Here is a 131,264-nt window from a genome sequence, read left to right as displayed (position 1 = left end):
TTTACTCATTAAGTTTTATACGTCCATAGTCAAGTACCGCCCGAACGGTTTGGCCCAAGCGACATTGAAGACTATCGATGCCGAATTTAAAGGAAGTGGCTACATGAGATGTGAACTGTTCGCCGACTGGCTCTGGAAGCTAGACTGGGACATATACAGGAAGGGACGCAAGATCACTTTGCTGATCGACAACGCACCAGGATATGGGAGATGCGAAGACTGGGATTTCCTCAACATCACCATCAGCAGGTTACCTTCAAATACAACATCCATGCCTTAGCCGCTCGATGCTGGGATTATCCGATGTTTGAAGGCTCACTACAGCCGAGAGATGCTCGAAGTCGTCTGCAATCGTCGCGTTCGAAAAAGATCATCCACGGCTACGGTTACAAATAGGAGACTTTGGGCATGTGTAGTTCGCTCTTGGGAGAAGGTGACCCCTGAATGCGTTCGTGATTACTTTGTCCAAGTTCCCATCCTCTTTGAGTACCAGAAAATTGGATTGCTGGGCCTTGGAGTCGAAACAAAGGCAGATCAAGTCAATCGTCTTCAAGAAGAGTTCAAGGAACGATATGCAGGAAACAAAGAAACCATCGCCGATCAGAAGGTCTCCTCTGCCCCGAACTACCTCAGCATGATCAATAGCGAAGGATCTTCACAAGTGATTGTCGAGGCCACTCACGAGATAATGAGTCGCGAGGAATAAAAGGGAACATTCCAGCAACTGAAGGAGAATGATTTTGTGGATGAGGACAACTCTGAAGACTCTGATAACGATACGTGGGGCGACGACGACAAATTTGACCTGGATTACGAATATCCGGAGCCAGTTGTTAGTGACCAAGAGATGCAGGCAATCGAAATCACTCTCCGCAACCGCACCGTCGAGAAAGAGGTTCCTATGGAAGGATTTTCGTCACCACCTTCAAGCCCCTACGCAGAAGAGGTCTATTCTTAAGAACGTCTTCAAGACGCCGTAAACGAGTTCATATCTGCCACCGTTAATGTCCAGGAAGCCAGGTCGCTCTGGACGATATGGATGTGTTCGTTGGTATAAAATAACAGTTTCAATTGGATTGAATACGGGACTGGTCCCTCTATAATGATACCAAAGTGTGCAAACTATGGAGGTTCGGCTCTAGTTATAAGCTACACTAGGACAATCTTCAAGAAGGCAACTGTTTCTCATTCATATCATCTCCATGTAAATATCACAGCCTGCGAAATCATCGGATTTGAGCCCCATCGAGCACATGTAGGCATACCTCAAGAAACAACTTGGGAAGTATCCAACACGTCGGAACAGCTGCAAGGAACTTTGACAGAGGATATCTGTGGGATGGCACAAGATTCCACTGGATTTCAGCCGTGCTCTGGTTCGAAGCACATCTTGGAGATTCACTGCGGTCCACAGAAGCAAAGGCAAGCAAACAAGGTACTAAATTCGATTGACAATCCAACAGTAAGTTTTATCTGTGTCATTTTTCAGCATGGTTCAAAACTAGCCAAATAACTTGCTTCAATTAACATGCTAATATTTCTGCTTTGGACAGGGAGATATCAAGTTCCAAGTTAGTGGGATCGTTAACAAGGTCAAGTGCTACTAGAGAACCAGCTTTCATGGCAATTGGATAGCACACCATTGAGGAAAAAAATAAACGGATTTGGTATTAGTCATTTTTGAACGCCAGTATAGATTATTCCTCATAATAAAAAGGGACAATCTATTTGACAACCCCTATACTAACTCCATGTAAGGCCAGCATTTTTTAAATGTCGATTATGCCAGTAGTCCTTATGATACCTGGCCCCGGCTCTTTAAACTAGATCGTCATCTGTCTCTTAAAGGACTCCACAATGTAACCGATTTCCCATTTCGTCATCGCTGAGTACGCCATCGATAAAACCCTGTTTTCCGTCATGAAGAAGGCTTCTCCCAAGGTCGTAAAAGGTTGCATGGGGAAGGAATGGTTCTCAACCTCTCGCCGCGTTGTTTCGACTTGAAATCGCAAAAGATACGAGTCTTGTTTTACATGGGATTTGTGCAGGGGTTGTCAAATAGATTATTCCTAATAAAAAAAAGCTGCCAAAGGCAAAAGGCAAAAGGAGAGACTCGACTGCCCGCTTTTACTCTCAGAAGAGAGACATCGTTCGGTTACAGGATCGAACAGAAATTTGAGCAGGCTTGCTATCTTCATCGTCAACGATAGATTGCGTGGTCCGGGAATCGAACCCGGGTCTACCGCGTGGCAGGCGGTAATTATACCACTAAACCAACCACGCTTTCTTTCATATTAATAGAGAAAATATTATTATTATATTTACGTGAATAAAATACTTAAGGGCTCTAATTCGCGGCGGCTTAGACTTTTAAGGGGCCTTTTTGTAAGGCGGTTGACCATAAAAAAAAAGGGGATGGGAAGATACCCTTTTTATTGGCTGACCACTGTCCTTGTGGTGCGTTGCTCGCCGACCATACAAACGGGAGCTGCCCTGGCCCCATGCTCGACCCGGACGCTGCGGATCGGACGCTGCTGGACTGCCTGCAAGGAAGGAGGCGGTTGACAACCATGGAGAGGATGGGGAAGTTACCCTATTTGTAACGAGGAGTTTTCAACTTTTAACACACTGATGAGATGTGGCAATTGTTGCACAGGGCCTAAGGGCAGGCCCGAGGAATGTGACCTGTCTTTCGGCGACTGTGAATCGGCTCTACTTTGGTGGAAAGGACGACTGTAGTAGATCATTGCTAGTTAGGTCTGATAGATTCGCAGGGTCAATCGATTCGAGAGACAAATTGTTATAGACTAAAAAAAAATGGAGGTCTGGGCCCATCTGAGGCTCTTGGGCATAAATGTTTCTTGTAGAATCTCTCTAGGAAGCTGACACTGATTGTTCCCTCTCGGAGGCCATGTTGAATAAAAAATAAAATAAAAAAAACTGATCGCGGTGTATCTAACTCTCAGTCAGCACGCTGGAATAGAGTAATGGGGTGTGAGCGGACGCAGCTCAGCGAACTAGACCCGCGGCAGGTGCTTTACTCCAGTTGCTTGTCCAAAATCGCATTGGCTCAAAAAGCTCATATCGCTACAGTTCCCAAAAAAGCTTTCGGCATGCACACCTCTCCCAGATCGATTTTTTTTCTTTGTTTACATGCCATACACTCGATGATGCTGTTGTTCGTTGTCATCCCGTATATTCAAAGCTTTTATTATTAGCACTTTTAACTTACAATGGACAAGAGCAAAAAAGAAAAAAAAAAAAGAAAAAAAAAAAGCGAGTTTGATCGTCCTTTAGGCTGGAGTGGCCGGGCCCGCGTTATTCAACGGCGACTGAGATCTCGAACTTGGCGTGGATGTATTAGCCGTCGATCCCCACGCCTCTTCACTCGGCGTCCATGACCGCGATCCCGGCTGCTGACTATGGCGGTACCAGGACGAAGACGAATGCCGGGCCGCATCAACCGCTGCCGATTTCGCTGCCGCAATCGACAACGCATTTGCAATGATTCTCTGCACATCTAAATCCGATTCAGCCTCTCCACCCAGACTATTCGAATAGCTGGGCGATGTGGGCATCGAGTGGTGCATCCAATATTCCGAGGACATGGATCGTCGCTGCTCTTCCAGGGCTGAGGCAGAAGTCGAACCAAAGACAGCGTTCGATGTTCCTGTCGTGGGCGTCGCGGTTGCAGGTCGGGTACCATCCCAGCTGTTGGGATACATCTGTTGATGGTGCGACAGTGAAGGGCGCTTGAGATGCACATACTGAGATGGATGGATTCCTGATGGGAATGGTGGCAGATGATCTGCAAGGCGCGTGGGCGTAGGAGGTGTGGATCGGCCAGCTGGGGACAATGGGCGCAACGATGAAGAGGAAGAAGGAATCATGATCCTGTGAGACTCTGCCTGCGTGATGTTCTTACTACTAGTGCGACGGCTCTGGGGCTGCAACTGCGCCTTTGCCCAGGCGCCCGTTGGTGCGGGCTGCGCCTGAACAGGTGAGGTTGGTTGATGGTTGAATCCAGTGGTGGGACTATCGGGCCGATCCACTCCCTGGTTCGCAGTGGTAGAATGCATGAGCTGGGTCGACGAGCGCGGAAGTGTGTTCCTCGGGACCTGAACCGCCAGTGGCGAGAGCGGTGGGGACAGTGGCGAGAGAGTAGATCGGTCAGAGGGGGCAAAATACCCGGTGCTGAGGAGCTGGCTGGGGCTTTTTGGGCGCTTCCGACGGGCATGTACAGATTCCGTGTACTGCTGGGGCTGATACAACGACTTTACGACAGAGTTCGGTGGAGGAGTGCCTAGAGGGAGAGTCAACTTCTTGGATGTCATCTGCGGGCCAGTTCCGGAGGGGCTGTTGTTGCCCTTGAGACGAGCATTGTGACTTAAGTAGTCCTCCCGAAGGTTGATCGAATCCAGACTGGTGCTGCGTCTTGCAGAGGAGGCGGCAGATAAGAGGGATTCCGTCGACGTTCTAGACTTTCGTCCGCGAGTATTTGCAGTACTTGGTACGGCCGAGTAAATGCTTGATCGATTGGATGACTCGGCTGAGACCCGTCCTCGGTCTTCGGACAGGTTACTAGGATGTGTCCGCGGTATGATAGGTGGAGGGGTTGATGGCGGAGGTAGTGGTGGGAGATGAGACATGGAGATGCGCGAGCGACTTGGAGAGAAGTAGCTATCACTGCTCTTTCGGGGTACCATGGACGGTCGACGATGTGAAGGTGCAGAGATCTGGGAACCAGATGTGCTATTTTGCTTGTTGTCGATGGTTGCAAGCTGATGTTGTTGTGTTTGCTGAGGATTGCTTCCTTCTGGAGGAAAAATCTCGTCGCTGATTATGACTGGCAGTAGCTTCCCAACGTCCATGTTCAACATGTCGATGTGAACGTCTGTGGGTTGGTTCTGAACGGGTGGCTCGACAATGAGCGATTCAAAGCAGGGTGACACCGGCCTGGGTGGCCTGGGAGGGGCTGTTAGCCTGGAGGGAGTTGTCGGTCTGGAGGGGGTTGTCGGTCTGGAGGGCGTTGTCGGCCTGGAGGGAGTTGTTGGCCTGGAAGGGGTTGTTGGTCTGGAAGGGGTTACCGGTCTGGAGGAGGTTTGAGTTGGGAGATTTGCTGGTGATGGAGGGAGGGGGGGAAGTGCGGAAATAGGGGGGTTGGGGAGGATGACGGACCGTATGGACTGAGAGGATCCTCGGCGTTTATGGGATGGTCTATGGCCTGCTCGCTTTTCTGAGGAAAATCGTTTGGAGCTAGATGAGTTGGACCTTCGAGGAGCGGCAGGGGCTTCTGTTGCTGGCGTTGTTGGCCTAGAGGGTATTGAGGGCTGTGCTGTGTTGGCGTTGTGATAATGTGCATTATATAAGATGTCGCCTCTATCTGTGTCGACGTTGTTATTGGCTGGTTGCTCAGGGCGAGCGTGAGTGGTTGGTCTTGAATCTGGGGCCGGAGGGCTGCGCTTGTTGTTATAGGCGAGCTGAAGCTGTTGCTCGAGATCTTGACCCTTGGATGACAATGAAGGCGATGTCCTTGCGCTCAATCGTCGACGTCTTCGAATAAGCAGCCAAAGGGCAACGACGATGAGGATGAAGAGGATTCCACCTATAGCCCCTGCGATAGCAGCTACGGGTGTGTGTGTTTTGGATTTCGGTGCTGCTGTTGGTGTTGGTGTTGGTGATAGTGTTGACGTGAGGGTTGCTGAGGATATGTGTGTCGATGTGCGTGTTGATGTGCGTGTTGATGTGTGTGTTGATGTGGAGGTTGGCGCCCGTGTGGATGTTGTAGTGCGGGGTGCGTTCTCTGGTGTTGGTGTAGAGATAGTGGGTAAAGAAATGGTCAAGTCGGACATGGCTGCTGTATTACTATGTAAAGAGTATGTACAATGTGTGTGTGGCACACAGAAGAGGTTGTGTTAAGATATTGCAGTTACAGAAAAAGACGAGGGAGAATTGTCGTCGTTCGATGTCTTTATATGTTTGGAAGGCCTTATGCTTCCCTTGCATTGCAGTGGGTGTAACCAAGAAAGCCGCTGCTGTTTCCGAGGAGAGATCAGGGAGTGTGCGTATGTGAGTGAACGGATGGATGGTATGAGTAATGACCATTGGATTATAGGGAATGCCATGACAGGTAAGCATAAAAATATCTTTTTGGGTTTATGTATTACGTACTGGAGTACTGGAGAGAAGGGAAGGACGATGATGAATGCTAACAATGCGGCAGGTGATCGTAGGCTGGAAATGACAATGGCGGGAAAAAAATTTAAAAAAGGATTCTGTACCTCGCGTCATGGATGCAAGGGAAAAGTGCCCTGTTTGTCTGCTAGTCTTTTTCTTCAGGGGCAAAGAGGAAACAATGAAGCAAGGGAACGACTACCAGGCTTGCGCAGCGACCACAGCTAATATGGCATTAAAGGACTCTCAGCAGCATGGGAGACAGGCGCACCCGCACGTCTGTTCACTTTTGTGTGTGTATATCTCCTAATGTTTGTTAAAGTTACCGATAGTACGTCTCTCTGGATGGTTTTGTGTTCAGCCAAATTGCCAAATTCACAGACACACACACATATCATTCACATAGTCTCCATGGCCCTCACCCATTAGAGTTGGCATGGTTATCTCTCTCAATATTTCTGGCGGGAAGCGGAGGAAGAAAAGAACAAGGGAAACACGATCGCAATTATCTCCGAGGGAATGCTGGAGGCACACAAAGGGGTTATTATTTGTTACGGGTCGCGCTCCACGTTCCCGCTCAATTGTTCGTGCCATGCCCATGCCCTCCTTGCCACTGTGTATATTTCATTCCTCAGTCGCATGTAAATTGCATGAGTCAATGTGCTTAGTGCAGGATAATTACCTTCTATTGTCTGGTGAAAAAAGGATAAAAAATAACCAGCGCGCAAAATGCCTGTCTGTCTGATATCGTATGGTTTCGAGTCTTGTTATCTCAAAGGATGTATGTACATAAGGAATGGTAGGTGCTGGATAGTCCGTGTGATGAGTGTGTACGGATGTGCTGTGTAGGGCCCTTCAGGGACACGACAAGAAGAGGTGAGGAAATCTCCCGATCAAAGGGATGTGATTGGCGATGACTCAGATGGTGGGATAATATGTTCAAAGCGAATTCGGTAGATTTCGAAGTATGTGTGTCGAGAAGTGCAAAGAGAGGGCGAGGAACGAGCGTGAAAAAGATGAAAGCGAGAAAGCGAGAAAAAGAGTGTGGATGCGAGTGTGCGTGCGAGTGCGTATGTGCGAGAGTGAGAGCGAGAAAGAGAATAAAAGAAAGAGATGCAGAAAGATGTGAAAAGATGTAGAGAGTTGAAGGTTAATTAAGATCTTCATCATCAATACATACGCACACGCGTTGAATCCGATGCTACAGTGGTGTCTATGTCATCAAGGCCCATTAGCTTAATGCCCATTCGGATATCCTTCTACGCTAATTGTCATCGACCCCCCTCCTCCTTCTTTACGTCTTGCCCAACTCTGACGACACATCGTGCAGCTACCTCCATTCTCCACATAACTATTTACCCACAGCGAGAATATGAGGTACGAGTGTTTTCATCATGACCCGAAAAATTATCATGACGCTTTTTTTTTTCCTGGACATCTGCTATGCTCAACTGTAGGACTAAATTGGTGCTCACAGCATCCCCTCGCAAAAAACATTAACATCATGAAAGACATGAGAGACAAACAAACAGTTTTTTCCCGCCATGCCTATGCAATGGCATGCTGCTGTATGGGCACCAATGGTGGCCAAGGGAGGGGGAGACATTCTGGCATGTAGTTGCCCGTTAATGCATGGTTTTCAATTGCTCTCTTGCCTTGCCAAGTCCGGCATATAACGCCACTTCATGATTCTCTTATACCCTATTCGAGACTGAATAGCGAGCGCACAACCAGACCAGGGTACTGTACTAATATCTTGCCCAGCCTGATCGGGTGCAAAGGCTGTTTTGATGTCTATGTTTCCAGGATAAACACGCATGCTCCTTGTTCAATTGTCTTCCGTCGGACTAAACGTTATTTTGTGTGTATCAAATATAGTCGGCAACTGTGTTGTGTTACTGTTTTTGTTGCCGTTGGAGGCGAGAGCATACCCTCCAACACTCGAACGAAAGGCACGACCAGTGAGGGGCTTTCCAGCAACTTTATTCTTTCGTTAAACTGCTCTTCTGCTAGGACCATTACTATATCTCATTCACTCCTCAGTCGATCTCATAATTTTATAATAGGGCCCGCCGTTATTTCTGGTCCAGCACGAGTATGCATGTGCTGGCGGAACCCCCACGGAAGCCTTATGGGCACAGAGCATATTGAGTAAATCCAGCCTAACCCAAAATGATAGATACCCTGACAAAGGTACGATTACATTACAGCCTGCATACACTTAGACGCGCAAGGACCGGTAAAGTGGATTGAGAATGACAGATACTTTTTTTTACATCCTAGCTTTAGCTGTTGCAAAACATTACCCAGAGCAGGAACGGTCTGGAATCTGGAGAAAGACCCATGGACTAGATAGCCGTATATCCTGTACGGTGCTGTGTATTTTATTTTTTGCTCATTTTAGAGATGGCCCCATACCTGGGCAAGATTGGATCACTAGGCCATCCAGCTTTGAAAACAAACAACACCACAATAGCTCCAAAAGATAGACACGCACCCTGATCGGATCGAAGAGACCAATCACGGCGGTCCATGATGCACGGCTGCCGACGCCCGTTCAGAACACAGAACCATCGACGGAGAGAAGGCTCTGTCCCATAGCGAGATACGGCTTTTTCTCTTGTAGTTCTAATTGCACCCATATCCAAGTACAACTCCGCCACCTTGCAAGATCCGTGGTAAAAAAGAGAGCGACCTAATGACTACCTCGTTCATGTTCATGTCTATGCTATGATGTTATGCGTCTGCTGAGCTGACTCTGACCATGTATCCGCAGCAGTAACACCATGACCACGCGGAAGTGGTGTACAACACAAACGAACGAGGAGCCCTGTGTGTTCTTGTATAAGTTCAGTTTGCTGTACACCCACAAACGGGAGCTCTGGTTGTCTTGTGCATCAAAATATTAACTTTCGCGATGCATGCACCGCGTCTCCATCAAGGAAGGGAGTTGGAGAAAGAGAAATGGCGCGCTTTTTTTTAAATAAATCGAGATCGGCCCATGCGACATGTCGCGAAAAAAGTGATTGCCTTGCTCAGCGAGCATTTGATGCCTATCAGGGCAATGTCTTTCCACACCTTTCCTGTAAGACACCAAGAGTTGCTCATCTTTTTTCTATTTCCTGTGGGTTGAAAAAGCGTATAACCTTCCGAACCAATGACGAGAAAGCATTTGCATTATACTTTTCCGTGTGAACAGGAGAATTATTAGGAGGCGTACTATTTACACATTAAAAAGGGATAGGTAAAGAAAAAACGGCACGCGATAGACGAAAGTGGAGACGATAAGCTATAGGGCATTCAGATTATGCTAGCGACGAAGAGAAAGATGTAAAAAGGAATCACATAACGCACTATGTTCCACAAGTCCCATCCAGCCATCTTCCAGTATATACTCGATAACAAGGGCCAGACAATCTTGCTATGCTTGCCCCCTGCACTGTCAAAGAAAACCGCATCCTGCCTTGACAAATATCCATCTGAGGATCCGCCCACATAATCATCATAACACCGGTCCTGTTGTGCCTGCGCCTGAAGCTGTGAAGGGATCGCAGTCGCGGTCGTAGATCCTTGAGGAGCGGAATCCATGCCCGAAGGAGGAGAGGATGACGAATTCCTCCAACGCACCAGGATTGATCGTTCTGCGAGGTGCCGTCGCCCGCGCACCATCCATCGGAGTCGCTGCATCAGGATCCAGCTCAATGAACAACCTAAGAGCACGCCATAGCACAGATAAATCAACATCTGGTTCGGAAGCATGCACTCTTCATATACAAACGTTGTGTTCTCTGAAGGGTTTGCCACACTTCCTGCATTCTCTTCTGTGGAAATAGGCAGTCCAGACGTCGTGGAGACCATTGGAAGCACATTTTTCGCCTTGTGATCAGGGTTGTAAAGCGAGAGCATCACAAATCCAGGCTGCAGAATTCCCTGTGCGAAGCTGAATGTCGGAAGTGTCACCTCAGGCGTAAGAGTGCCATCCAAAGAATGCGCTATCTCGCACCAGTCGTGGTCATCCCCGCTAAATACCATGTCTGGCTGGATACTGCGGAGAATCTCACGAGAGAGGGTGATGTTGACCATATTTTGGTACTGTTCGCCCTTGCGGTTAAGAATGAGTTGCTCAGTCTCGCGAGCATCACCGCAGTAGGTAGTGTCGAGGCGAAAGAGCGGGACATGCGTGAACAAGATCCTTGGAAGAGTCGGTCTTTCTAAAGTGCCGTATTGGGCGGTGGAAAAAAAAATGTAGCCAAGCATGCATTAGGTTCAAGCTCTTTTGAAGCCATTGATGTCGATTCCGGATATTGTAACAGCAGTATTCACAGTGAAAATCGGCTAAAGCTCCATGAGCATTAAAGCATCCTGCCTCCATTCTCCTTTTCCTGTGCGTGGCGCCGATTTGCAATCAGTGGCTTGATGTATCGTCCATCTTTACCTTTATCTATGTGCTTCAAAAACTGCTGTGATTCTTCTCGGATGTCCTGGATATCGGAGCTCAGCGACAAAGTGTCCAACACGACCAACGAGTGGTTGCCGACCTCGATCTCGTAATTGACAGCACCAAAGACCTGCTTGAACCGGACCATGGATGATCGAATAAGGGTGTCTCCAAATCCAACATCATGGTTCCCTGCCACATATAATCTGACGCTCCTTCCTGCGTTCCTCATCGCCTCACGTTCTGCCGAATCCAATGGCACATCGACCAATTGGTGATAATGTCCTATACCTCTGGCGCTCTCCTCCCCTTCTTCACGACTGTCATCTGGTTGTCTCTCTTCGGTGGCGGCAAAGGGATCTATAACAAGCGGGCGCTGGTTCCAAGCTGTCGATTTAGTCTCGAATACCCTCTCAAAGAATCGATTCCTGTTCTTTTCGAAAACCTCTCCGCGCGAGTTCCTGCCTCCATCGTTCAGATCGCCCAGAAACAGCACGGCGTCGGGTCGAAGAGAAGCATGCATCCGATGGAAACTGCGTTTCATATAGATATCCGTGTAGGTCTCCACCAGTGCTAAGAGGAGTCCTGATTGGTGATAGGACATCCAGTCCGTGAGCTGAGGGTCTGCAACGATTGCGACCCTGTATCGTTCACGTATGGCTTCATCGCTTGTGCCCTAATAGAGAGATGCAAGCAAGCAAACATTCAAGGGAGCGGATTTAGACGAAAGAATGAGAAAAAATCGTTCCATATCTCGAATGTCTGATCTTTCTTGATTTGCCCGCATTCCATCCCTTGAACAAAAAACTTAATCCACAATGTGCGTGACTCCAGATACATGACAATATTTACCCATGATGAGTTCTCTGGCCAAGCACATCGCCGAACCATCGCCCAGTAGCTCCCATGTTCGCCCACAAACAATGCAACCATCCAAATCAGTCGCAGAAGTCGAACATGTACAGATTGATTGCTGATAATCCGTTGACTTTTTCTACTACCACTGCTGTTGTCACTCCTTTGTAATGACTGGGTATCGTGGGTAGCTGACGAAGGCGAGGGCGGCGAATTGGACGAGTATGAGTGCGAGCGAATCGACAAGAGTGGCGTTGGGGTATCTGGATTGTAGCCATTGGTGTTCTTGGTATTAATGTTGGCGTTGCGGTGGAAGGACGATCTGGAGATATCCGAGACAAGGGACGAGGCTCGTGCTCGAATGGCGGTGGTGAGCTCCGGGAGAAACAAACCTGGGTGTGCACGTAGGAATGAGGATGAAGACGAGGTGGATGGTCGCTGGTGCTGGTGCTGGTGCTGCTGTTGCTGTTGTCGCTGAGGGTCGAGTATATCATCCTCGCCTGGCGGTACCCGATCGTACCTTGCCATCCTGTCCAGGAGAGTCGAAGATGATAAAAAAAAGGGTGATGGAGAAAAAGAATGTTGCGAATGGTAAAAGGACTAGGGAAATAACAAGTCATACCAGACAGCCAAAATAAGCGTTGTCAGTAGGCCCACTGCCCAGGGTGACGGTCGACTTTATTTCCATGAGCGAATGGTGGTGCAGATCAAGCCGAGGCTCACATTTTGGACGCCACCCTGGCTTTCTTGAGGGTTTCGCGCACAACAATTTGAATGTGCATTGCAATTGGTACTTGTAATTGCCTTTATTACCAAGAAACTGAATACTATAGGAAGTATGTGGCATGCACAGCATGCTTGAGAACACTATAGGAAGTATGTAGCATGCACAGCATGCTTGAGTAGACTATTATAAGACCCTCCTAGCCGATGACTTGGTGCCACCAAAAGACAAAGCCTATTAAACCCCAACAAGAGGAGCCATTCCGATGCGAGCGGAACCCTGGTCGAAGACACAGTAGTTGTTCTTGATGAACACATCACCTAGAATCCAAAGACCGTCCTGGCCACCCTGGACACCAGAGACACAGTTGCCGGAACCGTCACCAAGATCCTCGTAGGCCAAGTCAGCAACCGCGACGTTGAAGGCCTTGCCACCCATCGTGAACGAGATCTTATCGGTGCTCTTCGAGATCGAGCATGGAACCAACCATCCGTTGTCAGGGTCGTTAGTCGAACCCGCGATGTTCTTGTGGATGGCCGTCGCGGCAGCATCGCCAACGATGATCAAGGTCGTACCGGTGTCGACAATGCCCTGGGAGGACTGGCCGAGCGAGCGACCGTTGTATGCGGCGGCGGTGATCGCAATCTGCCAGTAGCCCTTCTGGGTGACAGCAGCATAAGTCAATGAACCAGAGAACTTGGTGGTATCAATGCCTCCAAAAAGATAGGCACCACCCTGGCCATTGAAAACACGCTCCGAAGGGAGGAAGACCGAGACCACGGGCTGAGCAAGGACACCGGCAGCAATAGCATTGTCCATGAATGTCTTGACGCCGCTCACGGACTCGATAGTGTCGAAGCCGAGACCGAAGAGACCATCCTCGGGGAGGAAGCGAACTGGGAGGACTCCTTAGTGGCAAGGCCAATAGTCTGGCGAACAGAGATTCCGCCGACGCTGACAATGTCGGAGCCGAGAGTACCGGAGGCGGTGGAGCCATCACCGTAGGAAATGGACCAGGAGCGACCATCCTTCTGGTAGGTCGACGATTTGGACGAGGAGAAGCGAGTGTGGGCTGTGCAACCGCTGGTGGTGCAGGAGCTCGAGGGGAACCAAATGTCCGACGATCCCTATTACACATAAGAAATTAAAAAAAGATTCTGGCCATTCGAACTGCATTTTAAAAGTTGATTTCGCGTGCACAGCTATTTTATACATACAGTGTCAAAGTCCAGCTTGAAAACCTGGGCGGGGGTTCCAACGGAGACGCTACCATAGTACTCGAGGTCGGGGCTGACATCAGTCAAGGGGACTTTGCCAGTGGATCCGACAAGGATATTGAGTCCAGGGTAGCGTTTGTTCAGCTTGGCAATCTGAGCCTTGGTGTTGTGCTTGAAGTGGGGGTTGCGCGTCAAGGGAACAGCATGGCCTTTGGAGTCGTTCTTGTGGATGGGCGAGGCGTCGGTGAATGCCAGGACCGCGGCGGCCAGTGAGACGAGGGCAGTGATCTTCATAGTTAGGAAGGCTAGGATGGTTAGGACTGAAGAAGAGGAGGGGTGGATGAGGAGAGAGGGGTATGGAAATGAGGCTGCTTTTATAGATGAGAAATGAGATACAGACAAACATAAAGGCGAACCCATTCTCAGCTGTAAGCTCTGGACGACATGTAATGGCCCCATGCCCTGTTTGTGAGAGCAATACGCGACCACCAGGGTTCTCGCCCTTCCTTCAGTGTTGTTTACATTGGTGGATACTCGCGTAGGGCCCTGTTTATGGGTTCTACGACGCGTTAGTCAGGGGTTGACCTAGTCGAATGCGGTTGGATGTGAATGCACTCATCAAGACCTTTGATGGTAAAGTAAAAAAGTACTGTGGTACAAGAATGAGCAGACGAACGAATATTGCCAAATGTCGAATTTACCCGAGCTTTCCTGGCACAAGCGCACAAAAAAATAGACAGTGCGGATATATCGTTACCTTGCCCGGCGTCGGCAAACTTTCTTAGGGAGTGTAGGACGAGAAGTATCCCTTAGATACAGCTGTACCATCCAAAGCTAGGTCTGGAAGGCCCTCCGATCATTAAAAGTACGTGTGCTGTATGATAAAACTTTAGTAATCAATCCCGGCGGTTTAGTTCATGCGCAGAGTGTTTTCTCATAATACTACGTAAGATGCTCCTGAGAATGTTTATCCAAAGTACCTTGCTGATGCTGTTACTGCTGTTGTTGCTGCTGTTGGGGCCAGGTCATCGATCTAGCGCTAATGATAATGTTTCCTTGGAAGAAGAAGGTGCGCTATAGTTGGTGAGAACAGTTGTCGCCAGACTCTTTTCAGCACTAAGGCCCTATGGGATAATGCGCAAACTGGTACATTAGCTGTCATTCGCCCCAGAAACGGATATTTGCCACGCGTGTCTAAAAAGTCGCACGCTAATTAATGCTCGGAATCGCAATGTAAAAATTATTTCATCATCCTTTCACAATTTTACATATATCCAGGGAATATTAACCCTTTTGATACATTGAGAGAAGGAATGTGCCTGACTGTCGTGGTGGGCGGCATCTAATTAACTACACGCATGCACACACCTCTATGTATCATGTGCTTCTGCGAACTTATTGCCTGTGCTATTGTTCATCTGCCAAGCAAGCAATCCTGATGATACTCAGACTGACTCCATGGTTGCTGAGGACCATCTCCTCTTTGCATACTTTTTTTTTGTTGGGTGATATGCCTTTACTTTGTTAGTGTTGGCGGGGGCCTACTCATCTGGACTCTTCTTCCCTTCTTGAGAATTTTTTTCTTACAACTGAGCCTATCACTTTGTTTATAATTTCCCTGAAGTAAATGCGCGCGTTACACGCGCTCCTGAACCTACTTGTTGGTTTCCCACCAATCATTTTCCCTGTGCGTGTGACCTGATACGACCTTCAATGGGCATATCTGGTCAATTGGACCGATAGAGTGCTCAAATTACAGACCCTGTAGTCAACAACTGTAAAAACGACAACAACAAATGCGATGGCACATAACAGGCGCAAGGTGCTCTGATTGTTGACAAATGAGACCATAATACATGGACATGGACGAGGATTAGCAAGCAACGAAGCTCTAGTTTGCGCCATCGTCAAAGACTTTCTCCGGAAAATCTCATTTTAGTTATGCTTTGCAAGGTAGGGATATGCGATAATACAGGGTAAGAGTAGTAAGTACATCTTTTTCTCAGGAATCTTTAAACAGACCAGCTGTTTGCTCGATATGCATTCCCGGAATGCGGCGCTGGAGGTGAACTATGCATGTTCCAGACTCTTAACGGAAATAGCCCGTACAAGGCCTAAATTTTTTTGTATGCGAGCTGCACGCGAGAGGAGAAAAGAATAGTTCTCACAGCTACTGGAGCTTAGGAATGCTCTAATAACAAGAATGTTTACATTCGACAAAGTGCATACCACACGAATTACTCATTTTCCATATTTGATGTATTTTAAGATAGCAAAACTATGGGAAAGAAGACATGTACCTCATTCAAATGGCACTACTCACAACGCACATGTACATCTGGCTTCACAATGCGGACCAAACTCGAGAGTGAATGAGTATGCAGTCTCTCTCTTTGCCTTATTCAGTATTATTTGACGCGTTCCCAAGGAAACCCAACAGGCTCAAAGTCTGGACGGTCATGGAGTAACATCACTAACCATTCCGTACACTCTACGAGACGAGGACCACTGCGGTTGAACATCTGGTTTCCGTCGACGAGAGCAACAATTGTCGCCTTATCATGCAGGTCCCTGAACCATTCCTTCCCCATCAACTGGTCGTACTCTTTGCGGGTTGCCTCCATGTCCAGTCCACATGGGCAAATAATAAGGACTTCAGGTTCCGTAGCAGCAACGGCCTCTACAGTGACACGCACCCTAACGAGCAATTAAACCAATAGTATTATCAGTATAAGGGATACAAGCACAGGAGCTGTTAACATGATAAGGGATTCTGCTTACGATGGAATGCCTGGAGAGTTGACTGGGTGTACTCCGCCAGCCATCACGATCATCTCTGGCGTCCAATGTCCCGCTGGATAGATAGGGTCGGTCCATTCAAAAAACATGACCCTCTTAGGTTTGTAGTCTGAGTTATCCTTCTTTGCTTGAACAGTGACATCAATGCATTTCTGAATCCTCCCCTCCAATGCTGCTCGGACCTTGGCCGCCTCTTCAGCATGGCCAATGGCATTGCCGACCGTGGTGATGCTCTCCATGACTTCGGCCACAGAAGTCGGGTTCAAGGTGACGATCTCAGGACGGGGGTTCATTTTACTGGCAACACGCTGTACACTGACGAGATCGATTGAGCAAACATTGCAGAGATCCTGAAAATGCAAAGTCGAGGAGAAATGGAAGAGGGCGAAATTGTGTTACGATGCATGCATAGTCGGAGTTCAGCTCGTTTGCGCTCATATATATTTCGGACCTGCGTGACAATGATCGTGGGCTTCAGGATCTTGAGCTGGTCAACATCCAGATCGTACAGGCTGTTGCCCTGTGAGAGCGCCTCGGTAACTTGGCGGTCGACGTCAGCCGAAGTTGTGAAGACGGTTTTGGACTTGGTCAAGATAGGAAGATGTTGAATCGTGGAGGGGAAGTCATCTAGATGAAATCAAATAAAGCGGGATGAACACAATCCCAATGAAGGCTTAATTGAAGAGCAGCAGTAGACACATAATCGAGCGAAAGCTGCTTCCCAATGACTGTATTACCTTCATGACTCCTTGCTACCATCTCGGGCTCGCCGCCAACCAAGCAAATCTTGCAGTATCAAAACATAACGTGTTAGAATGTGGGGTGATAGCAATTCGCAGACATCCTCACGATCCAAGCTCAAAGCAAAGCGGTGCAGCCTAATTTTCCTATTCAACTCGTACAATTTCGGCAGCCGAAGGCAGCAAACTGATGATTCGCTGCATGGTTCAGTGAAAGTCGGAGAGAAGAATGGGAGCAAAGCAAAGTGCGGGGGGTTCTTTCTACATTTGTACTGTCGCGTTTCTTTCAGCCACCAAAAATGTTAAAGTGCGCCAGACAACGATCGTTATACTTTTAACCAGGAACATGGAGGGCGATCGAGGTACTCTTTGGAACTAGCGCCCAAAGGAATCAGCGAGTCTCTGGACACCTTTTCAGCAGCAGCATCTCACAATACCCTGCTCACCTGAATTACGTTTGCTTCATGGCAGCCATAGACGTTCCCCTTGTAGACGCCGAAAATAGTGTCAATGAGCTCACGCTGAAGGAAGCCGATGACAGCATATTGAATTGCCTGGAGAGAATCGAGCGAAGTAAGCGAGTGCAATGAAGAGAGTCATTGTGCATCGACTGCTCCACTTCAGCTCACCGCAGGGCTCTAATCGCGTCGTTTGTTCGCTTGCAACTATTTGAAATAGACGCTGGCGTTCGTGGTGGAAAGGAGACCTTGCGTCGCGCATTGTTTGCACTAGATCCGGTCGTTCGGCACTTTGGACTTTCCTCAGATTCCCTTATACAAATGCTGGATATCATATTGCTGGCAAAGATTGGTACGGCCAATTTAAACTTGTTCTGTAAATAGTCTATGGCAGATGAAGGTCGTCTTTATTAACTAACAGTTGCGCTTTCGGCCGTGTTCAGACGATGCAACGACCAGGAAGATGATCAAGCTGCTGCTACCCCGCCAACATGTACCGGAGATGTGCGCCATCAAAATTCTAGGTCGTCTCGGAAAGGATCTCAGTATTTCAATCCAGGTATGATACATGGCTGGCAAGGTCGGGAAAAGTGGACAGACATAGCCGATTCTTGCTTGACAGAGTTTTACTTTCCGGCGATGCCAATAATTTAGGCCGCTCTACTTCGATGGGTAGTTATTGTCTACGATATCTTTGACAGTCGGACAAAACTTCATCAGCTCTACGGCGTGATATTTCATTACTTGCATTATGAAACCTTGAGGTAACGACCACAAACGTCTCTGGTAGTGTGCGGAACCAGGTCATCTTCGGCAGAACTAACAATGGTGCCATGTATGCTTTTTTGGTTTTAGAACACCGCTTTGCCATCTTCTGTATTACCTGACACAGCGGGAGGATGTCAAACCGTTCCGAATTCGGAAACTGTACGTAAACAAGCAATTGCAGATAGATCTTTCAGCAAATATAGTGCTGTGGATCGTTTAACAATTCTCCTGGCTTTCGTTCTCTCTGATTAGAATGGAGTTGCAGACCACAGTCGGCAAGGAGCCAGCACTCACAGGACTTCTTCACATATACAAATCATATTTCCCAGACCTCATATTGGCACCATTGGAAATGTCCAATTCGACCATCTTCAAGTGCCCGGACCAAGCCCTGTTGGAACAAATCTTGGCAACGCAGGACAAATGGGCCCATCTTAGCGACAATCAGACACACGAAATATCTCTCAGCGGATCCAAACAACCCATCGCGAGGAGCGGAGTAGGTGCAACAGTTCTCTAATGAGTGTAGGCTATCAAAATGGCCACCATTAACCGGAAAAGAAATTACTATCTTCGTTCTCTAGGTAAAAAGACAAAAGGTCTCTCACGTTCCCGATGTGTTTTCGATATACCAGAAAGGAGGCGATGTAAGTATATTCGTGCAAGTGTTGGATCTAACTGTTTGACAGAGCTGAACACCTAACATTATTCTCCTGTATGATTAGAGCAAGACGTTACCCCTATCACAAATTACATCACTCGACTCGCTTGTACGGCATATCGACACGCTCACCCTTCCGGATCAACTCTCGTCCGTGCTTTCAAGTCGACTGCTTCAGCATGTCCTTTGCCTACAAACCTCACATTCAGTGGTGGAGCGTATCAGTTACTGGCTGGGTCAGGAGCTCATGGATCTATGGTACTGGCGAGAGAAAACAGATGCCGTACGCACGCGGTTCAGCACCATATTATCCAAAGTAGTTGAAGTCACTGTTATGATTAAGGACCTCCTTCCTGTCATGGAGCACTTTTTGATCCCCTATCTCAGAGTCTGGAATGGTATCGATCATCAGAAGCAAATCCTTGCGCTTCTGACATACCTGAGACCTCGCAGTTACGAAGGTATGTCGCAGGCATCGAGTATATGGGTTAAGCGGGAGCAATTCGATTGTAACACACCAAATACTATCGTTATTCAAATAGAGCTGTTTGTACATTTTCTCAAGCCCCTGTACAGTCTCTTCTACCTCATGGGGCCTGTCTGGAAGGTAAGACGGAAAGCGTAGTCTATGCTGGGATCTACAATGCTGCCGAAGTGACGTTAATAACAGCTGATCCATCATCTTAGGGTGAGCTCATACTATGCTACACAAGGCTGCTACAGCGCTGGGCTCAGTTCAAATGGAGAGATTATCTCGAACTGGGTAAAGACCCTCGGCTTTCAGAAAAGGGTCTGAGCGGATTGTAAGGATCAAATTATAATTTACCATTGCCACCCACCGGAACGACCTTATTGAATATTCCTTGTAACCTCTGGTTTCATTCAATATAGACGGCGCTTGTTCTCCACACTAGCGCCTGATGTAGACTACATGCAAACGTTTCATGCGTTCATTGGCCACGTGGATAGCATCTCGAGTGTCGGTCTGGAGATGGAGCGCGACCACATCGCTGTTCAGCACGCAATTCTCTCATTTTTCGACCTCGCCTCGACACTTACAGGGACATACAAGGTGCCTTTAGCTGTAGTCGTCCCTGATTCGACCATCGTTTATCGGTGCTTCCTATCAGATTCCGGCATGTCAATATCCCGCATCTGTGGAATCGTCTACCAATATAAACAGGCATTCGAAGCATTTGAACAGGAACAGGAGCTTCAGTACGAGCTTTTAGTCCAATCACAGCTGTCCCAGCAAGGTGCTACAGGAGATGGCCCAGGAAAGCAGGCGGAGTTGCCAGAACCTATTCTGGTACCAGGATATAGCCGAGAATATGTGATCCTGTTCAACAGTTTCGTCATGGATATTTGCAATTTTTTGTGGAGGAATCGAGCCTTCAACAAGACTGATAAAAATTCTCGAGGATTTCTGATAGACCAGTAAGTCATGAGAAGATGGTATTTCATGCTAATAGTACACAGTTTTGCAAGAGATCCTAACAGATAATCTGATTTACTCTTAGGGGAACAATCGGGCATACTAAACAAGCATGCATGGAGGGTGGATTGAGCATGAGCAACATGTTTTCATTGACGCATTCAATTGCTTTTTCAGGTTATTCTGCAAGGTTTTTAAGGGTAATAACCGTTGCCCTTATATTTAGTTGTCTTTCGTCTGTTTAATACATATTAATGGCCGTGTTTCTGAATACAACTTTTTGATCGAAATAATAGAGTCTTGAAGATCGAGAGAATGTCCCAGAGGAGAAGTATCTGAGGGCACCTGCATCTTCGCCTGCCCTGAAGGATATGATGGCCAAAGGAGGATTAGATATGACATTTGACGATTACCGGCTCCAATATCTGGAACACCTCGAGAAGAGAGGGTTTGAAGGCATTTCACAATTCTTATTCGACTGCATCACCAATTTGCTACAGCGAAAATTGCAGAGCCAAGAGCGACAGCGTGAACTGAAGGAGAAGCAGCTATCTCAGTCGATGCAGAATATAAGCATTCCAGACCATGGCCAATAAACTTCGACATGAGACCTAAGAGTGTGTAATTGACGCGGCTATGCATCGTCCCTGGCATTTTGCATTGGTGCCTTGCGCCTTCCATTATTAATACACCTGCTGTCAAGGAGCCAGCGCGAATTCCCAGTTGTAATGGTTTATAACGCCATGGGATGGTGGCGATAGATCAAGGGCAATATTAGGTGCTTCTGGCGCATAAACCAATACTAAGGCGCCGCCCAAATATTAGTACCTCATCCTGCACGACAATTAAACTGAGATGCTCGCAATGCTGAATAAAAATAGCGAAATGACAACGGAGATGGGGCGTGGGAGTATTCAACTGCGGATGATGAATGCTTTATCGTCATGATTAAGGTCCAGCGGGGTCTGGTGAGACAACAGAACAGTGGCGATAGGCTGAAGCGGATATGGAGCGAAACGTTAAACGCTCGCCCATCTGGTACCACAGCAATATTGCGGAACCAGTTGATTGGCTGAATCCTGCGGTCCGTTTTGTCCACACGTGCAATTGCGCATCATTATTACGTGTACGCCGTACCTGGTACCTGGGTCCAAGGAATCAAGTATCTCTTCCACTATTGCTGATGCTTGGCATCACCGGGCAACAAACTGTCCAATCGCTGTTCTTCCGGCTCCAAACGTATATCCTCCTAGTAAGCGCACATCTTGACTCTGGGGTAAAAGGTGAAGCAACGGCGCGTAATTCACTAAACTGCGAACGACCGATCGTTTACTACTAAGAGACGGACTCCTCAACTGTACTATGGAGATTACTGCAGAGACATAAGCAATACAGAGAGAGAAACCGGCGCCAAGCGTAAGCGCTGTAAAGTACATTATGTTAGTCAGATTCATGGAAGGGGAACGTATCTTGTATGTTATTGAATGTATCCAGCTTAATATATTAATGTTTTATCCCTCTTTTCATGATCCTTCCCATGGACGCAAGCATATTCTGAAGAGTCGAGCGTTAGACCAAAGGACCTCCTTAGGCAATTGGTCGACTACCATAATGCAATGAATGGTTTCGTAATTAAAATCAATTTGATTGAGGCGGGCTCTTAAAACTTAGCCTGCACCATCTGGACAGTTCAGTGGGGAAGTGAATGGACACTGTATTCCCTAATCCGGGTGTTTTGGCTGCAGGCAAAAAACCCTGGAACTTTATTGGGAATCAACCCTGTCCAGGGCTTTATGTTTCATCCGTAGCGTCATGCCGTTTTTTTTTCTTATAAAGCGAAGCGTTTTCTTCTCACCTTGGCCACTCTCCAAGCATCCTCACCCTCGTCCATTCTCCTCTCCTCTCTCTACAGCACCACCCCACCCCACCACAGTCGTTGTCACGAACATGAAATTCATCGCCCTTGTCTCTCTGGCCGCCGCAGTCCTGGCCCTCTCCGAGGCTGCCCCCAACCCCAATGGACACTCTGTCCCCCTGACTCGCAACCCGCACTTCAAGCACAACACGCACGCCCAGATTGCCAAGTTGAACAGGCGCTATCCCGGCATGAACATCCTCAAGGGATCGACCGGCAACGTCCCTCTCACCAACGTCCACCCCGATCTTGAGTACTACGGCAGCGTCTCTGTCGGTTCGCCTGCACAGGTTGTCAAGCTGGACTTTGACACCGTAAGTCGGCATATTCGTCTACGCACTGCTTTGATGGTAAACAATGTCTTTTTGATCGCTCGCATACTCACAATGTCTACTATAATTCTGTTCATCACAACAGGGCTCGTCCGATATCTGGTTCCCCTCCAGTACCTGCACTACCGCTGCCTGCAAGAAGCATACCCGGTTCAACTCCTCCAAGTCCTCGACCTTCAAGAAGGATGGCCGTCAATGGAAGATTTCCTACGGTGATGGCTCCACCGCCTCCGGTACTCTCGGCTCCGACATTGTCAGCGTCGGTGGCGTCTCTGTCCGCCAGACCATCGGTCTTGCCACTGCCGAGTCAACTCAGTTTGCTTCCTCCCCCGAGGATGGTCTCTTCGGTCTTGGATTTAACACTATCGAGTCCGTTCGCGGTGTCAAGACCTTTATGGATAACGCCATCGCTGCCGGTGCTCTTGCCCAGCCCGTGATCTCAGTCTTCTTGCCCTCCGTCCGCCGCAACGGTGGCGTTGGTGGCGCGTATCTCTTTGGAGGCATCGATAACACCAAGTACACTGGTGCATTGACCTATGTTCCTGTCACTCAGAAGGGCTACTGGCAGATCCATATCGCCGACAGCAGTGTAAATGGCGTCTCTGTAGGTCAAGCCTCCGAGGGCATCATTGATACCGGTACGACTTTGGTCATTGTCGGCGATGCTGCCGCAAAGGCCATCCACAGTAAGGTTAAGGGCGCCAAGAACGACCCCAACAACGGTTGGGTTGTTCCATGTTCGCTCAAGACCAACACCAGCGGCAGCGTTGGATTCAAGATGGGAAGCAAGACCTTCAGCATCCCCTTTGCTGATCTCGCGTTTGAGGATCTTGGCGACGGTTCCGGCAACTGTTTCTCTGGTGTCCAGGGTGGCCAGGATGATCTCTGGATTCTGGGTGATGTCTTTATCAAGAACAACTACTGCGTCTTTGACCAGGGCGCAGCTCGCATTGGAATCGCTCCTCTCAAGTACTAAATATACCACTGCCCTGCTTAACTGGCAGTTTTTAATGAACTACTCTCGTATGAATAATAAATAAAAATAACGGTTTGCTGGTCAGCCTTACACCTACTCAATCTTTCAGTCACATTTACAGCTATGCCTTTTAGTTGTGTGCGGAATTTGGCGAGGGTCTAGTATGAATAGTAAACGCGAACCAAATTATAGTTGGTAACCCTATAGCCTGTGGACTGATAGGTTGGCCACCATTCTTCCATGTCTTCCTCTACGTTTCTCGGAGAGCTAACTCATTGAGTGCTATATTTGAATATGGATAGTGCTTTGCTCGAATCACAATTGCATTCAGCAGGATAGAGTCATGGGTGACTCGAACACGTCTTTTACGTAGGTGGAGATATCTATTCCCACGCTAGCATGGTGCAAGTCAGCGGTAACCGTGGTGCCAAACTCAGTTCTGTAACAGGCTCTTTATTGCGTGATGTAGACGAAACGCGAGGAATCTAAGCAGATCAAGGGCCCGTATTCTTGTAAAAGTACTTCCCTTGCAGCCTCGCAAACGAGGCAACAGGGACATGAATGAAATTGTAACTGCATAAGATCACGTCATATAAATGGAGCTCGGCAACCAGTTCTAGAACTGTGGTTGGAAAGCGGAGTCCAGATGCTCATGGGTTATTGCGTCCAAACCGTGTAACGACCAGGCGGACGCGCCCTTTGGAAGAAAGAGATGAGGTACTAAAAGGGCAGACGGCGCCAGTTACTCATGCATAGATCCCGCATTAGCGCGGGCTCTTCTCCATATATACGCGAGCAAATCAAGATGTCACCATGGCGCGTGAAGGGAACTAATGGCAATGGCGTTGATAATTGGGCCCGTTGACGAGAGCCAGGGTGTTAATCATGTCCAGCTGTTCGTAAAATTGTATTTTACTATGTAGTAGATACGTTTTCGTCTGGAAGAGCAATTGCTGTTCATCCGGTTCTTATTCTCCCTTATACTCTCAGTCATCTCATACGCCGTATAGATACAGATGCAGACCCTGAATTGTCATCGCGTCCTCACGAGGCATTTTTTTTTCTTCCTCGGCAATGAGAAACGTTTAAATCATGTAGCCACGGAATGGTATCTTTTTTAGTTCGCTCACAGGTACAACAGGCGCAAATATTCCCTTAGCCCTCTTACTTGACCGGTCTCCATTCACAGCCTAATTGAGTGCTCTTCTACTGTTGATGAATCCGCAGCACGGAAGACCGGACAGGTGATTGCAGGGCTCCAGTCTAGGCGAATGATTCTACATTGGCGAGATATGTTTTATTAGCTGACAGCAATATCTCATTCCAAGTGCGAAGCAAGATCCAAATAATATCGGGACAAAGCATATGTTAGTGCTTCTCTATTTACGCTGTATGGGCTACTAAGAAAAAATCCAAGGCAGCAGCAAAGTATCTGTCTAACATGAACCATCCGCTCATTCCTTTTCACCGTCCCTCTCTCTCTTTTTTCTATAACATCGCTCCTGTTCTTCACCGAGCATACATGTTCTAAGCCGTCAATAGTATGCGTGCTCATGTCGCGCACGCCGAAGTATCAGCTTGCATGTACCAAAGGCGCAATCGTCCATGGGAGTTCATGCTAGACTAATGCTGCCGATATTAGCAATGACGGACGCCATAGACTACTGCGTGCATTGGTTTATGAGAAGGACCAGTTTAAAAGACCGCGATATTTAAGGTTCTTGTGCTCACTCAGGCACGACAAACAAACGAAGCCCTTGCATATCGCCTGAGAAATCAATCCCGGAATTATCTGCCGCAGGGCATAGATCCCAAGGGTCATTTCAACCATATACATTTCCAAATTCGTCACCAGGTGTTCCTCGGGATATCGGATACAACGCAGCCAATACAGCCCACTACGAGATACTACTATGCAACTACTATCCAACGCGACATGAGGTGTGCCATTTTGAGGCAAATCGAAGCCCGGCTACCCTTCCTACATGGACCTTTACTTTCCTTATTGATTCTTGGTAACATTCGCTGCTCTATACCACATCATTATCCCTGTCATACACTGTTCAATATAGCAACCATCGCGTCGCCAATTATATAAAAGTATAGAGCCTCTCCACCTTTTCTTGTCCCATCAACACCATCTTCCTCTTCTCCTCACCTTTCTCTCCGCCTAAATCCCCTAAATCCTCTCTATCATGAAGATCACCGCTCTCGTATCCTTGGCTGCCGCTGTCCTAGTCATCGCCGAAGCTTCGCCTCTCAGGAGCCCCCCAAGACACGGTCATGCTATTCCTCTGGAACGCAACCCCAACTACAAGCACAACACCAAGGCTCAGATCAACAAGATGAACTCCCGTTATGGCAACAAAGCTGGCACCCGCATTCAGGCTGGATCTAGCGGCCGTGTTCCCTTGACCAACGTCAAACACGACCTTGAGTACTACGGCAGCGTCTCTGTCGGAACCCCTGCTCAGGTTGTCAAGCTGGACTTTGATACTGTGAGTATCCCCCCAAAAATTGACGTCCGAAACGCATTACGCTTGATCAAGACTACTCACATTTCGACTGCATATTAACTTCTGGTCTATTAGGGCTCGTCCGACATCTGGTTCCCCTCCAGTGCCTGCACTACTGCCGCCTGCAAGAAACATACTCAGTTCGACTCCTCCAAGTCCTCGACCTTCAAGAAGGATGGTCGCCAATGGAAGATTTCCTATGGCGACCAGTCTAGTGCCTCCGGTATCCTTGGATCCGACATTGTCAGCGTCGGTGGTGTCTCTGTCCGCCAGACCATCGGTCTTGCCACTGCCGAGTCAGCTCAGTTCGCTTCCTCCCCTGAGGATGGTCTCTTCGGTCTTGGATTTAACACTATTGAGTCCGTTCGTGGTGTCAAGACCTTCTTGGACAACGCCATCGCTGCCGGTGCTCTTGCCCAGCCCGTGGTCTCGGTCTTCTTGCCCTCTTATCGCCGCAACGGCGGTGTTGGTGGCGCGTATCTCTTTGGAGGCATCGACTCGACCAAGTATTCTGGCTCCTTGACATATATCAACGTCTCGAGCAAAGGGTACTGGCAGATTCCCATGGATGACATCACCTTCAACGGCAAATCTCTTGGTCAGGCCTCTGAGGGCATTGTCGACACCGGCACGACCTTGGTAATCATTAGCACCGCTGCCGCCAAGGCTGTCCACGCCCAGATCCCTGGTTCGGTCTTTACTCCTGAGACTGCCACTGATCCCGCCTACTGGTCTGTCCCCTGCTCGCTGCAGTCAAGCAAGGACAATGTTGGATTCACCTTGGGTGGCAAGACCTTCAACGTCCCTGTTGCTGACGTTGCCTATGAGGATCTCGGCGATGGCTCTGGCAACTGCTACTCTGGCATTCAGGGTGGCCAGGACGATCTCTGGATTCTAGGCGATGTCTTTATCAAGAACAACTACTGCGTCTTTGACCAGGGTGTTACCGCCCGCATTGGAATCGCTCCTCTCAAGTACTAAGCGGATCTGAGATTCGCAGCTGCTCTACCTTCAATACCAAACCCTAATACCGTATCATCTACTATCTCAGATAATAAATATCCTACATTCTTTTTAATCTTGTCTCTTGTCGGTATGATTTGTCTAACTTCAGTTACCTGCTAGTTGACGCGCCTTATATCTTTGATACCCAGTATCTACAAGATTACCATAAATAGCGGCGATCGGCTTGTGCGCCCGTTTGATGCGCCGAGTTTTTTTTTTTTTTTTTTTTTTTTTTTTTCTTTCTTATGTCGCTGTCGGCTCGCTTACACCACACAGCATGCTTTGCTTGAGACAGCTTCCAATGGTGAATACAGAGCATGTACTTCTGTCATCATGGGAAAACGCGTGCCACTACTGGAAACGTTGATACGTTGATGGGCGTAAACGATGGAATTGGTTTCCCAGGATTATAAGCGCCTGGAAACGCGCTGTAGGAGATAGTTCACGAGGCATAGTTGGAGCCTGTTTGGGCGCTGCGTATTCTGTTCGTATTTTTTCAAGAACGACCTTACAAATTTTTATTTGATTCCATTGGTGCTACTGATCATGGCAACCCATTTCTTTTGATATTCTCTTTTGGCATATAACCCATTGTCATAAGGAAGACTGATGCTAGAGACAGACAAAGAATCTGCTTCGCGCTCCTCTTCCTCCTCATCCGTATCCTGTGTGTGTGTATCTGTGTGTGTGTGTGTGTGTGTGGGGGGGGTTCCTTGTCACTATCTCCTGGGTCAGACTGACGCGTTCTGAAGACTTTGGTGATTGCTCATCAGTCCTTCTCTTCAAAAAGCAGTTCGGTTAGACGTGAGGGTTAGAATAGTTCTTGTGAGTGGCTCTGGTAGCAACAGAACCTTTCGTACCAGTAACTTGAGGTTTAAAGTCCCTTGCGCATTCATCTGGTACTCCAAATCCTGTAAATGCGACGCGTCAAAACTATTGGAAGGGGCGCCGTGTCTAGCTTCCTTCATATGCCAACATTCTTGTGGTTGATATTATTATTATTATTATTATAATTATATCACGCCTTCTCTTCCCTTCGCATCATGAGCTCCTTTGGATATGATTGGTCAAACACTTATGAACAGAGTTTGGTCCCTGAATCCATGTGTAACTGTGTAGGTGTATGCCCTCGGCCCTTGAGCTGTTTCCTCTTCATCGGCGACAGACATGAGAAGGCACGCTTGGAGAAGCGGCCAAGGCGTAATTAACTGGCTCTCATCTCAATAATAACACCTGCATGTATGCAAGTGGTAAAGACGCGCATGTTTATTTACGTAGCTTTTCGCGGCAAAACCTGAACAAGGAATGTCTTGCAGATTAGAATGAGTATGCACATATGTCAGCATGCCGAGGGCCTCTACTACCGTGAGAACACACACTTCAACGACGATACTTTCGGGAAATCTTTGGTCTGCTTTTCTCACATGGCTATGAACTGGTCCACCGACCGCTGAGCAGAATTTATGAATGAGCAAAGATGTCCTCAGCTCTGGAATGAATATTTTAAATTTACATGTACGTTTCAAGGATCGCAGGACGTAACATGACACTGGTATTGGATATGACCAATCAAGCTCCATCGATCGTTCCTTAAACATTTTCATTGTTGCGACTCAAAAGAAGCAGAGGGAGAAGTTTGCAGTCAGGGACATCTTGTAAGACCCTTGCCTCGCTTGCTCGCATTTTCACATAAGTGAGGATGACGGTTGAGGAGCCCGCATATCGTCAATAGGGTGCATAATCACACGCTTCATGACGAGTCCATGTCCAATCATTGGGCGAGTACAAAATGGGCGTCTGAGAGGGATTCGAGCATACCTGCGCCCGTACTAGCACAAATTGATAGGAATGAGCACTCATTTTTCCCATCAGGGAAGAATTGATCCTATTTTGTCACCCTGTACAACGCTCATAACATGTTGAAGGAAAACAACAAACAGACCGCACCTGGCCGGTTCTCCTCCTAGGGGCCAGCGGCTAGCCAATGAGATTGCCGCATTCACTCCCTCGCTGTCTCCCACGATGTAAATGGTTGAGCCTGCACCTTGTAGTTTTTATTGCGTGTTTTGTTTGTTTGTTTGGGCAGAGCATTCGCGTGTTTGTTGATGTCCAAATGTTCACTCTTGTCCATCTTTGGCCATGTCCACCTGCCGCGCAATTACCGCTTTCTTCTCTATCCAGTCCCATGCACCTGTTTCCCATCAACAGTAATAGCAACCAATGCAATGAAGAGAGAATGTGCAACGGTTCATATATTTTGTTCACTTTATGAGCAGGAAGAGACCGATTCCAGGTCGTTGGCGAGGGTATTCGTGAGAACTCATTGACGCGTATAAAAACGAAGGAAACCCCCAGCTGTTTTTGTTCCTTACCCGCCCTCTCCCCTTCACAACACATCAACCACACTAACAATCAGCTTCAGCATGAAGATTACTGCTCTCGTCTCGCTGGCCGCCGCGGTCCTCGCTTTCACCGATGCCTCGCCCATCCACAAGCCTAACCACAAGGGCCACGCTGTCCCCCTGACGCGTAACCCTCATTTCAAGCATAACATCCACGCCCAGATCGCCAAGCTGAACAAGCGCTACCCTGGCATCAACATCCTCGCCTCGGGCAAGGTCCCTTTGGTTGATGTCAGCCCCGATCTTGAGTACTACGGCAGTGTCTCTGTGGGTTCGCCTGCCCAGGTTGTCAAGCTGGACTTTGATACCGTAAGTGTTGATTGCAAACACAGTTTTAATGCATGCATAAGGTCAATGCGCAGTCAAGGCGGCTCAATTCCTAACCGCGTCTTTAATTCTGTGCATGACAGGGCTCGTCCGACATCTGGTTCCCGTCCACCTCGTGCACGACCTCTGCCTGCAAGAAGCATACCCGCTTCAACCCCTCCAGTTCCTCGACCTACAAAAAGGATGGTCGCTCCTGGTCCATCTCCTACGGCGATGGCTCCACCGCCTCTGGAACCCTCGCATCGGACATCGTCAGCGTCGGCGGCGTCGCAGTTCGCCAAACAATCGGCCTCGCTACCCAGGAGTCCTCCCAGTTCGGCTCGTCTCCTGCCGATGGCCTCTTCGGTCTTGGCTTCGACACCATCGAATCCGTGAGCGGTGTCAAGACATTCTTGGACAACGCCATCGCTGCCGGTGCCCTTACCCAGCCCGTGGTCTCGGTCTTCCTTCCTTCGGAGCGTGTCTTCAATGGTCAAGGTGGTGCCTACGTCTTTGGAGGCATTGATACCACCAAGTTCTCTGGCTCGTTGACCTACATCCCCGTTACCCAGGAGGGCTACTGGCAGATCTCGATTGATGATGCTGGATACAATGGCCAGTCCCTCGGTCAATCTTCGCAGGGTATCGTCGACACCGGTACGACTTTGATCATCGTCAGTGACGACGCTGCTCAGGCTATTCACGGTAACATCGAGGGTTCGACTAACGATCCCACCAACGGATGGCTGGTTCCTTGCTCGGTCGCGCAGAGCACCGATAAGCTCTCGTTCACGATGGGTGGCAAGGCCTTCAACGTCGCGGTTGCTGACTTGGCCTACGAGGATCTTGGTGACGGTTCCGGCAACTGTGTCTCTGGTGTCCAGGGTGGCCAGAACGATCTCTGGATTCTGGGTGATGTGTTCATCAAGAACAACTACTGCGTCTTCTCCCAGACCTCGTCCCCCAGCATCGGAATTGCTCCTCTTGTTGGCGTTTAAGGTCTTGTTCTTGACGAACGAAGGAAGGCTTCCCCACCGATCATGAAAATTCTATGGACTTTGTTAGTTAGGCATGCTGGTCACGCCTCGTAAATACCATTGGCAATCCCTCTTCAGTTAAAAAAACAGAAAATAAGAAATCGATATTATTGCCTTTAAAATAAAAAAGAACGCGACTTGTTCACTACTTGCTTCTCATTCATCACATATGAAGTCTGGATCGCACTAGAAGACCGATCACTGAACTGTACTGCGGAGGAACAGAGGATATCGGCGATTGGCTATAGCTTATCAGCTGCACATTTATATTCGTCCTCAAGGATCACCCTCGCTTCGCGTACTCATCATCCCAGCCTTTTGTATTGGCAGGCAATCGCTTGAGCACCTCGAAAGTCCGCTAGACAGACATCTATATTCAACCCGAGAGGGGCCGATCAAGACGCGAGATGTCTATGAGTTGGATATTGGGTTAAACTGAGAAGCTTTAATTGACTACCTCCGGAAATTGGCCTCTGCCGTCACAGTGAGGGGATATAGTCAACTCCACGATGCATAGCTTCCAACTCCAAGGACCAGTATTCGGTCATACCAACCGCAAACGACGCATTGATCCAGCTATGGATCTCATGTTGAACGGGCGACTCCAGTTAATTAAGTCAAAATTTACGGCACTGGTGTTGCATGCAACAGTCCGGACTTAGGATATTTCTCGTTTTACGGCCTGTTGCGATGATTTTTGTTTCGAAGGATCTGTCTGTCCAAGGACCACGTCTACCACAGAGTGCAGCGGAATCACAGTTCAATCCAACATCGCTCTGACAGTAAAATCAGAAGTTGTATGTAGTCTCAATCCTACAGGAACCCTCAGCCGGGACATGAGCGATGAGTCAATCACTCCTGCTTCCATTATAATAAACAGCATTGAGCGCCTAAAGTGGCGCCATGGATATGGATGGCAGACTATATCCTCGGTTCACTGCGAGACATAGGATTCTAATCATTGCATGAGCCAAACCATGCCAGAAATGGAAATGGTGTGTCCATTCGCTTACTGAGAAAGGTGCTCACAAAATACATCAAGTTGGCATACTGTTGCGCAACTTAAAGTTTCATGATGGACAGAAACGATTGCTTACCCACGGCTCGCATAAGCGTCAAGACCTTAAGTGCATACATACACGACCAAATCACGGGGTAGGAGGCTCTCAGTGACAGAGTAAGGGTGCTGTTTACGTAGGGAGAGAGAAAACGAAAGTGGATAACGTCATCTAGGGTTCGATCCTTTCTTAACCTAATAATGCTGCAGTATATGATCCAACAGTCATTCACAGTTATTCAGGATAGAAGCGCGTAAACAGATGGCGGGTTCTCTTCTTCTTGAGAGGAATGCAATGACCAAAAAAAAAAAAAGGTTGACTCCACTGAAAGGAAGGCATGTTCTCAGGAAGCGTCCTCGCAATCAGTTGATTGGGCATGCAGTGCAGATCCTTAGCGCGTGTGAAAGGATGAAAAGGCGGCGTTCGTTGAGGCAATTAGAAGGATACGACGCTAATGCATTCTCATTTCTCAAAGAGACAGGTACATGTAAGAGCGACGATGAACACCTTGCCCCTGCATGCCGCCAGCAGAGCCGCCACCTATCACGGAACCCGGACCTGAGTTACGTACTTGGATATGCATACCAATTTAGTGTCTACAGCCTACAATTTATTCTTTATAGATGACTCGGCTGTTTATTGGTCAAGACATCAGCTCGGCGTGTTTCCGTATCCATTTGGGTATGTTTCCGCGATAGGGTGTACCCTTGGCAGTGCTCAAAATGGGACGGAGGGGTTCGTGCTAGCGACAATATAATAATAAATTGGTCTCTCGTCGCACCAGAGTCCAAATGATTTTTTATTGCTCGATTTATTAGTCGGAAAAAGGGCCGACCGCATCCACCTGGACCCTACACGGAGGGCGTGCGCGCGCTTGATGAGCGGACAAACTCAAATAAGATTGGACCCTGCTGACATGACATTTTCTGACCGTTCTATGACACCCGTCCATCCTATCCAATTGTTCTTCCACACCAATGATCTCTCCCTTTCCGAGGACATTTCCATTACACAGCCGCGAGGATGCACGAGTCCTCAAGTATAAAACCCACCCGTACCGCCCACTTCCACTCAGCACTACATCCTCTACACTCACTACATCCTCTACACTCACTACATCCTCTACACTCAACGAACAAAAAAAGAAACGCACTACCCATCCAAAAAAAAAAAAAAAAAAAGACCATGAGAATCACTGCATTCATCTCCCTGGCTATCGCCGTGCTCGCCATCACAGATGCCGCCCCCATCAACAGACGTCCGCATCCCGGCCACAATGGTAAAGCCGTCAAATTGACCCGCAACTCCAACTTCAAGCATAACACCCGCGCCCAGATGGCCAAGCTGAACAGACGTTACCCCAGCATCAACATCCTCGCCTCGGGCGATGTTCCCATTACTGATGTCAGCCCCGATCTCGAGTACTATGGAACCGTCTCCATTGGAACACCCGCCCAGGATGTCAAGCTGGACTTTGACACTGTAAGTGCTTTCGGCTGTGGCCTACGAAATCCGCTCATTCGTTGCTTTATAACGTCATGCCGACAAGTACGCGTCTTGGCATCAGAATACTCAATGCTATTTCCCTCTGTCTCATTTATCACTACTAGGGCTCATCCGATATTTGGTTCCCCTCCAGCACCTGTACCACCTCCGCCTGCAAGAAGCACTCCCAGTTCGACTCCACAAAGTCCTCGACCTTCAAGAAGGATGGCCGCCATTGGAACATTTCCTACGGCGATGGCTCCACCGCCTCCGGCATCCTCGGCTCCGACGTCGTCAACGTCGGTGGTGTCTCTGTCCAGCAGATCATCGGTCTCGCCACCCAGGAATCCTCCCAGTTCAGCTCCTCCCCCTCTGATGGTCTCTTCGGTCTCGGTTTCGACACTATCGAATCCGTCAGCGGCGTCAAGACCTTTATGGACAACGCTATCGCCGCCGGCGCCTTGAGCAAACCCGTCGTCTCAGTCTTCCTCCCCTCCGTCCGTCGCAACGGCGGCGTTGGCGGTGAGTACCTCTTTGGCGACATCGATACCACAAAGTTCGATGGTGATCTGACCTACGTCCCCGTTACCCAGGAGGGTTACTGGCAGGTCGCGATCGATGATGCCGGATACAATGGTCAGTCCCTCGGTCAATCCTCGCAGGGTATCGTCGACACCGGCACGACCTTGGTCATTGTCAGCGATGCTGCTGCTCAGGCCATCCACGGTAGCATCCAAGGTGCGACCAACGATCCCACCAACGGATGGCTGGTTCCTTGCTCACTCAAGGACTCTACCGACAACGTCTCCTTCACGATGGGTGGTACTGCTTTCAATGTCCCCGTTGCCGATTTGGCCTTCGAAGATATCGGCGATGGCTCCGGCAACTGTGTCTCCGGTATCCAGGGCGGCCAGAACGATCTCTGGATCCTGGGTGATGTCTTCATCAAGAACAACTACTGCGTCTTTGACCAGGGTAACTCCCAGATCGGAATCGCTCCTCTCAAGTACTAAGAAAGCCCTGTGTATTGTATTGCACTGTAAATTATCACATCATAATGAGAAAACACATTTAGCCGGAAGGATGGCGCTGGTCGCTGTCATTCATGGTCTATTACAGCAATGCTTATGGCAAGCAGATTATGAATAAAAAACAACAATCGTTTATGACATTTTGTCCGCTTGGCCACCGCCGGCCTTTCAATTGGTTGTCAAACAATAACCTCTCCTTCCAATACGGCACTTGTCATTAAAGCAAATGTAGTCGTTCGTTCGTATCACCATGCCATTGTCAAGTCTGGTCCGTATTTGGAAATACTTGTGCCAGTGGTTGTTGCGCTTGGAGATAGTTCTTTTACAGTTGTATGGAGTAAGGAAGCTCCCAATCTGAATGCTCGAATAATTTGTGTTCCACACTGAATACAAGGGTCTAACGCACAACCACGCACACTGTAGCGAGTGATCAGCACAACGGTCTTCTTGTTCAACTGGAACAAGGAACAAAAGACCACCGGCTTCGACCCTCCTTTTATACAGGCACAACCCCAAAACCTAATATCGAATTCTGCGTACCCTCGATGGCTGCTGGCCAACATGTTCTCGGCAAGCTCAGACCCAGGGTGCACCTTGACCACCATCACACCAACAACAGTTACAACGCCTTCTCTTCACTGGAGTGTTTCAAGCACGGTGGCAAGAAAAAAAAATGACCCAAAGCTCCAATGATTGATTACTCCCTCTGTTTACAGGTGAACTGCCCATTCAGTAAATTTATTGAGGGTTGCTCCCTCTCTCTACTAGGAAACGCAAATACAGTCTCCTTGGATAGTCGAGCGCACGGTAGTCATATTCGATTGGGACTTTTATACAAATAACAGACGAATCGGTAGATAATGGAAGGTAGAGAACAGCACACAATAGCGTAGCCCGACAGACCTGTGATTCCTTCACGTTCTGGGAATGTCTTGGTCGAATTTTTACTCGAAATAGTCGGTCGAGCGACTAGCGCATCGTCGCGCATTTCTGTTGTATTCCCGACGCTGTTCCTTTGTTCCAAAGTGAAGCTTGGCTGCCTAATTTTCATATTCAAGAAATAAACAAGTAATAATTACTACCGAGGATAGAAAAAAAAAAACTTGACGGTCCGTTGCCCGTTATGGACGTACCTGTAAGTTGACATGTGTCGATGGGTTGGTTGATGGTTCATCTTCGAGAATAAGGCGGCTGATTGCCTCCATATGGAATCTCACATCGTCGGGCTTATCTACGCTGTAGAATGGCATCCCATCAGAGGTTACATGGACATGGTACATGGGCGTCAAGAACTTGACGCGCGGCTGGATCTCAGGGAAGGAGTCATGGAAAACCATCTGAACTCTGAACATGCCGCCGTCGTAATTGCTAATGTGGGATATCCAAAGGAAGGCGGAGGAAATTGCGTTAAAATTAGAGTGCTATTGAAAGTACCTATAGCAGACATGACATGCAATTGACTCCAAAATTAACCTCATCGGCTTGCCGAACAGCGTGAAAGTCCAGACAAATGGATTGTCATCAACCAGCTCCACTTCAACGCCTCCAGTGTTGTTCTCACGATAGTACTCGCGGATCTGCTCGAACTGTCGCCGGAGGTTGCTTGACATCCGACTCGAGGTACTGATCCACTGGCTTGACTGCGTAATCCACTCTGAGGTCTCCTTTTCAATAGTAGTCTTGATAACCTCCAGACGCTTCGCCAAAGATGCATAGTTGAATGTGCCATCCATCTTGTTGCCTCCAAACTCGAAAGGCGCCTTGTAAAAGGGCGTTCCGTCCTTGACAATGGCAGACTCTGTCTGGACAGTGTGCTGGTAGATATCGTAGTAGGCCAGGAAGAGGCGCTTTGACAAATCCGAAAATTCATCGCTTGCGGAAACACTCGACGAGTAGAGCGGCGTAAGCGGCTCATACAGAGCTGGGGTGGAGAGCGTTGGGGTTCCGGAGGAGTTGGGCGTGCCGACTGGTGTCACAAGTGTACTGCTGGACGACGTTGTATTTAAAGGCGATGAAGGTGAGGATGATGACGAAGGGGCTGACGCGTCCGTCAGCCCGTTATAATAGAGAGGTTGGTTGATTCCGAGAAACCTCTCAAGCCTGTCGCAGATTGAGATACGGATTGTCTCTACATAAGATGTAACAAAAAGCGAACCATGTATTAGATACATGCCAGTGGAAGGATCAGGAGACGCAGTATCATGCAAGGGCAGTGCACGCACCATGACGAATCTTTTGGTTATAAGGCTCAAGTTTGGTGAGGTCTTTCTCGAGATCATGTCCTGGTTCGTTGCGATACTGTAAGTAGAGAGGCAGAACGTCGTGAATGTGTATCAATATGGCTATGTCTAAAAGCTCTTATCTTTCGAGGAGAATTGGTAATATCATCACAGGAAAAGGACATACAGGCATATCGCTCATAAGTGACTGAATGCTTAACAAGATGCTTGTGATCCCATGCGCCGAAGACCCTATCATTGCGACAGAAATGGGCCAGTCAGTACTGGCTTGGGACGTTTATCTGGCGCCTTTGTACTTCAAACTCCTGCATTCATCCCTACATTGTTCTCCTGCATTGCCTCTCCACGTGCCAAGGATACTGAGGCATACTTTTCCACCTGCATAGATCTGAATAGAAAACCAGCAGCAATTAGAGGGTGTAATTCTGTAAGTACATTGATCATAAACAGCGACCGTAAAGGACATAGCTAATTGCTGGTAAACTTGTAAAGGGTTACGTTAGGGTTAAATCGTGTTCGACCGTGGTTGGTTGTCAAGGCGAGAACTACAAAACGTGGAGATAATATTCAAAAGACAAGGTTAATCGACCATTTCCACAATATCAGATATGTACAGCATAGCGATAAATTAGAGCCGCAGCATGCCTTTGGGTGGATTGGTCGGATAGTCCTTTGGAAACTGCAAGCTGAATTCGAATTGCCCCAAGCAATACCTAATAGTCCATAACAAACAATAGAGAGAGAACCTTGGTTGAATACCGCTCTGTGCACTGCTAGCTCATTTCCACATGATCAGTGCCAAGTAAGAATCTTGCTCATCCTGCTGTATAAAGTGATAACCAAGCCCCTGGAGCGGCTCCTCTTCACTTTCCCCTTCTCCTTGACGTTCGTCCATGGCTCTCGTGGTCGTTTGCATCCACCAATTGGTCATATAGATTGTCTTACGGTGTATCAGGGGGGCCGGTAATCATGGCCTTGATGTTCATAATGTTTGAATCATCTAAGCAAAGAAAAGGATGATAGGCAGAGAGAAAACAACGAAAGCCATTCAGTCTTTGGCAATAAGCGCGTACTGGGGGTCCTTCGAACGGCTTTGCCACCGACGTTGGAATGAGCCGTACCGTAATGGAGAAAAAGCTGATGATCAGGGTTCTTTGCGAACTCTGACAGCTCCTTTGTGATGCGTAGCGTCACCGCGTTGGACATGGCTACTGTGTCGGCACTGCTGTTTTGTTTTCGTTATTGCAGTGGTACTTTTTATTTTGTTTCCAATCTGCAGTTGCGATGAAGAAAGAGAGTAGGTTGTAAAAGAGGAGAGATGGGATGCGGGTCTGGTCAAGGGGTGCAGTCTTGCTTGACCACGGGACACAGCACGGTGGATTTGGGTGAGCGTCGAGGTGTAGACTGGGCTGTGTCTCTGCCGCAGCGACTAGCGTGTTGGGAAGAGTCGACCCGAGAGTGTGCTGAAGCAGCGGAGGCGCAGGCAGGAGAGGCGCAAACAAGGAGAGGGCGAGGGACGGGTGGGCTGAGGAAATAAGCGCGGGAAGGAGGGCGAAGGAGGCCTTCACTGCCGGGGACTCTCTACGTTCATTCGTGGGCAGTCACCACGTCCATGCCCCATCGACCAATTATCCCGCGTTCTGTGGCACCAAGACGCGTCCAGTCCGTTGAACACTATCCATGGCTGGTGCAGCACCTACATCCCACTAAGCAATTGGACCTATCCTCCTTTTCATGGTCCTCCCCCGCATACACACTCTCAAGAGTGCAGCATTGACTTCGTGGAGACTTTCCTTGGCGTGCAACATGACCTCGAAGGAGTCGGCGCGTAGATTTCAGTGGAACTCATACGGGACGCAATAAGACCGAAAAACATGGCGAAGTTGAGCTTCTCTCTTACACGCTATCCTGTCCATCCTCCAGCCCGTGTCACTAAGAAACACACTACTACAAACTTCATTCGCCAGAACAGAGGACATCGGCATCGCACTGCAACAATAAATCATGCCCTTTTTGTCTCAGTCACTCCTGAGCAACCTTTGCCCTCTTTTTTTCTCAGAGTCCTCTCATGATCATGCAGAACCTGTCGCGAGACCATGCCCTACCTTTCGGTGGTTATTACTCTCACTCAGCCATCCACAGCATTGGGTAAAACCTCTACCAATGTCATCGTAACAATGCAGTTGATGTTACACATTATCAGCTTGCATTGACGATTGTCAATAAACTGCCTAAATTGAGGGCTAAGTTGGGATAAGGACTCGAAATAGGCTACAGGCATATTGCCGACACGCAAATCAATGTCTGAGAGGCTATAGAAGCGACCTGCAGTCAGTACGTTTATGGCGTCTCAAGACATCTGTGGCTCTGTTCAATTGGGACAAATTCAACTTTGGTGATTTCCGCGACCGTTTATCGAGCCGTGATTGGTGATTTTGTATGCTGTTGTGTCCTCCAAGCATACATTGGACGAGCATGATTCCAAGAGCGGGCGCAGCGGACGAAATCATTACAGATTTGAAGGAGGTTCGAAGGCCTTTGAAAGCGACAAGATCACAAAGACGGCTTCGATTGTAGGCATTTATAGTATGGCAACAACGACGCCGTCCTCGATGATCCCAGAAGGTCGCATGTACTTTTTTGGATGCCCTTCAGGCCAGGGGTCCTAAACTTTTTGGCGAGTGATATACTTCACGCTCCTGCACAATCACAATAAACATCTGTCCGGGATACAGAAAGCAGATTCTGTTATCCTGCAAATGTTCAAGGTTCCTTGTCCGCTTCCGATACTGCAGCTGATGTTTAACACGCAAACGCTATAAACGATGAAGATCTTAGGCCAGAAGGTAAAGGGCGAGACAACCTCATCTCCTATTTTATTTCAGTTTTTATCGCGTTGGGCACACGGATCTCTTCGTCTCCCATCTTTTTTTTTCCCCCGCTTTGTCCCCGCACGATCTTCGGCCACTGCTGGACCCACCCCAGACCCACTTTTTACCCACGATGAGAGATCCTGTGCTGGGTCTACATTATTAGGGTTTACCAATCGGATCCGTCTGTACAGCGCCTCAGCATGAAGCCCCACTTTTTTTTAATTTTTTTTTGACATTTCCCTGGTAAACACACAAAGGTAGCAAACAAATTAAGCTAATATTATTCCTGAGCAGAAAAGTATTCGATATTGTTTGTAACAGATCCATGAGATGCTTATGTCCACTCCTGGCGGAGTGAACTGCATGAATAATGCTGCGGTTTGGCGCCATGCCATACTACTATCAGTTGGGTCCAGGCCAGCATTTTTTTTTTTTGTTTTTTTGTGTCCAGCTGTTTGGCGCTAGGAAACACCATGATTGTGCACCTTTGAGCTGCCTTTTTCACACACAAACAATTGCTCCAAGTAACAAATGCTCGCGCCGCGGGTATACCTGGTCAGCAACATGACCTCCGCATCCAGACCACGTCCTTTTTTTTTATATTTTACTTACTATCACTACAAGGAGCTTGAAGTATATCGTCGGTCCCGTATTAGATCCACTGACAATGAAAGACCCACTTTTTGCTTTGGCTGAGTGTCTACTATGTCTTGAACATACTCTTTTGACCTAACCCTTTTAGACTTTGAGTATTTAATATAAGTACCGCCGTTCTTCCCACCACACCCAGGTTTGTTTCCTCGTCTTCGATCTTTGTCTCCCCTTTCTTGTCCCCCTTCCCCGCCCTCCACAAGCGTCAACAATCCACCATCCTTCTTTACCATACTCTGTGTTAAAAGGCTCACTTTATATCGATGTCACAAGTACTTCCCACCTCACAGGAACAAGAAGGGCAGTCCACTGGCATCATGGGCTCACTCAAGGCCAATGCCAGGGACAGACTGCACTCCTTCAAGTCTGGATTCCGTCTTGGAGAACTGAGTGGATCTCTCGGCGATTTGGGTACACTCTTACCCATCATGTTATCTCTCTCCTTGACGGGTCAGGTTGATCTCAGTGCCAGTTTGATCTTTGGAGGACTCTGGAATATCATCACCGGCCTGACATTTAGGATGCCTATGTGTGTTCAGCCTATGAAATGTAAGTTTTCAATATCCTTGTCATATCAAGTCAACATGGCAAGAAATAAGACGGCATACTGACGGTCTGCCATGCCTCGCGTTCTTAGCCATCGCTGCCATCGCACTCACAAACCACATGTCGATCGGCTCCGTCATGAGCGCCGGTATGGGTGTCTCCGCTGTCGTGATGTTCCTTGGCCTGACCCGGACAATTTATCTCGTCCAAAAGTACACCCCCATGTCTGTCATCCGCGGTATCCAGCTCGGTACCGCCATCTCATTCGGAGGCAAGGCCGCAGATCTAGTGAAGCAGGCCAAGAGCTTTGGTGGCGAAAGCTGGACCTGGGACAACAATTACGAATGGGCCTGCTTTGCATTTATTGTGGTCTTTATCTTCTATTACCGCTCCAAGCGTATCCCCACGGCCATGATCCTCTTTGTTATTGGACTGATCATCGCGTTTATCAAGCTGTACACCAACCCCCCTCTCAATGTCGCCTACCCCAAGATCGGCGTATATACCATCCGCGTCACGGTTCCAACGTGGGAAGAGTTCAAGCATGGATTCGTTTCGGCCTCGCTTGGTCAGATCCCACTGACTTGCTTAAATTCCGTGATTGCCTTGGCTGCCCTTGCCCAGGACTTATTCCCAGAGCGTCCGACAGGAACACCTACGATCGCTGTCTCGGTCGGGATCATGAACTTGATCGGATGCTTCTTTGGGTCGATCCCATTCTGTCATGGTTCCGGAGGATTGGCGGCGCAATATCGATTTGGTGCCCGAACGGAGGTCTCGATCATTATTCTAGGCTTGCTCAAGATCTTTTTTGGGCTCTTCTTCGGCAGCTCGTTGTCGGGTTTGATTGCCAGATATCCAAGCGCGATCTTGGGTGTGATGTTGTTTGTCAGCGGTATCGAGTTGGGCGCCGTAGCCAGGACCGTGAACGACGGCGTTTTGAGCGACCAGAAGCGACACGCCAACTTTATCGTGATGATCACAACAGCTGGAATGCTGGTTGGGTTCAAGAACGATGGCATTGGCTTCTTGGGAGGACTGGTCGCGGCAATCTGCTTCTATATCGGATCGAAGTACATGGGTCGCATGGATGATGACGATACTAAGACCTTGACGGGAACTCCGTGCGACCAGGGCGTTATCAGCAAGGAGCAAAAGGAGCCGCTGCAGGGGCAGGACAGCTCATCAATTCGTAAATACCCTGTCAACGACGCTGAGATCGTGGAAGAGACTCGGCCTCACCATGGCCATTAAAAAACTCTGTCATTCACGCCTAAATAAAGTTTACTGTCTAAAAAAAAAATGCCTCTTTCAGCAGTCTCGTGGAGTAAACAATCTAATGAACCAGAAACTCATCTCTGCTTTCTTGCATCGCTTTCGCCCTGCTTCCCCTGTATTTCCTCTCATTTCACAACTTACACAGCAACATGAACGATATGGAGGTAAGAAGATGTCTTTCTTCTCTCGAGACTACAGAAGACATACGCATAGTTGTCCTCCCCCTCTGTGCTGCATCGCTTCCTTTCATCATCGGGTGCTGTGTTAGTCTCCAATGGTAACAGACTACTCGCAACGCAAGGTTTTATCCAGCTAACCAGCTAAAGCGCTTTGTAACCTGCACTATTAGATTGAAGATGTTCAGGTTGACCAGCCAAGGCAGTTAACCGATAGACAATTAGCCTCGTTGATCTCCCTATGGCGCCTCTCCCACTACAAGCAAGCGCCCTGGAGCACCTGGAGCATTCTCTACAGCCAACGCCGTCCCCGGAGATCAAGAGCTCCTATGCTTTGGTAATTGCTTTCTTCAGGTTCTCGATCATACTTGCTCTTCGGTCTCAGCTCTAGAGTATTATTAACATTAATAATTTTTTGCTCTCTTGTTTGCTGCAGCTTCGACACGCCTACTTACAAGTTGCTAAAACAGCAGCAGGAGGAGGACCTGCAGAAGAAACAGATGCACCAACATCATATCTGGAAGCATGTCCAGGACCGATTGACAGAGCAGAACGAAATTTTGGAGCAGGAGAAGGTCCAGAAAAGCGCACAGGGCAAGAAGTCTAAGAACCAGCAGAAGAGAGCATCAGGAGTAACGGTGTCGACAGACATGGACACCTCAGGATCCTCACCGGTCCTGTCACCGACCTCGTCTTCGTCTACAGTCACCTCGGACTCTGGATCCCCCAAAAACACGACACCCATAAAGCGGTCTATTACATGGAGGTTGCAGAACAATACCGTCAAGAGTACGTGAAAAGACACATTATGAATGATGCATCAGGCGACCACACTCGAGTGCATTCGTATTTTTCGTCCGTCGTCTTAGATTTATTTATTTTTTTTTCTCCTTTTTATCGTCATTTAGGATTCGACAAGACAAGCCCCATTACTTTGGTCTCGGTGCCTGCAGTCGACAAGCGTCCAGTGAAGAGCGCACTTAAAGTTAGGACATCGCAGACGATTCAAAAGACGACAGCGACCAAGACTACAACGACCACTACAACCACTACCACCAAAAGCAATACCAATACCAAGAATGCCTCAGCAGCCGGTCTTGCACGCAAGCATGCTGTCGATTTCTTTTAGAGAGAGCATGGGCATTGATGGAGAGTCGTTTATGCCCGCGCACACACTAGCATTTATTTTTTTTTAAATAAAAAAAAAAATCACAATCTCATCATACGAGAACTGCATTCCTTTGAACAGGACGAAGTAGGTAGTAGTAGTAGTAGTAGTAGTAGTAGTAGTAGTAGTAGTAGTAGTAGTAGTAGTAGTAGTAATACTGATGTTGGCGGTATTGAAAAAAGTTTCGTCCCCTGGGTTCATTATCCTTAACCATGATTTTAGTGGCGCTGATTCAGGCACCAGTTGACGGAAACCCAAAAAGAAAGTGTTGATCGGTGACTCTGTGCGTCCTGGCGCGTCGCGAGTGGGAGGACGCGTGCGGACAAAGAAAAAAACAAAACAAAAACGCGAGATCTGTGTTTACAGCAGTGAATGTATTGCCAGCAGAATAAACCCAAGGACTATCACAGGGATAGTCTACCTTTTTTTTTTTTTTTTTTTTTTTTTTTTCCTTACGTGCACGGTTTTTCAGCCTAAAAGGATGAGCAAACTTCTTTGAGGAAAATCGTAGATTGGGGTGGGGGGGTTTTAGGGAACCTCGACATGTGTTAGTGTCACAACGCCAGCTGCTCATGGTCTGTTTATTTTGTTTACCTCATTGCTGTGGCACAGGCAGGTCGGCTTGCTTATCCACGATGTCTTTGGGCAGTTTTTTTTTTTTTTTTTTTTGTTCGGGCATAAACAACAGGGGAAAATAAAAATGATCTCCGCTTCTGTCTGAACCCCTCATGTTTTCTTTTTCTTGTGACCCTGTGCACGCGCACAAATAGCAACCGACCGAAGGACCAAGAACCGAAGAAGAAGAGAAAAAACGCCAAGGCGCTGAGGACGGGGACGGGGACGGATGTGTCTTGCTGTGAGTGGTGTGTGTAAAGAACCAAGGTTTCGTTTCGAGTAGGAAAAACCATATTATCCGCAGAGCATATTCAGCATTGTCAACAGCCGCAATAGCATGTGGGATCGTCCTCTCCCCCCGCAGCTGATTACATACACAAGTATACTTTACCCCTACTTCCCAGCTCCCTCGTTCCCCTTACCTTGTCCTTTTTTAAATAAAAGGACAGGAAGAAATAGCTGCCATGGTGGTGGAGTGTTAGGCAGAGCAGCATGTATTTCGTCTCCGTTGTACGGCTACACATGTAGAGCATCGAGGGTTGCCATGCCGGAGCATTAATAATAGCGAGCCCCTGCTCTCTAGGTTTTTTTGGTCCTTTTTTTATGGTACCCTTTCTCACATAGTCTAGTTTGGATTCTCCTCCCCTTTTTCCGCTCGTTCGTTCCTCTTTCTGTGCAAACTTTCCTTGCAGACCGAAAAGCCAGCCTACTCAACAACTCAACGTGTACATAGACTATGTACTCACCCTGTGACACATAAAAAATAGAGGCTAGGAACAACATGTACCCTTGTTTTTGTTTTTATCGTTTCACAAAAATATGTATATTCGCCCAACGGCTCGTTACTGGCTGCCCTAAGCTGGAGTATTCAATTCTTTATTCTTTTGTGTGACTGATAGTGAGGACCCTTTGGCTTGTAAACAAAGGGTAAAAGAAAAAAGAGTGGAAGGTGCCAGAAAGTCCAAATCGAGGTGCATTGCTCGGTGTGCGCATGGTAACCGCGATTGAGTATCTATCCCCTAATATAAACCTCTTGGAACCGGAGGCACGGTCCTGGTATCCAATAAAAAGGTATACTACGCGCCGACCTTTTGATCGACTTTTTTTTTTTTTAGTGCGCGCTGAAAATAGAACCCTCAGGATGCCAGAAGACAGCCAAGGGCTCCAGAGAGAAGCAAAAAAAAAAAAAAAGCAAATATAGATGTGGATGGATAGTCAAGAAAGAGCCATGGTGGTTTCCACCTCCAGGTTCCTCTTTTTTCATTTCTCTTTTGGTTTGTATGCACGATTGGATTATTTTTCCTTGTCCGGTCTGTGGGCCCAATCTTTTTTTGGAGACAGAGAATGAGAGGTATGAACGGCATTGCTTTCTGAGCATCCTCTCAGCTTATAGATGCATAGATACCGGCTCATGAGCCTCTAGAAGCACTGATAGCCCGGTTGCTCTTTGACTACAGTAGAGCACCGATACACTGGCTGAATTGGCTGTTTCGTGACTAATGTGAGCGTTCTAACAACATTCCATACACACTCTCGTAGGTCTTTTTTGGCGCCAAAATATATTCATAGACTATGTGTACTTGTAAAGGGAAAAACCAATGAGAGAAAAGGAAGATGCTGGCATCTTTGTCTTTCATTTTTGACAACTGCTCTGCTGCATATATGCAAGATAACAGAAAAAAAAAGCGCAAATGAGAGTTACCAAGAGTACATATCAGGGTCATGGTGACAGAAAGAGAGGCCGAGATGGTAACTGTAGAGAACAAACGTTCGCAGATATCTCCCCAATGTGTGCATATGTATGTTTGTGATTGCGTGCCTTGACCAAGCAAGACGCGGAAACAGCGACAGTATTCATCACCTCGCTCGGGGACTCGGAAAAGCAAGACATCAACAAGACTCAAACTTAAATTTCTTGAACCAGGGGCTCATGATCGGAGACCGAAAATTTGGGCAAAGAGGTTTGCGGCACTACAACAAATCCGACTTTCAACGGCGGACTAAAATAAGTCAAATGCATTCGTTGCCGAAGATGGTATGGTGCAGAGTCATGCTAGGGCGCGCTACCGGTAGTGGGTTCAACTTTGCGCAGGGTTCTGTTGTAAATAATAAAGGATCACTGGTGCGAATTGACGAGACGCGTTGGTCTCAACTGTAAGTCCACATACGGTAGTCTATCTGGCCAAGGCCGAGAAAAAATAAAAAACATAGTCCTCATCAAACCTGATACACAAGCAACGCATTACCTAATATCGGTAAAAGTGGAAACACGACTGAGTCTTCGCCTCCAGGGGTTGGAAAGAGTATCACTGTGCTTAGGTGTACATCGCCTTTGCCACCAGCCAGGGGAGTGGCGAGCGATAGACCTGCGGCACGTCAAGAAAATTCTTATCTCAGTTAGAGTTAGCCCGACTTTTTTCTTTTTCTTTTTTGCACCATCCACAAAACATACACAACATTTCTAAACACGTCGTGTGCGTTAGACTATGTTTGGGGTACAGGCTAATGTGCAAGGCAGGACAGTGCCATGGAAGAAGGGCCGTAGCCCGAGCAACGATTAAGAGAAACCAGTGTCGATAACTGCCTGCATATAGAGAGACCAAGAATAGTCGTAACAAACATCAACAGTAGCGTAAGGCTAACCCTGGATCCAGAGACACGGATAGCAACATGGACAACATTAGTCATCTCTTGTGCATCCCTGTGTTGTTGTTTTGACCTCACAGGGAACGGACACAGATAGGTCATCCGACCAAAAGAAAAAAAATCTCAGGCCAGCAATGACACCAAAATGAGACCAGGGCTGCGCTTACACCACGGATGTAAGGGGGGAAGTCGCCTGTCTGGCCTCTCGGTTGCGCCATTCCCTTGTCTCTCGCGCACTGCAGCGTTGTATGTCATCATGTAATCTATCTCTCTACTTATTGAGTAAAGCAAAATTATTCTTTATTTAATAGGGAGGGGGGGGATTTTCGAAGAGGTCCCAGAGGACCTGATCGCGGCCACAATTCTTACCGAAAAAGAAAGGAGACGGTTTACTGGAGTTAGAAGCGGGATCCAAGGAGTCAGGAGCAGTGGACGAAATAACGTAGAGCACATTGGAACCAGAGAGATAGAGATGTGTTTGAATACGAAAAAAAATGGCGGAAAGGGGTTGAATGAATAGCAAGGGGGGATTTAAGCGAGGGGTCGAGGAGAGTGGACGCTACTGCCGGTTCTTGCTGACCTTCCGGTCATGTTGCTTTTTTGCGTGGTATACCTTCGCGCCTGTATGATCGTTGACATGGTAACTGTCGGTAGTAGACAGTGCCTTGCTGAGGAGACATGCTGTTGTTCTATACCTCTCCTCCCATACCGTTCGGGTGGGCCCCCTCTACCCCCTCCGCGATAACAGAGTTCAAGGTCAGTCGAGGGGGTGGATGGACCCAAGAGAGTTGCAGTGTGGATCGCAGATAGAACCCGCGAAAGTGCTGCAATAAGAAATTGGAAATTGCTGCTGTTTGGATTTTGAGTTAGTTGTTTGGATGCAGGTGAATAATAATAATATGCCATGCAACAACAAATAGGTGCTGCATGTTCGCTCTGCTCTCACCTATTTAAATTCAACTCAGTTCAGCTGGCAATCATATGGACTCGGAGAGAAAAGAAACAGAAACGAGAGCGCGCGCTATTCAATAGTGAGCTGACTGAGAGTGAATTGAGATTTGACTTGAGTTGAAGAAAATGAGTCGAGTCCATCCCATGGATGGGTTGATTTGAGTTGAGATGAGTTGAGCTGGGTGGAGGTGCCCATGCGATGGTGGACCATGGTCCTTGTTCTTCATTGCTGCATTGTTTAGGTACACAAAGAGGACCCACCAAAGAATACTCAAGAGCACATACTCTGCTAGACTAGGGAGTATAGACTACAGTACCACCGTATCGTACATGTACCCAGCTACAATAGTCTCCATCACCATAGACTACATCCCATCCACGCCATCCGCGCCTCCAGGGACAAAGGGCTAAGGCCTAAAAGTCCAAGGCCAGCCACCTGCTTCTCTTCATCTCGCGCCTATATCTTTGCACCCCCTTTCTCTCCTTCTCTCCTCTCCTTCTTCTTTTTTCTTTTTTCTCTCTTTCCTTCCTCTCTTTTAGCTTTTGACATCCTCCCGTTCTTCGATAACCATCACCCCATCCCCCACCCACACCCACACCTTCACACATCACACATCACAACCATGGCCGACACCACCGCCACCACCACCATCGCACCCACCGTCGAGGCTCCCGTCGCCAACCACGAGACCAAGGAGCAGATTGCTGCCCCTGCCGCAGAGACCGTCGCCGCCCCTGTCACTGAGGCCGCTGCCGAGCCAACCGTTGCGGCTGCTGTCGAGCCCACCACCACAGAGGCCGAGGCTGCCCCCGCTACCACTGAGGAGGCTGCCCCTATTGTTGTTGTCGAGGAGACCACCACCGAGGTTATCGCCACCCCCGCCACCGAGGATGCCCCTGCCCTCACCAACAAGGCTGACAAGAAGAAGTCATGGATCGCAAAATTGACCAGCAACATCAAGAAGTTGGCTGAGAAGAAGCCCAAGGCTGAGAAGGCTGCTATCCCTGAAAAGCACGCTGAGGTTGCTCCTGTCCCTGCCGAGGCCCCCGTTGTCACTGAGGCCGCCCCTGAGCCCGTCGCTGCCGTTGTCGAGGAGACCCCTGCTGCTGCCATCACTGAGGCCGCTGTCGAGACCCCTGCTGAGGTTCACACCGAGGTCGCCGAGACCCCTGCTCAGACTGAGGCTACCCCTGCTGCCGAGGCCCCAGTTGCACCTGCTGTGGAGGCCCCTGCTGCTGATATTGAGGAGGCAAAGCCCGCCGCCGAGGAGAAGCCTGCTGAGGAGAAGCCTGCTGAGAAGTCATCCCCTCTCTCTGCCAAGTTGAGCAAGCGCTTGTCGCTCGGATTCTTCAAGAGCAAGAAGGAGAAGAAGGAGGAGAAGGCTGCGGCTCCTGCCCCCGTTGCCGAGACCGCTGAGACCGCCGAGGCCACTGAGGTCACTGAGGCACCTACTGTTGCTGCTGCTGTTGAGCCCGAGGTTGCTGCTCCCCCTGCCCCTGCCAAGGACGAGACCCCAGCTGCTGTTGAGACCACCGAGGTCCCAGCCGAGAAGACCGTTGAGCAGACTGCCGTCGCTGTTGCTGCCCACTAAACGTCGCCCCAGTCGGACGTGACCTTGACTCCATGGGACTGATAGGGACCTGCTAATTATGGATGACTGAGACTAGGTAAGGATCTACGCCATCGCGTTTTGCCGCGTACCTGTAGCCGCTCTTTTGGTTCCCCTTTTCGTTTCCCCCCCTTGCACCTGGTTGGTTGCTGGTTAGCCGACTTGTTTATTTTTCGAATCATGGCGAGTCATTGTCACACGAAGTTGGATCGATGAGCATATGATTCTCTGCCGAACACGGGAACCTTACTTTGGCGTGGCATGGATCGTGCATTTTTTCCTTTGCCCCCCATGCTCTGCTCGAGTAACCCCGCTCTTGGCTACGGGATTGTTTGCATTGTTGTTGTTGTGCGACATGTCCAGCATATGCTCACTAGTCCCCAGCTCAACTTGCGGCAGCAAACAACAACTACAAGGACAACAGCACATTCTGCATAAGTGTGGTGCACACCACACCATCACACCACCCACCCACCATTCAATGCATAGTCAATCTGTCTATCTGTCTATCTTTCTATCTTTTCTATCCATCTAATCCACCATCGATAATGACATGGCCAGCCCGTCATATCATCTTTCTCGTGTGGACTACCACTACCACACACACACACACACACACACACACACCCCTCCATGCAATCCTTATCTCGCACATGGCAGTTCCCAGGCGACTCTAACAATGAACCCTCTCTTTCTCCCTAATTTAGCGTTAAAACGTCGTTCATGCTTCAAGGCCCCTTACCTCGCGTACCACGGCGTCTATGTCTTCTTGTTTTTATATCATCGCCATAACCATCGTCATCATTATCATAATCCTCCCACATCGATGTTCACACACACATGCGTGCCCTCAAAAAGCTGTAACTTATCATCACTAATATCCGGCCATCGTTTGAACAACAAAAAAATATTTGTTTTTCTAGTTCTGTTGTTCCTTTCTCATCTACTCTACTTAATACTCTTAATAGTCCCCAAAATAAAGGAATATCGAAAAAAAAAATACAAATAGTCTACCATAAGCAATTGACCCCCTTGCCCCATGTTGCTTTGTTTCAGGGCTGTTGGTCGTGTTTGTTGACAAGGTCACCGAGGAGCGCGATCGAATCGCGAACGGTTATTCGATTGTTCTCGGGGTCACAAGGGCAGGAGCATACGAACATAGCGGCGATAACAATGTTTCATGCAAAATGTTCTACGGAAGTACATCCTCGTTTCGCATAAAAAAACCACCAGAGGGTAGATATCGGTAATCATTCTCTTTTACCATTTGCGCCTGGTGAGTGATCGCGCATCATATCCAACTTCATGCGCGCGGAACAATTGAGCCGAAGGTGCAGAAAGGGTCGTTTTTTTTTTTTTTTAAAGAGTGAGATATGGCTCTGCCTGCTTTATTCACAGAGCTATGCGCGAACTGCCCAGCAGGAAAGAAAGCTGCGGTAGCTCGCAGTGGATGTGCACTCGGTTGCGGGCGAAGTCACCTATACACCCTTAAGTAAAGACCACCCAGCGGGAATAAATTAGACCACTGTCTTGTGCCTTTGGCAAACTCCTTTCAAAACTATTCAAAATGGTTCGTGACTGCAGGATGCCATCCGTCACTAATGACACACACACACATCCATATTCATGGACTGAAGCGATACGAGGAGCATACCATCCATCAGTCTATCGACCCGCTACTTCCCCATGAATTGAGGCATCAGGATTTGGAGAGAGACTTAGGGCAAGGGAGGGTGGAACTGGCTGGTTGACTTTGATGGTCCAAGGATGAGCATCACTTGGACGGATCGCGTTGTGCGCCTTTTCTGTGTCGATCATTCAGCAGAGTGAACCGGGAGTAGGAAAATTGTCAAAGAACAAATGCAAAAATAGCTATTATCAGCTCGCAACAGCTTTGTCTTGAAGGGCAGTCGGCGTTCGATCGATTGCTATTTCGAAAAAAACGTGCAGGGATCGATGTGCTTGGACAAGGGCTGAATCTGGTTTCCAACCGGCCAGCGTTGGACGAGACGGTTCACTGCTATGAACGCCGTTTGTAGCCTGGCCAAGGAGGAAGAACCTTTAGAGGACTGGGACAGGAGCATCATCACAAAGAAAGAAGCAGGCGATCAAGGGTAACAGGAGCCAGTGGAGATGAATGAAGGCATCCATGGATCCATCTCACCTTCGACGCAGTAACAGTTTCACGGCAGCTCATAACAACTATTAGACTTATCAGCAGCTGAAAGACAGGACACGTTTAACAATCTATCCGTCAGCTTGCGGCAGCACATCGATACTTACCAGCTTCTGCCGTTATTACGCCTTCTGTCCCTCCTCCTCTAGGCTGACGAACACCATGATGATGCTGCCCTCGATGTGAAGAAGAAGAGAACGTTCCGCAAGTTCTCTTACCGCGGAATCGACCTTGACAAGCTCTTGGACCTTTCCTCGGAGCAGTTGATGGACCTCGTCAACGCCCGCCCCCGCAGACGTTTCCAGCGTGGTCTCAAGCGCAAGCCCATGGGCTTGATCAAGAAGCTCCGTCAGGCCAAGAAGGACGCTCCCGCTATGGAGAAGCCCGCTGTCGTCAAGACCCACCTCCGTAACATGATCGTCGTCCCCGAGATGATCGGCTCTGTCGTCGGTGTGTACAACGGAAAGACCTTCAACCAGGTCGAGATCAAGCCTGAAATGATTGGACACTACCTCGGAGAGTTCTCCATCACCTACAAGCCCGTCAAGCACGGTCGTCCCGGTATTGGTGCTACTCACTCTTCCCGTTTCATTCCCCTCAAGTAAAACGGTTTTTTTTCTTTCAACACGCTTTACAATAAAAAAAAAAGAAGACCGCACACGAGGCATTTGTTTCCGGGATCAATATGTTGCAGAAATAAATTCTTTTTTCCTTTTTTTTTTTTGGCGTCTAAAACGATCCTTCCTTTGCACGATACGTTCGTTCGTGTTTGCTTCGGCGTTATGGTAGTAATCACCAATTGAAGGTTTTGAGAGGCCTCCGCCCAAATGCTTATTTTTTTTGGGACCCATTGCGCCAGCATTTTTTATGGCGCTGAACAAAAGAAATTGTGGAAGCAAATTCTGGTGCACAGCAATCTGTAAACTACAGTTCATAACGTCCCCACAACGCTTCAATTGATGATCCAAACAATGGTTTCCGTTGAAAAGAAAAAAAAAAAAAAAGTATTTTTTATTGAGTCAGGAAGCCAAAAAAAAAAAAAGCACGTCGAATGACAACTTCTTTTTTTCTTCTTTTATTTACTCCTGGACGGGCTGAGGCTTCTTGGCGAGGCCCTTGCGCTCGAGGATGGCCTTGCGGTCCTTGTCCAGGTAGAGCTTGGTGACGACGACCTTGGAAGGGTGGATGCCGACGGGGACGGAGGCACCGTTGGCCTTCTCGCGGTTGACGCGCTCGATGTGGATGACCCACTTGCGACGGTAGACCTGGACAACCTTGCCCTCACGGCCCTTGAACGAGCCACGGACGACCATGACCTCGTCATCCTTGCGGATGGGGATGGAGCGGGCCTAAAAAAACAATCGTAAAAGGAGACAGAGGTTAGATTATTGCAGACAAAACTTTTTTTGCGAGTTCCTGGGGGTCATGGTTCCCGTAGACGTTGCTCTTGTGGCTGTTGCTGTTGCTGGTGCTGATAGCACTCCTGCGACTCTGTCGAATGTTTCCATAACCCCCTCAAAGGGGTTGGATTAATGCTGGGCAATGAGAGTCGTTCAACCAGGGCAGGAGAGCGTCCAATGGCCGCTTTTGTGGTATGATATCTTGATATCTTCAATTGCTGTCTCTTTAAAGTTGATTGTCGCTATCCTCCTGCTGTTCTCAACACAGCCACTCTACTGTAGTTTCATGCGGCCCAATTGGAATATCCCAACCGTCTTACCGAGAAGCGATTCTCTCGGTACTGGATCAAAGGAGGGGCCGATAGGGGTGGTCCATGGTTTCTTTTTTTTTTTTTTTGTTCAACCCAACCGCAAACTTACGCTGTGCTTCTCCCGGAGTTCCTTGGAGAGGGAAGCGCTCATGATCTTGCGACGAAGATCAGAGGGAGCAGAAAAGTGGGCCTTTCTGCTCTTGCGGCGGGAAGAGCTGACATCTAACCGTGAGCGTCCAGGTAGATAGATAGAGGTCGTTAGTGTTGAGTCCAATTTCCGTTGGTTCAGTTTGTTCCTGGTGTGGGTCGCCTTTTTTTGAACAATAGTGGGTTGCTGAATCAGCGTAACGCCTGATGGTCTCGTTTCCTTTGCATCCTTGTCCTGCTCAAGAGTGCCAAACCCTCAGGTGTGCGATGTCAACTGCATGAGATCATTCCTGATCTCCGTTTTTTGAGTTGAAACCTGACGATGCCGAGTGGTGTAGGTAGCCCTGCAATCGATAATCCTGTAGCCCTTTTTGTATCAATTGACGCTGTTGTAATCAATGGATGGATAGATCGAGTCCTGTTGGGCGATGGGTGGATGTATTACCAACGGACTGCTTCATTTTGGAGAGATAATCGAAAGAGAGGAGGTTTCAACAGCGCGCCGCGGCAGTACTGCACAAAGTACGGGTTCAAAAATTGAGTTGGCCAATCACGTGTGGCTAGTAGTCTGGCTGGAAAAAAAAAAAAAAAAAAAAAAAAAAAAGAACGGGGACAGAGAAGAAAGTCGTAACGAGCGCGACACTTGTTTGCGTAGGAGCAATTGAAGGAGGGGCAAGATGATTGTTAGTGTGAGGGATGTTTCTTGCTTATTTGTTCCGCATGAAAGGTGACCGACGCGACCTTTCTTTTATTTGCCTTGCGTACATGATGCTGTCTATGTACCCTTTTTTTTTTTTTTTTTTGCTACTGAGCCGGGTATACTGAAAGCACTTTTCAATCAAAGCGAATAGTAGCCTAGTAATCTCCGTTATTTTTTTATATATATATAAAAAAAGGAGATTTGCTGTTGTTCTTTTTGCGCCGCTGCCTCTTTTAACAGAGAGACTAGGACGATGATCAAGGGGTGTTAGTACGGATATGGCTTTTACGAATGCAATTGATGCAGTGCATCCTTGGGCGCAGTATGGTGCCGATGGTCCGGACGTTGTTGAGCGACAGAGAGCGAGAGGTTGAGAGTAGGGAGGCTGGTGTGGTCCCGCAGGCGTGGGTTACCCAAGCTAGCGCGCGCTTTCATAATACGTCCATTTTCATGCATAGAAAAGCAAGTGTCCGGTCCAGTTGCACGCTGGGTTTCCTCTTTTGAACAGTCCCCTGTCCCCTGCGGTGTCCATGGCACGTTCACGTCCTCCCCCGCACCCACGCTGCATAAAGACCCCCCGCCTCATCCCTCTCATTCCTCTTTTTTTTCTTCTCCTTCCTCTGCTTCCCTTCAACCGCTCCTCTTTTTTCTTCCCTTCTCCTGACCCTCCCCAGCAGTCGAACAAGAAAAGAGTCAGCATCTTCCTCCCCTTCCTCTTCCCTCGCCTTCCCTGCTTAACCCTCTGCTCTCTCTTTATCTACCCAATGCCTCGAGACTCGTCCTCGCGCGAGCCCCTGCTCGGTCACCACAATGGTTCCAGTCAGAGCAACCGTGACGATTTGCAGTTCGCCTACACGCCCGATGACCTTGCCCCTCTGACGGACCCCACGAACCCCAAGCTCCCCCGCGACATGGGTGGCATCGACAAGATCTGTCAGGGGCTTCGCGTCAACCCTAAGGTCGGTCTGAACTCGGACGAGGCTGGCCCACAGTCGCTCGGCGAGTCAGATCAGCCCAAGTTCGCTGCCCGATCCAAGGCTTTTGGACACAACGTAAGTAACACATTTTTGTTTTAATGGGTGCACTGGTATTTTGTTCTTTCAAGAAAATTCCACGGGGTATGGAGCGGCTTATGGAGTTATGAGACACGGCCATTTGGGAAGACCAATTGATCAAAAGTTAGCAACCACCAGGCGAGGGCGAGGTGTGAAGTATAAGACCGCAATCAGTTGAAGGCGGTACGGTTGAACCAACGAATGTGTTTTTGGATGCTGAGGAGGGGCCATGACTTCAGAGTTACACGCCATTTTGGGAGGAGTACAGGAACCGCTTCGTTTGTTGGCTCAGTTCATTTTGTTGATGCGCGATGGCGGATAGGACCAAAAAAAAAAAAAAAAAAAAGAGTTGTGGTGTTTTGGACTTTTCCGTTTTCTGTACTCCCGTCAGCATTCTAGACATGCAGGCATACAAACATGACTCCTGTCGCGCTTCTTTCTCGCTGCGGGAGTAGAAAGCGGGGCTAGAACATGGGAACAGGACAGGCCAGGGCCACATCCATCTATCTCCATCAGGGTGGTCTTTTGATGGAAAAATTCATGCAGCGGCAGTGGCTGGACCGCACGGAAACATGCGAAATCTATTTGTCTATTTTCTGCTCTCTGCCGCTTTTAATACTAACGAACGCTATTTAATAATATGTCACCGATGGAACCTTCCGCAGATTCTGCCAACCGTCAAGAGTGCCTCCTTCTTCGAGTTGGTCGCGAAGGCCTACAATGACCGCACTCTGAGTAAGTTTCTTATTCTATTTTGCTATTCTTTATGCTCCTCCTTTCTATTGTCTTCCTGTCTGGCTGTCTTTGTATCGATTATCTACTCCAGTCCAGGTGCTGGCAGCAGTTGGTGCAATTGAAGGAGGGGCATTGATGGACTTGGCTTGAGGATGCTGAGGATTGATTACACGCATCTTGCTCGGTCTGTCCGCGGAAACCCAGACTAAAACCCCGCTTGAAAACAAACTAACCAAAGTCTTATTACTCTCAAACATGACGTTTCGCGTGCCGTCCTGCCCTATGCAATCTTATTCGTGTCTATGTGCCACCACTAGTCTTGCTGTCCATCGCCGCCATCGTCTCCCTCGGCGTCAGTATCTACGAGGACTATGGCCCGCACCACGACCCTGACGAGCCCCGTGTCGGCTGGATCGAGGGTGTCGCCATCTTGGCTGCCGTTGCCGCCGTCGTCTTCACCAATGCCATCAATGATTACCAGAAGGAACGCCAGTTCCGCAAGCTGAACGCCAAGAAGGACGATCGCTCTGTCAAGCTGCTTCGTGACGGTCGCGAGCAAGAGGTCAATATCAAGGAGGTCCAGGTCGGAGACGTCTTGTTGATGGAACCTGGTGATCTCCTCGCTGTCGATGGAATCATCCTCAAGAGCCATAACATCACCTGCGACGAGTCCTCGGCCACGGGAGAGTCCGATGCGCTGAAGAAGGATGCTGAGGAGAAATGCTATGTCATCTCGGGATCCAAGGTCCTCGATGGCTCTGGTGCTATGCTCGTTACTGCTGTCGGACCCAACTCGTTTTTCGGAAAGACCATGATGGCCATGCGCGAGGCCACCCCCGAGGAGACTCCCCTGCAGCAGAAGCTCGATCTCTTGGCAGAGTCGATTGCCAAGCTCGGTATGGCCGCTGCCATTGCCATGTTGATCACCTTGGTTGTCAAGTACTTTGTCCAGCACGCCATGTCGAACGGACCTATGCCCTCGGGTGGAGAGATCTTCTCTGACATGGTCCGCATTGTCATCCAGGCCATCACCATTGTCGTCGTTGCTGTTCCCGAGGGTCTGCCCATGGCTGTTACCCTGGCCCTTGCCTATGCCACCACTCAGATGCTGAAGGACAATAACCTGGTTCGCGTTCTCTCTGCCTGCGAGACCATGGGTAATGCCACTACTGTTTGCTCTGACAAGACCGGAACCCTGACACAGAACAGGATGACAGTTGTTGAGGGAACCCTCTCGCTCCTGTCTTTCACCAACATGGACGATGCCAAGAACTGGAAGTCGGAGGCCAAGCCCGAAGTTGTCCAGAACATCATCGATGGCATTGCTCTTAACTCGTCTGCTTTTGAGGACAAAGATGAAAAGGGCAATCTGGCCTTTGTTGGATCCAAGACCGAGTCTGCGCTTCTGGGCTTCATCAAGTTCTTGGGTGCCTCGTACAGTAACATTCGCTCCGATGTCAAGGTTGTCAAGGTGTATCCTTTCAGCTCTGCCAAGAAGTCCATGTCCTGCGTTATCGAGACCCGCGATGGCTCGGAGAAGTACCGTCTTTACGTCAAGGGAGCTTCGGAGATTGTTATCAGATCCTGCACCCACTACGTCGACTCCAACGGCGAGGTCAAGTCCCTCGATGACAACGCGCGCGCCAAGTTTGATCAAATCATCAGCGGATATGCTGACAAGGCCCTTCGTACCATTGCTCTTTCCTACCGTGATGTCTCCTCGAGCGAATTCAAGAAGTTCAACGATGAGGACGCCCCTAACACCAAGCTGGTCTGCCTTGGTGTCGTCGGTATCCAGGATCCTCTTCGCCCCGGTGTTGTCGAAAGTGTTCGTGATTTTGCTAAGGCTGGTGTTACCGTCCGCATGATCACTGGAGACAATATCCAGACTGCCCGCGCTATTGCCAAGAACGCTGGAATCTTGATCAAGGGAGGATTGGCCATGACCGGACCCGAGTTCAGAGTTCTTTCTAAGGAGGACCAGACCGAGGCTGTTAAACGTCTCCAGGTCTTGGCTCGCAGCAGCCCTACTGATAAGACCATTGTTGTCCGTCGCCTCCAGGAACTCGGTGAGGTCGTTGCTGTCACTGGTGATGGAACCAACGATGGTCCCGCTCTCAAGATGGCTGATGTCGGATTCTCGATGGGTATTACTGGAACGGAGGTCGCCAAGGAGGCTTCGGCCATTGTGTTGATGGACGACAACTTCAGCAGCATTCTCAAGGCTCTCATGTGGGGCCGTGCCGTCAACGACTCTGTCCGCAAGTTCTTGCAGTTCCAGCTCACTGTCAACATCACCGCCGTCATTCTTTCGTTCATCTCTGCCGTTGCCTCCGATGACAATCAGTCCGTTCTCTCTGCTGTCCAGTTGCTCTGGGTTAACTTGATCATGGATACCCTTGCTGCTCTTGCCCTTGCGACCGAACCACCAAGCCAGGATGTCTTGAAGCGCCAGCCCACCTCCAAGACCGCACCTCTGATCAACTTTAACATGTGGAAGATGATTCTCGGACAGGCTATCTTCCAGATCGGCATCAACCTGGCTCTTCTCCGCTTCGGCGCTCAGCTGTTCCATCTTCAGGAATCCGATGGCACCGTCACACCTGTGCAGTTGAGGACCCTCCGCACCATGATTTTCAACGCTTTCGTGTTCCTCCAAGTCTTCAACGAGCTCAACTGCCGCCGCATCGACGATTCGATCAACATTTTCAAGAACTTGCACCACGACAAGATCTTTATCCTCGTTCAGTTCATTGTCGTCGGTGGTCAGTTCGTCATTGTCCAGTTCGGTGGCCAGGCCTTCAAGACTGTTGCCTTGACTCCTAATCAATGGTTGATTACGGTCTTGGTTGGATCTCTTTCGCTCCCCGTGGGTCTCATCTTGCGCCTCTTGCCCTCGTATATCATCCCTGAGTCCGTGATCTCGCACGAGAGCGAAGAGCGCCAGCCCCTGGTCAGCCCCAGCAAGATGAGATGGGAGGGTGCCTCAAGCCATGTGGCTAGCCAGAGCAACTTCTTTGACGCCATCCGCAAGAACAAGCATCAACACAGCCATGGCGGCAACGGCGAGCACGCGGCGGCTTCGTTGTGGAAGAAGTACGGTTCGACCGGTCGCAGCGATAACAACTAAGGGCGACAGCACTTAGATTGCCGAATAGAGTGAAACTGGCGTGCTTGTCCCATCCTGCTGCGCTCAATGCACTTATACCATCACACACACATACACATACACACACACCCTCACACTCACTCACACACGCTCATACAACATATGCACCCACACAGCAAGCTGGCATTGGTATATTTTTATATCTCCTTGTACATAGGAACAGAAAAGAAAAAGGAAAAGAAAAGAGAGTGAGATGAAATAAACGACGAAAGATGTCATTTTTTGATGAACAATAGCAATTGACGGCGAAGCTGTAGTATCATGAACGTTTTGGAACACTTTATCTTATCTTTACTCATCATCCTCATCCTCATCCTCATCCTCCTTCTCGTTGTCATTGTCATTGTCATCGTCATTGTCATAATCGGGCAGCGTTTCCAGATAATACACCAGCTGGTTCGCGACCTGCTCCTTGGTTCCCCAACGCTCCTCGCCGACGATGAAATCCGGTCGTACAACTTTTGAGCGCATCAGCAACCTGTCACCTTGATCGATCCTGAAGTACAGTCCTTCGACTCTGTCCTCCTGTGTCGAAGACGACGATGCGTCTCTCCCCCGCATAAGCGCTGACCGACTCTGCAGCATATCCATGGTCCACTGCAAGACTTTATCGACGTCCCCAGACACATCCTCGGGGATCTGAATCGCAGGGTTGGGCGTCAGTTGGGTCTGAGCGATGGCCTTGCGGAAGAGTGCGCGAGAGACAAAGGTGCCGGTCTTGACGTCGTACAGATCAAAGGGCACGAACCATGACCGAAGAGCGGTGTACTGAACAGAGTGCTTAGCGTAGAGCCATTCGCCATAAAGCACATAGGGCGCCAATCCGTCCTGGAGGACTTTATCTTCATCCACGTATTCGTCCTCATCCTCGTCTTCGTCCGTCCAGTGCTCGTCCTCGCCGTCGTCTGTGAGAACCTTGTTCTCGTCCTCACTCTCCGCGTCCGGCTGCATTTCGCCCTCCTTTTGATGATCCCCTGCTGTTCCGGCGGCTGTCTCGCCACCTTTTCGAGTCTCATACCTCCATCGTCCTTCACACAGGTATAAGATATCCTCCCGATGGTTCTCCAGCCATCCTGTCAGCTTCTTGAACTGCCAATGATCATCCGGATGGACGAAATGGTTCCTGTTCTGGACTCTGATCTTCGGGGGCGGGCCCGACCCCGTTACCCCGGCGAATCCATGTACAGTCTTGAAATGCAGCACGCTGAACCCAATATTCGCGCCGTCCATCTTTTCCTCGACCGTCAAGACCTGGTGTGCTTTTGGAGCAAACACTCGATCGAGCGCTGAGGGCGGGAGTAAAAGGTCCGATCGACTAATCGCTGCACTCCTTCCGACGGGCGGTGAAGTCGACAGTTCTGAAACCCCTGAATCCTTCGCGCACCCACTGGGTTCGGTTTCGAGTACACGGTCATGGCCTTGTTCGCGGCTCTGATGGATCGTCAGCGGATCAAATAAATGGGGCGTCCTAGGGAACTTTTGAAGCGGGCGGTCGTAATTCGTGAGGGGTGTTGCAAACGAAACACCGCGGGGTGAAGTGAGCCCCTGTGTCGCAGAGTCACTGGTGGAGGCTGTGCTGGTGTCGATCGCGGCATCCGATGAACCCATCCATGCTCCCTTCACGGGCTTTTTAACCGCTGGTCGATGCCCCGTCAAAGAGGCGAACTGTAGTGCCCGGGAGATCGATAGGTCGTTGAATGCCACTGGTTGCACGGGTGTGGGTGCGTATTTTGCGGCGTCTGTATGGATCTCCTTTTCGTCAGCATCGTCATCGTCGTCCTCGCCCTCTATCGAATCTTCGCCATCCTCGTTGTCGCGCTCCTCTTCCTCCTCTTCTTCTCCTTCATCCTCCTCATCCTCCTCAACGAGGCTCTCCATGCCTCCGGAGGATCCCAACTTTGAGTGCGTAGGCGAACCGGGCTCATTTCCTTGCTCTCCGCAGGCAGTCTGACCGTTGCTGCCCATATTCTTCCTTTGCAACACCCTTGCTGGGATGAATGCTGGTCGTGCTTTGATGGACGTCGCCGTATCAACTCCTGTATTCGGTGCTCTCTTGACTGAGGATGAGGACGTCGGTACCTCTTTTGCAAACTTTCTCATAGTTTCCAAAAGCTGGTCGATACCCTCATCATCCCCGACTTCGATCAAGGTCTTGCACCAGCTCCCTTCCTTGCTCAGGTTAGGGAACTCGAACCCCTTCGCAAAGCTCCTCACTACCTTGGATCCCATTCCTGGCGTCACCGTCGGATGACCCTCTCTCGAATCCACACGCTCGATGCATTGTTCCACGCCTCTGGAGAACCAGATCATGACAGCGTCCTCAGGCTGGAACGCAACCTCGTACCATTCCTTGCGCTCTGCCGCCGTAGGGTTACACCGGTCCAGAAAAATTGTCATCGGCAACGCCTTCTTAGGACCACGGGCCGCGAGCGACTGCTGCTGATGCCTCATACTCTGTGCCAAAAGGCGCTCACAGACCGCCCGAGACCCAAGTTCATCCTGTGAGATGCGGACGAAATGTTCCGGGAACTCCTGTAACAGAGTCATGACCAGATGACTCTTGCCGCTTCCAGGAAGCCCCGCCAGGATGACCAACTTTGGTGCGGAGATGAGCGGCGAACCAGAGATGCTGAAGGACGGTCGCTCTTTTGAGTCCTTGCCGTTGCCGCCCTTGTTCTTTTTGGATTTCTGTCCGCGTTGGAGTTGTCGGGCTCGCATATTATGCTGAACAACAAGGTGATGTTGATGATGTTGTGATCCCGGGATCTTGATGATCTTGTCCGCTGGTGGTGGCACAAAGACACGCGGCGCTTCCTGGGGCATCTTTTTTGCTCCCTTCTTGCCCTTCTTCCCAGATTTGCGACCCCTTGAAAACTCATCCTCTGAAATGTCCTCGGCTTCGTCCTGTATCGCCAGAGGAGGAGGCGCCGGCGGTGGTGTTGGTTTCACCTTTGGTGTAGAATCCTTTTTCGCTTCTTTCTTGACCTTGGGACGATCTTCACTTCCCGGCGCTGCTCCAGCCTCGGTCGGCAATATTACTCTTTCCACCGCTTCCTTGTCCCTGGACGACCGTTTTGAGTCGGGTTGAGAGGATTGCTTCCAAGTCCAGTTGCCATATGCCTTGATGGCCTTTTCCTGCTCGACGGACTCTATGCTTCCTGGCCGGATCTCTCTCAAATATGCTATGGCGTCAGCCGCACTCATCATTCTCTGATACCGGTTCAGACATTCGTTCCTCCTGACCGCACGGAATAACCCGTCCTCTGTTTGGATCTCCTGCTGCTCCTCTTCATTATCTCCGTCCTCTTCAAAGTTCTCGTCGCTTTCGCCTTGAGGTTTTGAAGAGCCGCTGCATAAGGTTGGCAAGGTGGACGCTATCGAACCTTGATCCCCAAATCCTTTACGGAATTGCTCCAGATCCAATGGATGCACATTGCGGTTCCGTATACACTCTATGCAGTAGCCCTGTCCTTCATGTCCGTTCAGTCCGAACCGTATCAAATGGGCCGCAAGTACGATTCCAGCTCTGCCCTTGCCGCCTCCACAATGGACTAGTGTCGCTCTCTGATGTGGGAACCGAGATTGTTTGTGAACAGCGTCGTCGCCGTCACTTTTATCGTGCACCTGATCGTCCGACAGTTCCTCGTTCCCGATCCTAGCACACCAGCCCATCATCACCTCAAAGACTTCCGGAAATCCAGGTGCCTTTCGGTTCTCAATCGGCACGAAGGCGTTCCTAATCCTCTTAGGCGCCGGCGCCGCCCCTTCTTGACGTTTTTGATGATGGAACCAACCTGCGGAGAGTGGGGACTCTTTAATGAGGGTGATGACGAGTCGAAACCCTGCCTGTTCGAACGCATCGATATCTTGCTCGTTCCTGGGGATCGAACTTCCTGCAACCGTACAGGAGCTTGTATTGAGGAATGAAAAGAACCTGGGAAGATTGTGCGGGGTCCGTTTATGAGGTAATGTAGCCTGCCAGGGCACTGTGGCAGAATTGCCCATGATCGTGGATTGTTGAACCTGGAGTTGATGTTGGTCAACAGATGATGCTGATGGGGCCTGAGAATCGAGTGAAGATCCATGTGATGCACTCACTCTCTTGGCGATAGAGGAGGCCGTTGCGAGGACGACGGCTAGCATGGCATGATAGGTCTGCTTTTGAACATCCGTTAAAGAGATGTAGTATCGTTGCGGCGGTCCCAAGGACGTGAGAGTGTCCTGACCAGAGGGCAAGATGTCCATCCGCACGTTGATGTGGCGTGCAAGGTAGCAGAGAGCCGTGAGGACATAGTTATGAATCGGCGAAATAGTCTCTGCATCCACGAATACGCTCGAATCTGGCGACTTTTTTACTTCAGTTGCTGTTGTCGCAGGAAAGACGAGATCGATTGGTTCTTCAGCCTGGACGTCGAGTCCTAGCTCCTGTTCCAGGTCCAATGCGCTGATCAAGATTGTTAATGAGTCCTCTTCCTCTTCAATCTTGGTACCGGGGGAGGTTGAGGAGGTGATATGGTCCAATCCTGCGGACCAGAAGAGAGCACACGATTCGAAGAAATCTGCATCCCTGAACGCTGCTGCGGCTCTGGAGAGTGTCAAATCCAATGGCAGTTGTGCCTCAAGGCCACTGCAGCTGGCATTGGTGTCCTCCATGGTTGGCTTTTGTCTGTATGTTTGATGAAGTTTTGGAATAAAGCAGTAGCAATCGATGCAATTGAAGGGCACTATTTGAGGCGACAGCGAAAAGATAGTGAATATCGCCGAGTGATCCAATACAGTACTCTTCGTCTTCCGGAGCCAGTGAATATTCATACCGGGGTCTCTTGACAAAAATAACAATAGACAAGGCTGTTTTGTTCCAAGATGAGAATGTGCGATCTGAAGGCGAATCCAGATGGTGGCCAGGACAGGACGTGAGCCTTGATTTCGAATCGATGAACAAGAAAGGGAGAGAGTGAGAAAAAAAAGAGAGATGAGTGATTATCCCACGCAAAAATCTTTATTTATTTGGAAACGCGTCGCGTTCAGGAACACAACCAGCCTGCTGCTCCAAGAAGTAACTTGGGTCCATTGCTCGGATGCAGTGCAGGCACTCCACCGTATCGCGGATGGGAGCAGATGTCCTATCCCTTATAGTATAAGCGATTCCGTTGTCGGAAACAAAAAGTCCAGGGTCGTCCGCATCAGGGTCCGCCAGTAGCCCTCCGCAACCAACGTTCGCAACCCCTAATATTCGTTCAAGTGCTTAGCAACCAGGATATATTAGGGCTACACTCCAGGACAATGATTTCGTCATTAGTGGCCAGCCCTAAGGCCAGGGCCTCCAGCCCAGCCAGTCTGTGGATCTGCATCATCAAAATATCTGCGAAAGCGATACACTCGCTGTGTGCCAGTAGTTCCTGTCAATCCCGCATACATATCAGAAGTGTGTTCCTAGTTAGGGTAAACTTGCCCACAGATGGAGGCATGTCTGTTCTAGTTCTTGGACACTGCGTAGACGTGGGTGCGTGTAGCCGGGATACTCGCTCAGCTCCAGTCACGCCTCTGTGCGTGTTTCGCCGTCTTTACCCAAGGAGAGCCAGTATTCAATTTCCTCCAGTCGGGACCACTTCTTCGCCAAAAAGTCCAACTTGGCCCGCGTTATGGTCTGCTAGCATTCGTGCACAATCAACTTGGCAATCGCAGGCCTCTCAGTCGCTCTGCAGCCTCACCGCTAGGTCCAGGACCCAACGCAATATCCTTGTCGCTGCCCATGGGTCGGATGAGCAGAGTCTCTAGCCCTGAGCAGAAATTCGTAACAGACGAAATGGCTCCAGACAAAAGACTCGAGCACAGGGCCTCAACTTGCTGCTGAGCCGGATACATGTCAAGATGACGCTTTTAGAAAGGTAGGGCTGACGAGGAAGATAACCTAGACCGATAAGTAAGGGGAAGACTGCTTGGTTGAGGCCATGAAGGTGGGCAGGGTGCAGAAGAGGGCGGCCGGAAAGACTACAGGAAATTGGCGTGAACGCGTCTTTTAGAGTATTTGCTTTGCCCCTCCTATTACCCCACATGGCGTGTGCGCATAAAGCCTGCGGAACATCGCTGTTTCTTTCCACACTCATTCCTTCATCATCCAAAGAAGAGATGAATCCACCCGCTCTTCCGACATCCCTCTCTCTCTCCCTCTCAAACTTCCCTGTCGGCATCGGCCTCATCGCCGCGGCCCACCTCGATCTTTGTCGGCGTAATCTCTCATGGACAGCCGAGGAGACCCAACTGTGCGTGTTCCATCGGACCCTTGCGAGGCTGGAGAACACGGCCCATGTCCTCTCCAACCTGAACACCCTTACGGAGTTGACCAGCCTGGTCAACTCTTTCTTAATGCAGTTCCCAGAGTATCAGGCACTCGGGCGCCGATATGAACGCAGGAGAGGACCAAAACCACACAGGGACAGCAAGGACAAGCGAGTGGTTCACACCACCAAGCACAGCATCAAAAAAGAGCACAATCAAAATGGAAGCAAGGCCAACGAGAACGTGACAAAGAATGCGGAGGGCAAGGACGTGGCGACAATTCCATCGGACAAGGAAGACGCAAGTCTGGAAGATCATGCAGTCGTGGCCGAGGATGATGGACATGCAGAGAGCTCGACAGCAGGATCAAAGCGCCATAGGTCGATGCGCCATCCCCGGCATCCGTTGGAGACTCGTTTCGGGCGCAAGAAAACAATATTGGTCGAAACCACTGCCGGTAAGAATCAACTCTTTCCGTAGATTAAATAAAGCCTTTCTAGATAGATACCTTCGAGATCATCGTATTAACTTTTTGTATGATTTTAATACACTTTTTGTTTGTTTGTCTATAGCGAATCTTGAGCAATGGTCAAACACTTACAAGGCGCTACGGCAATCACAGGAAGCGAGCATGGAGGAACTCGTCAGTCGGGTGCGCAAGATAGACCCTCATCTCATGAATCTGCAGAACAGTTCTGCGTTTTCATTTTTGTAAGTATTAACAGCACTCCTCTTCCGTATTATCGCCGTCCAGGGATGAGAGCTATCGTATCTTATTTATCCGTGTATAACCTCTTACCTCCCCCCGTAGCTTGAGCGGCATCACAATTCTCCGCTACGCCATCACCACCGAACGATTCATGTCATTCATTACGAAATATACCTGGCCACTTCTGAAACTTGGATCATGGTTCAAATGGAGCTCAATATCGCCCCCGAGATCCTCCTACATCCCATGGGGTCTCGCTCCGCCCAGCGGAGGGCATCTATCAGAGCAGTCAATCGAGTCACTGGCATCCAATGCAGGCACAGGAGCGAACCTACCGGTGGCCTTTGCATTCCTCCCTTTGATTCCGACTTTGTTCATTTCAGGAATCCATCTCTTGGCGTCCGTAAAAGCGCAATGGGTGTCTTATCAGATTCATAGTTATTACCGTCAGCAGGCAAAGTATGCGAAACGCCTGAGCGTCGTGATAACTTTTATGATAATTCGAGAGAGGAGGCTGTTGTGGTTGGCACAGAAGATCAGGTCGTTTGACGAAGAGCGTGAAAAGGCACTGCGAGAGCAGGACTTTGAGGACGTGGAGGGTACTGATAATGATGACGAAGGTGATGGTCAAAACACTACTCAGGCGAGTGTCGATCGCATTCCACGCGAAGGAAATACTGTAGCAGGAACAGCACTAGCTGGAAGAGTGAGCTGTTTGGACGCAGATCAACAGGCCCAAGGAAGCCAGCACGAACAGTCATCAGAAGCAAAGACGATCCAGCTCACGTTCGGGCCTGATCTCGGGTCCATGGATCTGCGGCGGTTCTTGAACGACTCTGCTGAGAGGAGGAAGATTCTGCGACTGGAATTTGAAGGGATGCGCGATGAACTGCTGTTCTTTCGGGAATCCCTGCTGCCCTCTCACCTCTAAATGATGACATGGATAAAGAATTCATAACGATTGCATTGTCTGTAGGATATTCACACATTATCGCAATAAAGAAACACGCCCTGGGCGTATGAACATAGTGTTGGTCCGTTAACCGGCCTTTATTTATGACATTATCGTACGGGAGAAACAGGGCTGGAAAGGAACGTCTAGATAACTTGAGTAGTTCAGGAGCGCAGGCTGAGACCTTGCATGAGACTGTTTGTATTGGTTGCCGACGGCACAGCATTGGGAGACATGGGAGGTGAGTACAGGCCCAAGGAAGGATGAGCGCGCTGCGAACTTGGAGAGCTGACATAGTGTTGGTGAAGCTGCTTTGCTGTGGCCGAAGGTGGAGGAGTAAAGATCTGCTGGAGATTCAGCGTGTTGCGCTTCTTTGTGGAGGACGAGGTAGGCGACAGCATTGTCTTTGGTGAGATTATTGCAGGCTTGGTGAGAGTGTGCGAAGTGGGTGCTGTGTCTGCTGACGGGGTTAGGACCTGCTGAGGTTGAGCAGGTAACGAAGTATCGATGGACAGCTTGGCCACCAGGTCGCTCTTGGTATCACTCGTCTTGGTCTTGACAGCATCTTCTTCTGACTTCACCACAGGAGTCGCTGTAATTTCGAGGGGCACGCCTGACGCACTCGCCGCGGCCTTATCCTTCAAATGCCTCCACCAACCGACCGTCGAGACCACATTCCCGGCCGCCTGGAATTTCCTCCTGAGCGTCTTGACACCCATCTTGATCTCCTCAATCTCACCACTTCCGATGCTCTTGTAGTTGCCGCGTCGAGGCTGCGCACCATTGACGAGAAGAAGGTTCGAGAGACCAGGTTTGCCCTGGAGACGGAGGAGGTTGTCTTCAATGGCATACATGCGGTGGGCTTTTGCCTGGAAGGTGTTGTGGAGGTCTTGTGTCTCGGAAAAGAGGTGCTGTGTGGCCTGGGTGAGGGCATTGAGGCGGGAAGAGATGTGTTCAAGGCGGGATTCGATCATGGCTTCAAAGGCCATCTCTTCTGCGGTAAGACCAGACATTGTGGGGTAGAAAAATGAAGGAGCGACACAGGAATGGTGAAAGGAGAAGTGAGAAATGTAAGATGAGGAGCGTTGAAGCAGATACAATTGCAAGAGGAAGGAGAGGTAGGGGAAGTCGGTTGGTATTTATGACAACAGAATAAGAAAGAAGTGGTAGAAATGACCAGCAACTCTTAAGCAACAGGGAGCTGTGTTTAGTTGGAAAGATCACACTGTCATTTGGTCCCCTGTCGTACCTGTCGTACACACAGTTGCAGCGTAACCCGTGAAGGGGGAAGCGGGGGGAGGATTAGGTCAGGCAGACAGATGGTCATGGCACAAAATATAATAGGGGTTGCAGAGGGAGATGTGCCCTCAGGAACGGGCGTACAGTACATGTAAACAGCTGCATAAAAAAGGGGTGGTCGTGGTGGTGCCAACCTTGCATGTACTTTTTTAAGCAGCACAAAATAGGAGGCGATGTTGTGCTAGTGACGACAAGAATGACAGTGTGTGTAATGAGATCGGCAGTTCGTTGAGCTGGTCGTCAATGGGCACGAGCGTGTATCTGGAAGTGGCTCCAACGGTTTCGGGCGAGACGCGTTCAAGCACGTCCCGTGCCAACGCGCAACTTTTGCCACCAATCTCGCACCAACCTTAAATACTCTTATTTTTGTGAATTTGACGCCACCAAAACCACATCAAACGGGCTGCAGCACAGGGCAAACCCTTCCCACACAGCCAGTATTTAACCTCCCCCCATGAGCGGTGCAATCTCAATCCTGCATTCGCTCCTCACTTCCACAACACCACTCCGACTCGCCTGCTCGACTTACTTTCGGATCAACCACCATAGAGTAGCGCATTCCTTTTCTACAGCCATGACATCAAGACCCTCCTCAGCCGATCCAAGAAGTTCCTCCTCTACACCCAAGTGGACAACCTGGAGAGAACGGCCTAGCAATAAACTGAGCAGTAGAGCCGGCAGCAGCAGCAGCAGCAGAAATGGGACTTCTGTTTACTATAATGAGGCTACAAAGACCTTTTACCCATCGAACCCAATCCGCCCTATCACCCCATCCTACGAGACGAAGGCGCGCGAGGATCCCGTCACCTTGGCTACACCGCAAAAGCTCCTCGTTATCTTGGATTTAAACGGCACTTTGTTCTATCGAAACAAGAGAAACAATCGTGCGGTCACCTCTCGTCCGTACCTAGCTCCTTTCTTGGACTTCTTGTTCGAACACTGTCGAGTCATGGTGTGGTCCAGCGCACAGCCTCACAGCGTCGAGGCTATGCTAAGCTTTGGTTTCGGAAACCGTATTTCGAATCTCGACCGTGTGTGGAATCGAGACCACTTTCGCTTGCCTCCCTCGGACTATGAAAGGAAAGTGCTCACCATCAAGGACCTGGAATATGTCTGGGAGGGTATCGCAGAGGAAAAGAAAAAGAAAGACGCCGCCGCTCATGCTCACAGCAAGTACCAGGTGGAATTCGATCAGACCAACACCGTCCTGCTTGATGACTCCACAGCTAAGATACAATTGCAACCGTACAACGGCGTGGCTCTCAGGGACTTTGACCAGGGTCTCGCGATGGCAGGGACGGATGACGAATTGCTTCGTGTGAGGCGCTATCTTGAGAAATTAATTTACCAGGCGAACGTGAGCGCCTATATGCGCCTTCATCCGTACAGCTCTGATGCCCCTCTTGACAACGGTAACAATTATGAATGTGAATTTATGGTAATGAGCCTCTCTGGTCGTAACTTGCTGGGATTGCTGCTAATGACTTTATTGTTTCATTTTGTGCTCGTCTCAGATGCAGCCAAGGAAGCCTCGAATACAAAACCATCAAAGGCTGGAGATGCGCTAGCGGATGAATTGGACGATCTCGCTCTTCGTCTGGAAAAGAGCACGGTCTAATCCCAGCAGCGCACGGTGCACAATATGTCGAACAAACCCATCACTCATGAAAGTTGCCAGAATAAATGCATTACGAATTATTGAAAAAAGAACTGTATGTTTAATCCAATTTCCTCATGGAACTATGGATGGTACTATCGACGACTCCATGGGCTCCAAAATATCCTTTTCGACTTTGTTGATCAATCCATTGGCACTCTCCTTCAGAACATCGACCGCATTAAGCCATGTCTCCAGTTCCTTTTCCTCTCCATAGACCACGTTCTTGAACGGAACCTGAGAGGACGATATCCCCGCTTTTGTCAAGTAATGGAACTGCCGTCGCAATCCTGATTGAATCTCGTTCACCAGCGTTGCATATCCTGCCGCAAACGTTTCAAACTTCTTTGCTCTTTCGTCCGCGTACGATCTGACCATTGCTTGGCGTGCTTCTGGTGATAGTGAGCTGTTAGACAACAACTGTTTCCCTGTCTCTTCATTCTCATCCTCATCTGTGTCTCCACTCAGGATCTGAATCGCTTGGCCAGCAGTCTCCAGCAGTTGGACAATGCGCTATTGAACGATTATAAAGACAATCGTTCATATTAACGACCATTGGAGTAAATCGCGTTTAGAGCTGTTGCAGAGAATTTGATCCGCAGGGTTTGAATCCAAACAAAGACATTAGAGCAGGTCATTTATTTACCCTTTCAAGTCCACGCAACTCAAGAATCCTGGTGGCGCTCGCTTGGCTGTCATCCTTGGATAATGATGGCTCACCATCTATATCGAGCGCGCTTCCATCTGCATGGATGTAGTCCTTGTATGGCTGGTATATGTATCCGTCATTTACAGCCTTTAGTGACCTTGACTTTTTTCGAGCCAGGCTGGGTTGCGACGACGCGGACGGTGGTGTTACTGATGCTGATTGCGACTCTGTGGATTGGAACGATGCAGAAAACGGTGCCGCTTGAAAGCTGCCAGGTGGGCTGGCCATGTCTGTGTCCTCCATGGCGTCGTGAATGCGATTGCCGATCCCTTGCTTTGCTGCTTTCCTGCTTGCTCTGAGAAGGGATGAACGATCGTGCAGGATAGTTTCAGCCACTTGGGGAGGGGGGGGGGAAAGGAAGTGCGCGCGCTCTTTTTCTTTCAGACGAGTCACATTTTGATGGGCGCACTTCGCCCAAATCATTCTTCTTTTTTTCGCTTTACTCTTTCTCACACTCATATTCAACTCCCTCCCACGTCCAACACCCACCAGCGTCCAATCCCACAACGAAAATACTAGTAGCTTTATCCTGCTAAAGCATTCACTTCTCCCAACTATGAAGTCTTCACTTCTTCTCGTAGGACTCTTGTCCTTGGCTGTTGCCTCGCGAGCAGAGCTCACACGGTAAGGGACATCATCAATCATTCCGTGATATGTGCAAGTGTGCTTCAGTCCAGATACAAATGTTCATGCTCTTGGTACTCTGCTTGCCGCATACCTTTAACATGGTCTGACTTCATATTACTACGACGACTTAGCATCAACCTCAAGAAGGCTGATCTCACCCCTGCACAACAGATGCAGGCCTATGCCGAGGCTGGCTCATACATGGCCCAGAAGTACTTTGGATCGTCGAACCGCAAGATCAAGATCGATCAGGCCACCCAAGTCCTGGGGTTCGATGCAGAGGGCAAGCCTTCGTATGGAGTTCCTCTCTCCAACTATATGAATGCACAGGTAAAGAGCAACACACGTTTTGTGCGGGTAACAGTTGTTTCTTGGCGCAGAAAAAAAAGGAGAGTGAAACGGTTTATTGGCAAATGTTCCACAATGCCCGCGTTCGATACAACAAAAAAAGAAAAAGTAGGCGGCGATCATCGTAAAAGTGACGGTGCCCCAAAATGTCTTTGATTCCACAAGGGACTGCAGACAGAAGGAAATAACAGAAAACGACGTTCCCTGGCCTATATATATGCCAGCCATGCCGAACCTGTTTTGGGTGAGCGCTTTGCGACATGGTCCATCTAACACAGCGGATTTCCACGTCTTGCTAGTACTACGGCGATGTCAGCATCGGTACACCTCCTCAGACCTTCTCCGTAGTGTTCGACACGGGTTCCTCCAACTTCTGGGTTCCCTCTACGCACTGCAACTCCATTGCCTGTTTCCTTCACCGCCGGTTCGATTCTGAAAAATCATCGACGTTCCGCCCCAACGGCACCGAGTTCGCGATCCAGTATGGCAGTGGATCTCTTGAGGGCATTATCAGCAATGACCATCTCGAGGTCGGTGGCCTCGTGGTCAAGCGCCAGGACTTTGGAGAGTCTGTCAAGGAGCCTGGCCTCGCGTTTGCATTTGGCAAGTTTGACGGCATCTTTGGTTTGGGCTATGACACTATCTCGGTCCTGGGCGTTGTGCCGCCATTCTACAACATGGTTGATCGAAAGTTGATCGATGAGCCCGTCTTTGGGTTCTACCTTGGCCATGCCGACGACACCCTGGGTGGCCAGATGACGCTCGGGGGTGTGGACTCGAACCACTTTAAGGGAGATCTGCAGTGGCATAATGTCCGTCGCAAGGGATACTGGGAGATTGATCTGTCCAAGATCAGGCTGGGCACGGAGGAAGTCGAGATGAATGCCGGCGCGGTCATTGATACGGGAAGCTCGCTGATCGTTCTTCAGACCACGATGGCGGATATGATTAACAGGGAGATCGGCGCCAAGAAGAACTATGCGGGTCAGTATACGATCGATTGTGCCGAGGTGCCGAACCTGCCAGAGTTCTCGTTCTATTTCGGCAAGACCGAGTACAAGTTGAAGGGATCAGATTATATCCTCAACGCTGGAGGATCGTGCATCAGCGGCTTCATGGGCATGGATTTCCCTGAGTCCCTTGGCGACCTTTGGATTGTTGGCGACGTGTTCTTGCGAAAGTACTACAGTGTCTACGATCTCGGCAAGGACCGCGTAGGTTTCGCGCTTTCTAAGTAGAGTGCTAGCTGCTGCTGCTTTCCTGTTTCTTCATATCTGTACATACACTCAGTGAATTCATCTAAGCGTTGCAGTCCGCTTCATTAATTAATAAAAGATTGGGGGCGTTGAAGTGCAATGTAATACATGTGGAAACCCACGCGAACTGTCGTGCAGGAAACTCAAATGTGCCAGATCACGAAAGACCTGCGACATAGTGATCCACACTACGTATTATTCCTCTTCCTCCTCCCACAACGCCGAACTGATCTCTACATCATCCGTTTCAAGCATGCGTGCATCATGGCCCTCAGGGACAGGAAGGAGATCTCTCCAAAGACTCGCTCATTCAAACCGATCGTGCAGGACTCCACTCCATCACCAACGTTGTCTTGATCAGTCTACGGGCGCCGACTTTGGTGCCAATACAGGACCGTCGATTCAACACTCGTCATCGAACGCTAGGAGGATGCGAAAAGGACGACCAGCCAGCTCGCTACTACTAAGACACGGTGCTCTTCTGGACCATCATCCACTTTGCCTGGCTCCTGTTCGTTGCAACAGTATCATCCAGCTATCCTCTTCCCCCAAGGGGTCGTCATCGTCTTGCTTCCTGTCGCCCATCTTCTCTCCTCAAAACCTCACCGGGGGGATTCGACCGCTCGCCAGGACCATACACCACTCATCTCGATCTTTGGCATCCTCCTCGACCTCTGGCGCCTCTCCAGAAGGCGGCGCTCCCGATCCTTACCCATATTCGTATACCAATTCAGAAGCCCTTGACTTCAAGCGGTGCAAGAACCCGACACAGCTCGAGAAAAGCATCGAATCCTATCTTAAGAGCCATCCCGAGCCGACAGAGCGCGCATTGGTTGCGATGCTGGCAGCATGCGCGGATCTGTCCAGGGCTACAGCGTCGCCAATCGATCACAATCATGGACACCATACAAAACAGAAGCACTCGCCGCGCAAAGGGCATCAAATTTACGAATCAGACACTAACGATCTGGGGTCAAATCTTTTACAGACCATTCTTCAGTCGTCCATGTTCACAGCGGACGAGGTCTACAGGAAAGCTCGCTTCATCTATGAGGACATCGCGACGGGATTGTACCTCAACGCAGGAAGGTCCGACACAGTGCGGCAGCCCAGGGTTCTTTCTCTTCCAGTCACAAATGCGTTCTTGAATGTCTGCGCGATAACAGGACATTTCGACGAGGCATCCTCAGTCTTGAACGACATGATGCATAGCGCTCAAGGTGGTGTCAAACCGGATCTTGCTACATATCGATATGTGCTGAGAGCTGCAAGTGCGGCTCGACGACAGCTGCAGAGACGTTCTGCGGACACCACAGAACTGGATACCAGAGTCGATGAGTTGATTCAGCGCGCTACAGAAGCCTTGAGCAGGCAGTCGAGAGTGGCATTTTGGATTAAGATGGGACTTGGTGGACTTGTCGGGGCCACTGTGGGAAAGTTCACGATGCTGGGTGTCATGGCACTGCCTTATTCGGGAAGCCTACAAGGAATCACTGGTCCTGCAACTGAGGCGCACCCTGTGGTCTTGGACCCATCTTTACCTGTCGACGGGATTGTTCAGTTTCTGGCGAGTCAGGAGGTCGCCATGGGGGTGGGACTCGCTGCGGGGCTTTTGACTGCAGGATATTTTATCCGCGGAAGCACTCGGCATCCTGTGGCTCATGCAGTACTGGGCTCAGCCCCTGGAGAATCCACTGGGGGCTCTAGATCTGCGGTACGACAGCAACATCAGCGCCACCACCATCATCCACAGATCCTTCCTCGTGCGAGGATTGCTGGCCTCTACTTTCCTGATCTGGCGACGACGGACAAAAAGGAGATTCGCGACTATCTAAGAAGGAGCATGGGTTCATAATGAGTGACAAATAAAGCTGGTGTGGTTGCTTCAAACTGGACCAAGATATCCACTGTTGCGCCTGCTTCGCAAAAGATGATGACGAAGAATAGCGTCTCTTTAGATCCAAAAGGCTAGGAGTGGGCCTTCGATCTGACATCACCTTTGATATGTTTGTATATGGATGCACGGTTACTGTGCTTTAAAACGTCCAGAAATACCGAATTTGGTCAACATCTCCTCCGCCATCCCGGTGGTGCTGCCGTAGCGGCGATCAAGACGTTGATTGCTCACAATGAACGTCCATTTAATTTGTGATACTAATACCTCGTCTGTGTACTTCCGGCTTATTCTTCTAATTTACCTTACTCTCTACCTCTTTTCATTTCTCCTCCTATTCCTATACCATACTCTTGCGGTTTCCCATTCTTGGGTCACCGAACGGTGTCGATTTAAAACCTTCACGCCGGACAGAAGACATCCATAAACACCATCTTTAATCTCACGCATGTGTACCGATCTTGACGAGACTCTCTGCTTGTACTCTTTTCTCTTACTCCAGCTAACCTGGTCACCTAAGACGCTAGAGTCATTTATGTCTCAGCCCAAATTCCACACACTTCCTTCCATTATAAGTATTACTCGTAGATCGACTCTTTCCCGTTAGTCCTGTCCACATACGCGCATGCCATACCCATTCACGCTGTCGAAGACACAATCGCTCGACTTTAGAAAGAAATAATTAGGGACAATGGCATTGTTAAATACCATCTGGTTTCATTTATTACCACCGGCGTACTCTAACAGCTTAGTACTGCAAGCTCGACGACCACTGTTCACTCACACAACGGTTATGTGTATTCAGGGGATGATACGAGTGATGAAGACATGGATGAAGAACCTCTCAACAAGCTGCGATCAAACACGCGACATTCATGTGAGTCGGCTGCAAATGACATCTAATGCATAATGTCAAAGCACCCCATTAACTTTTTTTGTTACTGGTATTGTTGTTGCTATTGATATGTGTGTTGGACAAACACGTACTCTAAAGATGATGGCTGCAGCGACTGGAACTCAATCAAGAGAACACTTGGCCCTCCTCACCTTAACACTGGCTGCGATAGCGCCCCCTTTGGCCATCCGCAACATTCAGGCCACGCACTCCTCACCTCAGTCGACTCTCAAGTTCCGCCTCACAGCTTAAGAGACCACTTCCGCATCTACCGCTATCCCGAAAAGACTCCGCGCTCTCCCTCCACGGTAGAGATCGATCACGCACTCAAACTTGGCTCCTTGAGCACGCTGGGGCCCGGAATTCCGATGATACCGACCCCGCAAACACGGGTGGATTGTTTGAGTATTCGCCAGCGGAAGAGAAGCGACTGGTCTGGAAGATCGATTGGTGGACCTTATCGAGCTTGGGGATGCTTTATGGTGTTTCGACACTCGGTAAGCTTTCTTCCTGTGTGACTGGAACGAATCGTTTTGGGTCTGTGCGCACAAAGACGCGTTTTGTGGTTTAACCTTCCGTAGATCGTGCTAATCTGCTGAATGCGAAATTGTTCGCGTTTGAAAGTGCGTTGGATGTGACACCGGAGCAGTGTACGTGGGTGATGGCGATCTTCCATGTGGGGGTGCGGTCTGGCGGAGGGTGACTTCGAACTTGGTATTGCTCTACTTGACCCCAAAGGTCTGGCTACTAGCCCCGATGTTTATTTGGTAAGCCAGTCGTTTTCCCTCTTTTATATTACTTCTCGCTCTATATAAACGTTAACTAAACCGTATCACTAGGGACTGCACCACGTTTGGGTTAGCCTAGACAAAGGACCTGCACCTCCTCTCCGTGGGTCGATTCTTCTTCGGTGTCGCGGAACCAGCGCTCGTCCCCGGTGTCCTAATCTACATCTCTATGTTTTTTATAAGCGATCCGAGCAGACCTTCCGGATGGCGATACTTCAAGCTTTCATCTCGTGCGGGATAGGAAATTTGGATGGGAAACTGGATCTTCAGAGTTGGCAATGGACTTTTGTTGTGGAGAGTTTGGTGACGGTTCTGTCGGCGGGGTATGGTGTGGTTCCTGTTGACCAAGTCTCCAGAATCTGCACCGTGGTCGAACAAGCGGGAGACGTCAATTGCGATTTTGTAGGATTAGGAACGATACAAAGGTCAAGGTGATGAAGCATATCTCGAGACAAAATAACGTTGTGGCGATCAAGGATCGGAATGTGTATTTGTTTATGGCGATTAACTTGCTCGTCGCCATTACTAGTAATGCGCTTGTCGTGGCCTTTGTCAGTGCCTTGTGTGGCCCTTGCTCATTATTTTTACGAAATACTAAGACGTTCCGCATATATCCTTTGGCCTCCTCTGCGGAGCAGCCGTCTCTCAAGCAGGCATCAATTCTCGTGCATGGATGGGGCTCACAAAGCCCTCAAGGACGGCACTCAATCACTAGACGCCATGCTTCCACCTGTGGACATGGCGCTGCCCGTCAGAGAGGTACGATATTGATGGTCTTGGAGGCCCCGACGATGATCGGGTATGACTTGGAGCTCTTGACGCTGAACGCGGCCATTTGATCAGTGTCTTCTGCATGATGATTGTCATCGCTTTAGCCCTGCTGCGTTTCCTATTGAAGCGCAAGAACAACTGTCGTAATTACTCTGTCAGCTTTAGGATGAACTCGCTCAAATACTTTTTGAAAGCGGAGCTTCGAGACCTCAATGATAAGCATCCAAACTTTCGCTATACCTTTTGAAATAAATAATAAATTCTGGCGGTATCGCGACACGTCAAGTCGAGGGGGTTTTCTGCCCGGAATAATCTGTTTGACAACCTGGGCTGTCAGTCATATTTAACACTCCCTGCAGGAAATCGATGTAAAACACTTGATGCATTCGCCGAGGGTAAAGGCATCATGGAGCATAAGAAACAGACCTCTTTACGAAGCAGGCGCTGTGTAAACATCGGATGGGTTGTCTTATCTGCCCTTGACGTGTACTTTGAGAAGGAATATATTCTTTATTTAAGAACTTCGTGTGTTGCGACCGAGACGCTTCTGAGTCTCAACAATGCTCCTGATACGCGTCTGCCTCGGTCTGTTCTTGGCTTTCATCTCAACAGGATTCATAATTTTAAAAGTCCCTCCCTTTGACGATGACTTTAGAAATTGTTTCATTCACCAGTTCGAACTACTTCAGCTTTGAGTTGACTACATACAAAAGCTCCTTCATAAAAAAAATATATCCCTCAGAGTCCACGACAAAAAGTAATGCCACCGTAAACAGAATACAACCCTTTTTGGCGAGAGTTTGATGTCTATTTTGTACGTGAAACAGTCCAGCCGTCGATTTTTTAATGGCATTGTCTATGCTGGGACAGCCAACCGTAGAAATTTATTAAATTGGGGCAGATACTTTCCCCGTATCGAAACCGACCATGCCAAGGTCAAAGATCTCAAAATCCTCGGGGTAGTTGCCCTTAGTGAGCTTCTTCTGAGAGGCAACGACGATACGGTAGTAGCGAAAATTGCTCGCCGCAACACCGGACATAAGAGGAAGTTGGATAGGGGCCAAGGTCGTGTCCTCGGCAGGAAGGACCAGTCCGTCCCAAGTGTACTGATTAACGTCCAACTGACCAGTGGTGCTATCGACGTTCTTGTTTCTGCCGGCGGCACCAAAGGCAGGGCCGCCATCCTTGGAGGTCATAAATCCGACAAAACCGCCTGTTTGATCATAGATGCGGATGGTGGCATCGGGAGAGTGCGAACCAAGGCGGGTCAAGACAACGGGCTTGGTGTAATTAAAGTTGATGACCGAGAACGGCGGCGTGGTACTGGTCAACTCGCCGGTGGTTACGTTGAGATATCTCAACATGGGGAAGCCGAGACTGGTATCCTGGATTGGCACGTTGCGGATATCGCCTTTGACACCAGTGTATGGAATATGAACAGCAACACCACCCATGGAGGGGGTAGCAACGATGAAACCAGAGTACAAGGGCCATTCAGCAGCCTTGCCGTTCTTGGGCTCTGTGAACTTCAAGGTGACCTTGACAGACTCACCAGGGTTGAGCGTAACGGTGCATGGGTCGAACTTGACGGTGGCATAGTCAGCCTCAATGATGGGAGTAGCGAGTGGGAAGGAGTTGTTGGCGTTGTACGAGTTCAAGGCATCAGCGGGGACGTGCGTGAAAGTATAGGTCGCAGCGTCAAAGCCAGTATTCTTGATCTGGATCTTGACCCGCCTTTGGAAGTTGACAGTATCGAGGAGATCAATGTGGTCGGGCCAGAGCTCGACCGGGGTTACGGTAGCTGTGTTGACGTTGATCAAACCAGCACCTTGCTTGGCAGCAGAGGCAAAGGTTTCGGAATTGTAGTTCTTGGAGATCGTGGCAGTGTTCTTGAAGGCCTTGCGAATCCTATCACCATGGGACTTGACCTTCTTAACTTCCATGTACAAAGCATGGGCACCAGCAACGTAGGCTGAGGCCATGGACGTGCCAGAGAGAACAGCATAACCACCCTGAGCGAGAGGGTAGGTCGAGAGGATGTTGCTACCAGGAGCAGCAACATCGGGCTTGGAGCGGAGATCACCGTCCAATCCGAAAGAAGAGAAGGACGAGGGTGATCCCCAGCTACCAATGGGGAAGGGTCGCTGGTCATTGGACCAGGTCACAACGGCCTCAGGTTGGGCTAACCAACCTAAGAGCAGCTGTTCACCAGTAAAAGGCTCGACCGACGCCATGGGCAGGTTGGGGACACCTTCCAAAGAGTCGATACCAGGACCGCTGGATTGGATGATAATACCAGCAGCGCCTTTGGTAGCAGCCAGAGCACCACGTTTATCAGACTTGCAGCGGGTGGTGTCGCCAAGAACCAAGACGATCTTGCCCCTAACATCGACACCGTTGTAGAGAGACTTGTCGCATCCGTCGCTCAATGCACCGTTGGAGAGCAAGGGAACGATGGTGGCAGAGGCGGGCAGATTAATGGCCTCGCCGTAGGCGTCAGAGAATTTATAGGGGAAGACATAGTACATTTGGGTGAAGTAGTAGAACGATTCGGATTGACTGTCGAACGACGCGACCGAGGTAGCATGGTCGCCGAGACCAGTGCCAGAGACCATCCAGGCGCCATCAGAACCATCGTTACCAGCAGGGCCCGTCAAAGCTTTGCCGCGGATGAGCAACTTCTCAGCAAGCACAGATATGGGGTTGGTCTTGTAGGAGGAGCCGCCGGCGATAGACATGTTGATGACCTAAATGTTCAAGAATACCGTATTGACCAAAGTAGATGAGTGGCCATTCTTCTTTTCCTCATCCCACATGTCTGTGTGATTGTAATTAATAGCTCCATCACTTACATCCATGCCGTCGTTGAAGGCCATCTCCATGGCGGCAAGGATAACATCTTCGCCAGCTTGGCCCTTGCATCCAAAGATACGGTAGGCGCCCAAAACAGCCTCGGGGGCGACACCGACAAAGGGCACTGGAGGTTCAGGTGAGGTCATGATGTGCCGGGCATCTCCACCAATGATACCAGCGACGTGAGTACCGTGTCCTTGGCAGTCCATGGGATCACTGTCGGGGTTGGGAGTGTTGGATCCAGTGTAGTCATCACCGACAAAGTCCCAACCATATCTGACACGGCATTTCTTGTTATTGAGAGCGAAGCATCCAGCAGCAGCATTGCCACAAGCGAATGCAGGGTGCTTATAGTCGATACCTGTATCGATGATACCGATCTTGACGCCCTTTCCAGTAAACTGGTGCCTGCCGCCGTGCAAGGTATTAACACCAGTCATGAGGTGACTCGAGGTCGCAGAGTCATAATCAGTATCCGTGCTGGGGCTCTCGACTTTGGGCATGTCGTAGAGCGAGATGTGCCAGACATTCTTGACTCCAGGAATCATGGAGAGAGCGCGGCCATCATGCTGGGAATCGACAGTGATGGCGGCTCCGTTGAAGACGTTGTACTCGTTGCGGACCTTGTAGTTGACCTTGTGGGACTTGAGGGCGTCATGAGCATCCGAGTGCTTGATGCCATCGTGGTATTCGATAATGAAGCCGTTGTTGATGATGTTAGTCTTGCCAGGATTGAGAGAGTGGAACTTGCCGGCTGAGACAAGGGTGGCCGCAGCAAGGGCGGAGAGGATGGCGGCGATCTTCATAGTGAGAGATAGGGACGAGTGTCTGTAGAAGACTGTGAGGGGTAATTAGCGAGGTGGGAGAGGGGAGGGGAGGGGAGGGGAGGGGAGGAGTTTAGAAGGATGACGCGGTAGCGAAAGGGCTACGGTATGATGTAGGGTGGTGAGGTCGAAGATGGCTAAAGAAGGAGTCGGTTTCCAGGAGATGGCAGCAGATATAAATACCATCCTGCCTATCGTCCGCTCCAGCTGGTTCCTGTGTGGGTAGGATATTAATGGCAAGAATGGCCGCTGTTTCTCCGCGGATGTCCGTTCAAAGTCGACTGGACCGCGTGCTGAAATGCACACATTCGCCAGGTGCCATTGATGTGTACCCTCGTACTTGTGGGGTTTGTTACCGGGAAGGATTGTCCTCTAAATAGATGGATACATTTGCCTCATTGGTCTCGGGGACCATAGATACTTGTTTGTCAGCCCAGCTGTATTTTAACCTCCTCTGCCGTCTGTCTTTAGGTCCTGTTCATGTTATTCTCCCAATATAGGACCTGTCGATGGCCTAGGTTTCCCAAATTTGGTCTGCACAGGTGCGTAGGCGCTGTCTAGAACGAGATCTTCTTAAATGTAAGGTTGATGAAAATAAACCCCCCGGTTCTAGACCTACCAAACAAGTGGGAGGAGCCCATGTTCTTTTTTGCAAAATTAATAGCCCAGAATTCTTACATTTTGACTCTCGACTCTTATTGGTTACTATTCTGAATGGTTGTATAAGGATCGACAAGGTGGCGCTAAGAAAAGAGAGGCTTTCCTGACTCTTATTAACCTTAATCCATAAAAATTAAGAGGCGGTCTTATCGTCCCAGTATGCTGGATACCATTATTTTGCACCAGATGATATTTGCCTTCATCCGCAGACCTGTGATCTCTTTGGTGCAAACGATGGTGTCCGGAGAGAGCCGATCTAGGGAGAAAGGAGGACTTTATTCGTGTGAATGCTGCTATCTAGTTCTACGTGTAGATAGGGTTTATATACTGGCTGGATCGATGCCAACAGTGTTCTGGAATGTTGTAGGAAATGGGCGAAGCACCGAAGACATCACAGCGTACTGAACCGAGCATAAACCTTTTGCATTTGAGGAGCTATTTGGTACTTTCTTTGATGGGCTAATCAGAGGTGACTTTGAAGGGCTTCTATGGCGTGGTGATGGTTCTAGTAGCCCTCGAGCGCATCGCCATCTTGCGTCTGGTCCTGAAATTCATCCTCAACGATAAGCGGATCGTCCAACTTGCAGAGGCAGTCGGCGTATTCCGTTGGTATGTTTCTCCAGCTTGTGGCCCATGCATCCTCAAGATCGAAGTAGAATGGGCGAAATGTCTTTAGTAACCTTCTTCTACTGATCCTCGTCCGTACTGCCGAATCCAGATTCGTTTCGTTTGGTGTCGGCAATTTCGAACTGGGCCTTCATCTTCGCGATCTTGCTCTTGATCTGCGTCGAGTAGATTTGGATGTTGGGAAAGCGATTGTTGATATCCTTTGCAAGACTTTCATAGATCCTGATCTTCGGTGTTTGTCGAACTGCGCTGTCCCTATCACCCTGGAATGGGAGGTAGACCTAAGGATCCTGAAGCTGGGTCGCAATCCATGCTGTTTCATGGGTGGAGAGCAAACGACCTGCCCTGTTGCTGGCTACAGGGCGTTGAGGGCCTCGAGAACGAGATGACTGACTTACTGGCCGCGGTCCGACTAAGTTTTGTCTCTTAGACCTTTGGGGGTCTGACGGCGCAGATGACATCTCTTTGCGCTTACTGGACAGTTGCAAAGACGAAGATGAGGGCTGACAAGAGCCGGTTAACTGGTATGATGGATGGCCGCTTGCACTAGCAGGGTGAAACTTGGGAGACGTTTGTTGGGTCGCTCTAATGTGCAGGGAGACTGACATTGCCAAAGTCAAAGATGCCATGCCTGGCGTGGTTGTGGGTGAGATGTACTGAGCGCGGGTCAGGAGTGGCAACTTGGGAGTGGGGGGCGTGAATTGTTTAGATGCTTGGTGCTGGTAGTATTGCTGCGGTTGGTATTGAGATTTGTGCTGGCGCTGTTGCTAGTGCTGATGCTGGTGCCGTTGTGGTTGTTGGGGTGCGAGAGGCTGTTGCAGCTGTCGTAGCTGTTGTTGAATGAAAGGGGTAGTCGCTCGAAAGAATTCGTCGGAGGACAACGGTATCCTGCCTGGCTCTGCGCGCTCGGGACGTACTTGCAGAGTACCCTCTGCTTGCGGAGGAGGACTGACACTTGGAATACCATTGTGCTGAACTGGCGAAGGAATTTCGGGTATAAAGGAGTCCATGATGAATGAGGAGGAAGGAAGGAAGGAAGGAAGGAGCGAAAAAAAGAGTGTGAAGTGTTCTCATGGCCGGGGGTAGTGGAGGGGCGACGAGGGTCGAGATTCGCTTCTTGGTTGCACAACAATCAGCTTGAGAAACAGCAAAAAGCCGTTCTTTCAGACCCAATTCTGATTCTTCAGGTTACGCGAAGCAGGTCGAATTCGTCGCTTAATCAGGAATCGGAAGTGAGTCGATACAGTGAGCTGAAATTAAAGAGACATGCGAAACTTGCACAAACCGTTTGGTGAACCAGCACGGACCTCTCGGCAATGCAGCATAGACACAATCATCATACATGCTGGCTCACATAGCAGGGTCTTCTGGTCTCTGTCCATTCTCAATAAAACTCTTCGTGCCATCTTTTTCCACACAACACACGCAATTCTGCGCTTCAGACGTATTTTGCAACGGCCAGTCAGAACGAATGTGACAACAATTTCCCTTTGACGACGATGTCGAGATGATTATTATGTTGAGGACCACCAATGAAAGGCTCATGGACGAACACTTAATGGCCAGCGAGGACAAAGACGGGGATGACAAACCTGATTGTTAAGTCGCAGTGCAATGGTTGGCACTGGAGAGATGAGAGGAATGGTGAGTCGGTGAAGTGTTAACAAGCAATGTGAACCAGCACGTGCGCTGATTGTGCCTATGCTGCTTTGCCAAGAAATCCGTGCTGCTTCTACAAAAGGTTTGTGCTGGTTCACCAACCGGTTTATGGCCCTTTTGCAAGCGGTTTGTGCCTGTTTTGCATGCTCCTTTTTTCAGCTCAGTTCTCTGGATCCATGTTGATTCTCACAAATTTCAAGAAAGGAGGGGTTATTAGCCTTAAGCACATCTTTACGGCTAAGAACACCATGTCTATTAGATCTAATGTAGCAACAAGCAAGGGGCACAGCTAGTTTTTTTTTCCGCTGGAAACCCTGCGAGTCGCACAATAAATTGGTGCATGTGATTAACATCGAGATCAAGGATAACTACGAGGAAGCCATGGTCGGTGGACGGATGGTTTTAAATCTCGCCAAGGATATTGAGCAAAGCAAGGATCTTGATCACGAAGTTCAGCCGATCCTGGATAGCTTTCAACAGCGCTATCCGAGTACATCTGTCATGCATTCCGTCTCGTTTTTCTGATGCACTCGTCTTTTTCTCCCCTGTACATTTTTTTCCTTCTAAAATTAATAAAGCTCATCAGATATCACAGCGAACAAGAGTTAATGGATGTTGTTAGATATGCAGCTCTTGAACAATGGTTTTATGATTTGGTATACATTGCTGTTATACTAGTTTCTGATCTAGATAAATAAAGAGTTTAGTTGCCTTTGTACCCGCGAGCGGGGAAAGGGAGAGCCATCAGGAATGAATTACGGAGGTTGAGATGATAGTGACAATGGCAATGAAGATCGGAAAGGTGAAAAAGGGTAAGAGAAGAAGAAAAAAGATTGCATTTAATTAATGGGCCTATAGAGCCCGAGTATGCCAAGGTCAAAGATCTCGAAATCCTCGGGGTAGTTGCCCTTAGTGAGCTTCTTCTGAGAGGCAACGACGATACGGTAGTAGCGAGCATTGCCCGCCGCAACATCGGACATAGGAGGAAGTTGGATAGGGGCCAAGGTCGTGTCCTCTGCAGGGAGGACCAGTCCGTCCCAAGTATACTGATTAACGTCCAACTGACCAGTGGTGCTATCGACGTTCTTGTTTCTGCCGGCGGCACCAAAGGCAGGGCCGCCATCCTTGGAGGTCATAAATCCGACAAAACCGCCTGTTTCATTAAAGATGCGGATGGTGGCATCGGGAGAGTGCGAACCAAGGCGGGTCAAGACAACGGGCTTGGCGTACTTCAAGTTGTATAACGTGCCCGGCCTGGTATTGTTCAAATGGCCGGTGGTCACGTTGAACCGCTTCAACATGGGGAAGCCGAGACTGGTATCCTGGATTGGCACGTTGCGGATATCGCCTTTGACACCAGTGTATGGAATATGAACAGCAACACCACCCATGGAGGGGGTAGCAACGATGAAACCAGAGTACAAGGGCCATTCAGCAGCCTTGCCGTTCTTGGGCTCTGTGAACTTCAAGGTGACCTTGACAGACTCACCAGGGTTGAGCGTAACGGTGCATGGGTCGAACTTGACGGTGGCATAGTCAGCCTCAATGATGGGAGTAGCGAGTGGGAAGGAGTTGTTGGCGTTGTACGAGTTCAAGGCATCAGCGGGGACGTGCGTGAAAGTATAGGTCGCAGCGTCAAAGCCAGTATTCTTGATCTGGATCTTGACCCGCCTTTGGAAGTTGACAGTATCGAGGAGATCAATATGGTCGGGCCAGAGCTCGACCGGGGTTAGGGTAGCTTTATAGACGTTGATCAAACCAGCACCTTGCTTGGCAGCAGAGGCAAAGGTTTCGGAATTGTAGTTCTTGGAGATCGTGGCAGTGTTCTTGAAGGCCTTGCGAATCCTATCACCATGGGACTTGACCTTCTTAACTTCCATGTACAAAGCATGGGCACCAGCAACGTAGGCTGAGGCCATGGACGTGCCAGAGAGAACAGCATAACCACCCTGAGCGAGAGGGTAGGTCGAGAGGATGTTGCTACCAGGAGCAGCAACATCGGGCTTGGAGCGGAGATCACCGTCCAATCCGAAGGAAGAGAAGGACGAGGGTGATCCCCATTTATCAATGGAGAAGGATCCCTGGTCATTGGACCAGGTCACAACGGCCCAAGGGTCGGCTAACCAACCTAAGAGCAGCTGTTCACCAGTAAAAGGCTCGACCGACGCCATGGGCAGGTTGGGGACACCTTCCAAAGAGTCGATACCAGGACCGCTGGATTGGATGATCATACCAGCAGCGCCTTTGGTAGCAGCCAGAGCACCACGTTTATCAGACTTGCAGCGGGTGGTGTCGCCAAGAACCAAGACGATCTTGCCCCTAACATCGACACCGTTGTAGAGAGACTTGTCGCATCCGTCGCTCAATGCACCGTTGGAGAGCAAGGGAACGATGGTGGCGGAGGCGGGCAGATTAATGGCCTTGCCGTAGGCGTCAGAGAATTTATAGGGGAAGACACCGTATACTTGGGTGAAGTAGTAGAACGATTTGGATTGACTGTCGAACGACGCGACCGAGGTAGCATGGTCGCCGAGACCAGTGCCAGAGACCATCCAGGCGCCATCAGAACCATCGTTACCAGCAGGGCCCGTCAAAGCTTTGCCGCGGATGAGCAACTTCTCAGCAAGCACAGATATGGGGTTGGTCTTGTAGGAGGAGCCGCCGGCGATAGACATGTTGATGACCTAAATGTTCAAGAATACCGTATTGACCAAAGTAGATGAGTGGCCATTCTTCTTTTCCTCATCCCACATGTCTGTGTGATTGTAATTAATAGCTCCATCACTTACATCCATGCCGTCGTTGAAGGCCATCTCCATGGCGGCAAGGATAACATCTTCGCCAGCTTGGCCCTTGCATCCAAAGATACGGTAGGCGCCCAAAACAGCCTCGGGGGCGACACCGACAAAGGGCACTGGAGGTTCAGGTGAGGTCATGATGTGCCGGGCATCTCCACCAATGATACCAGCGACGTGAGTACCGTGTCCTTGGCAGTCCATGGGATCACTGTCGGGGTTGGGAGTGTTGGATCCAGTGTAGTCATCACCGACAAAGTCCCAACCATATCTGACACGGCATTTCTTGTTATTGAGAGCGAAGCATCCAGCAGCAGCATTGCCACAAGCGAATGCAGGGTGCTTATAGTCGATACCTGTATCGATGATACCGATCTTGACGCCCTTTCCAGTAAACTGGTGCCTGCCGCCGTGCAAGGTATTAACACCAGTCATGAGGTGACTCGAGGTCGCAGAGTCATAATCAGTATCCGTGCTGGGGCTCTCGACTTTGGGCATGTCGTAGAGCGAGATGTGCCAGACATTCTTGACTCCAGGAATCATGGAGAGAGCGCGGCCATCATGCTGGGAATCGACAGTGATGGCGGCTCCGTTGAAGACGTTGTACTCGTTGCGGACCTTGTAGTTGACCTTGTGGGACTTGAGGGCGTCATGAGCATCCGAGTGCTTGATGCCATCGTGGTATTCGATAATGAAGCCGTTGTTGATGATGTTAGTCTTGCCAGGATTGAGAGAGTGGAACTTGCCGGCTGAGACAAGGGTGGCCGCAGCAAGGGCGGAGAGGATGGCGGCGATCTTCATAGTGAGAGATAGGGACGAGTGTCTGTAGAAGACTGTGAGGGGTAATTAGCGAGGTGGGAGAGGGGAGGGGAGGGGAGGGGAGGGGAGGAGTTTAGAAGGATGACGCGGTAGCGAAAGGGCTACGGTATGATGTAGGGTGGTGAGGTCGAAGATGGCTAAAGAAGGAGTCGGTTTCCAGGAGATGGCAGCAGATATAAATACCATCCTGCCTATCGTCCGCTCCAGCTGGTTCCTGTGTGGGTAGGATATTAATGGCAAGAATGGCCGCTGTTTCTCCGCGGATGTCCGTTCAAAGTCGACTGGACCGCGTGCTGAAATGCACACATTCGCCAGGTGCCATTGATGTGTACCCTCGTACTTGTGGGGTTTGTTACCGGGAAGGATTGTCCTCTAAATAGATGGATACATTTGCCTCATTGGTCTCGGGGACCATAGATACTTGTTTGTCAGCCCAGCTGTATTTTAACCTCCTCTGCCGTCTGTCTTTAGGTCCTGTTCATGTTATTCTCCCAATATAGGACCTGTCGATGGCCTAGGTTTCCCAAATTTGGTCTGCACAGGTGCGTAGGCGCTGTCTAGAACGAGATCTTCTTAAATGTAAGGTTGATGAAAATAAACCCCCCGGTTCTAGACCTACCAAACAAGTGGGAGGAGCCCATGTTCTTTTTTGCAAAATTAATAGCCCAGAATTCTTACATTTTGACTCTCGACTCTTATTGGTTACTATTCTGAATGGTTGTATAAGGATCGACAAGGTGGCGCTAAGAAAAGAGAGGCTTTCCTGACTCTTATTAACCTTAATCCATAAAAATTAAGAGGCGGTCTTATCGTCCCAGTATGCTGGATACCATTATTTTGCACCAGATGATATTTGCCTTCATCCGCAGACCTGTGATCTCTTTGGTGCAAACGATGGTGTCCGGAGAGAGCCGATCTAGGGAGAAAGGAGGACTTTATTCGTGTGAATGCTGCTATCTAGTTCTACGTGTAGATAGGGTTTATATACTGGCTGGATCGATGCCAACAGTGTTCTGGAATGTTGTAGGAAATGGGCGAAGCACCGAAGACATCAGAGCGTACTGGCGTAGGCATTCAGGGAAGAGTATACAATAAGGGTACCATTTGGGAGCAGGACAACTTTCGGGCCCAACTCTTGCTGGTGACTAAAGCTTGTCTTTGCAGGAGAGTCCAAAAATAATGTAGTACAGCTGTTGGCACGGATCAAGACAACCAAACAAACAGCAAATCTCGCTGCAACGTAGGTTGGCACTCCCGATGACTACGATTAGAGCGAAGCAGGGTGTCGTTGACAGAGATCCAGATTACGATTGACATCACATTGATCGCCCAGCACGGATCATTATTCGATACGTGCCAGTTACAACGCTCTGCCGTCGCGTTCTGAAAAAATCGTGGATGTTGTCCATCTGGAACGAACTCCTACAAGATCCAAAAAAGACAAAAAGAAATATAGTTGCGAGAGACCCCACTTTAACCATGTATGCAAGTAGCGAAACCTGCCACTTACCCACACTCACACTCAGAATCACATCTAAAATCGTCCTGTATCATGCACACTCTCAACATGCCTCGAGGACCAATGTGCAAAGGCTACAAGAACTGCTCTCTTTCTATTAGAAGCAGACCGCCGATCACACGCTACACTATCATGCCGCTCCAAAGGTCTCATTTATGAACCCTTCGGCCCACATCATGGTTGATGTGGAGAGAGATCCCACGTATAATATCTATTATGTGTGCATTGCGATAAATTATGGTTTACACTTACTATTAAATGGCAACTAACCATGAGACAAAACAGGGATCTTTAATAGCACCGTTAGGTCGCCAGACGGTCTTTTCTAAATAACGTGATCCTAATAAAGTATCTATCCAATATGGCACAGCTCCCCTCCCATGGGAGGCGCAAGCCAGGTCTTCTAGCTAATAGCCTCCATTTCGCAACTATTCTCGCCACCGAAAGACTCCGCGAGCACTGATACTTGAAGCATTGACACGCCTTGAATTCCAACTATTCCTTGACGCGTCCCAGAAAGAGATGTTTACAATCACTCCTCTGTTCCTGAAAGTGTTCATCACAAAGCATTTTTTTAAAACCAACAGATACCTCAATCCAAGGACACCAATCTTCAAGTCGTCGACCTACCGGGACAAAGTCCTTACCACGGACAATGGGACCCTCTTCCAAGATGCTCTACGGTTATCTCCCGAGCAGTTCGAGTACGTGCTCGAGATCATTCGAGATCACTCGGTGTTTCAACGTCAGGGGAAGAAGCCCCAGATGGATGTCGCAATCCAGCTGAAAGTTGGCCTTCATCGCCTAGCACACGACGGATCATTGGTTTCATACAAAGCAATCGGTCGAGTATTGGGCGTAACTGAAGGGACAGCCATCAAGTACTCCCAGCGGGTCATCGAAGCACTCTGTGCCCATATCTCGAGATTCGTTTCCTGGCCCGATGTCGAGGCGAAGGCTATCATCAAGGCGGTTTTCGCGAAAAAGGGTTTCAAAGACTTGCTTGGGGCCATTGACGGTACCTTATTTCCTTTATACCGTGTGCCTTCAATGGACAAGAACAGCTGGGCAACAAGGAAAGGCAACTTCGCAATGGGCGCGACTGGCGTCTGTGATCATCGAGGAGTTTTCATCTTCTTTTCCACGGGATACCCGGGGAGCAGACATGACTCCGCAGCGTATAAGGACACCGAGCTCTATCGCTTCCAGAACCGGTACTTCGAGGGAGACGAATACATGGTCGGTGATGCGGCGTATGGGCTGTCACCTACTCTCATGACAGCCTTCAAAGGCGCTCTTACGCCCAACAAGATCAAATTCAACAAAAAACTCAGTGGAACCCGGACGAAAGTGGAGCATGGCTTTGGTCTACTCAAAGGACGATTCAAATCCCTCCGCTGCCTTAGAATCCATATCAACAGCAACCAGAGCGTCTTTGAGGCAAGTAGGCATGTAGCGGCTTGCGTTGTCCTGCACAATATTCTTTTGACGAGTGGGATTCACAATCCGTATGAAAAAGAGACTGAGCGATGGATACAAGAGGAGGTCGAGGAAAGGAGGGCGAGGGGCACGATTGCAGAAAATGACAGTGGTAGCGAGGGTGGTAGTGACGACGATAACGACGATGAGTTGACTCCTGCTCAACAGAGACAGATGCGTGAGGAGGCATTAAACAAACGAATCACTATCATGGCCGCAGTTTTACAAAGAAGACGATGAGTAATAAAAAATATAGCAGTTCTTTAGTGATGATACTTGGATGAACTTCCACCGCTAGGACTTCTCTGCGGGCTAGGACTACATCTCTGTGGACTTTGTGAAGATCTCTGTTGCGTTACTCCCGTGTACTGCGCTTTCGCCAATTCCGCCTCTGCTCTCTTCATCTCTGCGGCTGCCTTAATTTTTTCGATCTCCAACTTCATCCTTTCAGCCTCCATTTCGGACTTCAGCTTCAAGGTCTGCATCTCGATGAATCGTATCTGCGCTTCTTGATACCGGCGATTATCCTCGATTGCCCTCTCCTCGATAGCCAGTTTCTGTCGTTTGAGCTCGTGCGCTGTTTCAGATATGTCAGATAAGTTCTTGAGCATGGCGGCGTAATCCGACCCTTCATTTCCACGCTTGTTGGATGTCTTGGCCGGTGTCGTTGAGCTCCGGTGTCCGCGTACAGCGCTGGTTTCTGGGAGTCTATTGGGAGAGTCCGGCGGTCCAGCTCCAGTGCCTTGCCCGTCGCTCTCGTCGCTAGTGATGTCGTTGTCGTCCGGAATAGGTCGGTTGAGGTTGCCGGTAAGCTGATAGGGCTCCCTTGGGTTCAAGGACCAAGACGCAGACCAGACCTCGACCAAGATGTAGTAGAAGTGACAAATTTGGATGACCTTCTCCTTCAATGACTTGTTGGGCAGGTCTCCATTGCCGGTCTTGTTGAGAGCCAGGTTAGCCCTCTTCCAGACTTTCTTCATGTTATCGATCTTGTTCTTGATCTGAAAGCCATCAAGGGTTACCGGCTTCTCCTCCGTGGAAAACTTGAGATTGACCTTCTTAGCAATGCCTTCACGAACCTCGGTCTTAGGCATGTGGTAGCTGTTTCTGTCACTTGGACCGTCCAAAAGAGACCAAGTCTCTGGGTCCGCAAGCAGCTCTGCGATATACGTCTCCTGGTCCATTGTGAAAACATGTCCTTTCGACCTCCCCTTCGCCTCTGACTGAGTAGGCGCGGAAGGCCGTCGAGGCAGTTTTTTTGGGACTGCGGGAGAATTGGAGGATACGCTGCTGGCAGTTAAAGTCGGGGAAGGGAATGCTGCCGAAAGCAGAGGAGAACGTAGTGATGAGGCAACAGAGACCGGTGATGACATATGGTCTTGAGGCTGCGAAGGATACGTCAATTGAGAAACATCCAGGGGTCCCGTGTTTGACGCAATACCAAGGGAGGCAGCGGTCGTTTGCAAAGGTCCATAGCGTGTGCCTGGCGCTGAATGGGTGGGGAACAAGGGATTATCGCAATGCTAGAAAAGAGACGCTTGTCACCATCTGCAACGAGGCTACAGTCTGACAAGAGAAAAGGTGTCGCGTGTTTTATTTACCTGACTCAGGGCCTGCAGCCGAAGAAGCTCCAAAGTAGAAAACTGCTGCTTTCGATGCAGTTGCTCTTGGTACTGTTGGTTCCTTGGGTACAGCTGATGCTGTTGATACTGTTGAGGCTGTTGAGGCTGCTGGTGTTGTTGAGGCTGTTGGTGTTGTGACTGTGGTGGTTGCCGTAGCTGGGACTGATGATGTAGAACGTCGCGAACAGGATCGTCAGAGAGTTGCTGCCGACTTTGCTGTTGTTGAGGTCGTCTGCTCATTCGAAAAAAGTCTTGGTTTGTTGCTCCATTCTGATGATAGAGACGACGAGATCGAATGCTCGAGCGGGTCAATGGAGTTTCCTGCTCGGGGTCAGATTCTTCTGCCCTGCTGATGGTAGGCGCAGGTAAAACGTCGTACTCAGGTGGGCGGGGAGTGAGGGGAGGGGAAGAAGGAGAACTGGAGTCAACCTCATTGGTAACAGTACGTTGCTCTTGCGACATGGGTTGCGGGGATGGCGACGGGTGTGCGATGAATGAAGAACAGGAAGCGAAAACAGTGGGACGTTGAGCTTGACTAGGGTGTGAGAACCTGATGTCGACGATTTTGCCCTAAACATCGTCCTTTTTGGCGAGTCCACGATGTCAACCGACGATGTTACACGAACAGCGTCCGCTCCCCCCCTTAACACAACATCGAGAACAACATCGCAGACAACATCGTGCACGATTTTTAGAACTGAGGGCGGCTAATAATATTGGGCTGATTGATTACGGTCTGGGGGAAAAAGTGAAAACCTCAAGGTAAACAAAATTATAAAAAAAGAAAGGTTTAAAACCTCTACATGACAATTGTAATAATCACTACAAGGCAAAAAGCAAAAAGGCCTTGCGAGGGAAAGCCCGAAGGAAAACCTCTGTCGTGGTTCAAGGGAAAAGCACATAAAACCCCCCTTCTCATACTCCTCTACTTTCTGCTCGCTGATTTGCTTCGTGGCCTACCGTGTCCTCGTTTGCGGGGTAGCTCTCGATCAATTGCGCTTATATTGACCTTTGGTGGGCGACCGCGTTTAGGTTTCGGAGTAGTTACACTATCAGCAGAGTTGTTCATATTATTTTTACGTGCTGATTCTGCTTCGCCTTGTGGCTCCTCAAAGTTTAACGAGGCTGCGGTCGAGAAGGTGGTGCAGGGAGATTGCGACTCTTCCTGTAGTCTCTGATACACTTTCTCTCAACAAAGTTCTCTTCTGGTTCCCAGGTCCTCTATGTATACCCTTTCCAGCTTACGAAATATTCCACGCCCCCCCCTCAGAATCATCCCGATGTTCGAGAATTTCTTCTACTTCGTTAGTGGTGTCGTCATAGTCGTCGAGTACGAGTTTGAGTTGGGATGGAGCATAGGGGCATATTGGCGTTGAAGCAAATCGCCAGTGCCGTCCTTCAAAACATACGCACTGTCTGTGGTTCTACGCACAACAGCGTCAATTTATTACCCAAGATAGGATCGAGAGTCATAGCCTTGGCTCCATTCGGAAACTCATTGCGCAGTACCGCTCTGTTGAATCACTCAATCATTCTCTTCTAAATGGCACGCGACTTAGCGCTCACAGCTGGGAAGACAACTTCAGTCATGTATTGAAGTCACTCCAAGAGTTCACTATAGGATAATCGGTCATCCTTGTCGTTTGAAAAATTATGGAAACCGTTGAAATGTCTGGCAAAAAATAACGAAAAAGGGGACGAGTTGTGCAATGCAACAATCCTCGTATTCATGGCTAATTGAGCCATGGTGACATGTCGGTCCCAATTGCGTTTCTTCACTTTGATTTCTTTACGGATAATGTTTATAGCTGTCTTAACATAGTTCTCGGCTACGCCGTTGGCTCGAGGGTGATATGAAGTGACCAGCCGATGTTGTACACCCATCTCTGTGGGGTCACCACTCTCATAACCTCATTGGCAAGCTCTTTTCCATTGTCCGACTGCAAAATGCGGGGAAAACCAATGATGGTAAATATCTTAAATAATCTGCGCGCTACGGTTGCTGCTGTCTTATTTTTCATGGACATAAGAAAGACGGACCGAGTGCAGACATCTACTAAAATAAGCAACATGGTGTTCTCTTTGGCACTTTCTGGGAGAGGTCCGGCAAGATCTGTTGCCATATGCTCTCCGGGCAGTTGGACATGGATTGCAGACAGAGGATGATATCCCTTGCGTCCTATACTTACGCACTGACATACTGTATAGCGCTGAACAAATTCTAAGCATTCTTTAGCCATTAAGGGCCAAGTTTTGTTTAGAGTGTGAATATGATTGACCATGGCATTGGCGCCAAAATGGCTAAGCGCATAGGTATCGGCTAGCAATGTTTTACGTTTGTCTTCTGACACCGTCTCTCTGGGAGTTTGCTTGACCTGGATAAGATGCATGTAGCTATAAATCTTCGCGGGTCCATTAATTGGTATTCCAAAGCTCCTGTGGGGAACTGACGCGACAATGCATCGGGTAGCACATTAAGCACTCCTGGTCGGTAAACGACCTTAAATGTGTAATCCAGGATAGTCTCTTGCCATCCAATGAGTATAGAGTTCATCTCATTTTGAGAATGAATGAACTTCAGTGCGCGGTGGTCCGTGTACAACGTAAAATACCTACCCCACACTATTCCTAGTAGCTCCTTCTGCGTTGCAGAGTACTTCCTTTCTCTCTCCTGCAACGATCTTGCGACAAATGAAATGTATCTAATGTTCTTGGGATTCTCTTCGCCTTCAGGCAGCTGATACAAGACGGCTCCACTACCTACATTAGATGCATCTGTAGCGACATAAAAGGACTCAGCAAAATTCGGAAATGATAGCACAGATACCTGCACAAAAATATTCTTCAATGCATAAAAGCAACGCTATTTGACAACCCGGTTGCCAAATACCATGTAAAATAGGACCCTTGAGGAACAAATTATTTATTCGCCGACCGATCGAGAATGCTTATTTGCCGACCCCTACCTAGTGATTGTAACTCGAGTTAACTCAACTGAAAAATTTGATAACATCGCTGATTGCATTGTCAATTAGCAATAATGTGTTAAATAAAAAGACTATAATTGACAATACATTCAGTAAGGTCATCGAAGAGTTAACTCGAGTTAACTCGAGTTACAATCACTACCCCTACCCACCATATGTAGACGTGTGATTATTCGTCGACCCCTCTGCTATTTGCCGACCCTTACTTCCTTGGCTGCATGCAAAAGTTATATGTCGCCCGATCGACTCGTCATACTCCTTCTTGTCTATTGTCGCCCTATCAACTAGCCATATGGATCCCCGGCTGCTTGCTACCTCATCAACTTGTTATATTGCTCCTTGCCTGTTTGTCACCCGGTGCCATCTAAAATGGCTTTTTTTTTATCTTACAAATGAACAAAGAGATTCACCCCATTATATTGACTCCATATTGATCTCCTATATATCAACTAGGGCCAGGATCTTGCGCGCGCGAGGTCTTTTTTATTTTTCTGATCTTATTAAAGTTTTTAATATGTCGAGGTCGTCCTCGGCTTTTTACGTTTACTGGGCTGCTCCATGCTGCTCTTGAGTCGCTTTCCCTTGGTTCTTCCCTCTGTAATTGCGATCATTGGGTCTTCAATGGCAAATAGACCCATTTTTTCATTAATGGCTTTGTTCAACATCTTCAGCGCCGCCATGCACATCCCCGGATCATCTAATGACTGGCTCGCTAAGTGTTTGGCTTTATCCATGATTTCGCCATAAAATCTGGCCATGGGTAGCTTAGCCGCACTTGGTCGCACCCCCCTTGCTACAATGAATAGATAGGGATCCATATGGCTAGTTAGCAGGGCGACAAACAGGCAAGAAGGGGTATGACGGATCAGTCGGGCGACATATAACTTTCGCATGCAGCCAAGGAAGTAAGGGTCGGCAATAGCAGAGGGTCGACGAATAATCACACGTCTGTTTATGGCAGGGAAAAGGTAAGGAAGAATATAATCTCACCCCCCGTAAGATTTTATTCTTACACCCCCCGTGAGATTATCCAAAGCACATAGTGAAATTTTATTCTCACACCCCCCGTAAGAGCTTTAATCTTACACCCTGTTATTCTATAGCGAAACAAAGATAATCTCATGGGCATATAAAAGAGGCTTTATGATCAATACCTGGGTTCTAAGTGCTTAAGCGCCTGACACCCCGTTATCGTCGCCCAGATGTGTCAAGAGTGCAAACCTCAGTACATCTCTCTCTCTCTCTACCAGTGCGCACTTTTGTACACCTCTCTCTCTATACCAGCCCGAACTTTTTTCCTTCTGCCCTGACCACGCGCCATCGTACCCAATACGTAAGTTAATAGATTGCTCTTGCTTTTACCACACATCTAGTCCCATCACCTCAATTCGTTTAAGGATCCGGATCTTTTTAGCCATCGCTTCCTTAATATAGACTGTAGTTCAGCTCCGTTCTCTGATACCAGGTGTGTTACACTCTTGACACACTCGGGCGACGCACTAAATTGCTGTTTACCAGTAGTGCGGTGATAACGGGGTGTCATACTAGGTCTACATGTAGATTCACATATCGGTTTCCTTATCGCTGGAGAATCTACCCCTTTGTCCAATCCAATATGAGGCAGGATTGAGCCAGATTTCACTCCGAAGCTGAATGACGAGGTGCCATGGAAAAGAGAAAACAGACAGTCGTTTGTGATCATATTGGAGTAGTACTTTACGATTCAAAATCACTATCGTGGATCTTTGCAAAGGTTTAATGCTAGATTTAGTATGCTATGATGTCGACAGTGCTTCGCCCAGTTTCTACAATATTTCAATGCACTGTTGACACCGATGCAACTAGTATATAACCCCTATCTACGCATAGAACTAGATAGCAGCATTCGCCCAATAAAATACCCTTTTCACCCTAGATCCTTCGACACCTCAGATACTCCAATCGTTTGCAAGCATGCCGACGCGTAGGGAGTTACCTAGCTTTCACTATCGTGGAAAATGATAAGCAAGGCAAGACCATGCGCTTTCCCGTCTCTACATCTGCACAATTTTATATCGTTCTACACTCGCTCCACCAAACCGCCATTTTTATTTTACTTATTTTCAGTTGGAGACATACGACTAGGGGATTTGAATGTACCAAAGTGAGGGGCCTTAGAGCGCGTTCTTTTTCTACTTGTAGAAACCGGACTGGAAGGTCCGGTGCCAGAAGCAGAAGCAGAAGCAGCTTGCATAGCTTGCCCCTGCCCTTGACCTGCTGCAATCTGGGCAATAGAGCTCAGGACCCGTTGCTCCATAGCTGTGATTAGCGTGCGCTGTTCCTCTTAAAACGCCATGATTTGCATGCGCTGTACATGTTGCTGTTGAGTATTTGCAATATCCGAGCCCCGCATGAACTCTCGGATAGTTGCACCAACCACTCTTCCTGAATCAAATGTCATTGAAGTAGCCGAAATGACGTTATTGTTGAATATGAGTGCATTGCTGCCGCTAAACGCCTCATCGCCTTTGTGGTTCTCCTCATCAACCTCGTCACCAGATGTACCTGAGGCATTGGCGACCTCCAAATCATCAGGGAGAACTTGAGCGCTGTCAATAAGTTGAAGCCCTGGAACGTTAATCGGGATGTTGGAATGGCGCAGACCCACTTGTAATGCTTGCTCAGGCTATCTCTTGTCAGGAATGGCTTTCTGCAAACGCAGATGAAATCCATGCTTCTATCCTCGCGCCTTTCAAATCGGACGAACACATTTAAAAGGACGTTTCTCACTTGAACTGGCACCGTTGAGTGCAACCGAATCAAGTGGTTTTTTTCTGACTTGGTCAATGGCACAGGTCCGTCCCCGTCCCTGACCGGGAGACCCTGATCAATGCGACGCTCCTGTGGCTGGATCGCCGCTTTCCTGTCCAGCAGTCCCTGGACGCAGTTGTAGAATGTACATTCGTTTCTCTGTGCCTTGATCACTGTAGTTAGCGTAGCGTGTAGTGGAATGCTGGCGAGGAAGGTAATTTGCAACAGTGATGTTGGTTATAGAGTGTTAGGGTGTGCACAGAGAAAAAAATTGCGAGAAAGAGTGCATTTCACCATGCCCTCCACCTTCGTAGAATATATAACTCCATATCTCCATGACCAGATAATCTCGAGCAACGGCCAGGTTGTGTCATTCTCTCTCTTCGTCCAATTGCTTTACGCCCATCTGCAGCTCGTCCTTTTGCTCGTTCTCATGCCTATGTCACACTCCTGCACGCCTATCTGGAGCTCGTCCTTTTTGAGCTCGTCCTCTTTTCTTTTTCGAAATGTGCAAGGCTGTTTGCATGCAATGCTAGACTTTAAGTCAAGATGATTAGGGTTTGTCTTATGTAGAAAGAAAAGAAGAGAGAGGTCGCTAAATCACGATGGGTAATCAATGGCCATAAGCATCAGCAGCATCAGCAACACCACATATTCACCAGAGTCTGTTATGCAAGGCTATAGTCTATGGTCTATCCAGACTGGGTATCCGGAGAATGTCCTGAGATACGTCTTACTCATAGACTAGATGCTCATAAACAATTGCACTCAGTAAACTCTTGATGCTCACCTTGCGCATTATCCAAAGCGCCTTTGCAATTGAGAAGCATTTAGAGGTATCGCCACGCGTTTGCTTTTTCAGCATTCTTCCATGATGAACTGAGAAGTGCATCTGGACTTAACTCACACATTTGACGCTCCAAAACTAGGAACTAGGGAGATTCATTCAATTGGGCTGTAACCGTTGGATTATTTTTCGATGCACAGGACAAGAGCGACGCGTATGGCGCTGCACGAAGGATCGTTTGTAACAACCGGCTTCTGAATAATACCTCTGATTGACTAAAAGCCTCACTGCCTACCATGGCAAGAAGCAACGGGGTAATGCGGCGTAGGGGGTCTAATAACGAGTTCTGTAACTTCTATCATTAGTTCTATTTACAATAGAAGACACCACGCGAATAGGACTTCGGCAAGGGCGTGCTTCGGTTACTTACTGGTTCGCGGTGCAGGGTCCTCCTTTAGATTGGAATGTATGAACACAAAGGTAAACGAAAATGGAAGGAAATAAATATAGGATCTGTTTAGCTAAATGGTACGAGCTAGGACTATATTCCTTTGGGAATGACTGGGGTAGTTGCAAGGAGTTCGCATATGTGATATCCGATGAGGTGAGGAGTCATGACAATGAAGTCCACCTCTCTAGAGTCGTTGTATGCCAATACTCGCTGATCAGGCCTCGATTGTACCTTTATAATGCCGTTTGACGAGGGTGGGCCGATGACGGATGCTCAATGAGACGATCGGTGATTGAGGAAGCGCTGCAGGGCAAGTACAATGCCTAAATAAGAGCAGTTGACGGTGCAAAGATAGCGAATGATCAGGATCGGCATTCCCTGTTGACTGTATCTTGTTGCGTGGGTTACTGACGGTGGTAGTCAGTACCTGTCGTTGCTGTGGTGTTATCCGGACAGTCTGGACGAATGCGACGTGTGATACACATGATTTTAGGAAAGAAGACTCTGGTCCAGGAACCAGACCGTTTATTCTTTTATTCTGGGGCAGTGCTCTTTCCCGTGATCCAATATCAACTTTGCGAGGCCAACCGAATGATTGTCATTTACTACACCACAGAATCCATTTGCATAGGTCGACCGAACTGGGAAAGCCCTCCGCGAGTCTTCTCTGGCATCACTACTCTCAAGACTGGACCCAGCCGAAATCATTGTGGTTTATTCCATCCACAACAAGATCCGTCGTAGTCAACAGGAGTTTGTTGTGGTTATGGTTGGCCATTCATATTTTTGCACCTGCCTCTTGCTGCAAAACACGGAGATTGTGTGCAGGCACTTCTTTTGCGTGATGCAAGGGGACAGCAGGTGCAAGTATTTGATCAGCCTCGTTCTCAGGCGCTGGTTCAAGGAGCAGTGGCAGGATCTTGAAGGTTTCGAGACGAAAATTGGTTCAAAGCTTCTAGTCGCCTACCCGCATTACATCGCCTCCACCAGGACCGAGGATCACCCCGCCAGCGCTTGTACGAGGATTGTGCACACCTTGTTCTCTACAGGATCCTCGAAACCACAGGCAAGAAAGGAAGAGCGACTGAGGATAAAGTGGCACACAGATGTTACAGGGATCGTGAGAGAGCTGGCCATCATGAGGACAGCCGGTCCAGCAATGCGATGCAAACGCTCAACAACCTCTCAACCTCGCTGAAACGGAGACGGGACTCATAGAGCTACAGGACGCGTCTGACAACGAAGCAGGTCTTAGTGTCACTAAAGACCCACTTGTGGTGAAGCCGAAGGGGCGTCCAGGAGCCAAACGTATCAAGAGCAGCAGCGAGATGTCGCGACCATCCAAAGAATTCCATCCTGCTGAAACAGACCTTGAACAATAAACGAGTGATTTTTTTTTTTAAACGAGGCCCTACAGACTACCCCCGTGAGAATATGGCGCTCACCTCCCCGTGAAAAAAAAAAGCTCGAATTATTCTTACCGGGGTGTAAGAATAACCCGCTTACACCCCTGTGAGATGACAAAACGGGGGGTAATCTCACGGGGGGGTGAGATTATATTCTTCCAAAGGTAAAAGAATAATGCGTGGTCCGGGAATCGAACCCGGGTCTACCGCGTGGCAGGCGGTAATTATACCACTAAACCAACCACGCTTTTTAGATAATTTTCGGGTCTATTATTCATAATATATTTTAAATTAAACTCTTCTCTAAGTGCATGTTTGAATGTCAGCTTTTTATAAGTGCAATTTATTCTTTAAATGCACATTTACAGGCGTACGATCCTTTACTGCACGGTGCATGTCTTGTCAAAAGGATAAGAGAGAGAGAGAGGAGAGAGGAATAAAGGAAACTTGACACGCGCGCGCCCAAAATTATCAAGCATTGAGAAGCGCAGCAACCTCAGCAGTAGCGAAGGAGCGCGTTCTATTTGCTCTCTCTCTCTCTCTTTTCTTTTTCTTTTTTTTTTTTTTTTTTTTTTTTTGCGAGAGAGAGAGAGAGAATGGAAGTGCTGTTTTATTACAAAAAAAAAGAAAAGAAGTAATGGTTTAGTGCTTGATGAACAGAGCATCATCACGACTCTCCAGAGCGCCTGCACGAATCGTCTTGCCCTTGACCCACTCAAGCCCCTCGCCCGCATAACTAAGACGCGGTCCAATCTCGAACCCAATCCTCGCCTCAACGGCGGCTCCGTTCGTATCTGTTACTTGCTCGATAGCTTTGCCCTCCACATGTCCGCCTGCTTCTCCAATCCATCGTATATGCAGTCGCTCCAGATCCCTCCTGCATGTACTCGGCGAGTCCAGTCCGGTCGCGTTCTTCATTGGCGAGAATTCTCTGGATCGCTCGACCTCTAAACACGCGAATCGTTCTGCTAACGGAAAGACATCAAAGATGAACAACTCCAGTTTGACGCCATTCGGCTTCTCTGGATGGACGAAGAGACCCGTGCGGAGATCAACATGTGGAATCCTTTTGAGTGCGGGGTGATAGGGCAATGTATCCTGGCCCTTGTTCTGCAAAATCCCGGATATCTTTTGAAGAAGGTCTAGTGAACAGATCTGGTTGCAGATATAGCCTGTGCGGTAGACAGATTCGCCCGTTCGGTCGTCGATGAGCGCCGCGAGCCCCGGATCCATCTCCGAGTACTCGACCACCTTGATCTTCCCTCCCAATCGGCAGATCATTCCCAATGGTTCAGTAGCCCTGGTCTTGGGCATGGCTTTGGCGGTGACGTCCGCTCCTGTCTCCAATGCATGGCCGATGCCGATAGGATCTCCAATCTTGATGAGGATATTATCGACAGAATAGCAGTGCGCGTAACGGACGCCTCTTTTCGCCAGCTCGTCCAGGACACCCTCGCGGCGCAGGGCCCAATAAAGTCCTCCGTTGCCGTTGGGCGAAGTCGCAATCGTGTTCTTTTGGTCCAGCAGGAATTTACCCTCTTTATCGAAGCAAGGAATGACGCCCTGCTCAAAAATGATGATATTGTCCGCCGACAGCCCAAAGTAGTCCTGCTCTCGTAAAAAAACTTCTGCCTGGTGTCGCGTTGATCCAGAGGTCATGATGCACCATGGGACCACCACAGGTGGGACGGAATCAAGAGATTGACCGCTCCTCTTTGCTCTGTCCATCCTGGCCAGTTCCTGAAGCTTAAAAATTCGCTCTGCCTGGATCTGAAAGAGCGTCTTGTGAGAGGGAAGTCCAATGTCGGGGTAGCAGCCTTTGGGGAGCATTGAGCCCAGACGAGTACCTTGCCCTCCTGCCAACAGAATGACCGCAGCCTGGTTATTAGCGATCGCCTTCATTCCTAGGGTGTACCATTCGTCCTTTTCTTCAGAGGTTGCCGTTAATGTAGACTGGACCTCGCTCGGATCCAACGGTGAGAGGTCTGCAAAGATGACGGTATTCTTGGAAAAAGCAGTCGCTTGGGCGTAGGTGATATTAAGCGCAACGGGGTCGAAGGATTCGAGCTGGAGGAGAAACGACTCCCGCTCCCGCTCTGAGAGCTCGTCCCAGAAGGTGAAGACGTGGTCCTGTCCTGCAGCCTTGTATCGCTCTCGTACTGCCGCTACCCTCGTATTGTCTTGAATCATGGGAGAGTCAAAGAAAAAAAGAAATGAAATGAGGGTATTGCGGAAGATGCGATCCGCAAAACGAAGACGAGTTTGGTTTGGTTGGTATTTGAATAGGGAAATCGCACAGTCTGAAATGGAGGAGAATGGGCCCAAACAGCATGCTTGAAGTTGCTTTTTTTTCTTTATTCCACTTTGCAGCGGCTATTGCGAAACGGTCTTTCCGCACCTGTGCATCCAACTATCGAATCGACAACGATACGATAACATAGCCCGATGGAGCAGTTGCCTCAGTAGTTCAAACAATGAAGGAAATAGTGACCGAAACGACTATGGGGGAGGGATCATGGCAGTGGAAGGAATGCGATGCATTACACAAAGAAACAATGCAGCAGTTGGGCGTACTCTTAGGCGAAGCATCTCTGCCAAAGGGCACTAACCCCCGATGTCAATGCCAATGCCAACAGACCTATCCTCATGCTTACCCATGGCATATGGTCCAAAAATACACTCAACGTTCGTTGGCATCCACAAACAAACAAACAGCAACGACAAACTATCGGCATCATCAACAACGGAGTCAGGAGAAGGGGGAAAGCTCGGGGGGCCACGAGGCATGTCGGGCTACAGCATAGTGGTTTTTTTTTTTTAATCCAGCATTCCTTTGATATCCAGCCAAGCATCATCGCATCCAGACCCCTCCTCTTCTTTCTCCAGCTCTCTTTATCTTCCTCTCACCTTCTTACTTGCACACCCACCTTTCTTTATCAGTGGAGCACTATCGTCGTACGGAAAATTAGCAAAAAAGGCGGCAGCAGGAAAAAAGGCTCTCTATCGCGCGCTCTCTTCCTCTTCTTCGCCTCCTCCAACGCTCACTCTCACTCTCAATTCCTCGTCCTCGAACCATTGAACGGCCTTGAACCGTTGTTGTCCTTTTTTTCTTTTTTTCTTTTCTTTCTTGTTACTTTATTTCACTTTGCTTTACATCCACTGCACATCTGCACACCTACATACCACCTATTATCATATTTCGACCTGAACCAACGTTTCGCCAGCACCAATGACATTCGACTCCAACGACCATGGGGATCCGGATGAAGTAAGACCAATGAATTCATTTCGCAATGAATGCAACAGTAGCTGAGCTGAAGCAGACTGACGGACTGAAAGGAGGGGGGAACATGAATGGGGTCACAATGAACATTATCGTGGCACAAGAAAAAAGAAAAGAAAAAAGAAACCCACAGCAACACGCCCCTCTATGATAGGTTATTGTAGTCATACCATTGGTGGCGAGTGGTCGAAGACCAAGTGCCGCTTGACTCATCCCGCGTTCGTTACTTTGCATTTCTGGTTTTTTTTGAATAGATCCTGATCTCCACCATGCGATCGCTTGATTTGGCCCACAGGGTAAGTTGGTTTTGGGTTGGTCCCAAAAAAAAAAGACGGAGTGGACTTATTTTGTTCATATATCACATGCAGCACATATGTAAAAAAGGAACAGGACATCATTGACAGGAGACAGCATTGCTTTTTTTTAAGGGTAAAAAGAACAATGGACAAAAGGACAGGACAATGGAGCAGATAACACCATCGCCAGCACCACCATCACCACTACCACCACCATTGACAGCAGCAACGGCAGCGGCATTAGCATTTTTTTGGGGGTATTATTGGTGTTGTTCGAGTTCGTGTTGGTGTAGAGGAGGAGATGCTCCCTTGTTCATCTCTCTCCTCTTTCGCTCTATCTCTATTTCCTTTTTTTTTTTTTCCTTTCTTTTCATTCTTTATCGCCCGATTACTCCTCGCCCTTCCTGCAAACCCCGCCTTTTCTTCTATCTCGTATTTCGTCCCTGGCTACCTGACTACCTGACGGCGTTCGTTTTTATCTACTCTTTTTTTTTTTTCTATCAACGTTTTTTGTCGCATTATTTGAAAGGAGGGAGAGAAGAGTGAAAAGAAGATTTTTTTTTATTCTAATGAGTGTGCGGATGTCAAAGCATGGCAGAAATGGCGAGTCTTGTGAGCCCGACTCGCCCAACTCCTCCATGTTCGGTCCTCCTCTGTCGACGGACTCTGACCGTATCCGACGCGGACCACCATCCCTTGACTGGGAGCATGAACAGTCTTCCTCTCATTTTTCTTCACTCAAGCCATCTCCCATGAATGGCTCCGGTTCGTTCTGTCTCAGCAAACCAGCAACATCCGCGGCAACCACCGCAGCCGCTGCAGCAGCATTCACAACAAAGACCGTCCTCAGTACCGGCAGTCCCATGGAATCTCTTCAGGAATATAACCGTCTGCAGCAGCAACAACAACAACAGCAGCAGCAACAGCAGGCCGCGACTGCAACAGAATTGCTAAACGAAAACCTTGTTCTTGTACAGAAAAACGCCCTAGCACAACAGGAAATCAATTCTGCGAGGAACAACGAGGCCCGACTTGAGAACCAGATTTATGAACTCGATCAGAACCTGGCGGAGGCCCGGAGAGAGTCCCAACGGTTGTTGAGGGCCAGGAAGGATAGTGAACGCCAGCTGGAACAGAACAATGCTGCATTGGAGCGGGAAAGAGCCCTGTGGATGGAACGTGAGGCGGAACTGACACGGAGCCTCAAGTTTGCAACGAGGCCGCTCATTGTTCAGGCACCCGCAAAAGGTAAGCAAGCAGATTGTAATAAGAAATACTTTTTTTTTTTTTATTTATTTTCCTCCGATAGTCTATACCTCGTGCTAATTATACTCCTGCTCATTGCATTGGCATTATTGGCATTATTGGCGCATTAATTGGAATTATTTTATTGAAGCAGAGGAGGACCGACAGGAAAGGGACAAAGAGCCAGTAGATGCTCTGCCTCCGCAGATTCAACAGCAGATCGCAGAGAACACTGCCGTCCACACGAGAGCACTGAGAGCGAACGAAAGGATGATTTCCGAACTTCGACAGCAGATCCTGACCATGAACCAGGACCTGATCGAACGCCAGCACAACGCCAGTCTTCGGGAAACAGAGCTCCAGGCAGAGATTTCTCAGGCGCGCGAGCTGAACAGAGGCCTGATGGAGGAAAATGAGAGTTATCAACTCTTGTTGCATGAAAAGTCGATGAATGGCGAGTTTATGCAGACAAGCATCATGAAGGTATGTATGAAAAAAAAGGTCCAAAGGGGGAGCTCGTTTTGCTCGACATTCTGATGATCCCCTCACCCCCTTCATTACGTGATGTGGTTTCCGACATGCGGAGCTGACGCACAGAAGTTTTTCATTTCTGACGCTCCTTTATTTACGCCTGTTTGTTTGTTTGTTATGTCATGGGGAAATAGAGCACGGGCTATGATGACGATCTTTCAGGCACGGGCAGCAGCAATGGCTCCGTCAACCTTGCGGACGAACTCGGTCGGGCCTTCAATCAATTCCCACCAGAGCGGTCGATGGAATCCCTGGTCGATGAGAACAAGACGCTGAAGGAGGAAAACAAGGCGCTCAACCTGTACATCACCAAGATTCTGTCCCGCATCATGGAGCGACCCATGTTGACCTCGGTCCTCGCGGCGGATTACAGTCCGGGACGTGGAGCCGCGCCGGCATCGCCGCCATCTGTCATCAAGTCTCAAGCGATCAGGAGCAACGGAGGCGCTGGCAGCATCAACAGCACCAACAGCGGCTCCGACACGGATTCGAAGAAGGAAGAGAAGAGGCCCGAGAAGAAGGAGCCCAACCGCCCGCGTTCACAGTCCGTGCTGTCAATATTCTCATGGTCCAAGCCCGCACCACCACAACCAACTGCATCGGGCAAGAGCTCGACCCGCAGTAGTTCTGAGGACGATAGCACGAATGATCTGGCGTCCTTCCAGGAGGGAGTCGCGATCGAGGACTCTCCACGGACGAGTCAGTCCTCTGGAGATTATGCGACCGTGTACCAAGAACACCGACCGTCGATGGAGTACGAGCAGCTGACGACGTTTGAACAGCCCTTTACGCGCCAGCAACTCCAACGACACAGGACACTGGGCGCCGGTGCTGCACAGGAACGCCACCAGCGCCGACAGACGATCGGGACCTCGGGAGTGTCGCATCTGAGGGGTACGGCTCATGGACGGTATGTGAGTGAGTCGAACGCGACGCCCGCTTCTGCTCAGAACCGGCGGACGATGATGCCCTCGACCAAGGGAGCGCTGTCGACGCTTCCTCCGATGCCAGAGTCACGGCAGTCGATGTCTTTATCGGACGATGGGATGCACGATCATTCGACCTCGATGTTCGGATCCGGAGCTCGGACCCCTGCGTTGTCGATCTCGACGTCCGAGATGAGCTTGTCGAGCAGTGTGTCGACGGCTGCGACGGTGGTGTCACCGACAGCGACGCCGACGACCCCGACGATGATGCCGGAGGCCGGGAAGTGGCAGAAGCCGTTCAGGAGGATGAGTTGGTTTGCAGCGAATAACGCGGGTATGAAGGATGCTCAACAGCCGGTCATGGTTGCTGAGGAGGAGAGAGCAGCTGAAGCCATCTAGCCATCTAGCCATCTAGCCATCTAGATCCGAAAAAAGAAAAAAAAAAACAACCCCATGGATGACTCCAATAAAAGAATAAAAGAATGAAAATAGGGGTCGACAGAAGGCATACACACCATGTTCACATCGAAAGGGTAGAAGACACACACAAAGACGCCAACTGCTTCTGGAAGAGCAGCTCTTTATGTTTTTATGTTTTTTCTTCTTTTGGTCTCAGGTAACAAGAACGAACTATGTTCCTGAAATCATGATGAATCTGGAACAAAAAACGGCACACAGCACAGAGAACTGGAGCTCTCTCTCTCTCTCTCTCTCTCTCTCTCTCTCTCTCTCTCTTTCTTGCTAGTCCTGACAAGAAGAACATCCCATTCTGGTCTTCATTCTGGGAATGGTTTGAGGAAATGAAAAGAAAAATAATATGTAGCAGCGATTTTTTTTTTTTTTTGTTTGCTTCCTGCAGGGCAGCGTTTATGAATATATATTTTTTTGGTTATATAACTAAGGACCGGTTAAAAGTACAGGTTCATCTATTTTGTGCTATGATGGTGTGCGAATGATTGCCCAGGATACGGTGAAAGATATCAAACGAAAGAGAGAGAAAGAGAGAGAGAACGAGGGCAAAAGAGGGCATCCAGAAAAAAAAGGAGGGAAAGAGGTATGTTGAGAAAGTAGTTTGTGTCGGTAGCACTCTGGGGAAATGTATCCTGTTCGTCTCATTCGGCTTGATCAAGGTCGTAGATCCAAGACTAACTCCTTCGAAGTACTACCTCGCAAAAGAGGTTCTTTCCTCAATCTTGCCCCCCCTTCCTTTCCTTCCTTCACATCAACCCGTTCCTCCTCCTTTCCATCCTTCGTTCGACCAAAAGACACCGTTTCCTTGGGTAATTGTGTGTGTGTGTTGTTGTTGTTGTTGTTGCGGGCGCTTTACAGACGGTCGCGGGAGTAGGTCTTGGTGAAGCCCTGGCCCTCCTTGACGGTCATGAGCTTGAGCTGGGTGTCCTGGTCAATGTGCAACCAGGGGTGGGGGTTGTTCTTGCGATCCCAGGTGACATCGGGACCACGGGCGAGGCGGGTGACGTACCAGGCTATGTAATCGTGAAAAAAAACAAGGGTTGGGGGGGATTGTCAGTCGGGTTACTTTTTTGTCTAGGGCTGATGAAAGGAGTAGTGATCATTGGCCAAAAATAGATGCTTGGACCCGATCCCGTAAAATCCCTTTCCGTATTGAGATGAACAACAACAAAAATTCAGGTACACCATACGCACAGACAGAGACACAGGGACAAAGGGGGGAAAAGAGGGGTAGGCAAGGGATGATGAACACAGCTCGTAATCAGATCGAGAAAAATAATAGTAATCAACAATCCGCTACAGGCACAGAGGGAAGCACTGCAGGACCAAGAAGTGGTATGTGTTTAAGACACTGCAGGTGTATTGCGATATTGTGTTGACGGTGTGCTGTGTGAGACAAAGGAAGGAGAGAGAAACTTACCAGCACCACCGCAAGCAACACCGAGGACGGCGTAGATGGGGATGACCTCGACACGGAACCAGGTCTGGAGGAAAGTGGGTGCCTTCTTGGCAGCGTTGGCAGCAGCAGAGGACATGACGGTTTAAAAGAGTGAGTGAGTGGAGAGGGGGGAACGGAATGGATGAGGAAAAAAGAAGAGAGAAGGGAAATTGGTGGGGGTAGGAGTCGAGTTATATACGGATCCTGTTCGGAGGTTGAAATGGAACAGGAAGCATTATCAGCTTTTTATTTCGACTTCCGCTCCGCTGCCGATGCGTTTTTCTATCAACTGCGTGGGAGTAGGGAGAGCAGCGACTACAGCGACTACAGCGACTACAGCGACTGCAGCACTACAGCACTACAGCACTACAGCACTACAGCACTACAATAATGCTTAGTTGATGACCGCTCGCCCCCCCTTTGAAAGAAGAGGCCCGCCGCTTGATCGGGATTAGCCGTTGGACATTGCTGCACTGCCCGCTCCCATGTGCTGACTGACTGCTGCACTCTGTTTGGAATTACACAATCCTTTATTTACTTGCGGCTGGAAAGCCGTTGGCCGGAGGATAAAAAAGAGAAAAACAAAAAAACGTGCAAAATGAAGGTTTGGCCTGAATAGCACGCACGTACGCACACTTTAGCACGTACATTCAGGCTATTTATTTTCCCTCTCTCGTGGGCCCATCGCAAATCACAAAATCCGAGATGAGGTAGTCTAGTCAGCGGGCCATACACAGCTGCAGACAAAAATAAAAAGTTCATCAACGGTTGTCGATCTTGTGCATGCATCGTCGACCTGATCGAAATAGGCCAGGGTGGGGGGACAAGAGGACACGGAAGACCCGGTAAATGTGTGGTGCAAAGTAGGCTAGGCGCTGCAAGACAGCATGCTGTCTGCAAGATAGATCTGGTAGTCTAGCGCATATGCCATACTATTTTTCATCATGGCATTTTTTTTTTTTCATCATAGCAGACTGCAGTGCAGTGGGGATGTGGTCTAGCGTGGACTGAGTATGTGGACTAGATGTAGTCGATGGATGTGGTTGTGGATGTGGGGTGTGCATGGTTATGGTTCAGCACATGAAATGGAAGGGAGTGGTCTGGCTTGGAGAGATACATACATGCTCCTACGCCCCTGGTTGCACGGGGAGCCCGCTCCCTTGCTCTTCTTTGCAAGGTGTACAGAGTGTGTGCATGTACAACAGAGGTACAAGCGAGGTACAAAAGGTTCTTTGTCTCGTTGTCCCCTTGCACCTTGCACCTTGCACCACATGGACTATGGACTGGACTCTACCCCGCTTTCACATGCCAGGCTGAGACAGAGACAAAGACAGACACCGACACTGCGAAAAGGATGCGTTGTGTTGCAAGGACGTCATATTATTCCTCGTGTCTGTCTCTCGTCTCTGCTCGACGCTGCTCGACTCTGCTCGACTCTGCTATACGGGGGGGGGGAGATGTCTTTGTTGTTGTTGTTGTTGTTGTTCATTTCCACCTCTCTCGTCTCTCTTTTTCCCTCTTCTTGTCTCTTTTCCCTCTTTCTTCTCTCGTCTCTTTTCTTTCCCTTCCCTTTGCCTTGGTTGCTGCTCTCTCTTTTTTTTCCCTTTTTCTCTCTTTTCTTATCCTGGTCGTGCATGCAGCAGCAGCATTCTTGACCGAATAATTATATCCACTTCACTAATTGCACCCTCCCTCCCTTCATTTCTTTATTTCTCCACTCCACACCGCTCCATTTCTCTGTCTCTCTCCTCCCCCCACAGCCACTCTCTCTCTTCTCTCTTCTCCACTCCACCTTTCCTCACTCACTCACTCACTCTTTCTCTCTCTCCTCTTCATCTACTTCCACTTCCTTTCAAAAGCACAGCAACTCCCTTTTCCTCCTCCTCTTTGCCTCTTTGCCTCTTTGCCACACCTTAACCCCCACTCCCCTCCTTCTCTCTCCACACTCCCCTCCTTTCTACAGAGCCATACAAATGAACGCGGCTGAAGCATCCACAAACAGCCTGCTGGAGCTGTACCAGGAGCACATCCAGCAGGTCACAGAGCTGCAGCACCTCGTCCAGCAGCAGTACCCGCCCCACCACCCCTCCCACCACATCGCCACCAACTACCTCAACGACCGCATCACCCTCTTCCGCTTCCTCAAGAAGGCCAACTACGCCCTCCCTGAGGCCTACAACCTCGTCGACGCCAACGTCGCCTGGAGGATAGCTGCAGAATGCGACCATATCTCCCCCAGAGATATGGAGGACAACCCCCTCTGGATCAACGGACTCGTCCAGTTGCGCGGCCAGGACCGCTACGGTCATCCTGTCATCACCATCCGCCTCCGCAAATATGTCCCCGCCCCTCAGCAGGAGTATTCCGACACGGGAGAGGCCGAAGAGAACGACCGATTCCTGGAATACAAGCGCTACATCATTTTCGTCCTCGAATGCACCCGCAAGCTCCTCTGGGAGTCTAGCCGTCGTCAGCCCCCAGAGGACCATTCGCTCCAGGCATCGCTGATTCTCGATCTCCAGGGTGCCTCGGTATCCGATTTGGATCATCAGATGATCTCTTACACCATCGATTTGCTCAAGCACCGTTACCCCAGCTGCTTTGCTCAAGGTATGCCTTTCTTTCTCCACTTTCTCTTTCCTCCATTCTTGTATGGCTCTAAAAAAAAATGCCGTTTGGGTGAAGGATCAACAATGCAAACATGTGTATCGTGCTGAGGCGCTTAGTCATAGCAACCATGGGCACACAAGATGAAGATGTAGATTATTTTTTTGTGGTTTGCAGACAGACGCGCGCTTTTGTAAGCACGCTGTAGAACATCATCTGTCGAGATCTTTGCTTTCCCTTTTTTATTCCCGGTTTCCGGAACTGTGACGAACTATTGCTGACATTGTTGATTTTTTTTTTTTTTTTTTCTGGCGCCAGTTTACGTGCTCAACTACAGCTGGGTCTTTGGCGGAATCTGGCAGATGCTCAAGCGTGCTCTTCCAGAAACTGCTCGCGCACGGGTCTCGTTCCCGTCCTCGGTTAATGAGCTCCACGACCATTTCGACCTCCAAGAACTCTCTACCGGTATGCTATATCGCTTTATTCTTGATTCCATCTCGGATCATATCACGTAATTATGGGTCATCTTCCTTCAGCATCTAACGTCTTTACCAATTTCATACCTGCTTTTCTAGACTTTGGCGGCACTGATGCGTACGAGTACGATCCAGAGACCTGTGAGATCTTTCATTACTTTGGTTATCCAATGCTCAGTCTCCAGTCCGGAACCCCGACCTCATCTCTCAGCCGGGTCAATTCATGCGACTCGATCTATTTCGATGCCATCTCGACTCCACTCCACAGTCCCGGATTACGACCCCACGACGGCCTTAATTTCTTGTCAATGACACCGATGATGCCCATGGCCCCACCCTCGTCCGGCAACAATAGTCATTTGAATAACAATAATATGTTAGTGCGACCTAATCTTCTCAGGACCCGCTCCAACTCGATCCCACTCATCGACCTGAACAACACTACATCCGCAGGCAACAACAACCCTCATCAGCGCCATCATACCTCTGGCGGCAACCACAGCCACCACAGCCACAAATCGACACCGCTGAAGGCTTCACTGCTAAAGCATTCCAAGTCCTCTGCTAACATCCCGTCCTTCATGATCACACCCTCGATCGAGTCGGACCTGCCGACACAGTACCCGCTATCCCGCAAGGACCGGACATGGATCGGTCGCGATTCTGGAAGTGACCCCAAGAACCCACGCGGGGGTCGGTTTTATCGATTGATTCTTCGTCCAAATTCGATCTTCATGAAGATTGCGGCCAGACAGCAGGGAATGCGAAACAAGGTTGTGAAGGTTGTGAAGACATGTGCAGACAAGATGATGCGCACGGATATGAAGACGTTGTTGTATTGGGTGATGGCGTTGATTATGTTGAGAGGCGAGGTCTGGCAGCTTATTGCGGCGACGGCGGTCAAGGTCTTGACGGTCGTTGGCGATGGTGATGAGCTCTTGCTTTGAGCCTGAGAGGAGTAGCTTGCTATTTTCTTTCATTGTACCATAGTTTCTTTTTCTTTCTTCTCTCTCCCTCCTATTGTTGAGCAGAGCAGATTTATATCGCATCTGCACGTTCTTGTATTTGTAGCCTTGGCTCGCTGTAAATAGAAGTGGATAATTAAAACTTGTATGCCGTTGACCTGTCGCAATGTTCCTAGTTGGCCTCAACTGATATTGTTCAACTGATTCTGAAATGAACTATAGAGGCATCCGTGTCGCGGGTTTCAAGCTTTTTTTTTTTTGTATTCTTTCGTAGCGTATGAACCTTTATCGCGCGCATGGTTTCTGATTGCGAAGAGGACGCAAGGGACGCGTTTTGTCCGCGGGTGGAATGTGCATGGTGAGCTGAGCGAGGGACTGTGTAACAAAAGGATAATTCAGCATATATCTCCTACTCTTAGAGCATGCTCGCATCCATGACGATAAGCCGAATAAGACGATGGAGCTGTTTCTTCCTCTCTGGATATGCGTTAGTCTGATCTCGCTTCGATCAGGCACGTTGTGGCACGCAGGCCTGTTCCTGGACTAGCTGTGGCCAAGTAGTGAGCCTGTGTCCGCAGTGGATGGACAAAGGCGTCCCTTTTTTCCTGCTGGGTGGGTGCTGATGATCGCAAAACGACGTCACTTTTGACTGTTCCTCCTATGCTGATCACCCTTTGTGCTCATTCCCCAAGACCCCCCACCCCTTACCCTTTCTCATTCACTTTCCCTCCTTGGCACCTTCCTCCTCCTCCTCCTCTTCTTTCCACTTCCTCTCTTCCTCCTCTCCACTCTACCACAACCCTTTCTCTCTCTCTCTCTCTCTCTCTCTCTCTCTCTCTCTCTCTCTCTCTCTCTCTCTCTCTCTCTTCTCTTTCTTTCTATACAGTCCAATGTCTCTTAGCGAGGACACCCAGGTTGCTGCTCCACAGGCGGGCGCCAATGACGACCTCCGACTGCTGGTCGTCTCCAACCGATTGCCCGTGACCATCACCAAGGACGATGCCGGCAACTACCAATACAAGATGTCCTCCGGCGGCCTCGTCTCTGCCCTCTCCGGACTCAAGCGGATGATGAAGTTCACGTGGATCGGATGGCCCGGAATCGACATCCCCGAGGCAGAACGCGCCCAGGTCCAGAAGGAGCTGCTCGAAAAGTACTCGTGCATGCCCGTCTTTATCGATGACGAGATTGCTGACATGCACTACAATGGATTCTCCAACAGGTAAAAAAAAGAAAAAAAAGAAAAGAAGTGATCTTTGGTCGTTTTTGATTTAAAGATTGTTATCTTCAAGTATGCGGCGATACACAGTTATTGTAAAGCAAATTGGTTTCTAACCCGTAATCTCTTATTTCCGCCCCTAATCTAAATGACAGCATTCTCTGGCCATTGTTCCATTACCACCCCGGTGAGATCTCGTTCAACGAGGATGATTGGGGCGCATATCAACAGGCAAACAGCCTCTTTGCAAAAGCTATTACCGAGATTGTGCGCGACGGCGATCTGGTCTGGGTTCAGGATTACCATCTGATGTTGCTGCCAAAGCTGTTGAGACAGGAGGTCGAGCAGCAGCGCCAGAACAATGAGCCCGTCAAGAACATCAAGATTGGATTCTTCTTGCACACGCCCTTCCCCAGTAGTGAAGTCTATAGGTAAAGGATACATGATCCCTTTTTTTTCTTTTGTCGCATTCAGAATCTGTCATAGCGCCATGCTCCTTTGGCTGAAAACCACCCTCAACCCCCCCTGGGACAATTACTGGCTGAGGATGGTCAATTCAGCCAATTCCTCTTTTTTGTCTCACACATTTTAATTATGCTAATCATGACGTCAAATCCACATCCTGGACAATGCGTCCTGAATGTATCTTTATCTCTCTAACGTCCACTTTTCTTGTCTTTTTGTGATCGCGTCCATAGAATCCTGCCTGTCCGCAAAGAGATCCTTCTCGGCGTCTTGAACTCTGATCTGATTGGATTCCACACCTACGATTACGCCCGCCACTTCCTGTCCTCATGTACCCGCATCCTGGGACTCTCTACTATGCCTAACGGCGTCGATTTTGAGGGTCGTTATGCCCATGTCGGCACCTTCCCCATTGGAATCGACCCCGAGAAGTTTGCAGATGGCCTGAAGGAGTCCGCGGTCATCAATCGCATCCAGTCCCTGCGCGAGAAATTCAAGGGCGTCAAGTTGATTGTCGGTGTCGATCGCCTGGACTACATCAAGGGTGTTCCCCAAAAGTTGCATGCCCTCGAAGTGTTTTTGTCAGAGCACCCAGAGTGGATCGGCAAGGTCGTCTTGGTCCAGGTTGCTGTGCCCTCTCGTCAGGATGTGGAGGAGTACCAAAACTTGCGCGCTGTCGTCAACGAGCTCGTGGGTCGTATCAACGGCATGTATGGCACAATCGAATTCCAGCCGATTCATTTCCTGCACAAGTCCGTGAACTTTGAAGAGTTGGTGGCACTATATGCTGTCTCGGACGTGTGCTTGATTTCAAGTACGCGCGATGGAATGAACTTGGTCAGTTACGAGTACATTTGCTGTCAACAGGAGAACCACGGTGTCATGATCCTCAGTGAGTTTGCTGGAGCTGCTCAGAGTTTGAACGGTAAGTCATTCAACCCATTGCAAAAGATTGTTTGTAATAATACAAGCGAAAGTTCTAGCTGCTTATCATTATCATTCCTATTATATGTTTATTTCGTTCAGGATCAATCATTGTGAACCCTTGGAATACGGGCGAGCTGGCTGATGCGATCTACGAAGCCGTGACCATGCCTGAGGATACGAGAAAGAGCAACCACCAGAAGCTGTTCAGATACGTGACAAAGTACACGGCAGCATACTGGGGCCTGAGCTTTGTGAACGAGCTCAGAAGGGTCTCTGAGGAGTTTGACCATCGCATGGCCCTGCCCAAGCTGACCATTCAGCACGTCCTCGAAGCACGCAGCCATTCGACCAAGGCCAAGGTCATCTTTTTCGATTATGACGGCACCTTAACCGCTACGCACAAGTTGCCAGAGTTTGGTATGTAATCAGCTTGATGTTGTATGGATTACGAGCATTTAAGGCATCATTGAGTGGGACATCAGTTTACTCATTATCCTTTTTTTTTTTTTTTTTTTACCTTCTTTTCTTCTCATGTATAATAGCCAACCCTGCGAGCCACATCATCCACAACCTGCAGGCACTTGCAGCACAGCCGAACACATATGTATACATCCTTTCTGGTCGCGATCGAAAGCATCTGGATTCGTGGTTTGGCAACTGTGGTGTTGGAATGTCGGCTGAGCACGGATGCTTCTACAAGCACCCTGCCAGCGTGGCTAAGGCGATGAAGCAGATCCGTTCGGAAATGCCAGCCTCGGACGCTCAGGAGCCAGTGAAGCTGGTCAAGGATGCAGGCAACGGCTGGTTCCGATCAGTCGACCAGGTGGATTCGAGCTGGCGCGAGACGATCCGCCCGTTGTTCAAGCACTACACTGAGCGTACGCCCGGTAGTTTCATTGAAGAGAAGGAAATTAACATGACGTGGCACTACCGCGAGGCAGATCCTGAGTTTGGTACATGGCAGGCCACAGAGTTGCAGGTGAACTTGGAGAAGCTACTGGCCCATATGGCGCTGTCGATTATTCTGGGCAACAAGACACTGGAACTGCGCCCGAGCAGTATTGACAAGTCAACAAGTGTGAAGGCGATCCTGAAGGACATCCAGGCGGATGTGGGCCCGGTTGACTTTATCCTGTGTGTTGGAGATGGCAAGACGGATGAGGCCGTGTTCTCGTGCCTGAGTAACGAGAGTATTGTGGGTCCTGATGCGCAGGAGGTGATTACGTGCACTGTGGGACAGAAGCAGACGGAGGCCAAGTTCTACCTTGCTGACGTGCCCGAGGTCGAGTCACTGCTTGTGGACCTTGCCAGGAGCTAGGGCGCCAGTGCTGGTGGAGACGGTATCGAAGGATGGGGCTACAAATGGTAGCCGGTGTTGCGTACATTCATACCTACAACAACATAACAAACACCCGCATACATTCATTCACACGCACACAAGCAAGCAAAAATAAAATGAACATTTACATCCACCTAAATACAACCTTGTGGGTGGTATCGATTCATTCGCGTGTTGTTTGTGTGCCTGTTTGTGTATGTTTACATACATGGGTGGAGGAGGTGCTCATTCTCGCTCTCACGTCATTGCCCAGCACTAAGCAGCAGACCCACAATTTTTTTTTTTTTTTGATTTCTTTTCCGCTTGCCCTGACCGAACTAATCGCGCTTTTTCCCTCTCTCTCTTTCAGTCAATCCTACACACCCTTCTTTCATTCCTACTCCTCCATTCTTCCGCTTCACTTTTCTTTTATACATAACTCAATCACGAAACCATGGCGAAAAGTAAGTTGGCTGACACTGCTCTCTCTCTCTCTTTCTCTCGACCTTGGGACCTAACTTCGACACCCCCCTCGCGCCACCAAAAGGAGAGCAAAAAAAAAGAAGAAACCCCACTGTGCCCCCCGAGATAAAAAAAGCAAAAAAAACGCGCCGCCTCGGGAAGATTTGTCCACATCCTCTCAAGCACTTCGCGGGCGACTTTACAGACAGCTTATTCATCGATAGTCGCGGGCAGTGATGGTTGTTTCTGCAGGGATAAATAATAATACAGCCAGCTAGCTGCCCATACAGGGTCGTGTGGGATGTAGACGATGGATTCACCATGCCGCCGTGGAATGGGTCGATTGTTCTCCCCTCCCCACCAATGGCCCTTACGGGCTCGCCACCAAAAAAACAACGTGCTGGAACAAAAAAAATAAAATCACACAGTTTTTATGAGAAGTGTCTGATATACTGACCTTTTATCTCTCTTTTTTTTTTTTTCTTCACTGCGTCTCTTTGTTTTTTTTTTTTTTTTTTTTTTTTTACTCGCTCCGCCGCGTTGTTTTTGCGCCACGCCCCATGATGTGTAGTTCCCCGCAACTTCAAATTGATGGACGAGCTCGAGAAGGGCGAGAAGGGTATTGGCGACGGCACCTGCAGCTACGGACTCTCGGACGGCGATGATATTCTGATGTCAAACTGGAACGGAACGATCCTTGGACCTGGACACGTATGTTTGCTTTCTTTCTTTTTTTTTTTGGTCGTGCTCTATTTGGTTCATTTGCTATCAAATGAGTCTTTGCAGCGGAAGGGACTCTTCTCTCCCTTTTCTTTTCTTTTTTTGTTTTGGTTTTGGTTTACTGTATTTGGGTGTTATGAATGCCACCTGGATTGGGGCATTTTTTTCATTATACGTTGATCATGGGGCGGTTGAGTCAAGAAGGAAGATCGAAGCGGGAAGGCGATGTTTTTTTGGTTTAGGAACAAAGGGGGCGGCGTATGTCAATTGTATCGTGCATTGCTCATGTTTTCTACTGTTCTTTTTTTCTTTCTTTTCATCTTTTCTTTTTTGCTGTAGATATTATTCTCCATCTCATCTTTTCCTGATTTGATAGCGTGCTTAAGACTCACGCCCTTTTTCGCTGCTTTATGCTGTTCATTTGCAATGTTGTGTAGACTGTCCATGAGAACAGGATTTATAGTCTGAGGATTCATTGCGGTGACAGCTATCCGGATGTGCCCCCGACGGTATCATTTGTGTCGCGCGTCAACCTCCCCTGCGTGAACCAGACATCCGGACGTGTAAGTTTCGAACAATTTCTTGCACCTGAGAAGTCATGTCTGGCTGAGGTCGAAGGAATCATGTCCTATTTTTGGAGCCATGTATTATACTGAAATGAAAGAGAAAGACATAGAGATTAATGAATATGCATGTGCCTTGCCTGATATTGAAAACGTTTATTAGGTGGATCCCTCAAAGTTGACATGCTTAAGTAACTGGAAGAGAAACTATGGCCTCGAGACTGTATTGACTGAACTGCGCCGGTATGTCTCTATCGCTTCTAAAGCATGTATGATGCACCTATTCTTCTTTTTCAATCCTTGGATATTGACGCTGTTTTTTTCCTTTGCGAATCGAATGATATTAGAGAGATGGCTTCGCCCAACAACAGAAAGCTTCCTCAACCACCAGAGGGATCAACCTTTTAAAGCAAAGGAGAAACAGGGATAAAAGCCATTACTACCGACAGGATCAATTGGACAGCGGACAGGTTTTCGGTTTTTTTTTTCTTCGCTGACGTATTTTTTTTTTTTTTGTTGCGTCAAGGACGTTGGAAGGAACGAAGAAAAAAGACAGGAACATGGATGCGACCCCATCGATCAAGCGGTGGCCATGGCAAAGGGCTATTCTAGACAAGAGAAAGATAATAATATCTCTTGTTCAAAATAGCCTCTTACTCTTGTTCTAAAGGAAAGAAAAACGCATGAACATAAAAAGCATCGAACATTGTACGGCTAAAGTGTCTCTCGATCTTTTTCTTTTATTCAATGCAAATGGGGGGTATTTTTTGTTCAACTGGGTCGTATCAACCGAATGGGAGGGGCCAATGTTTTCGATACTACGGCCTAGTGATGGATCCGAGGTGGGATTTGTCGTTGCTAGTGAGCATGTCAAAGTGGTGGATGGCCATGTAGATGATGATGGCCACAGCGGCGACGACTCCACCGATGAGATAGGTCTGGAGAATGTAGTTGCGTCCGAGGGTGAAGATCCCTCCGCTACGTTTCCGAGTGGAGAAAAGATAACTGCTGAGGACCAAGAGCAGGAGGAGCACATATGCGGACCCAACGTATAAGCCCTTTGGGTATTGGCATGCAACGCCTAATGAAGCAAGAAATGAAAAATGTTAGATGGACAAAATAGCTATGGCACTTGGACTGCAGCGCCTTTTTGTTTTGTTTTTTTCAGTTGTGTGCAACTTAAAGGATGATGACAGCAAATTTTTGAGTAGTTAGTTACCTGCAACGATGCCTCCGTAGAGTACGCCGGCGAGGATCCATAGAAAAACGAGTCGTTTACTGCTACGACCGGTCATCGTCCCATTCACTGCTTCAGGGTCACGCTCCTCCTCCCTCCTCCCTTGGTGTCGGTGGTCCTTTGTGTTGACAGGTCCTGGTCGTCCCACCCTGGCAAGGTTCACGCCAGCTGGAAGAACCTGTCCCGAATAAGCAATCATCTCACACCACGACATGCCCAATGCTCCGAATGCATACATGTAATGGGAAATATTATGTTCCCAAACATCCTGAATCAACAAATACCCCTGTTTAAGCTCCTGAGCGAGCTTTAGAGAGAGGAGGCCATCACCAGCAGTGGGTGCGTGGGTCGAGAGACCGATGCCTTGGGAGTGTAAATCCAAGAAGATGGAGACGACGTTTTTAAAGAATGCAGCGGCCGTGTGGAGGGCCGCCCCTGTGACGTAGAAGATGAGGAAGAAAGTGAAAATTGAGGAGAGAAGGGATTTGAAGAAGAGGGAGTGCTGCTTGGATGAGCGGCCGGAGGGAGAGGAGGGGGCTGTGGCGGGCGAAAGGCTGTGGTTGTGGGCGTAAGAAGAGGAGGAGGAGGGAGAAGGGCGATCGGCCAATGGGATGTCGGCGTAGTGGCTGTAGCTGTTGTTACTGTAGGAAGCGGAAGTACAAGGAGAAAGAGAAGAAGAGGAGGAGGAGGAAGAGGGCCATCGCCGCATGAGGTCGGAGGAGTAAAAGAACCAAGAGTGCAACAGTCCACTGAAGAAGGGCTCTAAAAGCCGACAGGCGTCACGCCAGGAGTACCATTGTCCCCAAGTCGCATCCGGACCGGCCTTGATGACCACAGGCAAGACCGTGAAGAGGATGGTTGAGAGGGTGGTGAGCAGTTGGAGGAGGATGGGCTTCAGAGGGTGTGTGAAAGTGAAGGTGGCCGTGGTGTGAAGGACCGGTGGCTGTGGACCATAGGGAATTTCGTCGTGGAGGGGCATGGAAGAGACGGGGTTTCCTTCTTGGTCATCGTCATCGTATTGGGAGTGCTTGCGGTTGCTCCGGAGGGGCTCCGAGGGGCCAGGGGAGATGATAGTGTCTTCGCTGATGAGACCGGAGGTGAGCGAGGGAACGCGTTGATAGCTTGAGTGGTTGGAATGAGGACTATTACTGGTGGGGTCCATTGTGGTGATGAGGAAAGATCGGGATCAAGGGAAAAGAAGGATCCTGTAGCAAAGGGTCCTGCAAGGAGATGGGAGAAGAGAAAAAACAAAGGAATAAAGGAAAGAGGGGACGAAGGAAGGGACCCCCCTCTTTGAAGTGATGAAGTAAAGACGCAATGAAGGTGTGGCAAAGTGTGAGGTGGGCTGTCGTTGTTGTGGTGGTGGGTGTTACTTGCGGGCTGACAGCTCAGCCCGTGTGGTACAAAGATACTCCGCTATAATCGATCAGGTGCACACATACCTTTTCCCCCCTGCCATAAACATAGATCCCACTGAACCTTTCTTCCTTCATAAACAATCAATCCACTGTAAACGTTGTTAAATTACCCATACCGTGCATACGACAGTGTTTATCCTTACTCACGAAAAAGCAAATTATTCGCCGACCGGTCGAAAATGCTTATTTGCCGACCCCCTGCCCTGCCATATGCAGACGTGTGATTACTCGTCGACCTCTCTGCTATTTGCCGACCCTTGATTCCCTTACTTCCTTGGCTACATGCGAAAGTTATATGTCGCCCGACTGATCCGTCATACCCCTTCTTGTCTGTTTGTCGCCCTGCTAACTAGCCATATGGATCCCTATCTATTCATTGTAGCAGGGGGGGTGCAATCGAGTGCGATTAAGCTATCCAAGGCTGGGTTTTATGGCGAAATCATGGGTAAAGCCAAAAACTTAGCGAGCCAGTCATTAGATGATCCGGGATTGTGTATGGTGGCGCTGAAGATGTTGAACAAAGCCATTGATGGAGAAATGGGTCTATTTGCCAATGAAGACCCAGAGCTCGCAATTACAAAGGAAAAAAGGCTACCTCAACATATTAAAGACTTCAATTAGATCGAAAAAAAAGACCTCGCGTGCACAAAGTTCTGGTTCTAGCTGGTATATAGGAGATCAGTATGGAGTCAATGTAGGATCAATGTGAGGCGAATTTCTTTGTTCATTTGTAAGATAAAAAAAAAAAAGGCCCATTTTAGATGGCACCGGGTGACGAACAGGCAAGGAACAATATGACAAGTTGATGAGGCGGCAAGCAGACAGGGATTCATATGCCTAGTTGACGGGGCGACAAACAGACAAGAAGGGGTATGACGGATCAATCGGGCGACATATAATTTTCGCATGCAGCCAAAGAAGTAAGGGAAGTAAGGGTCGGCAAATAGCAGAGAGGTCGACGAATAATCGCACGTCTACCATTGGGGTTATTTCTATTTGACAACCTAGGCTGCCACTCTTATTTGACAGCCCCCCCCTAGTTTAACAGTCCCATTTCGCATGCTATTTGGCAAATAGCAGATTGAGCAACCCATGGGCGTTTGCCCAATAGCGCTTCGCGTTTTCATGGGGCCTAGTGACGGCATCCTCGTGTTCTGCTGTGTATAGATGGATAGTCCTCAAGTGCGCCAAGAACCGGTACGTGTGTGTTGGGACGGAGTGTAGAGATGCAATTCCAGCTGTGTGGATGAGAAGTGCCAGATTATATCAGCGTGTACAGTGTATGATTTCAAGTAAGCATAATTTATTGAACTAATCTACATACTAAAAGACTACGAAGAATATTACCTCAAATGTGCTTCAAGATTATCGGACTATCGGGAACCATGTATCTCATGTTCATAAAAGTCTAAAAAAAAAAAAAAAAAAAAAAAAAAACCTAAGCGGAATTAGGCGCAGCACATTGGGCGTCATGGAGCACTCAGTTCATTTGAAACGCTGTCCTATTCAACAAGGAAATCCTTATGGGGAAGGGATCACGCAGCCATGAAGTCGAGCTATGCGCTACTTAGCATAACTGCCTATTCATAAATTCAAGGAATTGTGGACTTTATTTCCTGCTGTTTTTGGACCCCTCCTTCTCCCCACTACCCTCACTCCTACAATATCACTGTTCATGATCACACTCGACCTCCTAATGGCCTTACTGGTCTTCGTCACGCCACCTCACCTATGATGTTCTTAATGATGGTGGCCTTAATCTCATGTTCCTCGTCGCTGTCAGTCGGCAGATTCTGAGAGTCGATAGACAGGGAAGGGGTGTCTCGAGTGCAGGCAGAGTAAACCGACCTAGCTTCTGATAAACCTGATATGATGAGTGGTGCTCCTTCATCCATATCACAACAATAGTACAATAGCGTTAGAAGATGTCGAAAGTGCAGGAAGGGTGTTGAAGAGACCTATGATGCGTGAAAAACTGGCGGACTGGAAGCTCTGGTCTCTGTGTTCCTGGTGGGGCACATATTATGTCCCATGCTTCTCAAAATCTGAACGCAAGAGGATGACACATCATTCAAATCTTCCACCATGTTCACCATTGCATCCTCATTGTAATAGGGTCGACTGGTGATCTTTTGTATGCTCTTGACTCGCTCTGATAATGATATGACCCTCTTGTTCAAATGCTTTACCATGTTGGCTGTTGCGATTGCTGATGCCCCCGTGCTCTTGACTCGTCGATTCAGATCGTTTGCGAAGGGAATGAACTTCTCGTCCATCCCTTGCAGTCGCTTGGTAATGGCGGTCAAGTTCTCTGATATCGTTTCGTTCAAAGCCGAGGGGACCGCAACTTGCGTGTTGTTCTGTGGAAGGATGGCGGCGGTAGTGACTGGCAGATGGCTAGGATGGACGTATGGGCGATACCTAGCGTTTGCTCCACTAGCTGCTGCTGCTGTGTCTGTAGTGGTGTTGCCAATTGGTTTTATGCGCGTGTAGCAACGTGAGGAACCAGAAAGACCTGAAGGATCGGAAGAACTTTTGAATAACCAAGGGTATTTTCGCTGGTGAACCTGTAGGACGAATTTGCACTCATGAAAGTGCGATCGTGGGTTTGAAGAGAAGATTGACTTGTAGGGACATTCATCGCTGGTGCACACATAATACATATCATACGTGGGGTCTCTCTCCACATCATGGTTGATGTGGAGAGAAGGGTTCATAAATGAGATCTTTGGGGTGGCATGAGAGCGTAGCTTGTGATCGGCGGTCTGTTTCTCTGTAGGAAGGGAGCAGTTCTTGTAGTCTTTGCACATCGGTCCTCGAGGCATGTTGAGAGTGTGCATGATACAGGACGATTTTGGATGTGATTCTGAATGTGAGTGGCAGGCTTTGCTACTTGCATACATAGTCAAAGTGAGCGTCTCTAACAACTCTATTTCTTATCGTCTTTTTTTTTTTGCGGAGGCTACGAGAGGGTTACGGGGTCCTAGAAGGTTTAGCTGCTTGCATGCGTGGTGAAAGTGGGCATCTCTAGCAACTTTTTTTTTTGTCTTTTTTGAGCCTTGCGGGAGTTCGTTCCGGATGAGCAACATCCACGATTTTTTCAGAACGCGACAGCAGAGCGTTGTAACTGGCACGTATCGAATAATGATCCGTGCTGGGCGATCAATGCAATGCCAATCGTAATCTGGATTTCTGTCAACGACACCCTGCTTCGCTCTAATCGTAGTCATCGGGAGTGCCAACCTACGTTGCAGCGAGATTTGCTGTTTGTTTGGTTGTCTTGATCCGTGCCAACAGCTGTACTACATTATTTTTGGACTCTCCTGCAAAGACAAACTTTAGTCGCCATCAAGAGTTGGGCTCGAGAGTTGGTCCTGCTGCCATGAACACCTGGCCTCTATAAATGGTGCCCTTACTGTATGCTCTTCCCTGCATGCCTGCGCCAGTACGCTGTGATGTCTTCGGTGCTTCGCCCATCTCCTACAACATTCCAGAACACTGTTGGCATCGACCCAGCCAGCATATAAACCCTATCTACACGTAGAACTAGATAGCAGTGTTCACACGAATAAAGTCCTTCTTTCTCCCTAGATCGACTCTCTCCGGACACTATCGTTTGCATCAAAGAAATCACAGGTCTGCGGATGAAGGCAAATATCATCTGGCGCAAAATAATGGTATCCAGCATACTGGGACGATAAGACTGCCTCTTAATTTTTATGGATTAAGGTTAATAAGAGTCAGGAAAGCCTCTCTTTTCTTAGCGCCACCTTGTCGATCCTTATACAACCACTCAGAATAATAACCAATAAAAGTCGAGAATCAAAATGTAAGAATTCTGGGCTATTAATTTTGCAAGAAAGAACATGGGCTCCTCCCACTTGTTTGGTAGGTCTAGAACCGGGGGGTTTATTTTCATCAACCTTACATTTAAGAAGATCTCGTTCTAGACAGCGCCTACGCACCTGTGCAGACCAAATTTGGGAAACCTAGGCCATCGACAGGTCCTATATTGGGAGAATAACATGAACAGGACCTAAAGACAGACGGCAGAGGAGGTTAAAATACAGCTGGGCTGACAAACAAGTATCTATGGTCCCCGAGACCAATGAGGCAAATGTATCCATCTATTTAGAGGACAATCCTTCCCGGTAACAAACCCCACAAGTACGAGGGTACACATCAATGGCACCTGGCGAATGTGTGCATTTCAGCACGCGGTCCAGTCGACTTTGAACGGACATCCGCGGAGAAACAGCGGCCATTCTTGCCATTAATATCCTACCCACACAGGAACCAGCTGGAGCGGACGATAGGCAGGATGGTATTTATATCTGCTGCCATCTCCTGGAAACCGACTCCTTCTTTAGCCATCTTCGACCTCACCACCCTACATCATACCGTAGCCCTTTCGCTACCGCGTCATCCTTCTAAACTCCTCCCCTCCCCTCCCCTCCCCTCCCCTCTCCCACCTCGCTAATTACCCCTCACAGTCTTCTACAGACACTCGTCCCTATCTCTCACTATGAAGATCGCCGCCATCCTCTCCGCCCTTGCTGCGGCCACCCTTGTCTCAGCCGGCAAGTTCCACTCTCTCAATCCTGGCAAGACTAACATCATCAACAACGGCTTCATTATCGAATACCACGATGGCATCAAGCACTCGGATGCTCATGACGCCCTCAAGTCCCACAAGGTCAACTACAAGGTCCGCAACGAGTACAACGTCTTCAACGGAGCCGCCATCACTGTCGATTCCCAGCATGATGGCCGCGCTCTCTCCATGATTCCTGGAGTCAAGAATGTCTGGCACATCTCGCTCTACGACATGCCCAAAGTCGAGAGCCCCAGCACGGATACTGATTATGACTCTGCGACCTGGAGTCACATCATGACTGGTGTCGATACCTTGCACAACATCAGGCACCGGTTTACTGGAAAGGGCGTCAAGATCGGTGTCATCGATACAGGTATCGACTATAAGCACCCTGCATTCGCTTGTGGCAATGCTGCTGCTGGATGCTTCGCTCTCAATAACAAGAAATGCCGTGTCAGATATGGTTGGGACTTTGTCGGTGATGACTACACTGGATCCAACACTCCCAACCCCGACAGTGATCCCATGGACTGCCAAGGACACGGTACTCACGTCGCTGGTATCATTGGTGGAGATGCCCTGAACATCATGACCTCACCTGAACCTCCAGTGCCCTTTGTCGGTGTCGCCCCCGAGGCTGTTTTGGGCGCCTACCGTATCTTTGGATGCAAGGGCCAAGCTGGCGAAGATGTTATCCTTGCCGCCATGGAGATGGCCTTCAACGACGGCATGGATGTAAGTGATGGAGCTATTAATTACAATCACACAGACATGTGGGATGAGGAAAAGAAGAATGGCCACTCATCTACTTTGGTCAATACGGTATTCTTGAACATTTAGGTCATCAACATGTCTATCGCCGGCGGCTCCTCCTACAAGACCAACCCCATATCTGTGCTTGCTGAGAAGTTGCTCATCCGCGGCAAAGCTTTGACGGGCCCTGCTGGTAACGATGGTTCTGATGGCGCCTGGATGGTCTCTGGCACTGGTCTCGGCGACCATGCTACCTCGGTCGCGTCGTTCGACAGTCAACCCGAATCGTTCTACTACCTCACCCAAACGTACTATGTCTTCCCCTACAAATTCTCTGACGCCTACGGCGAGGCCATTAATCTGCCCGCCTCTGCCACCATCGTTCCCTTGCTCTCCAACGGTGCATTGAGCGACGGATGCGACAAGTCTCTCTACAACGGTGTCGATGTTAGGGGCAAGATCGTCTTGGTTCTTGGCGACATCACCCGCTGCAAGTCTGATAAACGTGGTGCTCTGGCTGCTACCAAAGGCGCTGCTGGTATGATCATCCAATCCAGCGGTCCTGGTATCGACTCTTTGGAAGGTGTCCCCAACCTGCCCATGGCGTCGGTCGACTTTGATGCTGGTACCCAGCTGCTCTTAGCTTGGATAGCCGACCCTGAGGCCGTTGTGACCTGGTCCAATGACCAGCAACCCTTCTCCATTGGCAGCTGGGGATCACCCTCGTCCTTCTCTTCCTTCGGATTGGACGGTGATCTCCGCTCCAAGCCCGATGTTGCTGCTCCTGGTAGCAACATCCTCTCGACCTACCCTCTCGCTCAGGGTGGTTATGCTGTTCTCTCTGGCACGTCCATGGCCTCAGCCTACGTTGCTGGTGCCCATGCTTTGTACATGGAGGTTATGAAGGTCAAGTCCCATGGTGATAGGATTCGCAAGGCCTTCAAGAACACTGCCACGATCTCCAAGAACTACAATTCCGAAACCTTTGCCTCTGCTGCCAAGCAAGGTGCTGGTTTGATCAATGTCTATAAAGCTACCCGAACCCCGGTCGAGCTCTGGCCCGACCATATTGATCTCCTCGATACTGTCAACTTCCAAAGGCGGGTCAAGATCCAGATCAAGAATACTGGCTTTGACGCTGCGACCTATACTTTCACGCACGTCCCCGCTGATGCCTTGAACTCGTACAACGCCAACAACTCCTTCCCACTCGCTACTCCCATCATTGAGGCTGACTATGCCACCGTCAAGTTCGACCCATGCACCGTTACGCTCAACCCTGGTGAGTCTGTCAAGGTCACCTTGAAGTTCACAGAGCCCAAGAACGGCAAGGCTGCTGAATGGCCCTTGTACTCTGGTTTCATCGTTGCTACCCCTAGCTCCGAGGGTAGTGTTGCTGTTCATATTCCATACACTGGTATCAAAGGCGATATCCGCAACGTGCCAATCCAGGATACCAGTCTCGGCTTCCCCATGTTGAAGCGGTTCAACGTGACCACCGGCCATTTGAACAATACCAGGCCGGGCACGTTATACAACTTGAAGTACGCCAAGCCCGTTGTCTTGACCCGCCTTGGTTCGCACTCTCCCGATGCCACCATCCGCATCTTTAATGAAACAGGCGGTTTTGTCGGATTTATGACCTCCAAGGATGGCGGCCCTGCCTTTGGTGCCGCCGGCAGAAACAAGAACGTCGATAGCACCACTGGTCAGTTGGACGTTAATCAGTATACTTGGGACGGACTGGTCCTCCCTGCAGAGGACACGACCTTGGCCCCTATCCAACTTCCTCCTATGTCCGATGTTGCGGCGGGCAATGCTCGCTACTACCGTATCGTCGTTGCCTCTCAGAAGAAGCTCACTAAGGGCAACTACCCCGAGGATTTCGAGATCTTTGACCTTGGCATACTCGGGCTCTATAGGCCCATTAATTAAATGCAATCTTTTTTCTTCTTCTCTTACCCTTTTTCACCTTTCCGATCTTCATTGCCATTGTCACTATCATCTCAACCTCCGTAATTCATTCCTGATGGTTCTCCCTTTCCCCGCTCGCGGGTACAAAGGCAACTAAACTCTTTATTTATCTAGATCAGAAACTAGTATAACAGCAATGTATACCAAATCATAAAACCATTGTTCAAGAGCTGCATATCTAACAACATCCATTAACTCTTGTTCGCTGTGATATCTGATGAGCTTTATTAATTTTAGAAGGAAAAAAATGTACAGGGGAGAAAAAGACGAGTGCATCAGAAAAACGAGACGGAATGCATGACAGATGTACTCGGATAGCACTTTTTTTTTATTGACGCCAGATCCTAATTGGGCCCCGGCTTTCTTCATCCTCGCGCATATGCCCTCGGACTTTTCCCATGCCACTGTGACATTACATCGCTCCTTCCATAGTTCCTCTCGGCCAAAAGCCTCAACTCGTTCTACAAAACGTTCAACCAGGTAGGCCGCAATACTCTTCGACGTCTTCAAGAGCAGTGCCCAATCCGTTGTCAGGGACTTTGGTACGAGTCCATGACATATGTCCGTCGTTGTCCAGAGCCTGGTAGGTGGTGCTGCCTGCTGTACGTTTTCTTGACTGTCCACTCCTTCTCCTTCCTCCTCGTGGATATTCTCTCTGTCCTCGTCACCATTCTCCCTGTCTCGCCTCTCCTCCAGCAGCCTTATCCAGTCATCATCCCGCGTATTCACCATCGTTTCTACTCCCCGGACCTCACGCAGACTCCACCAAAGGGTGTCTAGCTCGCACGGGGTAAAACTCGGTTCGGTGCGTGTGAAATGTCGACCATCCTTGATTGCCTCCTCCATGTCGCGCAACCACTTTTTCTTCGCCTTATCCACCAAGGTGCGTCCAAGGCTTAGAATCCCGATCAATTGTCTCTCCCCATTCTTTCTGTCGTCTTTCCTGTGTGGCTCTGCAGACCCAGAGGTCCTGGGGTGTCCTCCACCATGGTAAGGCACACTTGGCATCTGTCAGTGGTATACAGATTCGGCTTCCACCTGTGCATATACTGCATGGTTGGCAGCATACCATGGATTTCCTTGATCCTATGGGACCGATGATTACAGTCCGCAAGACTGGTGTATAAACCCCCTGGCGGATTTTTCTCACGTATGATAGTAAGGCTGGATCGCCACTCCACTTCTTCCCACTGCTGAATAAATTGCTTCGTTCGTTGTTGACAAGTCCATGCATGATGGTTTCTGGCTGCAGACTGGTGCTTGATCAATTGCCGAATGTCGTCCTCCGCTGGCTGACCATAGAAGATCGTATGTGTCTTCATGCTAGTGAAACATTGTGCGTTCAGTTGCCATGGCCGTCGCCCGTTGTCGTGTGCCTTGTCCGCCAGTTCGTCAGCGGCCTCATTTCCAGTATCGCCACTGTGTCCTTTGACCCACTGAATATCTACTTTGCTGCCCTGCTGCACGTACGCCTCGTAGATCACGGCCCATCAATTAGCATACGTTACTCTCAACCGACATCGCGGAGTAGCTGCATGTCGATTCTTGACTAACGCCGCAAACTGTTGGACCGCTGCTCTATTGTCGATATGGATAATGGCGTTGCGATCCCGGAGACAGCACAGAATTGTCGCGAGCAGACCCGCCAGTTCCGTCTTAGTGGATGATGCGTAGTCCGTCGTTGTACCACAGATAGCCGTCTGAAACGAGCCGTCGACGCATCTGTAGACACTACCGAAAGATTGGCTGACTGTGTCCGAGCCAGCGTTCTTCACTGACCCATCCGAATAAAGGACAATTGCCTCCAGCCCAGATGGGATCCTCCATCGAGTCTCATAGATCGTTTGTCAGGTCTCCTGGTCAATATCAACTCATGGAAAATCGATCGTTTGCGCTGGCGGAGCCAAGGACGCGAGTGCTACCGCATCCTGAATGGTGGCTGGCTATGAATCCATGCCCTTGAGTGCTGCTTTTTCCATGCCATGTACCTTCTGGTTCTCATCTATGCCATTATATTTTTCACGTCGCTGTCGCTGTCTATATTCCTTGAGCCGAACAGCGATATTGTACGTATGCAAAGCATCCTCAGCAGTACGCCTCGCTTGTCTGTCCTCGATCTCCGTGAGGGGCCCTATCACCTCTCACGAGACTTCTTGTTGTGGCGGGGGTACAAATTGGTCAACACAGCGAGGGCAGTCGTGTGCGCACTCACCCATCCTGCATCGTTCTCCTGCAATCCACTGGCTGATGAAGCTACGCCGGTGATCGTCGCCTGTGATCCAGGACTGGAAATCATGAAACCATTGTCTGGATGGCCCTTTGACTCGTTGCTGCTTGCGAAGGAAGGACCACGACCCCCCCCCCCCCACTCCTTTCTCATCCATGATATGATCTGTTGAAAAAAGACCGACGCTCGCAAATCCTCGTGCGATTTCTCCTGGCGGCTGGGTGCACCAGCTCATGATGCTTCGTGCTGTCGGAGGGACGCCGAGAGCGTCAGTATTGTCCAGGGTAAATGTGATGTTCCTGTCAGCCATCAAACGGTACACGTTGGAGATAAGACAATGGCGGTATGGTTTGACACGTAGTGGTGTGACCGTGGGCACCTGTTCCAGCCCACCCCGTCGCTGAAGCGCAGCGAGCCGTGCTCTGCAGAGATCACCTACAATACCTCCATTGTTGAGTCGGCTATGTAGTGAACTGATTTGATCCTCATCTTGAGCGTCGGATAATCTTTTGAGACCTCTGAGGCGCCGGTGAAAGAGAATGCTGTTGGGCGTAGTCGAAGGCAGACCCGAATTGCGTTTGATTAGTTGGGTGTACTTCCCCGCGAGCTTTTTGAGGCACGACGACGAGACGACTTGAATGGTGCTGCGATACAGAATCCTGGGGATCAGGACGCTGTTGACGATAGTGATTGCAATGCGATCGGTGATGGCCTTACGGCTCATAATGTTGTAGAGCCGGGCGACCTCTGTTTCCAAAATGCGAGTTGTAGGCGTTGTTAAACGGGCTGAGTTAACCCATACCCCTAGTACGCGTGCTGCCTCCTTGGGCGCCTCTCAGAAGAAGCTCACTAAGGGCAACTACCCCGAGGATTTTGAGATCTTTGACCTTGGCACGATCGGTTTC

The 131,264-nt window shown here is 49.1% G+C and overlaps 38 protein-coding genes and 2 non-coding genes across 40 annotated transcripts; 20 read left to right on the top strand and 20 right to left on the bottom strand.

The window, feature by feature from the left end:
• Positions 1–2,212: 2,212 nt before the first annotated feature.
• BC939DRAFT_t150 lies at positions 2,213–2,283 on the bottom strand. The gene has a single exon. It is a non-coding gene; the product is annotated as a tRNA-Gly (tRNA).
• A 1,010-nt stretch (positions 2,284–3,293) lies between these two features.
• BC939DRAFT_479951 (uncharacterized protein) lies at positions 3,294–4,880 on the bottom strand (the record flags this gene model as incomplete). The annotated part of the gene is made up of 1 exon (XM_051558891.1): positions 3,294–4,880. The coding sequence occupies one exon, from the start codon at positions 4,878–4,880 to the stop codon at positions 3,294–3,296; it is 1,587 nt and encodes a 528-aa protein (XP_051408950.1).
• Positions 4,881–5,583: 703 nt separating this feature from the next.
• On the top strand, positions 5,584–6,603 carry BC939DRAFT_479950 (uncharacterized protein; the record flags this gene model as incomplete). The annotated part of the gene is made up of 3 exons (XM_051558890.1): positions 5,584–5,869; positions 6,116–6,130; positions 6,581–6,603. The coding sequence occupies 3 exons, from the start codon at positions 5,584–5,586 to the stop codon at positions 6,601–6,603; spliced, it is 324 nt and encodes a 107-aa protein (XP_051408949.1).
• Positions 6,604–9,262: 2,659 nt separating this feature from the next.
• Positions 9,263–11,901, bottom strand: BC939DRAFT_461302 (Metallo-dependent phosphatase-like protein). The gene is made up of 3 exons (XM_051557006.1): positions 11,465–11,901; positions 10,610–11,288; positions 9,263–10,385 (listed from the first exon to the last, which is right to left on the bottom strand). The coding sequence occupies exons 1-3, from the start codon at positions 11,543–11,545 to the stop codon at positions 9,475–9,477; spliced, it is 1,671 nt and encodes a 556-aa protein (XP_051408948.1). The 5' UTR covers positions 11,546–11,901; the 3' UTR covers positions 9,263–9,474.
• A 1,434-nt stretch (positions 11,902–13,335) lies between these two features.
• BC939DRAFT_521280 (uncharacterized protein) lies at positions 13,336–13,773 on the bottom strand (the record flags this gene model as incomplete). Its single annotated transcript, XM_051561213.1, has 2 exons — positions 13,405–13,773; positions 13,336–13,361 (listed from the first exon to the last, which is right to left on the bottom strand). The coding sequence occupies exons 1-2, from the start codon at positions 13,700–13,702 to the stop codon at positions 13,336–13,338; spliced, it is 324 nt and encodes a 107-aa protein (XP_051408947.1). The 5' UTR covers positions 13,703–13,773.
• Positions 13,774–15,656: 1,883 nt separating this feature from the next.
• On the bottom strand, positions 15,657–17,243 carry BC939DRAFT_531604 (putative ABC transporter). The gene is made up of 5 exons (XM_051561621.1): positions 17,110–17,243; positions 16,945–16,993; positions 16,659–16,834; positions 16,190–16,557; positions 15,657–16,105 (listed from the first exon to the last, which is right to left on the bottom strand). The coding sequence occupies exons 1-5, from the start codon at positions 17,149–17,151 to the stop codon at positions 15,817–15,819; spliced, it is 924 nt and encodes a 307-aa protein (XP_051408946.1). The 5' UTR covers positions 17,152–17,243; the 3' UTR covers positions 15,657–15,816.
• Positions 17,244–17,318: 75 nt separating this feature from the next.
• BC939DRAFT_495561 (Mis6-domain-containing protein) lies at positions 17,319–21,151 on the top strand. The gene is made up of 13 exons (XM_051559652.1): positions 17,319–17,520; positions 17,626–17,757; positions 17,849–17,964; positions 18,060–18,169; positions 18,261–18,332; positions 18,426–18,672; positions 18,758–18,820; positions 18,899–19,295; positions 19,377–19,441; positions 19,522–19,637; positions 19,726–20,271; positions 20,355–20,469; positions 20,566–21,151. Exons 1-13 carry the CDS (start codon positions 17,412–17,414, stop codon positions 20,863–20,865), a joined length of 2,388 nt encoding a protein of 795 aa, XP_051408945.1. The 5' UTR covers positions 17,319–17,411; the 3' UTR covers positions 20,866–21,151.
• Positions 21,152–22,139: 988 nt separating this feature from the next.
• BC939DRAFT_272586 (uncharacterized protein) lies at positions 22,140–22,821 on the top strand. The gene is made up of 2 exons (XM_051551148.1): positions 22,140–22,502; positions 22,602–22,821. Exons 1-2 carry the CDS (start codon positions 22,217–22,219, stop codon positions 22,730–22,732), a joined length of 417 nt encoding a protein of 138 aa, XP_051408944.1. The 5' UTR covers positions 22,140–22,216; the 3' UTR covers positions 22,733–22,821.
• Positions 22,822–25,687: 2,866 nt separating this feature from the next.
• BC939DRAFT_495560 (uncharacterized protein) lies at positions 25,688–26,068 on the top strand (the record flags this gene model as incomplete). Its single annotated transcript, XM_051559651.1, has 1 exon — positions 25,688–26,068. One exon carries the CDS (start codon positions 25,688–25,690, stop codon positions 26,066–26,068), a length of 381 nt encoding a protein of 126 aa, XP_051408943.1.
• An 8,968-nt stretch (positions 26,069–35,036) lies between these two features.
• Positions 35,037–38,135, bottom strand: BC939DRAFT_272524 (ubiquitin-conjugating enzyme E2Z). Its single transcript, XM_051551147.1, has 10 exons — positions 37,694–38,135; positions 37,518–37,572; positions 37,218–37,342; positions 37,071–37,117; positions 36,894–36,960; positions 36,739–36,803; positions 36,555–36,630; positions 35,806–36,460; positions 35,466–35,700; positions 35,037–35,372 (listed from the first exon to the last, which is right to left on the bottom strand). Exons 1-10 carry the CDS (start codon positions 37,776–37,778, stop codon positions 35,277–35,279), a joined length of 1,506 nt encoding a protein of 501 aa, XP_051408942.1. The 5' UTR covers positions 37,779–38,135; the 3' UTR covers positions 35,037–35,276.
• On the bottom strand, positions 37,908–39,153 carry BC939DRAFT_479941 (uncharacterized protein; the record flags this gene model as incomplete). The annotated part of the gene is made up of 3 exons (XM_051558889.1): positions 37,908–38,153; positions 38,734–38,884; positions 39,086–39,153. 3 exons carry the CDS (start codon positions 39,151–39,153, stop codon positions 37,908–37,910), a joined length of 465 nt encoding a protein of 154 aa, XP_051408941.1.
• Positions 39,154–40,413: 1,260 nt separating this feature from the next.
• On the top strand, positions 40,414–41,896 carry BC939DRAFT_400808 (uncharacterized protein; the record flags this gene model as incomplete). Its single annotated transcript, XM_051552567.1, has 2 exons — positions 40,414–40,645; positions 40,734–41,896. 2 exons carry the CDS (start codon positions 40,414–40,416, stop codon positions 41,894–41,896), a joined length of 1,395 nt encoding a protein of 464 aa, XP_051408940.1.
• Positions 41,897–41,964: 68 nt separating this feature from the next.
• On the top strand, positions 41,965–43,304 carry BC939DRAFT_461285 (uncharacterized protein). The gene is made up of 4 exons (XM_051557005.1): positions 41,965–42,084; positions 42,270–42,433; positions 42,533–42,885; positions 43,005–43,304. The coding sequence occupies exons 1-4, from the start codon at positions 42,070–42,072 to the stop codon at positions 43,223–43,225; spliced, it is 753 nt and encodes a 250-aa protein (XP_051408939.1). The 5' UTR covers positions 41,965–42,069; the 3' UTR covers positions 43,226–43,304.
• A 4,625-nt stretch (positions 43,305–47,929) lies between these two features.
• On the top strand, positions 47,930–49,354 carry BC939DRAFT_272468 (uncharacterized protein). Its single transcript, XM_051551146.1, has one exon. It carries the CDS (start codon positions 48,100–48,102, stop codon positions 49,066–49,068), a length of 969 nt encoding a protein of 322 aa, XP_051408938.1. The 5' UTR covers positions 47,930–48,099; the 3' UTR covers positions 49,069–49,354.
• Positions 49,355–50,432: 1,078 nt separating this feature from the next.
• Positions 50,433–51,997, top strand: BC939DRAFT_461275 (putative 40S ribosomal protein S15). The gene is made up of 2 exons (XM_051557004.1): positions 50,433–50,656; positions 51,412–51,997. The coding sequence occupies exons 1-2, from the start codon at positions 50,654–50,656 to the stop codon at positions 51,865–51,867; spliced, it is 459 nt and encodes a 152-aa protein (XP_051408937.1). The 5' UTR covers positions 50,433–50,653; the 3' UTR covers positions 51,868–51,997.
• Positions 51,998–52,255: 258 nt separating this feature from the next.
• On the bottom strand, positions 52,256–53,585 carry BC939DRAFT_461274 (ribosomal protein L24). Its single transcript, XM_051557003.1, has 3 exons — positions 53,566–53,585; positions 53,083–53,195; positions 52,256–52,611 (listed from the first exon to the last, which is right to left on the bottom strand). Exons 1-3 carry the CDS (start codon positions 53,579–53,581, stop codon positions 52,342–52,344), a joined length of 399 nt encoding a protein of 132 aa, XP_051408936.1. The 5' UTR covers positions 53,582–53,585; the 3' UTR covers positions 52,256–52,341.
• A 752-nt stretch (positions 53,586–54,337) lies between these two features.
• On the top strand, positions 54,338–59,082 carry BC939DRAFT_461272 (uncharacterized protein). The gene is made up of 3 exons (XM_051557002.1): positions 54,338–54,872; positions 55,541–55,610; positions 55,928–59,082. Exons 1-3 carry the CDS (start codon positions 54,351–54,353, stop codon positions 58,738–58,740), a joined length of 3,405 nt encoding a protein of 1,134 aa, XP_051408935.1. The 5' UTR covers positions 54,338–54,350; the 3' UTR covers positions 58,741–59,082.
• Positions 59,016–60,730, bottom strand: BC939DRAFT_461271 (uncharacterized protein). Its single transcript, XM_051557001.1, has one exon. It carries the CDS (start codon positions 60,655–60,657, stop codon positions 59,071–59,073), a length of 1,587 nt encoding a protein of 528 aa, XP_051408934.1. The 5' UTR covers positions 60,658–60,730; the 3' UTR covers positions 59,016–59,070.
• Positions 60,731–62,877: 2,147 nt separating this feature from the next.
• On the bottom strand, positions 62,878–63,753 carry BC939DRAFT_495550 (uncharacterized protein; the record flags this gene model as incomplete). Its single annotated transcript, XM_051559650.1, has 2 exons — positions 63,594–63,753; positions 62,878–63,503 (listed from the first exon to the last, which is right to left on the bottom strand). A coding segment is annotated over exon 2 (555 nt), but the record flags the coding sequence as incomplete, so codon positions are not given.
• Positions 63,754–63,947: 194 nt separating this feature from the next.
• BC939DRAFT_461268 (uncharacterized protein) lies at positions 63,948–64,691 on the top strand. The gene has a single exon (XM_051557000.1). The coding sequence runs from the start codon at positions 64,063–64,065 to the stop codon at positions 64,555–64,557; it is 495 nt and encodes a 164-aa protein (XP_051408932.1). The 5' UTR covers positions 63,948–64,062; the 3' UTR covers positions 64,558–64,691.
• Positions 64,692–64,908: 217 nt separating this feature from the next.
• BC939DRAFT_479933 (uncharacterized protein) lies at positions 64,909–66,698 on the top strand (the record flags this gene model as incomplete). Its single annotated transcript, XM_051558888.1, has 3 exons — positions 64,909–65,515; positions 65,631–65,769; positions 66,308–66,698. The coding sequence occupies 3 exons, from the start codon at positions 64,909–64,911 to the stop codon at positions 66,696–66,698; spliced, it is 1,137 nt and encodes a 378-aa protein (XP_051408931.1).
• A 97-nt stretch (positions 66,699–66,795) lies between these two features.
• On the bottom strand, positions 66,796–68,094 carry BC939DRAFT_461266 (uncharacterized protein). Its single transcript, XM_051556999.1, has one exon. It carries the CDS (start codon positions 67,730–67,732, stop codon positions 66,884–66,886), a length of 849 nt encoding a protein of 282 aa, XP_051408930.1. The 5' UTR covers positions 67,733–68,094; the 3' UTR covers positions 66,796–66,883.
• Positions 68,095–68,592: 498 nt separating this feature from the next.
• BC939DRAFT_506090 (HAD-like domain-containing protein) lies at positions 68,593–69,636 on the top strand (the record flags this gene model as incomplete). The annotated part of the gene is made up of 2 exons (XM_051560744.1): positions 68,593–69,430; positions 69,533–69,636. 2 exons carry the CDS (start codon positions 68,593–68,595, stop codon positions 69,634–69,636), a joined length of 942 nt encoding a protein of 313 aa, XP_051408929.1.
• A 77-nt stretch (positions 69,637–69,713) lies between these two features.
• Positions 69,714–70,728, bottom strand: BC939DRAFT_461264 (uncharacterized protein). The gene is made up of 2 exons (XM_051556998.1): positions 70,322–70,728; positions 69,714–70,188 (listed from the first exon to the last, which is right to left on the bottom strand). The coding sequence occupies exons 1-2, from the start codon at positions 70,625–70,627 to the stop codon at positions 69,751–69,753; spliced, it is 744 nt and encodes a 247-aa protein (XP_051408928.1). The 5' UTR covers positions 70,628–70,728; the 3' UTR covers positions 69,714–69,750.
• Positions 70,729–70,798: 70 nt separating this feature from the next.
• Positions 70,799–72,717, top strand: BC939DRAFT_414450 (endopeptidase). The gene is made up of 3 exons (XM_051552979.1): positions 70,799–71,008; positions 71,143–71,341; positions 71,659–72,717. Exons 1-3 carry the CDS (start codon positions 70,941–70,943, stop codon positions 72,595–72,597), a joined length of 1,206 nt encoding a protein of 401 aa, XP_051408927.1. The 5' UTR covers positions 70,799–70,940; the 3' UTR covers positions 72,598–72,717.
• Positions 72,718–72,811: 94 nt separating this feature from the next.
• Positions 72,812–74,491, top strand: BC939DRAFT_461260 (uncharacterized protein). The gene has a single exon (XM_051556997.1). The coding sequence runs from the start codon at positions 72,869–72,871 to the stop codon at positions 74,468–74,470; it is 1,602 nt and encodes a 533-aa protein (XP_051408926.1). The 5' UTR covers positions 72,812–72,868; the 3' UTR covers positions 74,471–74,491.
• A 1,015-nt stretch (positions 74,492–75,506) lies between these two features.
• On the top strand, positions 75,507–77,031 carry BC939DRAFT_506087 (uncharacterized protein; the record flags this gene model as incomplete). Its single annotated transcript, XM_051560743.1, has 6 exons — positions 75,507–75,637; positions 75,717–75,901; positions 75,986–76,054; positions 76,143–76,171; positions 76,244–76,515; positions 76,599–77,031. 6 exons carry the CDS (start codon positions 75,507–75,509, stop codon positions 77,029–77,031), a joined length of 1,119 nt encoding a protein of 372 aa, XP_051408925.1.
• Positions 77,032–81,836: 4,805 nt separating this feature from the next.
• BC939DRAFT_521252 (uncharacterized protein) lies at positions 81,837–82,937 on the bottom strand (the record flags this gene model as incomplete). Its single annotated transcript, XM_051561212.1, has 3 exons — positions 81,837–82,208; positions 82,326–82,658; positions 82,845–82,937. 3 exons carry the CDS (start codon positions 82,935–82,937, stop codon positions 81,987–81,989), a joined length of 648 nt encoding a protein of 215 aa, XP_051408924.1. The 3' UTR covers positions 81,837–81,986.
• Positions 82,938–90,018: 7,081 nt separating this feature from the next.
• On the bottom strand, positions 90,019–92,534 carry BC939DRAFT_461238 (uncharacterized protein). The gene is given in 3 exon segments (XM_051556996.1): positions 90,019–90,545; positions 90,558–91,721; positions 91,800–92,534. 3 exon segments carry the CDS (start codon positions 92,280–92,282, stop codon positions 90,462–90,464), a joined length of 1,731 nt encoding a protein of 576 aa, XP_051408923.1. The 5' UTR covers positions 92,283–92,534; the 3' UTR covers positions 90,019–90,461.
• A 4,163-nt stretch (positions 92,535–96,697) lies between these two features.
• BC939DRAFT_461229 (uncharacterized protein) lies at positions 96,698–97,971 on the bottom strand (the record flags this gene model as incomplete). The annotated part of the gene is made up of 5 exons (XM_051556995.1): positions 96,698–97,127; positions 97,161–97,231; positions 97,352–97,395; positions 97,455–97,799; positions 97,904–97,971. The coding sequence occupies 5 exons, from the start codon at positions 97,969–97,971 to the stop codon at positions 96,900–96,902; spliced, it is 756 nt and encodes a 251-aa protein (XP_051408922.1). The 3' UTR covers positions 96,698–96,899.
• A 2,446-nt stretch (positions 97,972–100,417) lies between these two features.
• Positions 100,418–100,488, bottom strand: BC939DRAFT_t149. Its single transcript has one exon. It is a non-coding gene; the product is annotated as a tRNA-Gly (tRNA).
• A 395-nt stretch (positions 100,489–100,883) lies between these two features.
• BC939DRAFT_400807 (nucleotide-diphospho-sugar transferase) lies at positions 100,884–102,431 on the bottom strand (the record flags this gene model as incomplete). Its single annotated transcript, XM_051552566.1, has 2 exons — positions 100,884–100,994; positions 101,043–102,431. The coding sequence occupies 2 exons, from the start codon at positions 102,429–102,431 to the stop codon at positions 100,884–100,886; spliced, it is 1,500 nt and encodes a 499-aa protein (XP_051408921.1).
• A 1,220-nt stretch (positions 102,432–103,651) lies between these two features.
• Positions 103,652–107,016, top strand: BC939DRAFT_272195 (uncharacterized protein). The gene is made up of 4 exons (XM_051551144.1): positions 103,652–103,820; positions 104,798–105,068; positions 105,220–105,548; positions 105,731–107,016. The coding sequence occupies exons 1-4, from the start codon at positions 103,794–103,796 to the stop codon at positions 106,919–106,921; spliced, it is 1,818 nt and encodes a 605-aa protein (XP_051408920.1). The 5' UTR covers positions 103,652–103,793; the 3' UTR covers positions 106,922–107,016.
• Positions 107,017–107,845: 829 nt separating this feature from the next.
• BC939DRAFT_400860 (NADH-ubiquinone reductase complex 1 MLRQ subunit-domain-containing protein) lies at positions 107,846–108,528 on the bottom strand (the record flags this gene model as incomplete). The annotated part of the gene is made up of 2 exons (XM_051552571.1): positions 107,846–108,006; positions 108,414–108,528. The coding sequence occupies 2 exons, from the start codon at positions 108,526–108,528 to the stop codon at positions 107,846–107,848; spliced, it is 276 nt and encodes a 91-aa protein (XP_051408919.1).
• A 1,378-nt stretch (positions 108,529–109,906) lies between these two features.
• Positions 109,907–112,650, top strand: BC939DRAFT_461207 (CRAL-TRIO domain-containing protein). The gene is made up of 3 exons (XM_051556994.1): positions 109,907–111,041; positions 111,357–111,503; positions 111,614–112,650. The coding sequence occupies exons 1-3, from the start codon at positions 110,405–110,407 to the stop codon at positions 112,459–112,461; spliced, it is 1,632 nt and encodes a 543-aa protein (XP_051408918.1). The 5' UTR covers positions 109,907–110,404; the 3' UTR covers positions 112,462–112,650.
• A 719-nt stretch (positions 112,651–113,369) lies between these two features.
• Positions 113,370–116,408, top strand: BC939DRAFT_400811 (glycosyltransferase family 20-domain-containing protein; the record flags this gene model as incomplete). Its single annotated transcript, XM_051552568.1, has 5 exons — positions 113,370–113,701; positions 113,854–114,129; positions 114,397–115,088; positions 115,190–115,507; positions 115,633–116,408. 5 exons carry the CDS (start codon positions 113,370–113,372, stop codon positions 116,406–116,408), a joined length of 2,394 nt encoding a protein of 797 aa, XP_051408917.1.
• Positions 116,409–116,712: 304 nt separating this feature from the next.
• On the top strand, positions 116,713–118,668 carry BC939DRAFT_461203 (ubiquitin-conjugating enzyme/RWD-like protein). Its single transcript, XM_051556993.1, has 5 exons — positions 116,713–116,872; positions 117,442–117,581; positions 118,028–118,153; positions 118,317–118,396; positions 118,501–118,668. The coding sequence occupies exons 1-5, from the start codon at positions 116,863–116,865 to the stop codon at positions 118,559–118,561; spliced, it is 417 nt and encodes a 138-aa protein (XP_051408916.1). The 5' UTR covers positions 116,713–116,862; the 3' UTR covers positions 118,562–118,668.
• Positions 118,669–118,850: 182 nt separating this feature from the next.
• On the bottom strand, positions 118,851–119,709 carry BC939DRAFT_271989 (uncharacterized protein). The gene is made up of 2 exons (XM_051551143.1): positions 119,373–119,709; positions 118,851–119,234 (listed from the first exon to the last, which is right to left on the bottom strand). The coding sequence occupies exons 1-2, from the start codon at positions 119,626–119,628 to the stop codon at positions 118,972–118,974; spliced, it is 519 nt and encodes a 172-aa protein (XP_051408915.1). The 5' UTR covers positions 119,629–119,709; the 3' UTR covers positions 118,851–118,971.
• On the bottom strand, positions 119,710–120,896 carry BC939DRAFT_271988 (uncharacterized protein). Its single transcript, XM_051551142.1, has 3 exons — positions 120,833–120,896; positions 120,278–120,681; positions 119,710–119,978 (listed from the first exon to the last, which is right to left on the bottom strand). Exons 2-3 carry the CDS (start codon positions 120,550–120,552, stop codon positions 119,792–119,794), a joined length of 462 nt encoding a protein of 153 aa, XP_051408914.1. The 5' UTR covers positions 120,553–120,681; positions 120,833–120,896; the 3' UTR covers positions 119,710–119,791.
• A 2,075-nt stretch (positions 120,897–122,971) lies between these two features.
• BC939DRAFT_479918 (uncharacterized protein) lies at positions 122,972–124,211 on the top strand (the record flags this gene model as incomplete). Its single annotated transcript, XM_051558887.1, has 2 exons — positions 122,972–123,100; positions 124,035–124,211. 2 exons carry the CDS (start codon positions 122,972–122,974, stop codon positions 124,209–124,211), a joined length of 306 nt encoding a protein of 101 aa, XP_051408913.1.
• Positions 124,212–131,264: the final 7,053 nt, after the last annotated feature.

This window comes from Gamsiella multidivaricata (genome assembly GCF_025024155.1).
Source record: "Gamsiella multidivaricata strain RSA 2152 chromosome Unknown BC939scaffold_66, whole genome shotgun sequence".
Lineage (NCBI taxonomy): Eukaryota > Fungi > Mortierellomycota > Mortierellomycetes > Mortierellales > Mortierellaceae > Gamsiella > Gamsiella multidivaricata.
This window is presented reverse-complemented; position numbering and strand designations above follow the sequence as displayed.

Bases quoted from the DNA above. Each gene is read 5' to 3' on its own strand.
- BC939DRAFT_531604 (XM_051561621.1), bottom strand. From the start codon at position 17,151: ATGCAGCGAATCATCAGTTTGCTGCCTTCGGCTGCCGAAATT. The intron at 16,994-17,109 runs GTACGAGTTGAA...TGATACTGCAAG, and splicing joins TGCCTTCGGCTGCCGAAATT to ATTTGCTTGGTTGGCGGCGA. The intron at 16,835-16,944 runs GTAATACAGTCA...GATTTCATCTAG, and splicing joins GGTAGCAAGGAGTCATGAAG to ATGACTTCCCCTCCACGATT.
- BC939DRAFT_461268 (XM_051557000.1), top strand. From the start codon at position 64,063: ATGATTTCGTCATTAGTGGCCAGCCCTAAGGCCAGGGCCTCCAGCCCA.
- BC939DRAFT_461207 (XM_051556994.1), top strand. From the start codon at position 110,405: ATGAACGCGGCTGAAGCATCCACAAACAGCCTGCTGGAGCTGTACCAG. The intron at 111,042-111,356 runs GTATGCCTTTCT...TTCTGGCGCCAG, and splicing joins CCCCAGCTGCTTTGCTCAAG to TTTACGTGCTCAACTACAGC. The intron at 111,504-111,613 runs GTATGCTATATC...CTGCTTTTCTAG, and splicing joins CCTCCAAGAACTCTCTACCG to ACTTTGGCGGCACTGATGCG.
- BC939DRAFT_461272 (XM_051557002.1), top strand. From the start codon at position 54,351: ATGGCACGTTCACGTCCTCCCCCGCACCCACGCTGCATAAAGACCCCC. The intron at 54,873-55,540 runs GTAAGTAACACA...AACCTTCCGCAG, and splicing joins CCAAGGCTTTTGGACACAAC to ATTCTGCCAACCGTCAAGAG. The intron at 55,611-55,927 runs GTAAGTTTCTTA...TGCCACCACTAG, and splicing joins CTACAATGACCGCACTCTGA to TCTTGCTGTCCATCGCCGCC.
- BC939DRAFT_272468 (XM_051551146.1), top strand. From the start codon at position 48,100: ATGGCCGACACCACCGCCACCACCACCATCGCACCCACCGTCGAGGCT.
- BC939DRAFT_461260 (XM_051556997.1), top strand. From the start codon at position 72,869: ATGCGTGCATCATGGCCCTCAGGGACAGGAAGGAGATCTCTCCAAAGA.
- BC939DRAFT_461285 (XM_051557005.1), top strand. The intron at 42,434-42,532 runs GTAATTGCTTTC...TGTTTGCTGCAG, and splicing joins TCAAGAGCTCCTATGCTTTG to CTTCGACACGCCTACTTACA. The intron at 42,886-43,004 runs GTACGTGAAAAG...ATCGTCATTTAG, and splicing joins GCAGAACAATACCGTCAAGA to GATTCGACAAGACAAGCCCC.
- BC939DRAFT_271988 (XM_051551142.1), bottom strand. From the start codon at position 120,552: ATGGACCCCACCAGTAATAGTCCTCATTCCAACCACTCAAGCTATCAA. The intron at 119,979-120,277 runs CCTCCTCCAACT...ATCGCCCTTCTC, and splicing joins ACACACCCTCTGAAGCCCAT to CCTCCTCCTCCTCTTCTTAC.
- BC939DRAFT_272586 (XM_051551148.1), top strand. From the start codon at position 22,217: ATGAAATTCATCGCCCTTGTCTCTCTGGCCGCCGCAGTCCTGGCCCTC. The intron at 22,503-22,601 runs GTCGGCATATTC...TCATCACAACAG, and splicing joins GCTGGACTTTGACACCGTAA to GGCTCGTCCGATATCTGGTT.
- BC939DRAFT_461266 (XM_051556999.1), bottom strand. From the start codon at position 67,732: ATGTCTGGTCTTACCGCAGAAGAGATGGCCTTTGAAGCCATGATCGAA.
- BC939DRAFT_272524 (XM_051551147.1), bottom strand. From the start codon at position 37,778: ATGTCCAACGCGGTGACGCTACGCATCACAAAGGAGCTGTCAGAGTTC. The intron at 37,343-37,517 runs GTAAGACAATCT...ATGAGCTAGCAG, and splicing joins ACCGGCCCCCCTGATACACC to TGCACAGAGCGGTATTCAAC. The intron at 35,701-35,805 runs GTTAATTTTGGA...ATCCCACATTAG, and splicing joins CTGTTCGGCAAGCCGATGAG to CAATTACGACGGCGGCATGT.
- BC939DRAFT_414450 (XM_051552979.1), top strand. From the start codon at position 70,941: ATGAAGTCTTCACTTCTTCTCGTAGGACTCTTGTCCTTGGCTGTTGCC. The intron at 71,009-71,142 runs GTAAGGGACATC...ACGACGACTTAG, and splicing joins TCGCGAGCAGAGCTCACACG to CATCAACCTCAAGAAGGCTG. The intron at 71,342-71,658 runs GTAAAGAGCAAC...ACGTCTTGCTAG, and splicing joins CCAACTATATGAATGCACAG to TACTACGGCGATGTCAGCAT.
- BC939DRAFT_461238 (XM_051556996.1), bottom strand. From the start codon at position 92,282: ATGTCGCAAGAGCAACGTACTGTTACCAATGAGGTTGACTCCAGTTCT. The intron at 91,722-91,799 runs GTAAATAAAACA...TCTCTTTTCTAG, and splicing joins GGCTGCAGGCCCTGAGTCAG to CATTGCGATAATCCCTTGTT.
- BC939DRAFT_461264 (XM_051556998.1), bottom strand. From the start codon at position 70,627: ATGGAGGACACAGACATGGCCAGCCCACCTGGCAGCTTTCAAGCGGCA. The intron at 70,189-70,321 runs GTAAATAAATGA...ATCGTTCAATAG, and splicing joins AGTTGCGTGGACTTGAAAGG to CGCATTGTCCAACTGCTGGA.
- BC939DRAFT_272195 (XM_051551144.1), top strand. From the start codon at position 103,794: ATGCGATCGCTTGATTTGGCCCACAGG. The intron at 103,821-104,797 runs GTAAGTTGGTTT...GTTCTTGTACAG, and splicing joins CGCTTGATTTGGCCCACAGG to AAAAACGCCCTAGCACAACA. The intron at 105,069-105,219 runs GTAAGCAAGCAG...TTATTGAAGCAG, and splicing joins TGTTCAGGCACCCGCAAAAG to AGGAGGACCGACAGGAAAGG.
- BC939DRAFT_495561 (XM_051559652.1), top strand. From the start codon at position 17,412: ATGGCAGCCATAGACGTTCCCCTTGTAGACGCCGAAAATAGTGTCAAT. The intron at 19,442-19,521 runs GTAAGACGGAAA...CCATCATCTTAG, and splicing joins TCATGGGGCCTGTCTGGAAG to GGTGAGCTCATACTATGCTA. The intron at 20,470-20,565 runs GTAATAACCGTT...TCGAAATAATAG, and splicing joins ATTCTGCAAGGTTTTTAAGG to AGTCTTGAAGATCGAGAGAA.
- BC939DRAFT_271989 (XM_051551143.1), bottom strand. From the start codon at position 119,628: ATGTATGCATTCGGAGCATTGGGCATGTCGTGGTGTGAGATGATTGCT. The intron at 119,235-119,372 runs GTAACTAACTAC...TTGCTTCATTAG, and splicing joins CTACGGAGGCATCGTTGCAG to GCGTTGCATGCCAATACCCA.
- BC939DRAFT_461271 (XM_051557001.1), bottom strand. From the start codon at position 60,657: ATGGAGAGCCTCGTTGAGGAGGATGAGGAGGATGAAGGAGAAGAAGAG.
- BC939DRAFT_461302 (XM_051557006.1), bottom strand. From the start codon at position 11,545: ATGGTTGCATTGTTTGTGGGCGAACATGGGAGCTACTGGGCGATGGTT. The intron at 11,289-11,464 runs GTAAATATTGTC...TCTCTCTATTAG, and splicing joins GGCCAGAGAACTCATCATGG to GGCACAAGCGATGAAGCCAT. The intron at 10,386-10,609 runs GTAAAGATGGAC...ACGGCACTTTAG, and splicing joins TTTGAAGCACATAGATAAAG to AAAGACCGACTCTTCCAAGG.
- BC939DRAFT_461274 (XM_051557003.1), bottom strand. The intron at 52,612-53,082 runs GTAAGTTTGCGG...TTGTTTTTTTAG, and splicing joins AACTCCGGGAGAAGCACAGC to GCCCGCTCCATCCCCATCCG.
- BC939DRAFT_461203 (XM_051556993.1), top strand. The intron at 117,582-118,027 runs GTATGTTTGCTT...AATGTTGTGTAG, and splicing joins CGATCCTTGGACCTGGACAC to ACTGTCCATGAGAACAGGAT. The intron at 118,397-118,500 runs GTATGTCTCTAT...GAATGATATTAG, and splicing joins GTATTGACTGAACTGCGCCG to AGAGATGGCTTCGCCCAACA.